The sequence below is a fragment of the Salvelinus namaycush genome, chromosome 8 (assembly GCF_016432855.1).
Source record: "Salvelinus namaycush isolate Seneca chromosome 8, SaNama_1.0, whole genome shotgun sequence".
Lineage (NCBI taxonomy): Eukaryota > Metazoa > Chordata > Actinopteri > Salmoniformes > Salmonidae > Salvelinus > Salvelinus namaycush.
This window is the reverse complement of record NC_052314.1, coordinates 41,068,900-41,213,078: the sequence shown is the minus strand read 5'-3', so window position 1 is coordinate 41,213,078 and position 144,179 is coordinate 41,068,900. Positions and strand designations below refer to the sequence as shown.

Here is a 144,179-nt window from a genome sequence, read left to right as displayed (position 1 = left end):
GGCCACTCCAATACCTTGACTTTGTTGTCCTTAAGCCATTTTGCCTCAACTTTGGGAGTATGCTTGGGGTCATTGTCCATTTGGAAGACCCATTTGCGACCAAGCTTTAACTTCCTGACTGATGTCTTGAGATGTTGCTTCAATATATCCACATAATGCCATCTATTTTGTGAAGTGCACCAGTCCCTCCTGCAGCAAAGCACCCCCATGCTTCACAGTTGGGATGGTGTTCTTCAGCTTGCAAGCCTCCACCTTTTTCCTCCAAACATAACGATGGTCATTATGGCCAAACAGTTCTATTTTTGTTTCATCAGACCAGAGGACATTTCTCCAAAAAGTACGATCTTTGTCCCCATGTGCAGTTGCAAACTATAATCTAGCTTTTTTTATGGCGGTTTTGGAGCAGTGGCTTCTTCCTTGCTGAGCGGCCTTTCAGGTTATGTCGATATAGGACTCGTTTTACTGTGGATATAGATACTTTTGTACCTGTTTCCTTCAGCATCATCACAAGGTCCTTTGCTGTTGTTCTGGGATTGATTTGCACTTTTCTCACTAAAGTACGTTCATGTCTAGGAGACCGAACGTGTCTCCTACCTGAGCGGTATGACGGCTGTGTGGTCCCATGGTGTTTATACTTGCGTACTATTGTTTGTACAGATGAATGTGGTACCTTCAGGCGTTTGGAAATTTCACCCAAGGATGAACCAGACTTGTGGAGTTCTACAATTGTTTTCTGAGGTCTTGGCTGATTTCTTTTGATTTTCCCATGATGTCAAGCAAAGAGGCACTGAGTTTGAAGGTAGGCCTTGAAATACATCCACAGGTACACCTCCAATTGACTCAAATGATGTCAATTAGCCTATCAGAAGCTTTTAAAGCCATGACATCATTTTCTGGAATTTTCCAAGCTGTTTAAAGGCACAGTCAACTAAGTGAATGTAAACTTCTGACCCACTGGAATTGTGATACAGTGAATTATAAGTGAAATAATCTCTGTAAACAATTGTTGGAAAAATTACTTGTGTTATGCACAAAGTAGATGTCCTAACCGACTTGCCAAAACTATAGTTTGTTAACAAGAAATTTGTGGAGTGGTTGAAAAACGAGTTTTAATGACTCCAACCTAAGTGTATGTAAACATCCGACTTCAACTGTACATATATACTGTATGCGCCAACAGTAGAAATGACAACACGATATACAGAAAAGAATGAACTTACTTTGATAGGAACGCAAACATGTCCAAAGTTATTATGTGTAAGGAAAACAACAAGGAAGGCAAAGCGAGCGCCAGCAAGAAAATGTTCCAATTCTTGCAAATATATGCATACTTGATCTGCGCAAACATGAGTGAAGTGTGGTGGGCTCTCCTCGAAGAGAGAAGTTTTTCTTGCTCAGTAAAGCCTCAAACATTAATTGTCCGCAACACAGAAATGGGCTACTTCTATGTGAATTAATGAGGAGGCGGAACATACCTCAATTCAAACTGTTGTTAGAAAATACAACTTGTTAGAAAATAATTTGAAATTGACAAGTTGAAACATAGCCTATAGATAATTAGCAGGCAGTGTGTATTAACTGTCCTGTTGCGTAATAATCACATTTTGGAACAGTGAGTGCATTCTGACATCACGTGCATAAACAACTCACGCTGGGGCGACCATTAGAGATATTTGGAACTCACATGTGAAAAGGTTAAGAGCAGTTGGAGGCCAGGGAAGGAGTGTTGTATGGCATTGAAGCTCGTTTTGGAGGTTTGTTTACACAGTGTCCAAAGAAGGGCCAGATGTATACAGAATGGTGTCATCTGCGTAGAGGTGGATCAGAGAATTGCCAGCAGCAAGAGCAACATCATTGATATATACATAGAAAAGAGTTTGCCCGAGAATTGAACCCTGTGGCACCCCCATAGAGACCGCAAGAGGTCCGGACAACAGGCCCTCAGATTTGGCATACTGAACTCTATCTGAGAAGTAGTTGGTGAACCAGGCGAGGCAGTCATTTGAAAAAACCAAGGCTATTGAGTCTGCGACTTCCAGCAGTAACCTCATTTTTGAACAAGTAAAGTTTAAAAAAAGGGAACATTTGTCTTTTTAATCCTATTCATTGAATATCGGTGGATTTATCATCCGATATAATTTGACAACACAATGTAACTCCAAGTCAATCACACTTCTGTGAAATCAAACTGTCCACTCAGGAAGCAACACTGATTGACAATAAATTTCACATGCTGTTGTGCAAATGGAATAGACAACAGGTTGAAATTATAGGCAATTAGCAAGACACCCCCAATAAAGGAGTGGTTCTGCAGGTGGTGACCACAGACCACTTCTCAGTTCCTATGCTTCCTGGCTGATGTTTTGGTCACTTTTGAATGCTGGCGGTGCTTTCACTCTAGTGGTAGCATGAGACGGAGTCTACAACCCACACAAGTGGCTCAGGTAGTGCAGCTCATCCAGGATGGCACATCAATGCGAGCTGTGGCAAGAAGGTTTGCTGTGTCTGTCAGCGTAGTGTCCAGAGCATGGAGGCGCTACCAGGAGACAGGCCAGTACATCAGGAGACGTGGAGGAGGCCGTAGGAGGGCAACAACCCAGCAGCAGGACCGCTACCTCCGCCTTTGTGCAAAGAGGAGCAGGAGGAGCACTGCCAGAGCCCTGCAAAATGACCTCCAGCAGGCCACAAATGTGCATGTGTCTGCTCAAACGGTCAGAAACAGACTCCATGAGGGTGGTATGAGGGCCCGACGTCCACAGGTGGGGGTTGTGCTTACAGCCCAACACCGTGCAGGACGTTTGGCATTTGCCAGAGAACACCAAGATTGGCAAATTTGCCACTGGCGCCCTGTGCTCTTCACAGATGAAAGCAGGTTCACACTGAGCACGTGACAGACGTGACAGAGTCTGGAGACGCCGTGGAGAACGTTCTGCTGCCTGCAACATCCTCCAGCATGACCGGTTTGGGGGTGGGTCAGTCATGGTGTGGGGTGGCATTTCTTTGTGGGGCCGCACAGCCCTCCATGTGCTCGCCAGAGGTAGCCTGACTGCCATTAGGTACCGAGATGAGATCCTCAGACCCCTTGTGAGACCATATGCTGGTGCGGTTGGCCCTGGGTTCCTCCTAATGCAAGACAATGCTAGACCTCATGTGGCTGGAGTGTGTCAGCAGTTCCTGCAAGAGGAAGGCATTGATGCTATGGACTGGCCCGCCCGTTCCCCAGACCTGAATCCAATTGAGCACATCTGGGACATCATGTCTCGCTCCATCCACCAACGCCACGTTGCACCACAGACTGTCCAGGAGTTGGCGGATGCTTTAGTCCAGGTCTGGGAGGAGATCCCTCAGGAGACCATCCGCCACCTCATCAGGAGCATGCCCAGGCGTTGTAGGGAGGTCATACAGGCACGTGGAGGCCACACACACTACTGAGCCTCATTTTGACTTGTTTTAAGGACATTACATCAAAGTTGGATCTGCCTGTAGTGTGGTTTTCCACTTTAATTTTGAGTGTGACTCCAAATCCAGACCTCCATGGGTTGATAAATTTGATTTCCATTGATAATTTTTGTGTGATTTTGTTTTCAGCACATTCAACTATGTAAAGAAAAAAGTATTTAATAAGAATATTTCATTCATTCAGATCTAGGATGTGTTATTTTAGTGTTCCCTTTCTTTTTTTGAGCAGTGTATATATATCAGTAAAATGCTGTAACGGAGACGCTGTGAGAAGCAGGTGCAGGTGAAACGTTTAAAAACACAACAAACATGAAATGCGACAACATAAGTGGCATTTACGCATATACACAGAAACAATACTGACTGGGGATAGAACCAAAGGGAGTGACAGATATAGGGGAAGTAATCAGGAAGGTAATGAGTCCAGGTGAGTATCATGATCTGCAGGTGCGCATAATGATGGATGCCAGGTGTGCGTAATGATAGATCCCAGGACCGGTGGTTAGTATACCGGACATAACCCTCCATCCTTCTTGGCCACAAAGAAGAAACCAGCCGATGCAGGAGAAGTGGATGTACGGATGAAACCTTGTTGGAGTGCCTCTTGGATGTAATCCTCCATGGCCTGGGTCTCAGCCACCGACAGAGGGTAGATGTGTCTGCACGGCGGTGCTTAACCTGAAAACAGTGGCGTTTACACAGGAACAATACTGACTGAGGAAGGAACCCAAGGGAGTGAGAGATATTGGGGAGGTAATCAGGAAGGGTGAGTATCATGATGATCTGCAGGTGCGTGTCATGATGGATGCCAGGTGTGCGTAATGATGGATCCCAGGACCGGTGGTTAGTATACCGCCGACGTCGAATGCCAGGGGAGGAGACGTGACAAATGCCAATATTGGTATATTGTTTGGGCTCTGCTGTTCACAAACCCTACTGGTCATTATGTAAACAGTGTATTATGTCATAACCTTGGTAATAAAACAAGTTATCAGAAAGCAGTTATTTTCATTCAACAGGTTGGAAAATGACCTTTAGAGTATTACTGGTTGATTTGTTCATAAGAAACTGGAACCGGAATTCTCATTTGTAATCTACTCCAAGGCCCTCAAAAAGGTAACAACTAAACGGAATGGAATTGAACTCAATCACAAAGGAGACATAACTCTGAAATGCAGTTATTTCCCTTCTGAAACCTGTGAAATCGCTCCCCCACCTGGAGGCGATGTCTGGCTGGGCCGCACGCGACACACCACACAGTCACACACCCTCTGGCGTCTCTGTCTCTGTGTGTGGCTGAGCTGTTGATCGCTAATGTGTGTGTGTTGACATAACCTCTGTGTAGCCAGTGGTAACTATTGTCTGGTGATTGGTAGCTGTGATAAGGTTGCAGTTTTTAAGGTTGTGTCTGGCACTGAGGGAATCAATTATGTAAGATAAGATGCAGGTTAAACAACGCAGGAAGACACACACACGCATGCACACAGAGACAAACGCGCACACACACAAACGCTAAATGCCAACTATGTGTGTGGACAGGGTGAGATGAAAGGTAGTGATGGCAGGTCTAGTGAGGCATGTGATGTAACCTATCCCCTGTGACAGACGGCATTCCACTCTGTGTAAGCCACTGACCCTACAGCACGATGACAACTCTATTGGGACATGGGTGTGTGTCTGGTGCTTCGCTGAATACCAAACAGTAATATGTTAATACAGAACAGCATGGTATGCACAGTGAGTTGTAAACTGTAATAGAAGTCCAGAGATCAGTGAGCACACTAGAAAAGGGGTTTTGATACTTTTTGGATCTGGGGACCCCTGTTGTGATAGTCAATTCATTAGGGATCCCCTCATAATCTGAGTGAGATTTAAAAAAAAAAAATAGCATACAAGGAGTTTAACTATGTCTTCAGCAGTGCATGGCCGGACAAGCCAAGTCTCGAGCCCTGGGAAGGAACATTTTTGGGGGCATCTAAAACTCATTTCCTCCACTACCTAATATGACCAATGGCCCTTCTAGCCATCTGTATTTGAAACAACATAAAGTAAGCAAAAAATGGCCAGTCATCAAGTTAGGTAAGAGATCATTATTAAATAGGTTTAAGTGATTGATAAGACTGAACTAGATCAATGGTAATTCAATATTCTGTTTCACCTTTCAACCAATAGCCTAACAAATGAACAACTTACAAATAAAGTACAAAGACTTTTGATTGTCTTTATTAAGACATCCTCTACATCAAATTTCAGCCAGACCGCCCAGCCAGTCCGAGCAACCTGCATGCCCAACCCCCACCAGTCTAGTCAATAACGCAACTTCCCCCCCCCCCCCCAACAAAACTTCCTTCCCATCTTTTGTTTTGTCTCAAGGAAAGGTTTGGTAAACACAAGTTGTATAAAAACACACATAACACAGATTCTCCATTTAATTCATATCGTAGATTTAATATTACTGTAGAGCTCTTTTTATCTGCACACAATACAGCTGGGTCACCCGGTCCTGCCCCTAAGGGTCTACCGCCCTGCAGCGCCACAACCCAACACACCCCACTCAGCTTTATGATCTTAGTGAAACATTCATCATTGGTTTCAGGTGTGTTAGGTGAAGGTCAGTGACAACCAACAGCACAGCAGACCCCCAGGTGTCACGATGTTTGTAATAATGAATGTCGGACCAAGGCGCAGGGTACTTTGAGTTCCACATCATTTTAATTAATAAAGTGAAACTTAAGCAAAGACAAAACAAATAAAGAATACACGAACCGTGACGACAATGCAGTGCTAACAGGCAACTAAACATAAACAATATCCCATAACCCACAGGTGGGAAAAATGCTACTTAAGTATGATCCCCAATTAGAGACAACGATAGCCAGCTGCCTCTAATTGGGAATCATACCAAAACCCCAACATAGAAACAACCTAGAACCCCACAAAAAACTAGACTAACCCCCCTAGTCACGCCATGACCTACTCTACCATAGAAAATAAAGGCTTTCTCTGGTCAGGACGTGACACCAGGGCCACGACTCAGCAGCCCAGCAGCTAGGGATTGCCTAAATAGTTCTCCCATGACGTGGACATTTTTTCAATATTCCTTTTGTCGTACTGCATTCCATATAAGGCATCAATACCTTATGAAATTTGTACAGTATAACCTAAATCTTGTAATAAATCAAATATAGTGATACATAACTTGACATTCCTTCCATCCATTGTGGGAGGATAACCAACCTTCCAATTAATGGCAATACATTTCTTAGCCACTATAAATGCTAGGTTACAGTTTCTTCTGATAACAGTCTCCAGTATCAACATTTCCAAGCAAACAAAAACAGGGAGAAGGGAAAATCTGTAGACATGCTGAGATAGAATAACATACTCTGTGGCAGAATTCAGCCAGCCTTCACAATATCATAAAATACGCAAATATGTCCCGTTTTGTGTTCTACACCTCCAGCAGAATAATTACATTTCCGAGTGTAAATTTCTGTGTGCATGATATTCAGTTTCACTGGCATATAGTACGTTCTAGTCATTTTTGTCTGAGAATATATGAACATGACTGGGCATTCTAACATATCTGTATCCATTCATTATCATTAATAGCATCTCCCAGGTCTTCCTCACATTTTAGTTTTACATGCTTTGTGTCATCAGGAAAAGCCTCTATATGTCAGACTGCCTTAAAATAGTTTCACTCTTTGAAGCTTCTTGCTTGTCTAGTGTTTGCTGCACAGAAAATAGTGTCGTATCTGCAAAAATTCACCTCAGCTCCATCAGAGTGGTCTTCCCTGGCTGCCTGACCCTGCTGGGACCCCTGTCATTATCTGATCCTGCTCAGATGAGGCATGACAAAGAATTACATTGGTGTACACTTATACATTATATTATCCATGAATAGAATCAATGGTTCAACAATTGAATTTACCATTATTCCCAGATCCCAGACTGTAGCCTACCCATCAACTCAAGATTGGAACTTTGTATCCATTCACTGATTGTTATAATATACTGCAAAATTCACCTGAGCTTCGTAGACTGGTCTTCCCTGGCTGTCTGACCCTGCTGGGACACCTGTCACCATCTGATCCTGCTAAGACATGATGAGCATAGTGTTGTTCACTGACTGTTTACCATGACAGTGAAGCCTGTAGAGCTGTTTATACAGTGTCAGTGTGAAAAGTAGGGAATTAGCGAGGGAAACTGACAGATCAATAATGTTACATTGCTATACTGACTAATAAAAACGTACAATGCGCTGAATAAACGTCAGAATATCGGTCTTCAATCGTTTGGCCGCTGGTTTCCTAATTTGATTCAGGTCTAGTGTGATGGAGGCAAAAATAATAGCTAAAGTTAGTGCGCTAGCTAGCTAAGGTTAGCCAACTTTTGGCAAGCTCTGCTAGCTAATGGTGCAATGGTACATCATCAAATGTACTTCTGTTGAAACGAGACAAAACAAAGGCTACAACATTTTCATACACACAACAGCTGTTAGATACTGCTACCTGATACAGTGCCTTCGGAAAGTATTCAGACCCCTTGACTTTTTCCACATTTTGTTACGTTACAGCCATATTCTAAAATTGATTACATTTATTTTTTCCCTCATCAATCTACACACAATGTTAACTCAAAATGACACAACGACAAGGTTCCAGTTTAACAATGTTTACTCAACCGTATTAGCACAATACATGGTTGCCATTCCACTCAGGCCAGGTTCATCAACAACGAGACTCCTGTGCAGGCGCACTAATAACAGAGTGATAGCACCGTAATAACATAAATATAGGGATACTTAAAACATGAACTTACACACAATACTCCATAATGACAAAGCAAAAACGTTATTTTTTAAACATTTTTATTGCAAATGTATTAAATATAGAAAACTGAAATATCACATTTACATAAGTATTCAGACCCTTTACTCAGTTGTTGAAGCACCTTTGGCAGCGATTATAGCCTCGAGTCTTCTTGGGTATGATGCTACAAGCTTGGCACACCTGTAATTGGGGAGTTTCTCCCATTCTTCTGTAACATAACAAAATGTGAAAAAGGTCAAGGGGTCCGAATACTTTCCGAATGCACTGTAGCTAGAGGCGAGCTAGAGCTGAACTGGCAGTGGTAACTGCTAGCTAACTGCTAGTAGTTCATTCATTTCAGTCGAGAGGGTTGAAAGATTTGCTCACGTAAATGTCAGTTACACTACTAGCTCAGCACTGGGAATAAATAGTAGTTTGCCAGCTAGATTAGTCAACTAAAGAGTAGCCAGTTTCTGCTCTCCTTGCTTTTACAACTCGTAAAAAAAAGTGCAACACAGACAGCAGCTGCCTCTGTTAATCTCTCCTGTGCTGGTTCTATACGCCAGCCTTTCAGAAGCTTTGCCTTCACACAGCCTGTCCGGCACGCTCTGTGGTGTCTCTGTGGTCCTAAATCCAGCCAGCTCAAACCGGAAAACGGCCTACCTGACCGCTCTGCGGCATCTGCATGGTCCTAAAGTACACCGGAGCCGAGTTTTGTATCACAGCGCAATGATAAAACTGGGGGGGACAAAAATTCCACTATACTGTATAGGGAATAATAGGGTGCCATTTGGGATGCAGCCCACGCCTCTGTGGCCACCAACATAACATATTCAACACAAGGAATAACATAGCCTACTTATCTATTAACTATATAACTTCACCCTAGGCCAAATTTAATTAATTATTTAACACAGAAAGCAGTCACACTTTATTTGGATACTATGTGTTAATAAGCAACTGCTTGCTAAGGTTACGGTAAGGTTTTGATTAAGGGCTAGGGTAGGGGTTAAGTTTAGGGTTAGGATAAGGGTTACGGTTACAGCTAGGGTAAGTAGATAGTTGAAATGTTACTGATAGTCCATCTGTGCATGCTCTACAGGCTATCCAAATAAAGTGTTACGCAGAAAACTACAGTATCAACTAGGCTAAGTTAGACAATTTCTTTCCTCGGTGAGCAGTTCAGTAAAAAAATTGCAGAAATAAAACATTGACTATCGCTGTGGGGTTCGTTAATGCAATATCCCAGCAAATATTTCTCAGTCTTAAACCGCAGTTAGGATTCAAACCACATTATGAAATTACATCCTATTTTAGTCCTATTTTCCATCAACAACATCATGATGAATGAATAAATAACTAGGCCTACATTCAGTGTCGTCTGTGGAGCTCTCTTTCTAAAGCCAACAGCTGTCACCTTTCTTCACCATCAGTGGGAATAACGAATGGAGCATTTCCCATCCTTTTCCCCCCTTCTGTATAATGCAATTCAGCTTTTAGCTGTGCATGTGTACAGTACAAGACAGTCTAACTAATAATAAAACCTTGATATGATGACCAGCCAATAGATTCTCTGCCTCTGGGATTCTCTGCCTCTAACCCTATTACAGGGGCTGAGTCACTGGCTTACTGGTGCTCTTTCATGCCGTCCCTAGGAGGGGTGCGTCACTTGAGTGGGTTGAGTCACTGACGTGATCTTCCTGTCTGGGTTGGCGCCCCCCCTTTGGTTGTGCCGTGGCGGAGATCTTTGTGGGCTATACTCGGCCTTGTCTCAGGATGGTAAGTTGGTGGTTGAAGATATCCCTCTAGTGGTGTGGGGGCTGTGCCTTGGCAAAGTGGGTGGGGTTATATCCTTCCTGTTTGGCCCTGTCCGGGGGTATCATCGGATGGGGCCACAGTGTCTCCTGACCTCTCCTGTCTCAACCTCCAGTATTTATGCTGCATTAGTTTGTGTCGGGGGGCTAGGGTCAGTTTGCCGGTGTCCTGTGTGAATTTAAGTATGCTCTCTCTAATTCTCTCTTTTTTTCTCTCTCTCGGAGGACCTGAGCCCTAGGACCATGCCTCAGGACGACCTGACATGATGACTCCTTGCTGTCCCCAGTCCACCTGGCCGTGCTGCTGCTCCAGTTTCAACTATTCTGCCTGCGGCTATGGAACCCTGACCTGTCCACCGGACGTGCTACCTGTCCCAGACCTGCTGTTTTCAACTCTCTAGAGACCGCAGGAGCGGTAGAGATACTCTTAATGATCGGCTATGAAAATCGAACTGACATTTACTCCTGAGGTGCTGCACCCTCGACAACTACTGTGATTATTATTATTTGACCATGCTGGTCATTTATGAACATTTGAACATCTTGGCCATGTACTGTTATAATCTCCACCCGGCACAGCCAGAAGAGGACTGGCCACCCCTCATAGCCTGGTTCCTCTCTAGATTTTGGCCTTTCTAGGGAGTTTTTCCTAGCCACCGTGCTTCTACACCTGCATTGCTTGCTGTTTGGGGTTTTAGGCTGGGTTTCTGTACAGCACTTTGAGATATCGGCTGATGTACGAAGGGCTATATAAATACATTTGATTTGATTTGGAAGAACACAGCGCCTTGAACTCATTTAACCCCAGGCAGGGCCATGCACCAGAGACCTGCCCAGGCATGCATTTATTACAAAGACCGTTCACTGCACATTAGTGGACTAGATCACGATAGATACTCCCTAGATACCCTGTCAACTAGAACATTCACATGTGCTTCTATAACAGGTTTACTTGTAAGCCCAGCAAGCAATGTTTGGGGGTATGTGAGTGTAACTATGTCTTTGTGTCTTCACCCACCCGTACTCGTGCTGTGAGAGACAGTCCAACAGCTCTTTGGCAGTGAACCTGGGATACATGGCAGCAATCTAAAGCCGAACAGTGACTTAATTAAGATTCAGTCAAATCAGCTTGAAAGACAGTACATGTCATCAACCTCAACACCACAATCTCATTAACATTTAGAATAAATGAATACTACAATGTCCATGTGGATGAGCAACCTTTAGTCTACCTATCAAAACACTGGCAGCCAAAAAAGCAAACAAACGATCCTTGGAGTGATGAAACATGAGTAATAACTGTAATCTCAGATTAAGTTGGACTGTCCTGGTTTATACCAGATTTATTATGATTGAGGAATAAATACTAACCTCACTAGAGTGGATGATGGAAAGGAAAGCCTGGGCGTCTTCTAATTAGCTGTGTGCTGACAGAACCCTACAAACAACAGCCAGGGTCTGATTAGTGGAGGGACACACGCGCGCGCGCACACCAACACACACACAACCACTGTCATTAAGTAAAAGAAGTCGTGAGGAGGATGATAGAGAGAGAGAAAACATAAAATTATTTTACTCTATGTATGAAGAGGTCAAATCAAACCAGATTTGTCACATACTTTGTAAACAAAAGATGTAGACTAACTTTGAAATGCTTACTTACGGGTCCTTTTCCAACAATGCAGAGTTAAAGATATTAAAACAAATATTTGAAATATTGACACAAATAACAATAACAACTAAAAATAACAAGGCTATATACAGGGAGTACCAGTACCGAGTCGATGTGCAGAGGTAGGAAGAAATTGATTTAGCTATGTACATAATATACACTCAGCGGCCAGTTTATTAGGTACACTACCCCATACACAACAATGGTTCGTTCCTACAGACAGTGAGTCACATGGCTGTGGCTTGCTATATAAAGCAGGCAGACAGGCAACGAGGCATTCAGTTACTGTTCGCATGAACGTTAGAATGGGCAAAACGAGTGACCTAAGCGACTTTGAGCGTAGTATGATCGTCAGTGCCAGACGTGCCAGTTCCAGTAATTGAGAAGCGGCTGGCCTCCTAGGCTTTTCACTTATGACAGTGTCTAGGGTTTACCGAGAATGGTGCGACAAATAAAAATATCCAGTCAGCGGAAGTCCTGTGGGCGAAAACAGCTCGTTGATGAGAGGTAGAAGGAGAATGGCAAGCTAGCAGGCGGGCAATCGTGCAAGCTAGCAGGCGGGCCACAAAAAGGAAAATAACGGCACAGTACAACAGTGGTGTGCAAAAAGGCATCTCAGAACGCACAACTCGCCGCTCCTTGTCACGGGGCTATTGCAGCAGACGAACACCGCGTTCCACTCCTATCAGCTAAAAGCAAGAAGAGCGGCTCCAATAGGCACGCGATCACCAACACAGGATAATTGTGGAGTGTAGAATTGTTGCCTGGTCCAATGAATCCCGGTTCCTGTTGCGTCATGCTGATGGCAGAGTCAGGATTTGGCATAAGCAGCATGAGTCCATGGCCCCATCCAGCCTGGTGTCGGTAGTGTAATGTTGTGGGGAATGTTTTCCTGGCACACGTTAGGTCCCTTGATACCAATTGAGTAACGTTTTCATGCCCCAAAAATCCAGGCTGTTCTGGAAACAAAGGGGGTCCAACCCGGTACTAGATGGGTGTATATAATAAACTGGCCACTGAGTGTACTAGGGTTAAAGTGTCTAGACAACAGGATAGATAACAGACAGTAGCAGCAGCGTATGTGGTGAGTGTGTAAGTGTAGTGTTTGAGTATATGTGTGTAAGTGTGTGCAGGGGCGTCATGCACCACAAAAATCTGAGGGGGCACAAAGTACATGAGGATGGCTGGGGGTGCTTGGGAGCGAGGCTCACCATCCGCAAGTTGGAGAATTTAGCATTTTTCAAACACCTGAAACAGCTTTTTCCTGCAGTCTAGAGCCATAATCATTATGCTTAATTCTATGTCAAAAATATGTCTATTTGTCTGGCTGTGTAAGCATACATTTTGAGCTCTCTATCCTCCTGTTTTCTTTTGTTTTTTTAACTAAATATGCTGCTCTACATCTCTGCTAAAATCTGGTTAAAAGATTGAAAGGAATGTGAGTCTTATTCAGTAGATTTAGTTATTGCTTGCTTTTCTAAAGTCTACCAACCTTGCCAGCTAGATGGTTAGACAAGCTAGCTACTCTAACTTAATTGATAGCCTGAAATGGCTTTTTGGTAGCTAGTTATGCGGTTGGGAACCTATCTGGGCTACCTAAAGCCAACTTCATTAAATTGTTAGGTGGCTAGTAGTAATAAAGAGAAAAAAAGATATTAATAAAATATACACAGTACCAGTCAAATGTTTGGACACACCTACTCATTCAAAGGTTTTTCTTTATTTTTACTATTTTCTACATTGTAGAATAATAGTGAAGACATCAAAACTATAAAATAACACGTATGGAATCATGTAGTAACCAAAAAAGTGTTAAGCAAATCAAAATATATATTATATTTGAGATTCTTCAAAGTAGCCACCCTTTGCCTTGATGACAGCTTTGCACACTCTTGGCATTCTCTCAACCAGCTTCATGAGGTAGTCACCTGGAATGCATTTCAATTAACAGGTGTGCCTTGTTAAAAGTTAATTTGCTTGTTTGTAGGTGACCAAATACTTATTTTCCACCATAATTTGCAAATAAATTCATTAAAAATCCTACAATGTGATTTTCTGGATTTGTATCTCTCATTTTGTCTGTCATATTTGAAGTGTACCTATGATGAAAATTACAGGCCTCTCTCATCTTTTTAAGTGGGAGAACTTGCACAATTGGTGGCTGACTAAATACTTTTTTGCCCCACTATATATATATATATATACAGTGGGGAGAACAAGTATTTGATACACTGCCGATTTTGCAGGTTTTCCTACTTACAAAGCATGTAGAGGTCTGTAATTTTTATCATAGGTACACTTCAACTGTGAGAGACATTGTATCACATTGTATGATTTTTAAGTAATTAATTTGCATTTTATTGCATGACATAAGTATTTGATCACCTACCAACCAGTAAGAATTCCGGTTCTCACAGACCTGTTAGTTTTTCTTTAAGAAGCCCTCCTGTTCTCCACTCATTACCTGTATTAACTGCACCTGTTTGAACTCGTTACCTGTATAAAAGACACCTGTCCACACACTCAATCAAACAGACGCCAACCTCTCCACAATGGCCAAGACCAGAGAGCTGTGTAAAGACATCAGGGATAAAATTGTAGACCTGCACAAGGCTGGGATGGGCTACAGGACAATAGGCAAGCTGTTTGGTGAGAAGGCAACAACTGTTGGCGCAATTATTAGAAAATGGAAGAAGTTCAAGATGACGTCTACAAGATCTACGGCCGACTCTGTGATGCTGAGCGGCCATGTGACCGTGCAACAAGCATGCATTTCGACCTACCACACTCACAGCAGCCCTCCGGTTCTAAATGGAACCTTGATGATAGCTTTGCACACTCTTGGCATTCTCAACCAGAGTCTTTTACAACAGCCTTGAAGGAGTTCCCACATTCACTCTGTGGTCCAACTCAATTCGGTTGAAGTTGGGTGATTGTGGAGGCCAGGACATCTGATGCAGCACTCAATCACTCTCCTTGGTCAAATAGCCCTTACACAACCTGGAGGTGTGTTGGGTCATTGTCCTGTTGAAAAACAAATGATAGTGACACTAGGTGCAAACTAGATGGGATGGCGTATCGCTGCAGAATGCTGTGGTAGCCAAGCTGGTTAAGTGTGCCTTGAATTCTAAATAAATCACAGACAGTTTCACCAGCAAAGCACTATCACACCTCCTCCTCCATGCTTCATGGTGGGAACCACTCATGCAGAGATAATCTGTTCACCTACTCTACATCTTACAAAGACACCAAAAATCTAAAGTTTGGACACATCAGACCAAATGACAGATTTCCACCTGTCTAATGTCCATTGCTCGTGTTTCTTTGCCCAAGCAATTCTCTTCTTCTCATTGGTGTCCTTTAGTAGTGGTTTCTTTGCAGCAATTCGACCATGAAGGCGTGATTCACAGATTATCCTCTGAACAGTTGATGTTGAGATGTGTCTGTCACTTGAACTCTGACGAATTTACTTGGGCTGCAATTTCTGTTGGTAACTCTAATGAATTTATCCTCTGCAGCAGAGGTAACTCTGGGTCTTCCTTTCCTGTGGCAGTCCTCATGAGAGAGTCAGTTTTATCATAGCACTTGATGGTTTTTGTGACTGCACTTGAAGAAACTTTCAAAGTTCTTGAAATTTTCCGGATTGACTGACCTTCATGTCTTAAAGTAATGATGGACTGTCATTTCTCTTCGCTTATTTGAGTTGTTTTGCCATAATATGGACTTGGTATTTTACCAAATAGGGCTATCTTCTGTATACCATCCCTATTTAACCTTTCTTTAACTAGGCAAGTCAGTTAAGAACAAATTCTTATTTTACAATGGCAGCCTACCCCGGCCAAACCCTCCCCTAAACCAGACGACGCTGGGCCAATTGTGTGCCGCCCTATGGGACTCCCGATCACAGCCGGTTGTGATACCACCCGGGATCGAACCAGGGTCTGTAGTGATGCCTCTAGCACTGAGATGCAGTGCCTTAGACCACTGCGCCCCTCGGGAGCCCAACCCTACCTTGTCACAACACAACTGATTGGCTCAAACGCATGAAGGAAAGAAATTCCACAAATGTACTCTTAACAAGGCACATCTGTTAATTGAAATGCATTCCAGGTGACTACCTCATGAAGCTGGTTGAGAGAATGCCAAGTGTGTGCAAAGTTGTCATCAAGGCAAAGGGTGGCTACTTTAAAGAGTCTCAAAAATATATTTAGATTTAACACTTTTTTGGTTACTACATGATTCCATATGGGTTATTTCATAGTTTTTATAGTACAAATAAGGAAACCCCCTTGATAGGTGTGTCCAAACTTTTGACTGGTACTGTATATTAATATCACAGGCTGACTACACCGCTTGCGTCACGTGCCCGAGCGCTGCAAAATAAATTTAGATATCTATATTATTCAAATATTGCACCCACTGCTTGCGCGCGTCAACGAGCGTCTGCGTTGCCAAGGGCTAAAATAGAAGTCAGTTTTATTTGTGACGCACTCACGCTGCAAGTCCTGCCTCTCCCATCTCCTCATTGGTTTCTAGAAGCAGGTACCCACGTGCTATCTCCTCATTGGTTATACCCATGTGGGTGACTGAAAGACGAACGAGGTCAGTGGCGGTAATGCACCTAATTTATGAAAGTTGCCAATCGCAATATAAAGTCAAACGATTCGGTTGAATGTTTACTAAACAGGTTATTTCGCCTGACAAAATAACTCCAGTACAGGGTAACGTCCAATGCTTTTGCACCAGCGTAACAAAACAAATAAACATAAACTAAGCCTTTGACCAAAAGGCCGTGGCCAAAAAGGGAAAGCAAAACAAATAAAGGCTACTCCTGTCTTTAGACTATCGTCTAAACATAATAGTAACAGGAGGAACCTAAAGCCCGCCTTGGTTAACAGAGAGCCAAGGTGCCCCAGTAAACAAAGCTTTTTCTGAGATAGGAAAATCCGACATCCTCCCAGCTCCCTGTCTCTATTCCCCATTCTCCCCCAGCTGCTCTCCTGGCACACCTATATATAGAGGAAGACACAAAGCAATTAGTGGGCCCAGGTGTGTACTATTTGGCTTTGCACTGAGTACCTATCCCCTGAGGAGGGTGCTGTCGTGTCGTCACTGAACTCACAATATCTATAGATATAGACACCCTAAATACTGTGGCAAGTGCGCTAATCCAGTGTCACTTTGATTATGCCTGCACATCATGGTTCACCAGAAGCCCCAAACATCTAAAGAATAAGATACAGATTAGGATGGAATATTTTGATTAGAGCTTGGATCGGGATTAAAAAAATTCAAGTCTGATGCTACCTGAGTCTGATGAGCCATACATCAAAGACATGTTATGATCCCAAGCCCCAAAAAGCCCAAATGATTGTGCCATTATCCAATACATAGCCTATCATAGGCCTACCACACATTATGCATGGCATAAAAACATGAAAGCCCATACATGTAGCTATGCTCTCTTGGGTAAGTAACTGAAACAAGCTCCAGTAAGCTAATCTTTTTGAGTGTGGACTGTATTGCTGTATTGTATTATACTAAACAAAAATATAAATGCAACATACAAGAATTTCAAAGATGTTACTGAGTTAAAGTTCAAATAAGGAAATCAGTAAATGTAAAAAAAAAAAATCATTAGGCCCTGATCTATGTATTTCACATGACTGGGCAGGGGTGCAGCCATGGGTGGGCCTGGGAGGGCATAGGCCCACCTACTTGGCAGCCAGGCCCAGCCAATCAGAATATTTTTTTCTCACAAAAGGGCATTATTACAGACAGAAATACTCCTCAGCAGCCACCCCACCCCTCCAGAGACGATCCCGCAGGTGAAGAAGCTGGATATGGAGGCCCTGGGCTGGCGTGGTTACACGTGGTCTGTGGTTGTGAGGCCAGTTGGACGTACTGCCAAATTCTCTAAAACGACATTGGTAGAGAAATTAACATTTAATTATCTGGCAACAGCTCTGGTGAACATTCCTGCATTCAGCATGCCAATTGCACGCTCACTCAAAGACATCTGTGGCATTGTGTTGTGTGACAACTGCACATTTTAGAGTGGCTTTTTATTGTCCCCAGCACAAGGTGCACCTGTGTAATGATCATGCTGTTTTATCAACTTCTTGATATTCTCACTAACAGGGATACAAACATGTGTGCACAAAATTTGGGAGAAATACGCTTTTTGTGCATATGGAACATTTCTGGGATTTTTTCTTAAAACATGGGACCAACACTTAACATTTATATATATTTTTTTAGTGTTTATGGACTGGAATTAAGCACCTCTTTCAAACCATGAACCTGGGAGAGAACATGTGATGCTGGTGCAGGACATGCGGCCTACAAAGTTACAATTATAGGCTAGCGAATTTGATTTACATTTTGAAATATAACAGGGCCTATTTTACATTTTTTATAATTAGTAGGCTGATACATGCATACCTTTCATACTATTTACCCTAATGTTGTACAAAGTGCGTATTAGCCTACCTACCTCCTCTTTCAATTGTTGCTTCATTCCTTCCTTGCTTTCAACAGTTAGATGAAATGTTTTGTTGTCCTGATTTTCATCATTGCAATGTCATGCTTGAATAACATCATTGTTACGGCTGTCGTCGGAATGAGACCAAGGTGCAGCAATGTAGGCGTACATTTTGAATTTATTAAATGAACACCAAAAAAACAAGAAAGATAAACGACACAAAGTATAGTAGCACTAAACCAGCAACTAACAAAAACAAGATTCCACAACCGAAAGTGGGAAAAAGGGCTGCCTAAGTATGATTCCCAATCAGAGACAATGATAGACAGCTGCCTCTGATTGGGAACCATACTCGACCTAAACAAAGAAATAGACAACATAGAATGCCCACCCCAAATCACACCCTGACCTAACCAAATAGAGAAATAAAACGGCTCTCTAAGGTCAGGGCGTGACAGTACCCGCCCCCAAAGGTGCGGACTCCCGGCCGCAAACCTGAACCTATAGGGGAGGGTCCGGGTGGGCATCTACCCTCGGTGGCGGCTCTGGTTCGGGACGTAGCCCCCGCTCCCTACGCTGATCCCTCCGCTTCTGTGGAACCGGACCATGAATCGTTGCCGGAGGAACCGGATCGTGGATCATCGCCGGAGGCTCTGAACTGGGAACCACCGCTGGAGGCTCCGGACTGCAGATCGTCGCCGGAGGCTCCGGACTGGGAACCCCCGCTGGAGGCTCCGGACCGCGGACCGTCGCTGGAGGCTCCGGACCCGGGGACCGTCTCTGAAGGCTCCGGACCGGGGACCGTCGCTGGAGGCTCCGGACCGGGGACCGTCGCTGGAGGCTCCTTGCCCTGGATTTTCACTGCAGGCTCCGGGCCATGGATCATCACTGGAGTCTTCATGCCATAGATTATCACTGGAGGCTTCATGCCATGGATCATCACTACAGGCTCCGGGCCATGGATCATCACTGGAGGCTTCGTGCCATGGATCATCACTACAGGCTCCGGGTCATGGATTAGCACTGGAGGCTTCGTGCCATGGATCATCACTACAGGCTCCGGGCCATGGATCATCACTGGAGGCTTCGTGCCATGGATCATCACTAGAGGCTTCGTACGTGGAGCCGGAACAGGTCTCACCGGACTGAGGAGACGTACTGGAAGCCTGGTGCGTGGAGCTACCACAGGGCTTACCAGGCTGGGGAGACATACTGGAGGCCTGGTACCGGAACAGGTCTCACCAGACTGGGGAGATGCACTGGAAGCCTGGTGCGTGAAACAGGCACCGGATACAGGCACAACCCGTCCTGGCTGGATGCCCACTTCCGCCCGGCAAATGCGGGGCGCTGGCACAGAGCGCACCGGCCTGTGAATGCTCACTGGAGACACCGTGCTCATCACCACATAACACGGTGCCTGACCAGTCACACGCTCCCCACGGTAAGCACGGGGAGTTGGCTCAGGTCTAAACCCTGACACCGCCAATCTCCCCGTGTGCCCCCCCCCCCCAATTAATTTGGGGGGGGGCTGCCTCTCGTGCTTGCTTTGTTGGTATAACTCCTCGTAAGGTCGCCGTTCCGCTTTCGCTGCCTCCATCTCCTCCTTCGGACGGCGATACTCCCCGGCCCTTGTCCAGGGTCCTGCTCCCTCCAGGATTTCCTCCCAGGTCCAGTCGTCCTGACCACGCTGCTTGGTCCGTTGGTGGTGGGATCTTCTGTTACGGCTGTCGTCGGAATGAGACCAAGGTGCAGCGTGGTAGGCGTACATTTTGAATTTATTAAATGAACACCAAAAAAACAAGAAAGATAAACGACACGTAAAGTATAGTAGCGCTAAACCAGCAACTAACAAAAACAAGATCCCACAACCGAAAGTGGGAAAAAGGGCTGCCTAAGTATGATTCCCAATCAGAGACAACGATAGACAGCTGCCTCTGATTGGGAACCATACTCGGCCTAAAACAAAGAAATAGACAACATAGAATGCCCACCCCAAATCACACCCTGACCTAACCAAATAGAGAAATAAATATGGCTCTCTAAGGTCAGGGCGTGACAATCATTGTAATGACATGCTTGAATAATATAGGACTACAATAAGATGCAGATGGCTTTATTTTCTCTTCATGAAGATTTAATGGTTAGGAGTCTGAACAAATAACCACTGTAAACCCCAAGACATTTTTAACTCAAATACTTCAAGTAAGTGGTACTCAAAGTCAATGACAAGTCATTTTTACTTAAAATGTTTGTGGTACTGACTCAAAACTAAATGAGAAGTCACATGTACTCTATTTTTTAATGTTATGATAACAAATTAACTTTTTTCCCCAGCATGCTCTACTGCAAGTGGATTTTTTGGTTATTGTTTTTAATATCTGTGTTTTTGCATGTACATTGAGTGATTGATTGATTGATTAAATGTTATGCTACACAAAGATAAAGACATTTTTTCTAAACTAATCCAATCATTGAATTTTTGTACCCTTACTGAACTGGTTGTTCCAGTTTAAATGGTTTAGGTAGTTTCCTCCCATTGTGCTTAACCCCGGTAGTCATTATGAGTGCAGGTTGCTGGTGAATACACATTTCAACTGTTGGATAGCCTAACGCTGGCTAGATCCCAATAAGAATTACACATCACTTTGCAAGCCAGCATAATGTGATTTACAGTTAGGGTTGCAAAATTCTGGTAAATTTCCCAGATTTTCCAGAAATCCTTGTTGCAACTTGCAGGCCTGATGTGGCCTGTAAACTATGAGTTTCAAGCCACTGTATAAGGCCTTGTTGTAACAATCCTCTTCCTGTGAATAACTGGACCAAAGCGCAGCGTGAGACGTGTTCATGATATTTTATTAAAATCAGAACACTAGAACAAAAAATAACAAAGAGGAAAACGAACAGTTCTGTAAGGAAACTAACAATACAGAAAACAACTACCCACAAAACACAGGTGGGAAAAGGCTACCTAAGTATGGTTCTCAATCGGAGACAACGATAGACAGCTGCCTCTGATTGAGAACCACACCCGGCCAAACACACAGAAATAGAACACAAAACATAGAATGCCCACCCCAACTCACGCCCTGACCAAACCAAAATAGAGACATAAAAAGGATCTCTAAGGTCAGGGCGTGACACTTGTGATATATGTAATGGTTAAATTATAATGTGATATTCACCTAGGAACACACTTGTTGAAGGCCACAGGACTGAAAATGAACGAATTCAAGACACACTGGGAAATTATTGGAGGCGTGGCTTAGTGGGGGCATTACATTTAAGTATACCATACCAAAGAAAATGCATTTGTATTACTCATATGAAGGGAGTACTGCTCACGTCAGCTATTTAAGTTCCTTAATTTTTTTTGTTTAGGTAATCAGCTTCCTCAAAATGTTTGAGTAGCCAGAACTTATCCGGTTTTACAGTGTATAGTCTACCTGCATTCCGTTTTCTCTCGTCTTTCAAACTCCCCAGCCCATGGCCATGGGTTCTATTGGCTGCTGTATTTAACATTCAGCAAACAAGAGCTTGCATCCCTCTTCCAATAGTCTATTAGTATAACAAATGCTAAAAATAAATTCTTCCAGTAAGGTATTCTAGTCTAGCTTTTCCTGGGACTCCAAGAGCAAAGGATTTTTTTTTAAGGAGAGGCCAGCAGAGAGCGACAGAGGCTATAAGTTATATGCTTATTTATAGCCCATCGTTGATTACCTAAATACAAGGCTAATAACTTTATTAAATATATATACAATTGATATATATATATATTTAGGTATATATATACATCAATTTTGAACAGGATTATCTATTGTTTTGCTCCATAACACACTTAAATTATTTGTCTTCCAATATGAAGTGGATCATTATCAGGTTATTTGATATTTCAGCTTCGGTAACAAAATAACACCATGGTTGTAACAACACTTTAAACAGTTTGTAAATGTGTAGAATGTGTTTGTTTTGGGTCCAGACTGGTAAGTTAACTTAGTCACAGAGGATTTTCTTCTGAATAACTGGTCAGTGCATAGCACTTTCCATTCAGTTTCAGGCAACTTTGATGTAAGGCTTGATCACACCTGTAGTGACGACTTCTATCCATTGTTCACTAGATATATCAATGTAATTACACCCAACAGAATGTTGAAAACAGAATGATTCCCACCACTAGATCACATAACTAGATGTGAGCTGGACGTGATCCCAACGCTGCCACCAATTTTAGTGGAAGTAAGTGAAAGCTGCAACAGACACTCTAACCAGGGTTCATTGGTGGCAAAGTGAGCACTAATGGCAGTTGCATTGAAAGCCTGGTATGCCCTTGGGCAGTGGCAGTAGGCCTACAGTGGTAGCATATGCCTTGTTACAATAGCCTAAGTATATAACATGATTGAGACAACCATAATAATCCCCATGAAACGACCTTGGAAGTAAAATAAGTGTAAATCAAATAACATTTTATTGGTCACATACATGTATTTAGCAGATGTTATTGTGGGTGTAGCGAAATGCTTGTGCTTCTAGCTTTGACAGTGCAGTAATATCTAACAAGTAATATCTAACAGTGTCACAACACATACCCAAAATACACGTAAATCAAAGCAAGGAATGCATTAAGCATATATATACATATACACTACCATTCAAAAGTTTAGGGTCACTTAGAAATGCCCTTGTTTTTGAAAGAAAAGCAAATTTTGTCCATTAAAAATGACATCAAATTGATAAAAAATACAGTGTAGACATTGTTAATGTTGTAAATGACTATTGTAAATGGCTGATTTTTTAAATAGAATATCACTTCAAAATATTTTCCCACCAGCACAAGTTTCATAAATTCACAAATAGCGATGAAATATTCACTTACTTTTTGAAAATCTTCCTCTGATTTGTCATCCAAAGGGTCCCAGCTACAACATGTAGTGTCGTTTTGTTAGATAAAATCCTTCTTTATACCCCAAAGTCTGTTTAGTTGGCACCATCGATTTGAGTAATCCACTCGTTCAACCTGCAGAGAAAGGAATCCAAAAAATACTGCTAAACTTTGTTAAAACAAGTCAAAATACTTTCTATTGAATCCTCAGATACGCTAAAATGTAATTAAACTATAATATTTCATACGGAAAGAAGTATGTTCAATAGGAAAGCGATATTAGCAGGTGTGCGTCCTCTTCGTCGCTCGCACATACACGAATTTCCAAGTCTGTATCCCAGTACTAAAACTCATTATTCTTCCTCGTTTTGGAAGAAACAAGCCTGAAACCTTGAACAAAGACTGTTGACATCTAGTGGAAGACATAGTAATTGCAATCTGGGAGATGGATTTGGATTTGCCCCTATACTTTCCATTGTAAGAGCATGGGTTCTCAAAAAAAAAGAATTCTGGTTGTTTTTTCTTTGGATTTCCTCCTACCATATCTATTGTGTTATAGTCTCAGGCATTATTTTAACATTTCTACAAACTTCAAAGTGGTTTCTATCCAATGGTACCAATTATATGCATATCCTGGCTTCAGGGCCTGAGTAACAGGCAGTTTACTTTGGGCACGTCAGTCAGGCGGAAATTGAGAAAATATTACCCTAGCCTGAAGAAGTTTTTAATGACATTTAGAAATTGTCAAGCCAAGCCTTCGATACTGGGTAAGCCTACAGGATAGGGAGGGATGTGTTTTCTGTTTTCTAGTTTATTTATTGTAGTGTTGAAAACCCAGACCATGACAATGAAGTCCCCGAAGTAGGTGTTTTGTTTATTGGTTGTGTGATGCATTGGCACAGAAACCTCTTGGTGGAAAATTTGTTGCATATATTTTATATAATTACAAATGTGGCATCAACATTTTGAAAATCTGATTCCTCCTAGCTGATCATTGTCTGCAACCAGCTCTGATCGTGAAGTAATGAAACAATAAGCTCATCTGTGGTGGTCGGCTAGCTCTGAACCTTCAGACCGTAGCCCTGCCTGGCATCAACTGTGCCATAATAGCATGTTGCAAAGTTGATATCAACGTTTAAAAACGTAGGGTCGCTACATTTATTGTTATTCGGGGTCGTAAACATTATATTGAGTTTATTATATGAGGGGGAGGGTGTTCAATTCATTTTACAGTACAAGGGGAGGGTCATGTGAAAATATTTTTACATTTGGGGAGGGGGGTGATATTTTTTTTATGACAGCTTGAGTTGGACAAGCCCCCCCTAAATGAAAGATTGATTGAGGCTGCCTGCTCCCATTTTGTGGGAATCGGCTGTTTGGTGTCTTGTATTTTCCATACCAGACTGAGGTTATTATCTTGCCTCCTGGCGTGAAGCAATACGAATCTACATCTTTAGGGGCCGATGAATAAACGAGATGATGAACGAGAACGAGGAAGTCGCGCTTGTGGGATGGGGAGTTCACAATAACAGCTGGACTGTCCACTCTATCCACGCCCGCCTGTCATTGAATGACAGTCACTGAGCGGAAGACAGAGAGAGGCGTCTCCACCGTGCGGCGCCACGATCGATGCGACACAGTACACCTGAGGAGTGAACCATACCTGCGGAGAGTAGACTCTTCTCCAAAACCAGCTCGCCAACATGGGGTTATCACCTTCTAGTCTCCTAGATGAACATGGATCCAACTACATACGAGGTAAAGGAAAACCTTTACAAAATGATTATGTGTGCTCATACTTTGTCTGCTCCAGACGCGGTTGCGTGGTAGTCTGTACCTGCGAGAGTGGCAAGATTACGCAACTCTGTTTTCCGCGGACAAATTTTACAAACCAATTTAATGAACTTTTTTTAAATCCACACCGTCTTCAATATTTTGTTCCACTGTCGCATAGGCTGCTACCCACTGGGCACATACGTGAGTATAACGTCTAGTTTTGATTTAGGTTAATTTGGTTGAGTTGTCAAATAAGGTTAATTCAACACATAATCAAGAACAAATGTCATCCTGTTTTTGGATTTAGGTTAAATTCGGTGTAAAAAATCCGAAATTCCCTTATGTTAATGACTTTTACAAATCCAATCAGTTTTCCACATTGATTCAAAGACATCATATATTTTTGGCGGGGTTGAAATGACGTGGAAACAATGTTGATTCAACCAGTTTTTGCCCAGTGGTTAGCTTGATTTGGTCTTTCTCAGTGGAACTGTTTTTTCTATTCATCATATCTTTTCACCTGATATGCTTGGTCAAGAAAATACAGATACAGTGCCTTCGGAAAGTATTCAGACCCCTTGACTTTTTCCAAATTTTGTTACGTTACAGCCTTATTCAAAAATGTATTAACAAAATAAATCATCACCAATCTACACACAATACAAAGCGAAAACAGGTTTTTAGAATTTTTTGCAAATATATTAAAAATAAAAAACATAAATACCTTATTTACATAAGTATTCAGACCCTTTGCTATGAGACTCAAAATTGAGCTCAGGTGCATCCTGTTTCCATTGATCATCCTTGAGATGTGTCTACAACTTGATTGGAGTCCACCTGTGGTAAATTCAATTGATTGGACATGATTTGGAAAGGCACAGACCTGTCTATATAAGGTCCCACAGTTGACAGTGCATGTCAGAGCAAAAACCAAGCCATGAGGTCGAAGGAATTGTCCGTAGAGCTCCGAGACAGGATTGTGTCGAGGCACAGATCTGGGGAAGGGTACAAAATATTTTTACTGCATTGAAGATCCCCAGGAACTCCATTATTCTTAAATGGAAGAAGTTTGGAACTACCAAGACTCTTCCTCTTCCACAAACAAATTAAGAAGGAAAGAAATTCCACAAATTAAGTGTTGATGTCTTCACTATTATTATTCTACAATGTAGAAACTAGTAAAAATAAAGAAAAACCATGGAATGAGTAGGTGTGTCAAAAGTTTTGATTGGTACTGAATGTTTGACTAACACTTGAGGATCCTACTATGTAAAAATATCAAATCACCAATTGCTTGGTCAATGTCATCTGAGAAAGATCAAAAGTTCCAAATCTGCAGGAGGCGTGGATGGTCACTGGTGTGATGTGATGTGGCTGTAGGATACATCATGCTACATCACTAGCCTGAGACAGACTGGAGATGTGGAGAGAACAGCAAATAAATATACATCGGAGCATAGGAGGATGTCATGGGAATTATACAGTAGCCTCATAGAACCTTCCTGAAATAACCTTTTGGAGTTTCACCCTAGTCCTGGTTCTGCTGTTTGTCTGTATCTGGCAGGGCTTTATCAAGTAAGGTCACCCCTTCTAGCCGTGCAGGCAGCTGAAAAGTGAGAAGCAGTCAAAAAGTTCCTGGACCTGTTTTACCTTTCTCTCTTCAGGTTACCATGGTGTCTATTGAGAAACATATGGGTGGGGACTGTGGACAAAGGATTATTATCTCTCTCTTTCTCTCATTTGTTGTTTGTGTGTGTGTGTGTTAGCAGGTGCTAATGGACAGTGCTTTCGGATGTTAAGCTTTGGCTATGTCATTCTCTACCATAAACAACTATCTGAAATGAATAATAACAGAGATTTGCATAATTGTACATTAATAGTGATGCGCCGATATGACATTTTTGGCCGATACTGATATCCAATATTTTCCATAACCCCCCCCCCATATTTAAAATTTTAGCTGCCTTTTAAGCATTCTAGTACAGTTAAATAGTTAACACACACACATGGACGCAGCGGTCTAAGGCACTGCATCTCAGTGCAAGAGGTGTCACTACAGTCCCTGGTTTGAATCCAGGCTGTATCACATCCGTCCGGGTTTGGCCGGGGTAGGCCGTCATTGTAAATAAGAATTTGTTCTTAACTGACTTGCCTAGTTAAATAATTTTACACACACTGACCAAAAAGTAATTTTGTTGGCCATTACTTATGTCCCCATTACCAGTAAAACATAATCAAAACCTCTTTCTTTCACTTACTTGCTGTGTTGTTTCATTGTTCATTTGTTCAGTCGTTTCATTCTCAACCAGGATTTCATCATACATGTCAAGCAGTGAAGTTTCAGCTCTGTCTGTCCGTGGCCTCTCTTCCTCGGTGTGCACTGTCACTGTGTCTGTTTCCATCTTGTCCAGCTGTGTATGTAACATTTCACATAAACCCTGTTTATTGTCTGCATCGAAGTAGCGGTCCTTGTACATAGCATCGAGCATGGTGGCGACACAGTAAAGCGAGAATGCCACCGAATCGCTTGTTCACAGCCCGTGTCGGCAGTTTTGCTGAGCAGGCGTTTCAATGCCATGACAGAGGGTATCACGTCTGCTGCAGGCGCAGTTGATGACCTTATTTCTCGAGTCAGTTGTTCGAATGGAGCTAGCTAGTGTGTTCATGTTTCCATGTTTCAAACATGTTCTCAAATGCCATTGAAATGGCAGCAGCGGTATGACAAGCAGCACATTCATGAGCATGCAAAACGACTTTCCTCAGTACGAAATCCTCGAGGACCCACTGTGCTGTCAGACTCAGCATGCTCATGGGGCTGATATCGCTGGTCCAAATGTCAGTCGTGAAGCTAATAGCAGTTACTGTGTAACTCCGGTAGGACAACATCTGAAAAATAGCGCACTTGGTAGTGTGTAACGGTGCTCGACCAATCGGCAAAAGCCGACATCACCCACGACAGAGAACGGTTGATTGTCAAGAGCAATGAATTCCATTATCTTGGCGTTAATGGATTTCGCCTTTGAGTTGTCTCGCTGAAATGTTCTTACTCTTTCAAATGACTGCTCGACTTGTTGACTGCTCAATCCACACAGCAGACATTGTGGGCTAGGTTAGGAATGCTGTGTTGCATGTGTAGCACAACATTTTACGTGGCGTCATTAATACCTAGTAGTATACCTATTAAGTTAGAGTAGCAGTGGTCGAGTGTATTACCCCTGCGCGTAGTGCAATCAATATGCTGATATAATTTAGGTAGTCTTGTTCTCAAATTTGCTTTGTTAAATTCCCAGCTACAATAAATGCAGCCTCAGGATATATGGTTTCCAGTTTACATAGTCCACTGAAGTTCCTTGAGGGCCGTCGTGGTATCTGCTTGAGGGGGAATGTACACAGCTGTGATGATAACTGATGAGAATTCTCTGGGAAGGTTATATGGTTGGCATTTGATTGTGAGGAATTCTAGGTCAGGTGAACAGAAGGACTTGAGATCCTGTATGTTGTTATGATTACACCATGAGTCGTTAATCGTGAAGCATACACCCAGCCCTTCCTCTTCCTAGAGGTGTTTATCTCTGTCGGCGCGATGCATGGAGAAGCCCGGTGGCTGTACCGATTCCGACAACATATCCCGAGAGAGCCATGTTTCCGTGAAACAGAGAATGTTACGATCTCTGATGTCTCTCTGGAAGGCAACCCTTGCTCGAATTTCGTGTACCTTGTTGTCAAGAGACTGGACATTGACGAGTAGTATATTCGGGAGCGGTTGGCGATGTGTACGTCTACGGAGCCCCATCTGCGGCGCCATTGTCTTGGGTCGGCTTCTGGGATTAGATCCATCGTCCTCGGAAGTGGTCCAAACAGAGAATCTGCTTTGGGAAAGTCTTATTCCTGGTCGTAATGTTGGTAAGTTGACGTCACTCTTATATCCAATAGTTCTTCCCGGCTGTATGTAATAAGAATTAAGATTTCCTGGGACAATGATGTAAGAAATAATACATAAAAAACAGAATACTGCATAGTTTCCTAAGGACTTGAAGCGAGGCAAACATCTCTGTCAGCACCATCTCACAAGTGATAGGCTAATATTGTCACTCATCAGACTATTCTTGATTTAATCCTGTCTTTACATTAGAGGTCGACCGATTATGATTTTTCAACGCCGATATCGATACCAATTATTGGAGGACCAAAAAAGCAGATACCGATTAATCGGCCGATTCTTATTTATTTGTAATAATGACAATTACAACAATACTGAATGAACACTTATTTTAACTTAATATAATACATCAATAAAATCTATTTAGCCTCAAATAAATAATGAAACATGTCCAATTTGGTTTAAATAATGCAAAAACAAAATGTTGGAGAAGAAAGTAAAAGTGCAATATGTGCCATGTAGAAAAGCTAATGTTTAAGTTTCTTGCTCAGAACATGAGAACATATGAAAGCTGGTGGTTCCTTTTAACACGAGTCTTCAATATTCCCGGGTGAGAAGTTTTAGGTTGTAGTTATTATAGGAATTATAGGACTATTTCTCTCTATACCATTTGTATTTCATATACCTTTGACTATTGGATGTTCTTATATGCACTTTAGTATTGCCAGTGTAACAGTATAGCTTCCGTCCCTCTCCTCGCCCCTACCTGGGCTCGAACCAGGAACACATCAACAACAGCCACCCTCGAAGCATCGTTACCCATCGCTCCACAAAAGCCGCGGCCCTTGCAGGGCAAGGGGAACAACTACTCCAAGTCTCAGAGCGAGTGACGTTTGAAACGCTATTAGCGCGCACCCCGCTAACTAGCTAGCCATTTCACATCGGTTACACCAGCCTAATCTCGGGAGTTGATAGGCTTGAAGTCATAAACAGCTCAATGCTTGAAGCACAGCGAAGAGCTGCTGGCAAACGCACTAAAGTGCTGTTTGAATGAATGCTTACGAGCCTGCTGCTGCCTACCATCGCTCAGTCAGACTGCTATATCAAATCATAGACTTAATTATAACATAACACACAGAAATAAGAGCCTTTGGTCATTAATATGGTCAAATGCGGAAATTATCATTTCGAAAACAAAACGTTTATTCTTTCAGTGAAATATGGAACCGTTCCTGCCTGCCACGCAGGCTCCTCGTGGAGTGCAATGTAAGGCAGATGGTTAGAGTGTTGGACTAGTAATCGGAAGGTTGCAAAAACGAATCCCCGAGCTGACAAGGTAAAAATCTGTCGCTCTGCCCCTGAACAAGGCAGTTAACCCACCGTTCCTAGGCCGTCATTGAAAATAAGAATGTGTTCTTAACTGACTTGCCTAGTTAAATAAAGGTGTCCAAAATACCGACCACCGATTGTTATGAAAACTTGAAATCGGCCCTAATTAATCGGTCGACCTCTACTTTACATACACTAAATAATATATGTGTGACATTTATTTTGATTTAGAATGGACCATTATCATATCATGCACCTGTCTCGAAACAGGGGCAGGGGAAAAAATGCATGTCATCTTTTCACTTAAATAGCGAATGGAGGACGCTATCCCCGTTGTTAATTTTCATGCCAGCCAGGTAGGCTATAATAATGTTATAAAGATAAGCAATGTTCTTAATATTAGGAAAGATAATAAATATATTATGCCTAGCCTATAGAAAGCTGATGGGATCATTCTCCTTTTAATAGAAGCCATCACTCTGTTTTCTCTCGCAATTGCACAGCCTATAGAAATGTTGCGCAACATGAGCTCATGGGCTCTCATGAAGTGTTTGATTACATTTGCAATGACATCAGAGTGATTAGAGGGATAATAGAGTGCTGAGTACCAGGCAAATAAGCAAGTTTGGTAGGCTACTAATGACCATCAGCAGCATCAGAGCATGGAGGAGCCTAATTACCACAACTAAACGGTCACGTGGAATTTGACTGCCCTACGTCATTTCAACATGGATAATTGGGTAATATTTTGATGAAGAAAAACCCTTGAATGGGTAGGTGTGTCCAAACTTTTGACTGGTACTGTACATTTAGGTGCAAGTGACCAAATCCATTTGAGATTCTGCGCAGATTATTACAGCAATTGTGATGATCTCCAGGGTCCTGTGAGGACCTAAGTATGCTATCTTGAACATGCCCACTGGGCACAAACTGGTTGAATCAACATTGTTTTGACATAATTGTGATGTGGAGTCTACTTGGAACATACTTTGGATTTGAAAAAAAAAAGCATCAATGTAAACCCTTGTTTTGAGGGTAGAATTTCAGTCATTCTTATGATAGCACATTGTCACTGACTATTACCAATGTAATAGCTGGACTGGGCTTGGTTTAAACCCTGGATGGGAGACCGAAGGGTATCTGTAGATAGAAAAATCATCCAGTAGGAGGTGCTGTCCAGCCTATTGTTATTTTCTGATAGTGGATAAAACGCTGAAGATCTGACGTAGTTTTAAGGGTACGAATTCAACATATTTTATACTAAGTTTGTCTGTTGAAATTTGGTTACCATGATGACATAGTCCTGTGTTTGAAATGCCACCCTCAAATAACAGGCGATGACTTTTTCAAATCCAATGTATTTTCCAACAAGATTCCATGTCATAATACGTTGACAAATTACATTGAAACAATGTCGATTCAACCAGTTTGTGCCCAGTGGGCTGTGACCCCTTGAGCAAGAGAGAGAGCAAGTGTCAGAGAGAGAGAGAGAGCAAGTGTCAGAGAGAGAGAGAGAGAGCAAGTGTCAGAGAGAGAGAGAGAGCAAGTGTCAGAGAGAGAGAGAGCAAATGTCAGAGAGTGAGAGCGAGAGAGAGACAGACTGGATGACCTTGGGCTCAGTAAAGAGAAAATGTAAAAGCTTCCAAAGCTCGTAGTGAAACCGGGAGCAGTATCACACCCCAAAATATGTGAGCTTAGCAGCTCAGGTATGGCTGTGGCTAGGACCAGGTGGCGTTTAACATATTACTATCCTGAACTACTATACATTGTCTTGCAGGTTGTAATTCTAAAGTTGTGCTGCATAAGGTAGTTGTAAAGAAAATACACCTATTGTCCACAAAAGCCCTCTTACTCAACATCCCAGGCATTTCCTCATTGTGAGGACAAAGATGCTTATTATAGTACACAGTGCAGAGATATATTTTTCATTGGGGAAATATTAGACTTGCTTCTGGCTGTCATTCAATGTTACATTCTTATTACACACATTAGTCCCAGCATCCCATGGCACCCTGCTATGTCATATCTACCACAGCTGAAGCCTGCAGTGAAAACAATGTTGTCACAGTCAATACATCACTTGAGGTCGCCAGTACAGCAACACTATTGCTAACTGATACTGAGGAGCAGGTCATGACGATAATAGAACACACCTCACAATCTCATCTGAGCACAGAACCCTTTTTAATGTGACAACACCCACTCCACAGAATTAGGCTGCAAAACCTCCTTTCCATAATGCAATACATGGGGTTGTGGATGGATGATGTAATGGTATAGCCTGTTGAGCTTGCCCTCCTTCAACAGAACACTATTTACACACAGTTGTAAACTCCCCCCTGTGAGCCAGCTCTGGATTGGCCAGCCTGATCGCAGGAAGCTTAGTATGTAAAACCATGACTGTTTATCATTGTTTTAACTTTCAAAGCTCAGCAGATATGCAAACGCTATGTGACAGGCTGGCAGCCAGCGGGGGAGTGTGTGACTAGTAGGGTTGCACATTGAGGAATATTCAGGTGGAAACTTTCCCTGGGAATAAACAGAAATATGCAAATTAATACAATTTAAATGTAGATGTTTTTTGCATTGGATATATTTCCATATCAAATGGAGACATACAAACCTTTTACCTTATACGTAGACAATTGCAAATGATTAAATCCTTCCAATAGAAATCAATTATTTAGTTACGAATTTTACTTTAATGAAATTAGTTGACTCTTCACATGGGATGATTTCACTGAACAAAAGGGAATATTGAAGGATCCCCAATGATCCATCACATCTCCCAAAAACATTTTCAGCATATATCTGTTAAATGATAGTCTAGAAACTAAAGCTCTGGTTGTCTTCTTCTCAGGCTTCCATGTCTTCTCCCTGGACCTCCTCAATGTCCACCTCTTGAACATCAGACTGAGGCCTCATCTTCACTGTCACTTTCCAACCTTGTTGAGGATAGATCGTTGTCAGGCTCAAAAAGCCTCACATTTTCCCAGATGGCCACCAATTTTTCAACCCTTGTATTGGTCAGCCTGTTACGTGCTTTGGTGTGTGTTCCCAAACAAGGACCAGTTGCGCTCCGAGGCGGCTGATGTTGGGATTTGGAGGATGATGGAGGCAACAGGGGAAAGAGCCTCAGATCCACAAAGTCCCTTCCACCAGGTGGCTGGTGAGACATGTTGGCACGACTGCTATATTGCATCTCCATCCCAAAGCCCTTGTGTTACACACGCCTCTTGGAGGGAACGCAACACCCTGCTACACTCACCTCCCCATGGAGTGAAAGAGGTATGTGACTGTAGGTGCAGGAAAGGATAACAGATGCAGAATATATTACCATTAACAGCAAATGTATTTCTTCACACGGTAATTTGGGGAAAAGGGGCTGGACGGAACCAAAGCAAAGAAAGTAAAAGAGCCCTATCTCCTACCTACCCACAACTTACCTAACTAGCACACTAACCAAAGTACAGGGGATGGGCCACCCAGGTCTTACCTAGTGTGCATAGACATAGTACATACTACGGGTATATGTATGCCCGCAGGCCTCCTGCCAAAGCACTCCCAAGGTGCCTTCCCCTTCCCCTTCCCCCCTGGGAACAAATGAAACAGAACAATACAAACTTAAAGTGAACAATTTCACTAATCAAAATCACAGTCCTATGGCATACACAAACGGCAGCAGGACCAGCTACAAAATAATTTACAAAAATTCATCGAGACCAACAACGTAACACAGGACATAGCAAGAAGCTCCCTCCTAACAAAGGAACACGGGATTTTAAAGCTGCAGAAGGAGTCGGTAATTGAAAACAGCTGTATCTCCTGACGAGAGGGCGGGGTCAGAGCTCCAATCATCAATGGGGCCGACCAATCAGCTGCTTAGGACTTCAGGAAGCCATTTCCTGAAATACACACATAAGCACATACAAATCCACAACAACACAGATACTGGGGTACGGAACACCGGAACACCTTGGTTGGAAGTGTACTTCGCCAGGCTGCCAAGAACCTTGCCCACATCCAGGCCTAGGTGGTGAGACACGGTAGTGATGACACACTGTGATGTGTGATGTGAGGGTAGGACTCCTCCGCTTTAGACCAAGCAGCCTTCATGTTCGCAGCATTGTCTGTCACCAGTGCAAATACCTTCTGTGGTCCAAGGTCATTGATGACTGCCTTCAGCTCATCTGCAATGTAGAGACCGGTGTGTCTGTTGTCCCTTGTGTCTGTGCTCTTGTAGAATACTAGTTGAGGGGTGGAGATGATGTAGTTAATTATTCCTTGCCCACGAACATTCGACCACCCATCAGAGATGATTGCAATACAGTCTGCTTTCTCTATGATTTGCTTTACCTTCACTTGAACTCTGTTGATCTCTGCATCCAGCAAATGAGTAGATAAAGCATGTCTGGTTGGAGGGGAGTATGCTGGGCGAAGAACATTCAGAAATCTCTTCCAATACACATTGCCTGTGAGCATCAGAGGTGAACCGGTTGCGTACACAGCTCGAGTATGACATAACATCAGCATTTCTCTGACTACGTTTCTCCATTGAGTCAAAAAAACGTCTGATTCCAGGAGGACCATGAGCTGTTGCTATCAATAAGGTGTCTGATTCATCATTTTCACATCGAATAGAAGTAGAGGGACTTTTGTCAGAGGTTGCGTGTTGTGAGCGCTGAGGAAACTTTATGCACTTGGCCAGATGATTCTGCATTTGGGACAGTATTTGCAAATGTACACAGCTTTTCCTTCCACATTAGCTGCAGTGAAATGTCTCCACACATCAGATAGTGCCGTGGCATTTTCAAATCAAAGTCAAATAAAAGTTTATTTGTCACGTGCTGAATACAACAGGTTACCTTACAGTGAAATGCTTACTTACAAGCCCTAACCAACAGTGCAAATTTGAAGTAAAAAATAGGTATTAGGTAAACAAAAAATAGGTATTAGGTAAACAACAACAAATGAAAAGAAAACAGTAAAATGACTGAAAATAACAGTAGCGAGGCAATATATAGTTGGTACCGGTTAGTTGGGCTAATTGAGGTAATATGTACATATAGTTAAAGTGACTATGCATAGATGATAAACAGAGAGTAGCAGCAGCGTAAAAGAGGGGGTTGGCGGGTGAGGGGTGGCGGGACACAATGCAAATAGTCCGGGTATCCAATGTGCGGGGGGCACCGGTTAGTTGGGCTAATTGAGGTGATATGTGTGTGAATGTATAGTTAAAGTGACTATGAATAGATGATAAACAGAGTAGCAGCAGCGTAAAAGAGGGGTTGGCGGAGGGGGAGTGGCGGGACACAATCCACTCCCGTAGCCAGGGGAATTTGTATACCAGAAATGATTTATTTTACTTATGTGTGTGTAAAATGTTACTGTTCTCAGATGTTTTATTACTAGATTTTAGATTTCTTTGCTAAATGCTATATATACAGTTTTTAGCTGGAATGGAATGTTCATATGCTGTATATTGGACTGATATGTGGTTGTCTCACCTAGCTATCTTAAGATGAATGCACTAACTTTGATGTTGATAAACCTAGCAGTACTACTTATTTCTGTAAAAGTGAGGCGGATATATACTGTAGCGTTATGCAAAAAAACATGATTATTTGTCTCTCTCTAAAATGAAACCATCATGTGATAGATTTGAACCAAATACATGTCTGTCATTGAATAACCCCATGTCATGATTAGATAGTGAAAAAACACTAATCTCTTTCATACGTTTTTTAAACAATAAAATCTAATATGCCAACTTAAAAAAATATATACATATTGATTCATTTGAAGTAAACCTCACGAAGTGGCCCCTTTAGAACTTCCCCTTTTTCCGCTCAATTACGGGACTACTAGCAGGTGTTCTTAATGTTTTGTATATTTAGTGTATAATGCTATTTACTGTATGATTGGGTGATGTTGTTTGTAGGTTGTGCAGAGGCAGAGTTGAAAGAGTTCGGTCCCCACTACAGGACACAGTACTCTGTGGTCTTCTTCTCCCAAGTCCAGGATGAGCTGCAGCAGCCAAAAGAGAAAATAAAACAGCTCCTCAAACAGAGGGTAAGGAGTGTGTGTGTGTGTGTGTGCGTGTGCGTATGTGTTCAATGGATCTCTCCATTGATTACCGCTGAGGACATGGTATCAAGACATAATCTCTGTGTTGATCCAGGGTCCTCCGGAGGCGGGGGAGGTGCTGTATGAGGAACAAGTCCTTCATTTTGAAGCAACCAGGTGGGAAGAGAGGTACGTGGTGGTGCGTGGCAACTACTGCCTGGAGTGCCACAGCAGCTTCGAGGTGAGCAGGACACTCTTATGACACTCTTTTTAACAGCCATAAGGAGGACATAGTCATTGGGGCGGCAGGGTAGCCTAGTGGTTAGAGTGTTGGACTAGTCACCGAAAGGTTGCAAGTTCAAATCCCCGAGCTGACAAAGTACAAATCTGTTGTTCTGCCCCTGAACAGGCAGTTAACCCACTGTTCCTAGGCCGTCATTGAAAATAAGAATTTGTTCTTAACTGACTTGCCTAGTTAAGTAAAGGTAAAAAAAAAAAAATTGGGGAGACATTTTGTCTGAATAGGTGAATGAATAAGCAGCATAAGAAAAGTGTATACAGTATTTGAGCTAAATAAATAACAGAAAAATTGAAATAGACCTCGTGCAGTGACTCCTTTCTTCCAGACCTTTGTGAAGGGTGTGCCCCCGCGCCACAAGCTGCTGCCAACAGGGGGCACAGTGCTCACCACAGAAGAGAAATACATGGCCATGGTGGACAAATGCTTCCCTGTTTCTGAAACCAACAGTGAGTATATCATGTAATAGGATGTCCGTTTTGGGTATCCATACTTGTGTATGACATGCACAGATTCAGTTAGGTAAAGGAAGCAAACTAGCAATGTCGAAACTGACTACCTATGCTGTGTCTCCTTATTAATATATATACAGTACCAATCAAAAGTTTGAATACACCTACTCATTCAAGGGTTATTTTTTATTTGTACTATGTTCTACATTGTAGAATAATATTGAAGACATCAAAACTATGAAATAACACATATGGAATCATATAGTAACCAAAAAAAGTGTTAAACAAATCAAAATATATTTTATATTTGAGATTCTTCAAAGTAGCCACCATATGCCTTGATGACAGCTTTGCACACTCTTGGCATTCTCTCAACCAGCTTCATGAGGTAGTCACCTGGAAGGCATTTCAATTAACAGGTGTGCCTTGTTTGTGGAATTTCTTTCCCTTTTTAAGGCGTTTGAGCCAATCAGTTGTGTTGTGACAAGGTAGGGGTGGTATACAGAAGATGGCCCTATTTGGTAAAATACCAAGTCCATATTATGGCAAGAACAGCTCAAGTTAGCAAAAAGAAACGACAGTCCATCATTAATTATCATTAAGGTCAGTCAATACGGAAAATGTCAAGAACTTTGAAAGTTTCTTCAAGTGCAGTCGCAAAAACCGTCAAGCACTATGATGAAACTGGCTATCATGAGGACCGCCACAGGAAAGGAAGAACCAGAGTTACCTCTGCTGCAGAGGATAAATTCATTAGAGTTACCAGCCTCAGAAATCGTCAATTAACTGCACCTCAGATTGCAGCCCAAATAAATGCTTCACAGAGTTCAAGTAACAGACACATCTCAACATCAACTGTTCAGAGGAGACTGTGTGAATCAGGCCTTCATGGTCGAAATTGATGCAAAAAACCCACTACTAAAGGACACCAATAAGAAGAAGTGTCTTGCTTGGGCCATGAAACAAGAGCAATGGACATTAGACCGGTGGAAATCTGTCCTTTGGTCTGATGAGTACAAATTATTCTACAATGTAGAAAATAGTCAAAATTAAGAATAACCCTTGAATGAGTAGGTGGGTGTGTGTGAGTGAGTGTGAATGTGTATGGCTTAAGTTACACGCCCTGTCTGTTGCTACACAACATTGCGCACTCACAATGGTAATCCCTTCTCGCAGACAGTCTCTATGTGGGGTTTGCTTCGTTTCCTACTTGTCTAGTGAAATGTCAATGCAAATACCCTGGAAACAAACATTCTGGCCTAAAACCTGTTCAAACCTGCCTACAGGGACACAGAAGCGTAGGGAAACCAGTCTTTATATCCGGACTGATATTACCATTCCATCCACTGAGCACTGATACATGCTGTGTCTCTCTGTTTGCAGATTCTTTCATTTAGTTTCTGTTGCCATTCCGAACACTTATTTTGAAAGTTGCCCAATTTCAGTCGAATACTTTGTTGTTCCCAAAACTCCCACCTCAACTGCTTTTAGATGTGTAGAGAGCACAGTGAGTGGGTGTTCGTTTTTTGAGTCCTTGCTTCTCTGGGAGAAGCAGCATTACCTTTCCTATTACAGACGGCCACAAATGCAGACCGAGGCTGTTGTTTTTATCACACTTGATCATATGTTTTCTCATGAGAGATGAATACTACCTTAAAATAGATACTTGATCATCAAATGTTTCGTCCTTTGGAATGGCCAGTGTGTTCCTCTAGAAAAACCAGGCAGGCTGGTGTGCGCATGTGAGGGTGAGTGTGTCTGTGGGTGCGTCTGGGTGGGTGTATGTGTGGCCCAGCATGATGTGTGTAATAGTAATTGCCAATGTGGTATGACCAACATGATGATGTGTGTGTTTCCATTGCAGATGTGAATGAAAAGTTTGCCCCTCCTATAATTGGCATGCCTGGACAGTTCCCTGTGTACCTCAGGCTTCCGTACCGTAGGGATTACTACTTCTGCTTCCGACAGGATGCTCGCCAAGCTGAATTCCTCTCCATCCTCTCCGACTGCATCCGCCACCAGAACCAAGGTAACTAACCAGCCAGAACGAACGGTTACCATGGTAGCAGGTTCGCCACACCAGCACTGAAGCAAATATGCATAGGCTTAACTTTGAATAACATTTTCATGTAGGGTCTCCTGAGGGAGGAGAGCAAACACAAGGCTCAGTCAGAACTAAGGCCAGGGCTGTGCTCCAATTCTCTACCGTTCACTCTGAAGTGTGCAGCCACTTACCCCCCCCCCCCCCCCCCCCCCCCCTCTTGTGTGTATGGGACATAGTGGAAACTCCCTCTAGCCCATGTTTTCACCATGTTTTGTTAGTGCACACTTTGTGGAGACAAGTAGGCAATTGGAACACAGCCCAGATCTGACTTCCTTGTTAAAAGACAGAGAAGCATCACACATTTCTTCCCACTTCTCTCTCTCTCTTTCTATCTCTTTCTATCTCTTTCTATCTCTGTCTCTCTCTGTCTCTCTCTGTCTCTCTCTGTCTCTCTCTCTCTCTCTCATTCTCTCTCTCTCTCATTCTCTCTCTCAGACTTCCTAAAGAAGAAGACAGTTGAGGTGCAGGCCTTCCTCAAAGCAGTCCACCTCTACAGACAGGAGAAGGGCAGCTATGACTCCTGGAAAATGCTAATTGGCAGTGACGTCAGGGTAGGTTACTGGTTCTGTTTCTATGCTTAAAACACTCACATCAGCAGATACGGATTCCCTTGACACTCTTTCTCTCTCTACCCCCCCCCCATCCCCTGTTAGTTGATGGCAGTATAATTGGGCAATTGTGTGGTCAGGGAGCATTTGTGATACCAGGAAGTTAAGTTAGAGGTGCAGGAAACAACCCCTCTTACTGCAAGGAGGCCGCCACTGTCCTACTGCACTCGCACACCTCCGCATTCACTTATTTGTGCGTGTGTGTGTGTGTGTGTCTGTTCTTACACCTCTCTCATCATAGCTTAGTACTGCGTCGAATGTTTTCAACGCCAAGTGTAGAGATGTTGCTCCCAGAGAGTTTTGCTCTGTAGTTTCACCATGTGTTTGCAGTATTACTCACCGGCATGTTTTTCAGGGGTAAATCAATCTGCGTGTTCTCATATGATTTGGATGTTTGATATGCATGGTTCGTAAGATTTGTACAAATACATTGTGTGTTTGTGTGTGTATAGGTACTGGCCAACCTGGTTATGGAGGAGCTGTTGCCCTCTTTGGAGAAGGACATGCTGCCTCATCTAAAAGCCAGGAAGACAGAGAGGAAGAGAGTGTGGTTCGCTGTGAGTCACGCTACCAATACTAAAGTATGATGATAATGACCCGTGTGCGTGTGTTTATTTCCTTAAACCCTAACCCCTCTCTATTCTGCACCACAGACCGTAGAAGCGGCCTATATCCTGGTGCAGGAGTGTCTATTTGAGGGTATGTCTGCTCTGAAGGAGGAGTGTAGGAAGGCAGCTCACCAGCAGGAGGTGCTGATACGCTCTGATATGGACCAGATCCTCAACTCCAGAACCTACCTGGAGGGAAAACTACGAGGTACCGACTAACCCTGGAGAGAGAATCAATCCAAAATCTGCCCCCATACTATACTTGTTTACGGTTAGGGGTTCATTTAGAAATCAGCAAGAGAGTTTGGGCTATGCAGCTCTCAGTCACTACAAGACAAACAGGCTGTACAAATGCAATCCTTTACTTGTAATTTGTCACATGATACTGTTTTACATGAATGCATCCATATGAGCGTGAACATGGCAGATTAACTGCATGTATTTGTGTGTACGTGTGTGTGTGTGTGTGTGTGTATAACTATACTTGTGGGGACCAAAAGCCCCCACAAGAATAGTGAACAAACAAAAAAATGGACTAACGGGACATTTTGTTAGTCCCCACAAGATCAAATGCTATTTCTAGGGGGTATAAGGTTAAGGTTAGAATTAGTGTTAGGGTTAGAATTAGGTTTACGGTTAGTGTTAGGAGCTAGGGTTAGTTTAAGGGTTAGGAGCTAGGGTTAGGTTTAGGTTTAGGGTTAACGTTAGGTTTTCGGATTAAGGCTAGGGGTTAAGGAAAATAGGATTTTGAATGGGACTGAATTGTGTGTGCCCGCAAAGGTTAGTTATACAAGACTGTGTGTGTGTGTGTGTGCGCACATGTTCGTGCATGCGTGCTTGCGTTTGCGTACGTGTGAGATTGTGTGTGTCTGATTTTAGGGGGCTGGGTAGACCTGTTGGAGATCCAGCAGGGCTTAGGTCAGGGTGTGGTATTGGGGCGTTGGTGTACATTATTCTTTTGTTCTGTTCAGTGTTGTTGACACTGATACCTAGCTAACTCCCTGGGAGAGTGAATGTCTCTGTGGGGACAGTAAATGCCACCCAGCAGATTTGATGACTGTACACTGGACTTTATACAATATTCGTGCCCAGGCAGTTTACACACAAGCCATGACAATACCCTCCGTTCAACGAGTTACAATTATCCATTTTAGTCAGCAGCACTTAAGATAGATAACTTGTTTTATATTCATTAAACGCTGTTTTTATTGCATTAATGGAACAGGAGCACTATAGATTCAATCCAGAGAGAGCTTAAACTATGATTCAATGTACAGTACTGTATCTTGTTCTATTGACCAAGCCCTAGCTTGTAGCCAGTTTATCAGAGCAGCTAATGAATGTATCTGTCCTACTGTAGCCAGTTTATCAGAGCAGCTAATGAATGTATCTGTCCTACTGTAGCCAGTTTATCAGAGCAGCTAATGAATGTATCTGTCCTACTGTAGCCAGTGTATTGGAGCCAGCAGAGAAGTTCTGTTCGGAGGGAGTGCAGCCCTACCTGGCCTCCGTACTGGAGGAGCTGATGGGACCAATCAGCTCAGGGTTCCAGGAAGCACGGCTCCTGAGTGACAGCCAAATGGACCAACTGTGTCAGGACTTCCAGGAGGGCGGGGTTACCAATGAACTCAAGCAGGTGCAAACTTCCTCTCCTCTTCTTCTCATAAACAGTCCTGTCTGAGCTATCATTTACTCAAACTATTGACCCCCACTTTGCCTGTTGATTCCGCTTGCTCTTTCTTCTCGCCTTTTCCCTCTCTCCCTCGCCCCTTTTTCCTCTTTCTCATCTATTCCCTTTTTATCAAACTCCATCACCCGTCCTCCCTTTCTGTTGCTTCCTTTTTCATCACCCTCTCTCTCCTTCCTCTCATCCCCTTCTTCCCCTCTCCCTCTATCCAGGCCCTAGCTAAACTGAGTAGGCCAAATCTGTTGAGTTGTTACCAGAGGATCAACTCTCTCCACGACCAGCTGCACGACCTGCAGGAACGCTTTGGCTTCTCCAACATCAGCAGCCTGGTCCACAGCACCCAGATAGACCTACAGCAGGTAAACATTACGCACACACTAAGTGACTAACTAAGATTTTCCACACTTTAATACTTATCAGACAGTCTCAGTGGTTGTGAATATAATATATTTTATATTTGAGGTTCTTCAAAGTAGCCACCCTTTGCCTTGATGACAGATTTGCACACTCTTAGCATTCTCTCAACCAGCTTCATGAGGTACGTACATACCCCAACCAGAGCCATGGATTACAGGCAACATCCGCACTGAGCTAAAGGCTAGAGCTGCTGCTTTCAAGGAGCAGGACTCTAACCCGGAAGCTTATAAGAAATCCCGCTATGCCCTCCGACGGACCATCAAGCAGGCAATGCGTCAATATAGTACTAAGATCGAATGGTACTGCACCGTCTCTGACGCTCGTCGGATGTGGCAGGGTTTGCAAACCATTACAGACTACAAAGGGAAGCACACTCAGGTGCTGCCCAATGACACGAGCCTACCAGCTAAACTGATTCTATGCTCACTTCGAGGCAAATAACACTGAAACATGCATGAGAGCACCAGCTGTTCCCGGAAGACTGTGTAATCACGCTCTCCGCAGCCGATGTGAGTAAGACCTTTAAACAGGTCAACATTCACAAGGCCGCAGGGCCAGGCGGATTACCAGGACGTGTACTGCGAGCATGCGCTGACCGACTCCGAGCATGCGCTGTGCTCAAGAACACTAAGGTAACCTGCCTAAATTACTACTGACCCTTAGCACTGAAGTGCTTTGAAAGGCTGGTCATGGCTCACATCAACACCATTATCCCAGAAACCCTAGACCCACTCCAATTTTGCATACCACCCCAACAGATCCACAGATGATGCAATCTCTATTGCACTCCACACTGCCCTTTCCCACCTGGACAAAGGGAACACCTATGTGAGAATGCTATTCATTGACTACAGCTCAGCGTTCAACACCATAGTGCCCTCAAAGCTCATCAATAAGCTAAGGACATTGGGCCTAAACACCTCCCTCTGCAACTGGATCCTGGACTTCCTGACTGGCCGCCCCCAGGTAGTAAGGGTAGGTAACAACACATCCGCCACGCTGATCCTCAACACAGGGGCCCCTCAGTGGTGCGTGCTCAGTCCCTTCCTGTACTCCCTGTTCACTCATGACTGCACGGCCAGGCACAACTCCAACACCATCATTAAGTTTTCCAATGACACAACAGTTGTAGGCCTGATCACCGACAACGACGAGACACCCTATAGGGAGGAGGTCAGAGAACTGGCCGTGTGGTGCCAGGACAACAACCTCTCCCTCAACATGATCTAGACAAAGGAGATGATTGTGGACTACAGGAAAAAGAGGACCGAGCATGCCCCCATTCTCATCGACGGGGCTGCAGTGGAGCAGGTTGAGAGCTTCAAGTTCCTTGGTGTCCACATCACCAACAAACTAACATGGTCCAAGCACACCAAGACAGCCGTGAAGAGGGCACAACAAAACCTATTCCCCATAAGGAGACTGAAAAGATTTGGCATGGGTCCTCAGATCCTCAAAAGGTTCTACAGCTGCACCATCGAGAGCATGCTGACTGGTTGCATCACTGCCTGGTATGGCAACTGCTCTGCCTCCGACCGCAAGGCACTACAGAGGGTAGTGCGAACGGTCCAGTACATCACTGGGGCTAAGCTTCCTGCCATCCAGGACCTCTATACCAGGCGGTGTCGGAGGAAGGCCCTAAAAATTGTCAAAGACTCCAGCCACCCTGGTCATAGACTGTTCTCTCTGCTACCGCATGGCAAGCGGTACCGGTCGAGGTCTAAAATGCTTCTAAACAGCTTCTAGCCCCAAGCCATAAGACTCCTGAACATCTAATCAAATGGCTACCCAGTCTATTTGCATTACCCCTCCCCACACTTTTACACCGCTGCTACTCTCTGTTGTTATCATCTACGTATATTCACTTTAATAACTCTACCTACAGTTGAAGTCGGAAGTTTATATACACCTTAGCCAAATACATTTTTCACAATTCCTGACATTTTATCCTAGTAAAAATTCCCTGTCTTAGGTCAGTTAGGATCACCACTTTATTTTAAGAATGTGAAATGTCAGAATAATAGTAGAGAGAATGATTTATTTCAGCTTTTATTTCTTTCATCACATTCCCAGTGGGTCAGAAGTTTACATACATATATAGTATTTGGTAGCATTGCCTTTAAATTGTTTAACTTGGGTCAAACGTTTCGGGTTGCCTTCCACAAGCTTCCCACAATAAGTTGGGTGAATTTTGGCACATTCTTCCTGATAGAGCTGGTGTAACTGAGTCACGTTTTTAGGCCTCCTTGCTCGCACACACTTTTTCAGTTCTGCCCACAAATGTTCTATAGGATTGAGGTCAGGGCTTTGTGATGGCCGCTCCAATACCTTGACTTTGTTGTCCATAAGCCATTTTTCCACAACTTTGGAAGTATGCTTGGGGTCATTGTCCATTTGGAAGACCCATTTGCGACCAAGCTTTAACTTCCTGACTGATGTCTTGAGATGTTGCTTCAATATATCCACATAATTGTCCTTTCCTCATGAAGCCATCTATTTTGTGAAGTGCACCAGTCCCTCCTGCAGCAAAGCACCCCCACAACATGATGCTGCCACCCCCGTGGTTCACGGTTGGGATGGTGTTCTTCGGCTTGCAAGTCTCCCCCTTTTTCTTCCAAACATAATGATGGTCATTATGGCCAAACAGTTCTATTTTTGTTTCATCAGACCAGAGGACATTTCTCCAAAAAGTACGATCTTTGTCCCCATGTGCAGTTGCAAACCATAGTCTGGCTTTTTTTATGGCGGTTTTGGAGCAGTGGCTTCTTCCTTGCTGAGCGGCCTTTCAGGTTATGTCGATATAGGACTCGATTTACTGTGGATATAGATACTTTTGTACCTGTTTCCTCCAGCATCTTCACAGGGTCCTTTGCTGTTGTTCTGGGATTGATTTGCACTTTTCTCACCAAAGTACGTTCATCTCTGGGAGACAGAACGCGTCTCCTTCCTGAGCGGTATGACGGCTGCGTGGTCCCATGGTGTTTATACTTGTGTACTATTGTTTGTACAGATGAACGTGGTACCTTCAGGTGTTTGGAAATTGCTCCCAAGGTTGAACCAGATGTGGAGGTCTACAATTTTTTTCTGAGGTCTTGGCTGATTTCTTTTGATTTTCCCATGATGTCAAGCAAAGAGGCACTGAGTTTGAAGGTAGGCCTTGAAATACATCCACAGGGACACCTCCAATTGACTCAGATTATGTAAGTTAGCGAATCAGAAGCTTCTAAAGCCATGACATCATTTTCTGGAATTTTCCAAGCTGTGTAAAGGCACAGCCAACTTAGTGTATGTGAACTTTTGACCCACTGGAATTGAGATACATTGAATAATAACAATTGTTGGCAAAATTATTTGTGTCATGCACAAAGTAGATGTCCTAACCGACTTGCCAAAACTATAGTTTGTTCAGGATACGCCTAAAATGACATACCCAAATCAAACTGCCTGTAGCTCAGGGCCTGAAGCAAGGATATGCATATTTTTGGTACCATTTGAAAGGAAACATTTTGACCTTTGTGGAAATGTAAAAGGAATCTAGCAGAATATAAAATAATATATCTGGTAAAAGATAATACATAGAAAAAACCAACTGTTCTTTAAAAAAAATTGTATCATCTTTGAAATGCAAGAGAAAGGCCATAATGTATTATTCCAGCCCAGGTGCAATTTAGATTTGTCCACTAGATGGCAGCAGTGTGTGCGCAAAGTTTTAGACTGATCCAATGAACCATTGCATTTCTGTTCAAAATGCTGTATCAAGACTGTCCAAATGTACCTAATATGTTTATTAATAACTTTTCATGTTCAAAATTATGCACTCTCTTCAAACAATAGCATGGTATTCTTTCACTGTAATAGCTACTGTAAATTGGATAGTGCAGTTAGATTAACAAGAATGTAAGCTTTCTGCCAATATCAGTTATGTCTATGTCCTGGGAAATGTTCTTGTTTCTTACAACCTCATGCTAATCGCATTAGCCTACGTTAGCTCAACCGTCCCGTGGAAGCGACACCGTACCAGGAAGAAGATAACAAGACATTTGTGGAGAGGTTGAAAAACGAGTTTTAATGACTACATCCTAAGTGTATATAAACTTCCGACTTCAACTGTACATTTAAAAAAAAAAAGTGGCCGTCCCGTCCAAGCCTCTCTTCGAAGGCATTGAGTTCCTCCAATGTAAGCATTGGCAGTATAGGTTCTGTACATGTACATATTACCTCAACTAGCCGGTGCCCCCGCACATTGACTCTGAACCGGTAACCCCCTGTTGTCACGCCCTGACCTTAGTTATCTATGTTTTCTTTATTATTTTGGTTAGGTCAGGGTGTGATGAGGGTGGGTATGCTTGTTTTGTATTGTCTAGGGTTTTTGTATGTCATGGGGTGTTTGTAAGTCTAAGAATATGTAGGTCTATGGTGGCCTGAATTGGTTCCCAATCAGAGGCAGCTGTTTATCGTTGTCTCTGATTGGGGATCATATTTAGGTTTCCATTTTCCCTTGGGTATTTGTGGGTTCTTATTCTATGTTTAGTTGCCTGTCTGCACTAGCCATATTAGCTTCACGGTTCGTTTTGTTGTTTTGTTCAGTGTTCATTCTTTAAATAAAGAAGAATGTACACTTATCACGCTGCGCCTTGGTCTCCTCCTTACGACGGCCTTGACACCTGTATATAGTCTCGCTATTGTTATTTTACTGCTGCTCTTTAATTACTTGTTACTTTCATTTCTTATTCTTATCCGTATTTTTGTAACTGCATGGTTGGTTAGGGGCTCGTAAGTAAGCGTTTGGAGCATGTATTCAGCACATAGGGGCGGCAGGTAGCCAAGTGGTTAGAGCGTTGGTCCAGTAACCGAAAGGTTGCTAGATCAAATCCCAGAGCTGACAAGGTAAAAATCTGTCGTTCTACCCCTGAACAAGGCAGTTAAGCCACTGTTCCTAGGCCGTCATTGTAAATAAGAATTTGTTCTTAACTGACTTGCCTAGTTAAATTAAAAATGTTATTTTTTTAAATGTGACTAATAAAATTGGATAATTTCATAGTTTTGATGTTTTCACTACATTCTACAATGTAGAAAACAGTAAAAAATAAAGAAAAACTGAGTAGATGTGTCCAAACTTTTGACTAGTACTGTATGCACAGTGTGTCATTGATTGATGAGCTCCCGGTTAATTCCTCCATGTCCTGTGTTCAGCTGGTGGAGAATGCAGCGTACACATTCCATCTGCTGCTCTACAAGGACATAGAGGACAACCCAGGCAACGCATGCTCTGCCATGGAGAAGTCCAGGCACAAGGTGCTCAAGGTACGCTGCTTATTCATTATTACCCGTCTGTGTCTAAAGCACAGTTACGTCACAGGCATACAGAGGAACTCACTGAGACAAGCACGGATCAAAATGAATGTTTATATGCTGATTAAACTCTCTGTGTGTTGCAGCAATATGACTATGACAGCAGTACGGCGAGGAAAAGGATCTTTCATGCGGCCTTGGTGGGGATCACCCTCCCTCACATCAAGAAGACCCTGGCCCCCACTTACAAAACAGTGAGTCAATACACATACTTTACCCTTTAACCTAACACTAGAACAAATACACATAACCTGGCCCCCACCTTGTAGCAACTTATAATGTAAAAACTGCCAATGATGTAATAACAGTTAATAATGTAGTATATTTTGCATTTATAATGTAATAAATGTTGATAATGTAATATATTGCCAATAATGTAATAAATATGCTCAATGCGTAACGTAATAGTTTTTCACATAATGTAATAATTAAATTATTATTATTACATTCTGAGTTGATTATAAAGTGGTTAAAAAAAAAAAAAAGGTGATCAATAGTGTAATAACTCACGTCAACCCCCTTAAGGCAGTGGTCACCAAACGTTTCTGAGCCAAGATCACTCAGGCCGGGATCTACCGCTCAGAATTGGTTAAAAACGATTAAAAACAGTTCTGTAGCAATGAGGTTTGTGCAGTAGGCTATAGTCCCAATACATTAGGACTGCGTATTGGCTATGCTTGAATTTCCCTGGCAATGTTGTTCTTCTCAGACCATTTCAAAATTATATTTCAAAACTTCAGGTGTATGATCACACTGGTCATAGTTATATTAGTTGTGAGACACAGTTGAGTGATCATAAATTGAAGTATATCATTTGCTTTCATTATTTTACTGGACGGATGGTGCCTGCATCTGACGGTCAGTCTCAGCGGAGGGAGAGCATCAGGTGGTCCGCCTCTGCGTCGAACACACCGACTGTGTAATTGCGTTTTGGTACACCAGAAGTACATGAATTTCCAATGGAACGCTGCGTTTGCCTTGCAGCATTTCATTGCAGAGCCAGTTGCAGTGCGTTCGGTGTGATACATATGTTCCATTTATCGAACATATGCATCAAATTGTATGCGTAGACTTGACAGAAAGTAGCAAAATGTGAATGTTGAATTTTTGTTGCACACATATACAGTAAAAACAAAAGTGGGATTTCATAATAAAAACAGTTTGATTGCATAATTTATTTACCTTATTTTATTCATTTATTTGCCAAGTAGCATACATATTATTTATTCGATGACATCAAAAAATGTATTGTGAGAGCCTATAAAATAATTTCCCTTCAAAATGCATAATTTTGGAGCGAAATGCAATAACAAATAGCCAAGATAGCAGAGAGTATTCTCTTTGAGACAAACGTTGAGGAAGTGGTCTTGATTGCGCTGTTGGGCCGGGACCAGCCCCGTCGAAAGCGCAGGTCTATGTGGGTCCAGAGATGGTTAAAGTTCCGAAAGCAAAGTTCCAATGTCTCATCCAAGAGCTTCGACTATTTGGAGAGGAATTTCGAAGTTACTTTCGTCTGGACCGAAGCCAGTTCGATCACCTGCTCCAGATGGTTGGAGCCTGGATCGCCCAGATGGATCCCAACTACCGGGAGTCCATCAGCCCAGTTGAAAGCCTGGCGATTTGTCTCCGGTAAGCTCAATTCTAGTGAATTTTTTAAAGCCTTTGATACTGTAATTGATTGATATTAAATATATTTTATGTGCAACCTAGCTAGCTAACTTTTCCCAAAGTTGGTTTAAAATGATTTTTTAATGATGCAATGTTACCAAATGAAAAGAAAGTTGGGGTGCCTTCTGCCCTGATAAAGGTAGGCTAGTCTTCTCCAGGACCACTTGTTGTTCAAGACAGTTACAGTCATTCATGACATTCCTATTGGAATCACATACACTCTTAGAAAAAAGGGTTCCTATAAAGTGTCCTTCTTTCCCCACAGGATAACCCTTTTTGGTTCCAGGTAGAACCCGTTGGGGAAAAGTTTATATATGGAATCGAATAGGGTTCTACCTGGAACCAAAAAGGGTTCCTCAAAGGGTTCTCCTATGGGAACACCCGGAGAACCCTTTTAGGTTCTAGATAGCACTTTTTTTTCTAAGAGTAGAGTTGGCCTGGGCTACAGTTTATTGATACAGTCATAGACTGAATTGTACCGTTTCAAGGCATTGTTAATGAGGGTTGATGAGTATTACAATATAATTAGTAGAGCATAAACTGTAATGAGGTGGTAGGTACACTACTGGTCAAAAGTTTTAAAACACCTGCACAGATTCAGTTATGTAAAAGAAGCAAACTAGCAATGTCGAAACTGACTACCTATGCCGTGCCTCCTTATTAATACATATACAGTACCAATCAAAAGTTTGAACACACCTACTCATTCAAGGGTTATTTTTTATTTGTACTATGTTCTACATTGTAGAATAATAGTGAAGACATCAAAAGTATGAAATAAGACATATGGAATCATGTAGTAACCAAAAAAGTGTTAAACAAATCAAAATATATTTGAGATTCTTCAAAGTAGCCACCCTAATGCGTTTGAGCCAATCAGTTGTGTTGTGACAAGGTAGGGTTGGTATACAGAAGATAGCCCTATTTGGTAAAAAACCAAGTCCATATTATGGCAAGAACAGCTCAAATAAGCGAAGAGAAACGGCAGTCCATCATTACTTTAAGACATGAACGTCAGTCAATATGGAACATTTCAAGAACTTTGAAGGTTTCTTCAAGTGCAGTTGCCAAAACCATCAAGCGCTGTGATGAAACTGGCTCTCATGAGGACTGCCACAGGAATGGAAGACCCAGAGTTACCTCTGCTGCAGAGGATAAGTTCATTCGAGTTACCAGCCTCAGAAATGGTCAATTAACTGCCCCTCAGATTGCAGCCCAAATAAATGCTTCACAGAGTTCAAGTAACAGACACATCTCAACTGTTCAGAGGAGACTGTGTGAATCAGGCCTTCATGGTCAAAATTCTGCAAGTAACCACTACTAAAGGATACCAATAAGAAGAAGAGACTTGCTTGGGCCAAGAAACACGAGCAATGGACATTAGACCGGTGTAAATTTGTCCTTTTGGTCCGTAGTCCAAATTGGAGATTTTTGGTCCCAACCGCCGTGTCTTTGTGAGACACGGTATGGGTGAACGGATGATCTCTGCATGTGTATTTCCCATGGAGGAGGAGGTGTGATGGTGTGGGGGTGCTTTGCTGGTGGTGACACTGTCTGTGATTTATTTAGAATTCAAGGCACACTTAACTAGCATGGCTACCACAGAATTCTGCAGCGATACGCCATCCCATCTGGTGTGTGCTTAGTGAGACTAGCATTTGTTTTTCAACAGGACCAGGCTGTGTAAGGGCAATTTTACATAGAATTAGAGTGATGGAGTGCTGCATCAGATGACCTGGCCTCCACAATACCCCGACCTCAACCAAATTGAGATGGTTTGGGATGAGTCGGACCGCAGACTGAAGGAAAAGCAGCCAACAAGTGCTCAGCATATGTGGGAACTCCTTCCAGACTGTTGGAAAAGCTTCCAGGTGAAGCTGATTGAGAGAATACCAAATACCAGTGTGCAAAGCTGTCATCAAGGCAAAGGGTGGCTATTTGAAGAATCTCAAATATAAAATATATTTATTTGTTTAACACTTTTTTGGTTACTACATGATTCCATATGTGTTATTTTACAGTTTTTATGTATTCACTATTCTTCTACAATGTAGAAAATACTTTAAAAAAAACAAGGAATGAGTAGGTGTTCTTAAACTTTTTACCGGTATTGTGTATATGAGTAGATAGAATATGTGGGTGGAATTTCAAGTTCGTCACAATATTGATAATTGTTTTGAATTTTATTTCACATTCTTTGAGACCAACTGTCTGGTTGGTGAATACATGCCTGTCCCCAAGGAGGAAGACTGGAGGGCTATCGCTGCTGAGTTCCTGGAGAGGTGGAATTTTCCCAACTGTCTTGGCTCCATTGACGGGAAACATGTAGTAATCCAGGCTCCTCCGTGCTCGGGTTCGCAATTCTACAACTACAAAGGAAAATGAAAAGTGGATCGGCGATGGCTAGAAGGTCGGTGACGTCGACCGCCGAACTCCACCCGAACAAGGAGAGGTCGGTGACGTCGACCGCCGAACGCCGCCCGAACAAGGAGAGGGACAGACTTCGGCGGAAGTCGTGACAGTCTCATTGTTTCTCTTCATTTGGAAGTTATATTTAAGTGAAATTTGGGAGTAAAGACCACACATTAATTAACCTGAAACTCTGAAACTGGAAACACTTATCTCCCTCACTAGCTTTAAGCACCAGCTGTCAGAGCAGCTCATAGATTACTGCACCTGTACATAGCCCATCTATAATTTAGCCCAAACAACTACCTCTTTACCTACTGTATTTATTTATTTATTTTGCTCCTTTGCATCCCATTATTTCTATCTCTACTTTACACTTTCTTCCACTGCAAACCAACCATTCCAGTGTTTTTTTAAATTTTTTACTTGCTATATTGTATTTACTTCGCCACCATGGCCTTTTTATATTTTTATTTATTTATATATATATTTTGTTTGCCTTCACCTCCCTTATCTCACCTCACTTGCTCACATTGTATATAGACTTATTTTTCACTGTATTATTGACTGTATGTTTGTTTTACTCCATGTGTAACTATGTGTTGTTGTATGTGTCGAACTGCTTTGCTTTATCTTGGCCAGGTCGCAATTGTAAATGAGAACGTGTTCTCAATTTGCCTACCTGGTTAAATAAAGGTGAAATAAAAATAAATTAAAAAAAAACCACTTCCCTCTCCCATTAACATCAGTATTATACACACCTGGCATGGTACATCAGGTGAGCAGGAGATCTAATTAAGGTTATACGACATACAGTTAGTATGATAACAATGGACCCTCGGTAACCTAGGGACAATACAAATAGTCAAGTTTACCACCATCTTCACTGGTCTGACAAAATGCAGGTTAGGAAGAGAGTGTTTTTACTTTAATCTGGTCTTAGATCTGCAAATGTGTAGGGAAGAAATAAGCAGATTAAGTCTAAATGAGATATTAATAAACAACTGAAACAACTGACTATGAAAACATTAGACATAAATAAGTATTCAAGTACAGGAAAGAACATGACAGGTATGTGTTGTAAAAATTTTACCAAAAATAAAAACTATTGAAAGAGGTGTGTGTCCATGTATGTGCGTGTAAAAATACAAAAATGTATGTGTAGCCTGTAATCTGTACGAGAACAACAAGAGCATGTATTTTTGGCACAACTGCAGACAGATACAGGGACTACTCATAAAGCCTAGACATAGTAGGGGAACTTCAGACATGGCCATAAAGAGAGAGAGGGCAGGGCTGTCTGAAAAAACTCAAAGTGAATGTGTGGCCACAATACAGGTAAACACACATTTCACCTTTAGTCTTGTAAAAGAACAAGAGCATCTGAATTCTCCGGTGTGTCAGTTTCAATTCAGTCAATTTTCATGCAATCTATGTACAACTAATAATGAATGCTGTCCTACAGTAAGTATTGAGAAACTATTTACTTTATGAATTCCATGAATTTTATACTAAAAAGCCTACTAAGAAAGGACATAGTAAGCGGAATAAGGACAGTTAGAAAATCTCAAGTGAGGACCCTTGGAAAATATCAGTTGCATTTCCTTGATTCCTCGCGTCCTCTCCTCCACCTCCTGCTCAAAACCCATTGGAGGAGAAGGTCAAAACAACAACCAGACAGCTCTCCACTTCCTGTCCTTCCTGTGAGCTGGTCGGCTAAATTGACTCCATCTCTGGAAGTGAAGAGAAAAACAACACTTACAAGCATTACATAAAATAACACCATAAAAGGTGAGATTTATGTTAACTAAATACTGCTTGTATAGTGTAGTTAGTGGCATAAATATTGGAACAGTATGGTAACATTGGTAATTCTTGCTGTTTACTCATGGAATTTGTATTTCAGATCAAAAGATGAATATGACAGGCAAATATTTAGACAGCAAACTTGTTTTCGGATATTTTCTAACCCAGAAACAACAGCTATACATTTGCCTCATATGAATCCTTTGATCTGAAATACCAATTAGCCTACATGAGTATACTGTAAAAATGACCTACTTTACTTCACTGTCGCAATACTTAAGACAATACCTGTGTTGTGGAGAAAAAAAACGTAACATTGAACTCGGCATCGAAAAGCAGCTAATTAATTTAAACCTTGACTGCAGCTTTTCTTTGCTGAGGCAGCCTCTTTAGGGTTGCCACTAGACTGATGGCAAAGAGGGTCTCTTCCTCCTCCTTCCTGTGAGCATCAGGTTGGGCTGCATCCCTCTCGACAGCTTGAAGGAGCCTCTGCTGAAATGAGTGGATCTGGGGGCTGGTACCTCCGATGGCGCCTGGTGTGACTTTGTTCCTCTTCGTGTCTCTCCTCGTTTGTCCCCACGGCCACATCCTGTTCAACAAGGTCCCCAGTGGTCACTTCCGTGAGGGTCATAATAATCTCAGGTGGTCCTAGATCCAGAGGTGCTTCCTCCATTTCAGCATCTTCCATGGCTGCACCGGTGGTGGTCATACTCGTGGATGATGTAGACGTTGTAGAGGGTCTCGCTGCACCGGTGGTGGTCATACTCGTGGATGATGTAGACGTTGTAGAGGGTCTCGCTGCACCGGTGGTGGTCATACTTGTGGATGATGTAGACGTTGTAGAGGGTCTCGCTGCACCGGTGATGGTCGCACTAGTAGATGACAGAGGGTCTCGCTTGTATGGGTAAAAGAGAGTGAATATTACATTTTTGGTTAAAGTAATTACACTATTACACATGCAAAAGTTCTTACATTATCAGCTCCTCTTCCATTATTGGTATTTTATTACATTATCAGTTGCTACACACCTGTAAAACAGTGAGTCTCTCAGCTAGCCTTCAAAACCCTCAAGAAAACAGGGGGAAAGACAGCATAAATGATACTGCCCCAAAAGAATAGTGTTTTGAGAGCACAGGCCTTTACATATTTTTTTGTGTCCTGAAATCTCATTATTGTTTAGAAAATCACAGGTTGAAATGGTTGTTTCTGTGTCTTTAGGCGCTGCAGGGTCTTAAACAGTTAATCTATGCAGACTATTCCAACTTTGTCCATGTTCACAATATCTATGAGGGCATTTTGCTGCAGAGTCTGGACAAGGAAGTCATCAAAGGTATTGTTTCTACTAGATATTGGAGTTATTCATTTGATCTTATTCAATTGTAATACACATTTTAGGCATTACTACAATGTTACTCTCTCTGCTCACCCACACCAATATTATTAGTACGCTTGCTTTTAAAGACGTCTCTGTTTGCTCTACAGTGGTGGAGGAGGCAGCCAGGCTGAAGAAACACAATCTGTTCACAGACACCAGAGACTTCCTGAGCCAGTCCAGCTCCTCCAGCCTCCTCTCCACCCCTTTCATCCCCAGCAACCCAGCCAGGATGCTAGGCTTCCCCGGACAGCTCCAGACCCAGCCTGAGACCCCTACCTTTATCCAGATCCACCCTGAGACCCAGCCCGAAGCCGAGGTAACAGCCCAGCCTGCCTCTCCTCTTCAGGGCAATGGCCTGGTGGTCGGTGGGGGTGCACAAGGGTAGGGCTGTGGCGGTCATGACATTTTGTCAGCCGGTGATTGTCAAGCAAATAACTGCTGTTCTCAGTATTTGACCGTTAATTAACATATTTAGCATCTCCTGGCTTCCACGCACAGCCTACAAGCCACTGATGCAGACCTTTGGAACATCTACATTTAAAAAAAAGTCTAATAAATCCATGTAATATAGCCTACACCATCACAATAAATCCATTAGTTATTTTAGACAGGTCTAAAGAAACATGATATCTAGAAAATGTAGTCTATTTCAGAAGAGCAGAGTAGCATATTCTGAGTTATCCTGATGTTAGGCCCTGATCTGGCAATGCCACATGTCTGTGGGCTACATTAGTTCATTTAGCAGACAAGATTTGCTGAGAATTTAGTGGCATTATTTTATATTATTTTATAGTATGAAGAATACAATTGAACATAGCTGAAGAAAATAGAAAGGATATTTTCTCCAAACGATTTGAGGGAGTGCGCACATGTGGCTATTCTGTGTTGAGCAGTAAACAAAGAAACAGGTACTTCTATATGCATCATTTGTGATTAGATTTTTAGCACATTCTAAGGCTGCATGATGCAACTCTAATGATGATTTGAAAAAAGTTGCATGAAAGGTACATCAGTCTCTCATTCACAATATGACAAGTACTTGATAATGCCTTGAATTTCCCAGCTACATCCCCTTTGTGTGGCCATAATGCCCCCTGAAGAAATCCATTCCTTTTGCGGCCAGGGGCCGTTATGCCCTTGGGATGAATATTATAATTATAATTCCCTTCTCCCTGCTGCGTGCTGAAGCACCTCTCATTCACATGGCTCTCTGTCACGTGATAGGGTCTTTATTACAGGCTACAAATGAAGACAGAGACACATCCGGGACGCAACTGCGCGTGTACTTATCCAAATTCCGAGGCACATATTGAAGATATTGAAAGAACTGTCCACATTTAATTTTCTACAGCCAACAAGATGTGTAGGCCTAATGAACAGCAAAACTACTAGCCTATGTCAATCTACTATCCCTATAGTACAGAGGTTGACCTATTCTGTGCGAGAAATAAATATTCCAAACATAGTCTGGGACGGTTGTGGGATGCGATAGATTCCAAATTAATACAACCACTAGCATAAAAAAAAAACTGTTTTATGCAATGTGGCTGACGCAACAGATGAGAACGTTTAATTTAAGATGTTGATAAACTGTTAGGCTATTTCTTACATTATAAACGCAACAATGTGCACACGGCAGTAAGCTACAAATGCGATTATGCGTTTTTATTATAGGTCTTATTATCAAGGTGCATTTTTATGGTGAAAATGATCTTTCCCAAACTTGACACATATGCCAGTTAGGCTCTACACCCGTTGTAACGTGGATTAATGTGCTTAATTTTAAGAAGTTGTTTGGGCACTTTAGTTGTGATACAAGACTATAGGAGGATGGGCTAGGCTACACGAAGTGTGTGACTATGATTTTAAAAAGTTGCACAAAAAAGCATGTGCTGTTTCTTTTTTTGCCTTAAGCTGGGCATCATTCACAAGTGATAATAAAACAGGGGCAGCAGGGAAAAATACATGTCATCTATGCAATTAAATAGCAAATGGAGGACGCTTTTCTCGTGGTTCATTTTCATGCCAGCTAGGTAGACTATACTCTTGTTGTATAGAGAACCAACTGAGATAGTTCAATGGGACTCTCCAGTCCCAGCCGAGACAGATAAAGTGTCTAGTCCTGCTACAACGGAAACAGCTCAAGTGGACATCCCTGTCCTAACTGAGACAGCTAAAGTGGACATTCCTGCTCTATCTTAGACCACTCATGTTGACACAGGCCCTCCAGTTGAGACAGAGAAGGTAGACAATCCAATTGCCCCTGAAATAGTGACGGTAGAAAAGCCAGTCGCTGTTGAAAAAGGGAAAGTAGGGACACCGACCGAGGCAGAGAAGTAGACACCCAACCACAGTAGCACAAAGCAAAGCTCCTTCCCCCAGTCCGGACCCTGTCCCTGACCCACATCTCCTGTCCCTGTTTGTGTTGTCAACCATGTAGCTGTCATTGACCCTGTAGTTGTTGAAGATTCAGTAGCATGGCTTCTCTCACAATCACCACTACTGAGCCAAAAGCTGATAGAGAGAGCAGTCCTCCTCACAGTGACCCAGCAGTGCTCTCTAGTGGTGAGAAGCCTGTAACTGCCACCAGCAGACTCCAGACTTGCTGCAGCAGTAGAGACCAAAGATGTGGAGGAGCCTGTGACAGCCCCATCCGTCCCCGATGATGGGGATGAGGACTTGGTTACAGATAGCGAGTCGGCCCCCGTCACACATTGAGACCCCTAATGATGATGTTACAGTGGCGTCAGGAGCAGCAGCCCCCGCTAAGGAGGTCAAAGTGTCACTGAGCAGCAGAGGAGATTTCTGTGACCTCTGACCTTTATTAGAGGTCAGTGTGAGTGAATCACCTGTCAGCGTCAGAGGGTGGACCCCGTTCCCCCTTAACCCTGTCGCCGAAGCAACATTAGGCGTTAACGGAGAAGCTAGTGTTGAAGTCACTGCATGTTCTGATTCAACCATAGCATCAGCAGCCAATGTGAATGTAGTCCCTCCACAGCTCCAGCCACCCTCCCTGCTGAGCCAAAGAGGCCCTCCAGGCTGGGGAGCCCGCTGAGCCTGCCCCCAAGGCCCTGGACTGTGTGAAGGAGATCCGGGACCTGGTGGTGGAGGAGTTGGAAGTGGAGAAGATGGTCCAGCGTTACCCAGGTAGTTTTAACCTATAAGAGAGGGGTGACCAGTGAGGGGCCTGATGTCACACAGAGAATAAAGGATGACAAGGGCCCCATTTTATTTTATATCACTGTAATTATGAGGAGTATGGAAATGTGATAGACTATACCCTTGCTGTTGTGGAAACCGACTGAGATTACCTTCACTGTCAAAAAACAAAGTCATTTTTATACAAGCATAAAACTGTACGTTTCCATTAAACTGGTCAAATATGAATGTGTACAATTGTGTTTCTGAGAAGATCAATGTGGTGAGATAACTGGATTATCAAATTCGGGACCAAGGAAAATATCAAATTGACTATTGCAATTGTGTGGAATGAACTTCCGTTTGTGTCATAGATTTTTACATGTATTTTAGATGATTTGAGAACAGTTTGATATATGCCAATTTAAGTTGTTCAATATTAAATCAAGAACACTGCCGTATATTGAATTGGTCCGAGTAGGATATGGGAGGGTTATGTACAGCTATCCCAACAAGAGATACATCCAAAGGCATCATGATTTGAGGAGCTAATGTTTCTTCCAAGTATATTATTATACTGTATACACATAGACCTACTGCATTGATTCCATGAAGAATGAGCCATTTCCAATGGACGTGGTTGCTATGGAGACTGGTCTAGTGTCTTTATATCTGAATGACCTTTAGCTGTGTTGAAATGTCAACATCATCCAGTGCCTGTACATAACATTTTATACTGGCAGGTTGGGAAGGGGCTGTGCATATTCACTGTATATTTAACAGTTAATTGCTAGCTAAATGTAATTAATTTATTGTTTTCAGCTAGTTTTGTGCTCCATAAACTCAGCTAGCTTCAGTGGTAAAGGAAGACAAACACAGTAAATGTTTTATAGTCAAAAAGGTTATTTTATTTAAATAAATAACACACAAGCACTGGGCGGCTGGCTGTTTTTTCTAGACTTCATACAGTACTTTATAGTTTCTCAGACTCTAAAATTTTTCATGGATAAACAAAATTATTGCCACCCTTGATAAAGACTATAAAATAAATACTGACCTACACTGAGTGTACAAAACATTAGGAACACCGGCTCTTTCCATGACAGACTGACCAGGTGAAAGCTAAGATCCCTTACTGATGTCACGTGTTAAATCCACTTTAATCAGTGTTTATGAAGGAGACAAGTTATAGAAGGATTTTTAAGCCTCTAGACAATTGAGACATGGATTGTGTGTGTGCGCCATTCAGAGGGCAAGACAAAATATTTAAGTGTGGTTGCTCTATTTCCTCTACGGCATAAGTACCTTATGGTTGAAGACTCTTCTTTGAGTCATAAAAGTCCATTGAAATTGCATACTTTGAAGAGGTGCGTGGCCACTTGGAGACACCAGTTAGTCCTTACTCAAACCCTTATGTTTTTGTCTTATGTTGCACTTACCCCACATTTTCCAGGAATAGTCTTATGTTACTGAATGTATCCAGAGTATTTTCAGATTTCATTATCAACAAATGCAGTGAAAAGTACAGTAAATGTAAAATGCACATAAAATCAAGTGTAATGTTTGGATTCAGTCTTGTGTCAGGTGAACTGTTGTGTACTCACCTTTGGTCTAATAACTTCCCCATTATCTCCAAACTGTTCCCTTTCAATTGCTACCATGCTTATGCATTTAATATTTATTCTGTTAGAAACATTTAAATGTATCCCTATCCATATAGGCCATTTCCCTATAAATGGTTGAAATGAGATGAACTTAAAGGCCCAGTGCAGTTCTGTGTTTCATATATACTTACACACTATCAGGTTGGGATAATACTGTGAAATTATGATAATGCCCTTTTGGTGTAAGAGCTGTTTGAAAAGACCGCCTGGAATTTCTGACTGTTTTGGTGGGATGTAGTTTTGGCATTCCATGGTGACATCACCATGCGGTAAATTAGTTAATAGACCAATAAGAAAAACCTCTGCCAATTTCCCTCCCCACTCAGACATCTCCCAGACAGTGCTAGCTAAATTCTAGCTTGAGAGCCTTTTGCAATAGTTAGATTTGTTTATTTTTGACTTTTTAATTAAACAATCATAGTAAGGTACTTAATTGTTATACAGTAATGATTTGATATTGAGATAACGTCTGTATTGGACCTTTAAAAAAGTTGAATGTAATATTTACATTTTTAAAGGGTGCCATTAATTTTGACACGTACTTTTTTGAGAATTGCTTTTATTATTTGTTAAACAAAATCTATTTGAGCAATTGTACAAGTATAAAATAATATAATTTTCAAAACAATGAGCATACAATATAGCTCAGTATTTGTATTATTTATTTTATACCCTTTTCTTTGCTCATCTTTATCAAGGGTGCCAAGGACTGTACAAGGAATGGTCACATCAAACAATGTCCACTTTCAACACTTTATTTTAAATATTGCACCACAGAAAAATGTGTTCTGATGAGCACCAGGCACAATGAAGAGACAACACAACAAATTGTTAATTTATATAAAAGAAAACAGTTAAATAAACATAATTACTGAATGTTTGTACAAAGGCAAAGTAACAGAAGTAAAACTGTCAGTCTCATGAATGAGGTCACCTATAACAAGGACTGTCACAGCATGCAGCTCCTGGACAATTCGAATAAGACTAACACTGTGCAATACCAACCAACCACCTCTACTTCGGAAATGTAATGCGTGGAAAACATCCTATGGAAACAAAGCAGTGCTCATCCTGTATAAGTTAAGACTAAAGTTAAGCAGGTGTTCTTGTATTACGGTACATACTTATAGTGAACACATTGAGATATTGCAAATATATTCCAATTAAAGCTCAAAACAAATTGCCATTTTTTTATGACCTTAACCAGAAAAAGATTGTTTTCCAGAAAAGCGTTTGGGTAGCTTAAGATGTAATGTTAGCATTCAATAAAACAGAAACATCATCACTGCTAGGGCTTGGAATAGAGCACTTGAAGCGACTAGCTGTTAAACACACAGTAGTAGTGCTGATACACTCATCACTACACAGAGCTACACAGGAGACAGCTGGAGTCAGTCTGTGCGGTGTAGTGAACCCAATTTGACCTGGTTGATCTGGAGGCCGATTCCAGCCTAGCTGTAGAAGAACTGCTCTTCTGGCCGGAAGCCGGAAGCCGTGGCGGGGCGCTGTCCAGAGGTCACCGTCGACTGTCTAAACGTATCGATATTCATACTGAAGGGTTAGAAACACACACACACACACACGTCAGCCCCACAGGAGTCGACATCACGTGAGATGGTTCTGAATACCACCACTAGGTGGCATTCTGAGACAGTGAAACATACAAGGACGCAAACAAAACATGGTAAAAGGCTTCGTAGTATAATGGAACGTTAAGTGAAAGCGCTTTAAAAACGTAATGCAATATTAATCTGCTCTAATACAGGGTTCTGACATAACAATGAGGCTCAGTGACAGGGCACCTGTAGCTGCAGGGGTAAACAGTGGAGGCAGCCAGTGAGCCAACTACATAAAAACAGCTAAAATGTCAAAACACAGCTCTGTTAGAGACCAACAGCTAGACCTGTCTAACCTGCATGCCCTCACTCCACCCCTCCACCAACCCCAGCCTATTTGGGGGATGATAAAGGGGCTGTAGCTACAACCATACAAATCAGTTACCATGGGGATGTGGATACAGAGGAAGAAAGGCTGGACGACTTCACGGTTGGTCGTGTCTCTGCTGTGACCAGCTGGTCTTGACCGTTCAGCTGTGCAGTGGGGTCAACGCGACCGTCTTGTTACCTCGGACTGGGCGTGGGCGAGTTAACCAAACAGAGTGATGGATAAACTGCCCCTCGACAAACGACAGCATGTCCCCTTCTCTTGCACTCCACCCTCAATCCTTCTCTCTTGGTCTATACACTGTCAGTTGCTGGCTGGCCGGGCCGACATCCTATGGCTCATTAAAATACGAGCTGTTTGCTTTGCCCCTGTGAGCGCCCATAATGATGTTGTTTTTAGCCCAAATCACTTCCAGTGATCAGTTACACACTCGGTACCCCCTCTTCCTCGTGCCCCCTCCCAACCCCTACCTCACTGGGCAGGAATATGTCTTTTTCATCTCCGCTCGGCTGTCGGGGGGGGATTTGAGAGGCAGGCTAAAAGGAGGCTAAGAAAAGGACTCTGGTGTTTCTCCAGTGTTGAGTCAGACAACCTGCTTGGATAGCTTGCTGCCTCACAGCCTGCCTTGATAGCACTGTCTGCCTGCCTGCCTCACAACCTGCCTGGATAGCTTGCCTGCCTCACAGCCTGTCTTGATTGCACTGTCTGACTGCCTGCCTCACAGCCTACCTGGAAATCCTGCCTGCCTCACTGACCATCTGTCTGACTACACCCTGGGCCTGGGAGAAAGAGAGGCAGAGACACAGCTGGACCTCAGGCCAGGGCCTGCAGTCTGGTTCTGGTGGTGATGAGGAAAGGATTAACACAGTGGTATTCAAACGTCGGGGTCGCGACGGAACTGCAGCGGGGTTTATTGAGTAAAGGTATTTATTTTGATGAGATGAAAATGCAATGATTTGAAAGTTATCTGTTGATGTAAAGATCCAAATGGACAGATTTTAAGGTTGTGTCATTAGATTTGGGGTGTAGTGGGGGTTTTCTTTGGGGGAAAAAATGGGTTCCCAAAAATAACACTGGTTTGAATACCACTGGTTTAAAATGCGCACGTTACGATAAAGAGGGTCAGTTGATCAACAACTCACTCACACACTAATATGAGACATGTAAATCAGCTCGTCTCTCACCTCATTCCAGGTATGCGTGTGTTGTGACATTTTAAGAGAGGGAGGGTTATGTTAGCAGACAAAAGGCCCTCGTTTTTCCACCCTGGTACTACAGGCCCCAGTGAACCCAGGGTGAGGTATGGGGACACATTCGACAGAGATCATAGTGCACAGGAAGAGAAGCAGGCCCTTTTTCCTTTTTTTGCTCCCCTGACCCTCTGCTCCCTCATACGTCTGTCCCCTCCCACCTCGCCCCGGCCCTCTCACCCGAGATGCTTTGATCTCTCCCCTGGCTGTCACTCCTCAGGTTACAGCTACCCACTACACAAGTGCTAAATAACCAGCTCCCACCTCCCCCCCTCTCTTTCGCCGTCTCACCTGATTGCAATGCTGTTCTGTTTTCCTTTAGTTTTACATTCCTTAACACTCTTGACTGTCAATCACTGACAGTCCTTTCAAAGCGCTCATTGATTTGCCTGTCTGCGTGTTGTGTGTGTGTGTGTGGGAGGGGGGGGGGGGGTCAGAAACCCTCCAATCTCACGCTGTTGTGCACCTCTAGTAAAACCCAGACACTTCTCTTTCCACACGGGTACACGAACGGCACCCTCGCTCAGTCTCTGTCGCCTGGCCCACTGAGGCTGCTGGGACTTATTTGAACTTTCTTTCAAATAAAGGACCCGCTCCTTCCCAACGACCCGGGACTAGAGACGTTTTATGTGGTTCATATAAAATAGCTCATTATGATATTTATACAAATAACAGTGCTTGTATTAAACCCATTTAAAAAGACCCGATTCACACCATTTTTCACACATAGTTTTAAATAAGCGCTGGAGCTGGCTTTGATTATTGTGTTAACCTGGACCACTCCAGAGTACACTGGCCAAATTAAAACACTCTTGCAGATGCCAATTCCCCCAGCTTGCTCAGTATATTTAAAAGGTATCAGTTACAAAGAAATTTTTGGGGAAAAAAGCCTCCTACTCGCTTGCTCTCTCTCCGTTCCCTTCCCTCGCTCTCTCTTTGCTATCTGTTTCTCCTTCCCTCCCTCCCCTCTCCTTCATCCATTTGGAAGCTGAAAGAACTGTTGCATGGATTCAGCGCATTGTCCTGCTATCTGCTCGACACAGCAAGCCTCTCAACAGCAGTCAACACAAACATACTCCGACAGGAAAAAACCTTGATCGCACGCAAGATGTTTGATAATAAAAAAGACAAGTCACTTCAAACAAACTCCCCATTTCCTCACCTATTCATCATTTTAACAGCATATCAAATTACTTCAACTTTACATTATTAGGCCTGTTTAAGACAGCAAAAATCAAAGGATAATATTTGTTTTATGATAAATATAAATAATTATTTCATTGCAGGCTGCATCTGAGCCTCAACAGTGTAGAGCAGTGTGTGTGTTTATTCTCAAAGCTCCAGTATTGCTGTTGATGGCCTTCTGGGATAGTGGAGGACTGTTGACACAGCCCCTGCCCCTGGTTCAATAACAAAGATCAGCGAATACTGGAGAAGAAAAACACAACGTTCACCGAGCAGCAGAGACTGAGGCTGAGACGGTTTGCTACGGGGTCATTGTCCTGCTTCAGGACAGCCTGTCAGTCCCACGTGGCTCAGTAGGTAGAGCATGGGTTGTGGGTTCGATTACCACGGGGGACCAGCACGAAAAAGTATGAAAATGTACACACTCACTACTGTAGGTTGCTCTGGATAAGAGTGTCTGCTAAATTACTCAAATGTAAATGTTAATGCAGGAGAAAGACAACCAGCCCTGCTGTGGTTCTCCAGCGGATGGAAGGGGGAGAGGTGCAGCTCACTGCCAAGAGGAGCCTCTAGGGGATGGGGATAGAGGTGCAGTCCAACCCCTCACCTACTCTGAGCTCACCTGCCTGGGAAGCCTCCAGCCTGGCCCATGTCTCCATTCTGGTAGTCTATGAAGAACCCTGGGCTGATGGTACTGTCTGCTGGGATGATCCCATCTGGGGAGAGAGACATACAACTCTTAAGTTAGAGACACGTTTTCTATTGAGTGTCTCAACTCCTCATCTCGCCCTCTCTCACTTCATCCACACCTGCGCTGTGGAAGAGGTTGAGTCTCTCCAGTATCTCTCCCTCTTGCTCTTTACCCCTCTCCCACCCTCCTCCTCTTTCTCTCTGTATCTGTGCTGTAGAAGAGGTCAGGTCTTTGCCCCCCCTTCCTCCTTCTCTACCTCCCTCTGTAGGGGAGCGTGGGGTAAGTTGAGCCACCCTTGTTTCCAGGAAACCATACAGAAAATAAATAATTTGACCAAATATTTAGGAAGAGGTCATCATTTCACGGAGTCTGAAGGAAAAAGTGGTAAGCAAGTTAGGTCCAAAAAACATATTTTTACCAAGTCAAATTAATTTGTGTAAGTGGTTTCATGATGCTTGTATCTAAAGCCAAGTTCATCATTATTTTATTTATTTTTTACATCAGTTGGGGTCTCTAAGTTTCAATATAAGGTCATAAACCTGTGTGGGTTAATATAGTCAAAATGTTTGCCTTGCGTAAGTTAAACCAATGGCCATGGGGTAAGTTGATCCAATGGTTGAGCCAATGGCAAGTTGAGCAAATTGAAGTGTTTTCTTCCCAGGTGTAATGCAAGGCATTATCGCTGGGATATGAGGTAACAGGACCTGGCCTATGTATGATAAGTGTTTAAAAAAGTGTTTGTCAGGTGTTATAAGCCTGTGTTCAAAGATGCTTAAAATTATTAAATGACAAAAAGCGATTGTGAATGTATTGAATTTTGTTTGGGAACTAAAGATAGACATGGTTAAAAACAAGGTAGTGGTAATATTTCATTCAGTACAGAAATTTGTAGGTGGCTTAACTTTCTGTTGAAGTTGTGCCAAGAGACCACTTTTTTTTGGACAAGCTATGTTTTAAAAACTGTAATGTTTACATGACTTCTGATTTTTTCCAGGGACACACAACATCCTGAAATGTATGTAGATATCTTCGTTAGAAAAAATACTATATTTCCCTTGACTAAGTGATGCTGAATGTAAAAAAAAAAATGGCTCAACCCCACTCTCCCCTACCTGCCTCCCGCCGTACCTGCACTGTAGAAGAGGTTGAGTCTCTGCTGAATGTTTCTGCTTCCCTCTCTCCTTCTCTACCTCCCTCAGTACCTGCACTGTAGAAGAGGTCGTGTCTCTCCAGAATGTCTCCGTTGAGCATGAAAGGTTCCCCGTCGTCTCCGTACATGAATGGTTCTCCGTCGTCTCCCATGGCTCTGTTGTCCACCATCTCTAACCACTGGGAGTTGTGCCAGCGGAACTTCTCACTCTGGATCTTCCTCCCCCACTCTTCATCATACTCCTACAGCAGGAAGAGAGAGAGAGCGACAGAGCGCGAGAGAAGAGTATGGGTTACTGGAGGTTCACATACACAGATAAAAACAGACCGAGTCATACACATGAATACAAGCACACAGGCAGGCATGCACACACACTGAAAGCACTATCTGGAAATCCACCATCTTCAATTGATTTGAATCCCAGCCTTAGTAGCAAACAGATACACTCTGTGTAAACGGAGAGAGTCCACCGAACTGAACTGGAAGTGTAATTGGCTGTAGAAGAGTGGCTGGCAGGGAGTCAGCTAGGGCTGGGGGACCAGCCGGACCACTGACCGCCATATTGGTCCATCTCAGCAGGGAGGGCCAGATCCTCCACAGACTACTACAGCATCCCACAATGCACTGCTCTGTGTGCCCGCACCCTACTGATGCTGTTACTAATAAAAACCTGGCGTGGTGAGATGGATGGGACTGCGATGGGGCTGTGTGTGTGTGTGTAGAGCTTGGCCGAGGAAGGCTGAGGAGGAACACAGATTCTGTTTTCCTTTCTCTGCGTGGGCCATTTGGGAGAAAGACCCTCTTTGAGCCGCTGTGCTCCACTCGGCCAGGCCCTGCAAATTAATCATCCAGATGCAAAGCAGAGCCCCCTGGGCACTGACAGCCACCCAAGGCCCAGGCCTCAAACGGACCCATTGTCACATCGCAGGGCCGCTCTCCGTCCCCAAAGTGGCAGTGACACTTTTTGTCAAGCTGCAGATTTATCACGTCTAAAGCGGCTTAATGACTACACGGCTGACTTCCCCTGGACCATTAGTCTGTAGTAAGGGTTTTATATGAAGCTTAATCCATCATAACGAGAGAGCTGAGCTAATGACGTCTCAGAGGGAAGGAGCCAGCCGATATAAAACAGTACTCATGGCATTTCCAATGTTCCTCCTCAGAGAAAACCTGAATCTAAGAATTATCCTCATGAATTACCCTTCTGTCTGATCTAGTAGAACCATCTATACGTAGATTTCTCTCTCTCTGCGGGCTGTGTGTGTGGACACAATGATCAAAGGGGAAACATTCAAGAACGTACAATAAGGTAAGGTAGCCTGCAGCTCTGCTAAGGTAGCCTGCAGCTCCGAAGACTAATGATTGTGTGTGCGTAGGGTCTGCTTTTTTGCTCACCTACCGCGTCCTGTTACGACACTCTCCAGAGCCTGTCCTGGTCTTTCATGTGGTTCACATCTTAATAGTTCTCACTGATAATTTCAATGAAACACTTCCTCTCCCCCACTACCAGCTCCACAACCCGGCTGTAATCTATAGCTAATTACACTGATCTCAGGCCTGTGACAGATCACACCATGACTGGGACATAACCACACAGGAATTGAATGTACCAGTCCATTCAATCTAAATGTTACAATTAGAGAGATAAGTAATGCGTCTTTGCAAGTACATTGTTGATTATGCCATTATCTGGAGTTTTTCCTGGCTAGAAAACAGTTTTTCCTGGCCTGCATTAAACAGGGATGGATCAGGACAACATAGAAAATCTGGAAAACCAGAATTCTGGCCAGTTTCAGTTAGAAATTAATGGGAAGAAAATGTCAGAAAAACCATACTTATGTTCTAAATAGTAGACTTGAGTATGCGAAAATATGTTTAATACTTTGTGAAATTTCTAAAATGTAGCATGCTTTAAATGCCAGGATTACAGTTGAAGTTGGAAGTTTACATACACTTAGGTTGGAGTCATTAAAACTCGTTTTTCAACCACTCCACAAATTTCTTGTTAACAAACTATAGTTTTGGCAAGTTGGTTAGGACATCTACTTTGTGCATGACACAAGTACTTTTTCCAACAATTGTTTACAGACAGATTATTTCACTTATAATTCACTGTATCACAATTCCAGTGGGTCAGAAGTTTACATACAATAAATTGACTGTGCCTTTAAACAGCTTGGAAAATTCCAGAAAATTATGTAATGGATTTAGAAGCTTCTGATAGAATAATTTACACAATTTCAGTCAACTGGAGGTGTACCTGTGGATGTATTTCAAGGCCTACCTTCAAACTCAGTGCCTCTTTGTTTGACATCATGGGGAAATCAAAAGAAATTAGCCAAGACCTCAGAAAATACATTTGTAGACCTCAACAAGTCTGGTTCATCCTTGGGAGCAATTTCCAAACGCCTGAAGGTACCACGTTCATCTGTACAAACAATAGTACGCAAGTATAAACACCATGGGACCACGCAGCCGTCATACCGCTCAGGAAGGAGATGTGTTCTGTCTCCTATAGATTAATGTACTTTGGTGCGAAAAGTGCAAACCAGAACAGCAGCAAAGGACCGTGTGAAGATGCTGGAGGAAACAGGTACGAAAGTATCTATATCCACAGTAAAACGAGTCCTATATCGACATAACCCGAAAGGCCGCTCAGAAAGGATGAAGCCACTGCTCCAAAACCGCCATAAAAAAGCCAGACTACGGTTTGCAACTGCACATGGGGACAAAGATCGTACGTTTTTAGAGAAATGTCCTCTGGTCTGATGAAACAAAAATAGAACTGTTTGTCCATAATGACCATCGCTATGTTTGGAGGAAAAATGGGGAGGCTTGCAAGCCAAAGAACCCCATCCCAACCGTGAAGCACGGGGGTGGCAGCATCATGTTGTGGGGTGGTTTGCTGCAGGAGGGACTGGTGCACTTCACAAAATAGATGGCATTATGAGGAAAGGAAAATTATGTGGATATATATTGAAGCAACATCTCAAGACATCAGTCAGGAAGTTAAAGCTTGGTCACAAATGAGTCTTCCAAATGGACAACGACCCCAAGCATACTTCCAAAGTTGTGACAAAATGGCTTAAGGACAACCAAGTCAAGGTATTGGAGCAGCCATCTCAAAGCCCTGACCTCAATCCTATAGAACATTTGTGGGCAGAACTGAAAAAGTGTGTGCGAGCCAGGAGGGCCTACAAACCTGACTCAGTTACACCAGCTCTGTCAGGAGGAATGGGCCAAAATTCACCCAACTTATTATGGGAAGCTTGTGGAAGGCAACCCAAAACGTTTGACCCAAGTTAAACAATTTAAAGGCAATGCTACCAAATACTAATTGAGTGCATGTAAACTTCTGACCCATTGGGAATATTATGAAATAAATAATGCTCTGATTAAATGTCAGGAATATTGAAAAAATGAGTTTAAATGTATTTGGCTAAGGTGTATGTAAACTTCCGACTTCAACTGTACATACTCATTTCGGCTTTTCATCTAGTAAAATTCACTGCACACTTGAGGAGAGAATTGTCTTTTGACACGTGTGTTTGACAACAGCTGATAATCAGAATAGGGGAAGTGTTCTACAAAAATTAACAAAATGATGGGGAACAATCACAATTGCTTACTGCATACGTTTTTACCAAACAGATATATAGATACTTACAGCGATGATGTCCAGTGTGTTGTCACAGACTTTGCGTATCTCTGCGTTCTTGTCGTGCATCAGGTCAATGAGGTAGGCGGGAGCCTCTGGAGAGAGTGAGTCAAGGAGAGGACAACAGAGAAAGGGAGGGATGCATTCTACACTTTTCGGGGGGATCATTTTGCTGTTCCTTCTACTCAAACAGATCATTCAATAGTGTCTCTTTAAATCAAGATCACAGTTACGGTATGGTATTTGAGGGAGAAAAAAACGAGAGAGAGGAAATAATGCTTTTGCTCTTTAATTTATAGGAAGCAGACACGAGACAGTTGCCCTGTGGCCAAACAAACAACTATTACATTTCCTGTGATGAGAGAGAGATATGGTAAAGCAGAATAACTCGCCCAAGGCAGACCACTTGGTAGAGATCCCTCTAATATTCTCCATAAAATGAAAACATCTATCAAATACAGTATTTCTGCTAGCTATTTGTAATTTAATGCCTGTCACCTCAGATCACGACTGTGCAGTGTGGAGCACTGAGGTCATGGATGGGGTAACTGAGGTTGCCGTGGAAACACACATTGAAAGAAGCAGACGGGATATAGGGTGATCCTATTAGTTACCATGGTAACACAATTTAACAACAGGGTAAATAAATAAGGTCTACATTGAAAGCCATTTAGGAAGATATGAGGGTTATTTGGGCTGTAATTCTGAGGTAAATGTAGGTATATTGTGGCATATTGAGGTAAACCGGAGTGTACTTCAGTAAACTAGGCCATATTGAGGTAAACTGAGATAATTGAGGTTAACAGGGATATTGCGATACAGTATATTGAGATAAACTGGGATAAATTGATGTAAAATTACAGTAGATATATTTATGTATCCTGAGGTATATACAGTTGAAGTCGGAGGTTTACATACACCTTAGCCAAATACATTTACACTCAGTTTTTCAAAATTCCTGACATTTAATCCTAGTAAAAATTCCCTGTTTAGGTCAGTTAGGATCCTCACTTTATTTTAAGAATGTGTAATGTCATAATAATAGTAGCGAGAATGATTTATTTCAGCTTTTATTTCTTTCATCACATTCCCAATGGGTCAGAAGTTTACATACACTCAATTAGTATATGGACGCATTGCCTTTAAATTGTTTAATTTGGGTCAAACGTTTTGGGTTGCCTTCCACAAGCTTCCCACAATAAGTTGGGTGAATTTTGGCCCATTCCTCCTGACAGAGCTGGTGTAACTCAGTCAGGTTAGTAGGCATCTTTGCTCGCACACGTTTTTTCAGTTCTGCCCACAAATGTTCTATAGGATTGAGGTCAGGGCCTTGTGATGGCAACTCCAATACCTTGACTTTGTTGTCCTTAAGCCATTTTGCCACAACTTTGGAAGCTTAAACTTCCTGACTGTTGTCTTGAGATGTTGCTTCAATATATCCACATAATTTTCCTACCTCATGATGCCATCTATTTTGTGAAGTGCACCAGTCCCTCCTGCAGCAAACCACCCCCGTGCTTCACGGTTGGGATGGTGTTCTTTGGCTTGCAAGCATCCCCATTTTTCCTCCAAACATAACGATGGTCATTATGGCCAAACAGTTCTGTTTTTGTTTCATCAGACCAGAGGACATTTCTCCAAAAAATACCATCTTTGTCCCCATGTGCAGTTGCAAACCATAGTCTGGCTTTTTTATGGTGGTTTTGGAGCAGTGGCTTCTTCCTTGCTCAGCGACCTTTCAGGTTATGTCGATATAGGACTCATTTTACTGTGGATATAGATACTTTTGTACCTGTTTCCTCCAGCATCTTCACAAGGTCCTTTGCTGTTGTTTTGGGATTGATTTGCACTTTTCGCACCAAAGTACGTTTATCTCTAGGAGACAGAACGCGTCTCCTTCCTGAGCGGTATGACGGCTGCATGGTCCCATGGTGTTTATACTTGCGTACTATTGTTTGTACAGATGAACGTGATACCTTCAGGCATTTGAAAATTGCTCCCAAGGATGAACCAGACTTGTGGAGGTCTGCAATTTTATTTGAGGTCTTGGCTGATTTTCTTTTGATTTTCACATGATGTCAAAGAGGCACTGAGTTTGAAGGTAGGCCTTGAAATACATCCACAGGTACACCTCCAATTGACTCAAATTATGTAAATTATCCTATCAGAAGCTTCTAAAGAAGCCTTCTTCTAAAGAAGCCTTCTTCTAAAGAAGCCTTCTTCAGAAGCCATGACATAATTTTCTGGAATTTCCCAAGCTGTTTAAAGACACAGTCAACTTAGTGTATGTCAACTTCTGATCCACTGAAATTGTGATACAATTAATTATAAGTGAAATAATCTGTCTGTAAACAATTGTTGGAAAAATTACTTGTGTCATGCACAAAGTAGATGTCCTAACCGACTTGCCAAAACTATAGTTTGTTAACAAGAAATGTGTGGAGTGGTTGAAAAACGAGTTTTAATGACTCCAACCTAAGTGTATGTAAACTTCCGACTTGAACTGTATTGAGGTTTATGGTTGTAAGAGGGAGGATACGTGTGTCCTTAATGATGACATCCCTGGTGGCTTGGTGGAACACCATCTGGTAGAACACATAGACGATCTGACACACAAACTCATCGTCCTCCTGTTGGGCTACAGGCAGAGAGAGGTGAAACAGACTGACACACAAACTCATCATCCTCCTGTTGGGCTACAGGCAGAGAGAGGTGAAACAGACTGACACACAAACTCATCATCCTCCTGTTGGGCTACAGGCAGAGAGAGGTGAAACAGACTGACACACAAACTCATCATCCTCCTGTTGGGCTACAGGCAGAGAGAGGTGAAACAGACTGACACACAAACTCATCATCCTCCTGTTGGGCTACAGGCAGAGAGAGGTGAAACAGACTGACACACAAACTCATCATCCTCCTGTTGGGCTACAGGCAGAGAGAGGTGAAACAGACTGACACACAAACTCATCATCCTCCTGTTGGGCTACAGGCAGAGAGAGGTGAAACAGACTGACACACAAACTCATCATCCTCCTGTTGGGCTACAGGCAGAGAGAGGTGAAACAGACTGACACACAAACTCATCATCCTCCTGTTGGGCTACAGGCAGAGAGAGGTGAAACAGACTGACACACAAACTCATCATCCTCCTGTTGGGCTACAGGCAGAGAGAAGTGAAACAGACTGACACACAAACTCATCGTCCTCCTGTTGGGCTACAGGCAGAGAGAGGTGAAACAGACTGACACACAAACTCATCATCCTCCTGTTGGGCTACATACACAGAAAGACTGTATATAAATACAATCCCTCAACCAGCAAGCTAATACAAGTCGATGTACTGTATGTTGTATCATACATTTCACTCCATTTCATCATTACTCCTCATATTGTAGTTCACATAGCATGTCAGTTTGATTATAACTTGCAGGCATTTTAGTAGGATAACCCTCCTTCTAGCATGTGCAGGCCTGGGCCCTATCTACTACCTACAGTTGAGCAGCTCGATGAGGGCAGAGATGATGCCAGACTTGGCCATCATGGCAGCACAGGAGTCGTCCATGGACACCGTCCCTATCATGATCACCACCTCTAGGATCAGGTCATCCTCTGCCGAGCCTGGTGGGGGGGGGCAGAGGTCACAGAGATCAAAGCTGAGAAGGGAAAAGTCACTGTGTGTGATCACTGTGTGTGTGAGATCGCTGACATCATTCAATGATGTAGGATCAGTCAGTGATACTGATAGAGTGATGAAGGTTATGGGTTAGGAGAAAGCCATGGAATATAATTATTTCAAATTGAAAACTTGTGGAATGGCCGTACAGTATTTGCTTGTCTCAAGTTCTTCAGGCTGAATGCACCTGTAAGTTGTAGCACCAGTCCTCCTTCCCCCCTTTCTCGCTCTCCCTCCCTCACTGCCTGGTTTGAGGCGGTCTTTGAGGCCTACCTGGTTTGAGGAGGTCTTTTTTTTTTTTTACCTTAATTTAACTAGGCAAGTCAGTTAAGAACAAATTCTTATTTCCAATGACGGCCTAGGAACAGTGGGTTAACTGCCTTGTTCAGGGACAGAACAACATATTTTTTACCTTGTCAGCTCAGAGATTCGATCTTGCAACCTTTCGGTTACTAGTCCAACGCTCTATCCACTAGGCTACCTGCCACCCCACAATCACCCCCTTTGAGGCGGTTTCTGAGCCTACCTGGTTTGAGGCGGTCTTTGAGGAAGGGCACCAGGTTGTACTCCTTCAGCACCAGTTCCCAGTCAAGGTCAGGGATGGTGAGGTTAGCCAGGGTCCCCAGACACTCAATCACATACTCTTCCCTCTCCTCCACTCCCGTCTGAGCAGCCAAGTCACCTACGTAGTCCTGAGGGGGGGGGGGGGATCAGAGGGAGGTCAGTTACCATAGAGACAGAGGTCAGGGATTCCCAAACATTTTTGGCCCACGACCCCATTTTGATATAAAATTCTCACGACCCCAACCAAGTGAAAAATGATGGAATTAATTAATGTTTACTTTTTAAAATTGGGGCTATGACATCTTTATCTTATCTCACCACCACTAATGAGATGGGTGTGCTGGCTGCACGTCAGAGCTTCTCAAAGTCAGGGGCCGTGGTCGACAGTGCGCACCTCATCTCTCCGGTCACACCCAACCTGGATCGATATTTGTTTTTAATGCAGACGAGAGCACTGAATCAGTATACCACGAGTTTTAATGCTCGGCGGGAGACGGAACAGTATTCCCTTTTGAGTTATGAACCAAAATTCCTTCATTGTGACCCATGAATGCATTGTCTGCAGCATTCGGTCACTTGACAGCTCGATCAGCTGTTCGATTTCCCTTACCGGCATGTCAACTGAGCCAAGATCACAGTCAAACAGATTTTGCTGATTCGGTCACTCATCTGAATATTTTTTGTGTATTTCCCCTGCATGCTTGCGTTCAGTTTCCCCAAATATGTCTGTTAAATAAGGAGACACATTTTCTTTTCATTACTCAGAAAGTCAACAAAGTCAGTTTTTTTTTTTTAGTTTTTTTTTTTAGTTTTTTACATCCATTGCAAATGACAACAGTTCCTCTCTCAATTTGAAAAATCTTTCCAACACTCCCCCTCGATAACCACCAAGCCTGGATGTGAAATATAACATTGTCATGCTCTGACCCCATATCTCCACATAGTTGTGTGTACAGGCATGCGCGATGTAGTTTGCAATCGAAGTTACCTGCCGCATATCTCCGAGTTCTGTGCTCAGCTTTTTTACCACCAGTTGCTCTCGGTGTATCATACAATGCGTCCATACGGCAGAGGGAGCAACCTCAGCTGCCAGTGAAACACATTCATAACTAGAGTGTAGAGGCCTGCCCATCGTCCCATCTGTGCAAAAGCCCACCATTTGATCCCATGGAATCTGTATCAATATAGCCACGGAGCAAACTGAACATCGTCTGTGCCGTTTCACGCTTGGGAATTGTGAGACAGAACAATATGTCCTCGTGAATAGCATCTCCCAACATGTAGCGAACAAAAATCAATGCATCTCGGCCCTCACAGCTAACAAGTTTGAGTCGTTCAGTCAGTTTCCTCTTGATTGCTAGTTATAGCATCAATTCTTAGTTTCACAGTGTTATCTGACAAAGGTATTGATGTGAGTTTCTGTGCATTAGCCTCCACACACATTGTTCTCACCATATCAATTGTGTCTGGTAATATCAAAGTCTCTGCAATAGCTTGTGGTTTCATAGCGTAGCGAGCTTAGCCATTCACTGTGGGAATGATTCAAGTGCAAAGGTCAAGTACGGCCTTTTACCGCGATTTAAGGGCGCTCTCTGGTTGAAATGTAACTTTTAGATTTGAATCATTTTCATTTCGATTTTTAAGGTCAACTACATTACAATGATTGAGAGACAAAGACGATATAATATTTTTTTTATGGTATTATTTTTACCAGGGTTTTTGAAATTCTTCCGCGACCCCATTTTCATATCAGGCGACCCTGTATGGGGTAGATAGAGCCTAGCTATGGATTCAGCTACTAGTATAAGAACAAGCATAGATATGGAGTCAGTAATCTACGAAACCCAGAACTAAAATCTTGCGTAATTGTGTCCGATGCTCAATTAAGTTCTGGGAGGAGACTAATGCGACTTGCAAAGTCTTCACCCTGAGGGAAACTCTCTGAAAGTTTCAAGCAGGGCCAAATGTCCCCTCCCCTTTCGAAATTTGAAAGATGCGAGCACCTGCGAAATCGTTATTTATCCAAATGATCAGTGACGGAAAAATCACCGTACCGGAACAAAGTTCATTGTTAGTCTTGCATCCCACAGTCAGTTGAGTCTCTATTCCCATATTACGTGCATCTGTCCATGAGAGATAATGGATTCAGTGATACTATTATAAGAACACAGATGTTAGCCTGTCTAGCCTTATCTGCCTATATCAGGGATGGGAGCTACAAAAAAACTGAACTCCTCACGAGCGGCAGCAGTGGCTCATGGGTCTGCATATCCACATCCATACCCACACACAAGCAGTCAGAGCCGGCCCTAGCCTTTTGTCCCCCCCACCCCTTTCCACCCCACCTTGCGAGCAAGACATTTTAGTGGCCCTCTTGACAGCGGAGAGAACAAATGTATGTTTTAGAGTTAATTTCCTGCTATTTTACACATTTTGCCATGGGGTGTAGAGAAAATGTTGCAATGTTATAACTCATTTCATGCAATTCTACTCATTTTGCAATGGGGTGGGGAGAAATGTTTGCAGATTTTAGTGATAATTAAGTGTCTGTCAGTGACTGACATAAGAGAAAAACTGCTGCAGCAATAACACGTTTCGAAATTGGCACATTGTGTATTCTACTATTCTAACTCGCAACAGTAAGAACCACGACTGAGTTCCAAAAATATATATATTATGATCCGCAGGCCTACAAAAGGGGGGCCCCCAGGCGACAGTTGCCCGTCCCTGGCCTATATCTATACTGAGCACGATTAAGCTCATCAGTGTTAAAGACTGAGTGTGAGTTAGTTTAGTACGCACTATGAAGAGGTTCTTGGTGGGTCCGTCGTGTTGAGAAACGTTCCTGATCATCTTCATGGTCAGAACATCCTTTAGCTTCAGACCCCTCTTCATCAACATCTTCAGACCATTACCTAGGGACGGAAAAACAGGATTAGAAGTGTGTGTGTGTGTGTGTGTGTGTGTGTGTGTGTGTGTGTGTGTGTGTGTGTGTGTGTGTGTGTTTTTACCTTCACAGATGACCTGTGCATTCCTCTTGTTGGCAGCCAGGTTGATGCAGAAGGAGATTAGCTCAGGGTCCATGGGGCTCTCACCACAATCAAACAGCATCTTCATCAACTGTCAAGCAATCAAATAATACATAAATCAATCAATACCAATTCATCATCAATCATTATAGCTGGCCAGAAGTCAGTCAGTGTCTTATGGGTGTCTCTGTTCCCAAACCTTTCTCTCTATTTGAGGATGGATGCATGCTTGGTGACATCATTGGCTGAATAGATGAATGACATCACCATGTTGATGACACGGGTCTACATATCGTCCATACAGTCATTTAGTGGGTCGCCATGGTGACACACTGGGTTAACCGCAGAGTACGGAAACAGGAAGGCCTTTTGTGAAGTGAGCAGATAAGTAGAGAGTATAGGTACAGTCATTTCTGTCTAATCAGGTCTGTGCCAAGACCCTGCAGGGGACTACTGAGAGGGCTTGCAAACAGATGGAGGAGAGAGGTGGACAGAGGGAGATGGAAAGAGAGGACATTCCATGCCTGCTTGCAATTTGTCCATTCCTCCACAATCCAAAGGCCTCTGATTCATATAGAGCATCCTACAGTCTCCTTCAATTATGTCAAAAGACAGTAAGCTTCAGGTCCTTAGTGATGATGATGGTGGATGTGTGTGTACGTGTGTGGAAGGGGGCGGTGAGGGGGGAGACGTGATGAGGGGAGCAGAAGAGGGGGCTAGGCCACCAGTTAACACCCTGGAAGTCAACTACAGAGAGAGGTGCAGGTCCAAAAAGGAGTTGCCCCCAGCCCTTGCCCTCTGCTCCCCCTCTTTCCCTGCCCAGTCTCCCAGCACTCCTGCTCTGATTTAACATTAAACAGGAAAGGCTTTAAGCAGGGGCACTGCAGGTCCGCTCCCTGTGAGGAGTCAGTAGTGTGCAATCCTACTAACACACACACACACACACACACACACACACACACACACACACACACACACACACACACACACACACACACACACACACACACACACACACACACACACACACACACACCTCGCATTGGGTATCACATACCAGGGGCCCTGGACCCCAAATCAGCCCCGTCTAGACTGTCTGGCACCTGCCTCTGCTTATTTACCACAGCATAGCCAGAGGAGGCTTAGCGCCACACTACACAGCACAGCAGAACCTCCATCACTCTCCTCCAGCCTCCACTCCTTCCTTCCTTCCACCCCTTTGCCCCTAAAGCCCCTTCCTCTCCCTCATAACCCCATGTCCGGCCTCTCCCTCCCAGCCCAGAGCTGACCACACCAGAAGTGGAGAAGGGGAAAGGATTGGGTCAGGTCTTGCCCCAGGCCCAGAGAGGAGAAGGGCAGAAAGTAAAGGAGTAGGGGAGGCAGAGAGGAAAAGGTTGAGCTGGCCAAAGGGCAGGGACAGAGCAGAGGTAGCCTGATGAGGAAGCCTGCCCAGCAGGAAATAGGGAGGGAGGATGGAGAGGAGATTGGCTCCAGGTAGGACTGGGCGATATGTCCAAATTATTCATCATATTTTCCACATTTGACAGTATTTGAAGGTATTTTATGTTTTTGAATAATAAAAGTCCTAAATATGCTTTGAGTAGTGCATGACCCTAGGGTGGCAACACATACATGATAAGTGATTTTGATGGGGCTTTCTCCATTCTAATTGTTGTAGTGTTCAATCCAACTTCAAACAAAAATGATTATCAGTATTTTCATACATTTCTGCATTTCCTGCACTTTTGTTATTATTTCCACAAAGTGACCTGCAGGGCTGCATGATATGGGTAAAATTCTATAGATGGAATATAGTGGGCAGCACCTTGAATATATTGATGTTTGACATGACAGCAAATGAATAAGCCAGGAAAGAATTATTGGGTAGGAACCAAAAGTGCTGGTCAGTGTTTCCAGGTGACACTTCATTAGAAGTGACATGTATTCTTACCTCATGTAGCTAGCAAACATTAAAGACGGTACAGTTTGAAGATAGGCAGAAACTGCTTCTCCAATAGAAATCCCTGATCACACTTGTAGGCGATGTCATGGTGACGTTGGCTAGCTAAGCTCATGCACAAAAATACGTCATTGGGTCTAACATTCGCCTCGCTGCGGCAAACTGCGGATGTGCAGGCCGTAAAATCAAAGATATTCCTTAGATATAAAGTTGTTTTTGACAGAAATGAAAACGTGTCAGTTTGTCACATTCACGAGGCTAGAGTAATAACATGTTCAACTACTTAAGACTTTGCTCGAATCTAGGTTCTGATTATTATTTTTTAGTTAACAACTAAGGAAGAATGTTTCACTTCTCTCATTGACTTCCCAAACCGCAAAACCCGGTCTGGTCTACTTGGTCTATTTCGCAAGCTTCCCGAAAGTCTCGCAATGATGCGCCTCTGGCTACGTTTGCTCTGACTATTAGTACATTTAGCAAGCTAGCTAGCTAACTAGCGATTAGCGGCTAACAATATTTATTTTAGTCACAACTTTGCTAAGAAAGTTGTTTGCAGACAGTAAGATACACAAACTAATAGTGTCATTATAGAATCCTTGGGGAAAGCAGCATGTCACCGACATCTTGTTGCATCTATCTGACCATGCAGACTGCAGAGCGAAGAGCAAGAAAGTGCTCGTTGAGTTTGTGGTCAAGCAACTGCTCTCTTGAGTGACAGGGGGCAGGGCTTGATGTGGGAAGTGGCATGCAGCAGGAGAGAGAAAAACAACTCAAGTAGAAAACGGAGGAGTAAACAAAAAACGGTGTTTACATTACATGCGTCAAAGTTGCGTATCATATTTAACAAACCAAACACTGATTTACCATTATAGAAGGTAAAGTAAAAATCCAAACCGGTCTGTACATCAATACCCATATATAGTAAAATACTGTAAACTGCCCAGCGCTAGCTAAAGGACCATCCCTAGAAACCGAGAGAGAGCGAGAGAGGGGGCCTGGGGTCAAAAGCCACTTTCCAGTCATGCTGTTACCCAACATCCCCTCTGACACTCTGACCCCGCGGGGCAGATCTACTGGCGACATGACCCACTAAACAAACAACTCTGTTTATGAGCATCTGGCCCCCATTTACACCCAATCTCACAAGACAAACAGAATAAGCATTTAACTAATCTACCAACGATGAAAGACAGAGGCAATCAGATTTCACCCAATCAATATGACATCAGCTTCATCCCGACATCACTAACATCATGTACACTTAAAATCTAGATATTCCCTATTAGTGCAATCTACGTACACCAAATAGGCCTATACTATAGAGAAGATGGAGAGTCCTTTTTCACTGAGGGCTGGTTAGATGAATGATGCAAGGCTTTCTCCAGCGCTCCAATAAGTGGAAAGAAATAAAAAAAACATGGAGCTGTCATCAGTGAGACTGAAGGCTGAGCAGCCGCCCTTTGGCGATTTGGGTTCAAATGTAGCATGCCAACCCCCTACTCCTACCACTCTATCCATTCCTCCTGCTCTCTATTCCTTCCGCTCTCTCCCATTTCTCCGACCCTCTCCATCCATTTCTATCTCTCCACCCTTCCCTCGCTACACCCCTTTTTCTCGTGCATAATTCCAAGGCTGTTAGCCTCGATGCTAATGCTGTCTGGTCTGTGGCCCCAGCCCCCGACCCTTGAGTATACACTACCCAGTCTTACCTGTGGTATGCAGTCCGTGTAGGCAAACATGGACTTGAATCTGTCGTCCACACTGATGTGGTACAGAATGCACATACACAGCTGTCTCTGGCTCTCGTCAGCTGAAACATAAACAGAGAGAAGAGAAGCACAGAGAGGGGTAAATGGATGAATGAATGAGGAGCTGTACTTACTTTCTGCTTCATGGAGATTCAAATGTCCAAAAGTCTTGGACGAGGCTAGTGCACAACATACAGTATGTCCATTACAATACAGATTAAAACCACCTCTCTAGGATGATATGGTTTAGGAGTATATCTAGTCATTTAAAGACAATGAACACATTTTCTTATTGCAGGTTTATAAGAGGTTATTTTACAGCAGTCTAAAGAACATGGCTCTATGATTCAGTGCTAATCTGTCAGGCAGCTCTCTGAGTGTTTATGAGTTTGACCCAAACCACTGCAGGGTGACTGCACGACGCTCCAGAGAGGCAGCTCACCAACATCATGGGGTTAGGAGTCTGAGGGCCTAGGACCTTGTTTCATGAACACTAGTTTGTTTCTAGAGGGAGAGTGACTGCAGTGACCGACCACACTGGGTAATAACTAGGGTGATGAAGGACCACAGATCTAACAGACCAGACCGACCCAGTCCAGTTCTAACTAGTCCCAACCTAACCCGTGGTCAGTGACCATGCAGGTCAAGCAGCCTTATCACATACAGTAGCAGCCTACTGGTACCAGATGTGCTCACTGAACCCCTGGAAACAAGAGAAAAGAAACGGCTTGGAGGTTTAATTGGGAAAACAGGAGGAAGCATCAATTTTACTGCCTTTAATAAGTTAAAGCTACACTGCTCAGGCCCTTGCAGTGCTGCGATTGGCCCACACGTGCTTCTCATTAGTGGAGCCCTCAACCTATACCTTAACACAAACGCTCACACACTTGTTGCCTCACATGAGCTCTCTCCCGCTCTCTCTCTCCCCCCCTCCTGATCTGGAAAAGTCCCTCACTACACCGGTAGGAACATGGAGGATCCTTTATGGGGAAGGAGAGAGACCCCATTAAATGTTCTAAACACCACTAGAACCCCACTGAAAAAAGAGCGGAGAGCCATTAACAATTAACTTGAGTGTTCAGGGGCAGTTAGTGAGAGAGCTAAACTTCAATTACACCCTGCTCTGATTTAAAACCACCCAACCTTCATAAAATCATACCACCATGCATTAGTGGCGCCTGGGGCAGGTCTGTGGACAGTATACTATTCTGTTGTTAGTGCAATTTACTGAGTAAATGAGAGTACTGGTTCAGTCTTCAAAGAGAAAACCCATAATGCACATCAAATAGCTTCTAAGAAAAGGTCCATTGTGAAATTGTCCAAATGGAATGATTCTGGAGTAAATTGGGAGTAAAATGTGGTACTCTCTGGAGATAAGAGGGATATCTCTGGACAGTACTTCTACACAGAAAACAGGACAGAGCCAATAGGATGATTAAGAGGACTTCAAATCTACGCAGATTGAAAACCACACTGACACACATACTGAACACCCACACACATACTAGGGATGTGACAAATGGGAAAAGATTCTTAACTTTAAACTGCCATTTTTGGGGGGGGGTTTCCGTGAGAGAAATGTTTTTTTTTTTTTTAATTCCAAGTGAACTCACTATGCAGCTGCACTGCTGCCAGCAATGGTTTGGGTCTCATGGTGCATCCCTTTCAGATTGTTAAGCATTGCACCTATAATACCTTTACTGTACCTCAATTCCACCTCGCAAAGTTTGCATTTCCTTTACACCCCAAACACATACTGTGAAACAGTAGCCCAACGTTTAAGAGAAATTGGAGAGAGTGAATCTTACAAGCGAACACACCGGAACAAGCTCTAAATTATATCAAATTGTATTAGTCACATGCGCCGAATACAACAGGTCAAATGCTTACTTACGAGCCCCTAACCAACAGTGCATTTTCCCCAAAAATACAGATAAGAATAAGAGATAAAAGTAACAAGTAATTAAAGTGCAGCAGTAAAAAAATAACAATATATAAAGGGGGTACTGGTACAGTCAATATGCGGGGGCACCGGTTAGTTGAGGTAGTAAGTACATGTAGGTAGAGTTGTTAAAGTGACTATGCATAGATGACAACAGAGAGTGACAGTGGTGTGTAGTGGGGGGGGGGGGGGGGGGGGGGCAATACAAATAGTCTGGATAGCCATTTGACTAGATGTTCTTATGGCTTGGGACTAGAAGCCTCTTGGACCTAGACTTGGCGCTCCGGTACCGCTTGCCATGCGGTAGCAGAGAGAACAGTCTATGACTAGGGTGGCTGGAGTCTTTGACCATTTTTAGGGCCTTCCTCTGACACTGCCTGGTATAGAGGTCCTGGATGGCAGGAAGCTTGGCCCCAGTGATGTACTGGGCCGTTCGCACTATCCTCTGTAGCGCCTTGCGTTCGGAGGCCGAGCAGTTGCCATACCAGGCAGTGATGCAACCAGTCAGGATGCTCTCGATGGTGCAGCTGTAGAACTTTGAGGATCTGAGGACCCATGCCAAATCTTTTCAGTCTCCTGAGGGGGAATAGGTTTGTCGTGCCCTCTTCACAACTGTCTTGGTGTGCTTGGACCATGTTAGTTTGTTGGTGAAGTGGACACCAAGGAACTTGAAGCTCTCAACCTGCTCCACAGCAGCCCCGTTGATGAGAATGGGGGCGTGCTTGGTCCTCTTTTTCCTGTAGTCCACAATCATCTCCTTTGTCTTGATCACGTTGAGGGAGAGGTTGTTGTCCTGGCACCACACAGCCAGGTCTCTGACCTCCTCCCTATTGGCTGTCCCGTTGTTGTCGGTTATCAGGCCTACCACTGTTGTGTCATCGGCAAATTTAATGGTGTTGGAGTCGTGCCTGGCCGTGCAGTCATGAGTGAACAGGGAGTACAGGAAGGGGCTGAGCACGCACCCCTGAGGGGCCCCTGTGTTGCGGATCAGCATGGCGGATGTGTTGTTACCTACCCTTACCACCTGGGAGTGGCCCGTCAGGAAGTCCAGGATCCAGTTGCAGAGGGAGGTGTTTAGTCCCAGGGTCCTTAGCTAATTGATAAGCTTTGAGGACACTATTGTGTTGAAAGCTGAGCTGTAGTCAATGAATAGCATGTAGTCAATGATATGTACACTCCCCTAAGTATGTATATGGACAAGGGTTGCAAAACAACCAAAACTCTACAGGAACTTTCAGTAATTTTGGTAATCAACAGGTAATAAGGTAATTTATACTTGATTAACTTTAAAAAGTGTATTAATATACAGTGCCTTCGGGAAAGTATTCAGACACCTGGACTTTTTCCACATTTTGTAACATTACAGCCTTACTCTAAAATTGGTTAAAAAAAATAAATCTAATGACAAAGCGAAAGCTTTTTTATTTTTAGCAAATTCATTAAAAATAAAAAAAACGTAATATCTTATTTACATAAGTATTCAGACCCTTTGCTATGAGATGCGAAATTGAGCTCAGGTACATCATGTTTCCATTGATCATCCTTAAGATGTTTCTACAACTTGATTGGAGTCCACCTGTGGTAAATTCAATTGATTGGACATCATTTGGAAAGGCACACACCTCCCTATATAAGGTCAGAGCAAAATCCAAGCCATGAGGTCGAAGGAATTGTCCTTAGAGCTCAGAGACAGGATTGTGTCGAGGCACAGATCTAGCGAAGGGTACCAAAACATTTCTGCTGCATTGAAGGTCCAAGAACACAGTGGCCTCCTTCATTCTTAAATGGAAGAAGTTTGGAATCACCAAGACTCTTCCTAGAGCTGGCCGCCCAGCCAAACTGAGCAAACGGGGGAGAACGGCCTTGGTCAGGGAGGTGACCAAGAACCCAATGGTCACTCTGATAGAGATCTAGAGTTCCTCTGTAGAGATGGGAGAACCTTCCAGAAGCACAACCATCTCTGCACCACTCCACCAATCAGGCCTTTATGGTAGAGTAGTGAGACAGAAGCCCCTCAGTAAAAGGCACATGACAGCCCACTTGAAGTTTCCCAAAAGGCACCTAAAGACTCTTAGACCATGAGAAATAAGATTTCTCTGGTCTGATGAAACCAAGATTGAACTATTTGGACTGAATAACAAGCGTCACATCTGGAGGAAACCTGGCACCATAACTAAGGAGAAGCATGGTGGTGGCAGCATCACGCTGTGGGGATGTTTGTCAGCGGCAGGGACTGGGAGACTAGTCAGGATCGAGGCAAAGACAAACGGAGCAAAGTACAGCGATATCCTTGATGAAAACCTGCTCCAGAGCGCTCAGGACCTCAGACTGGGGTGAAAGTTCACTTTCCAACAGGACAATGACCCTAAGCACAGAGCCAAGACAACGCAGGAGTTTCTTCGGGACAAGTCCCTGAATGTCCTTGAGTGGCCCAGCCAGAGCCCGGACTTGAACCCGATCGAACGTCTCTGGAGAGACCTTAAAAATAGCTATGCAGCAACGCTCCCCATCCAACGTGACAGACCTTGAGAGGATCTGCAGAGAGGAATGGGAGCAACTCCCCAAATACACGTGTGCCAAGCTTGTAGCGTCATACCCAACCCAAGAAGACTTGAGGCTGTAATCGCTGCCAAAGGTGCTTCAACAAAGTACTGAGTAAAGGGTCTGAATCAAATCAAATTGTATTTGTCACATGCACCAAATATAACCTTACCGTGAAATGCTTACTTACAGGTCCTTAACCAACAATGCAGTTCAAGAAATAGTGTTAAGAAAATATTTACTAAATAAACTAAAGTTTAAAAAAATAAAATCAAAAGTCGTGGGTGAACAGAGAGTACAGGAGGGGACTAAGCATGCACCCCTGAGTGGCCCCAGTGTTGAGGATCAGCGTGGCAGATGTGTTGTTGCCTACCCTTACCACCTGGGGGCGAACCGTCAGGATGTCCAGGATCCAGTTGCAGAGGGAGGTGTTTAGTACCAGGGTCCTTTGTGGGTACTATGGTGTTGAACGCTGAGCTGTAGTCAATGAACAGAATTCTCACATAGGCATTCCTTTTGAAAAGTGGGAAAGAGCAGTGTGGAGTGTGATTGAGATTGCGTAATCTGTGGATCTGTTGGGGCGGTATGCGAATTCGAGTGGGTCTAGGGTTTTAAGCATGATGGTGTTGATGTGAGCCATGACCAGCCTTTCAAAGCACTTCATGGCTCACTTACGTAAATGTTACATCTCAGTTTTTTCATTTGCATTTCTAAAAACCTGTTTTTGCTGTCATTATGGGGTATTGTGTGTAGATTGATGAGGGGGAAAAACTATTTAATCCATTTTAGAATGAGGCTAAGGTAACAAAATGTTGGAAAAGTCAAGGGCTCTGAATACTTTCCGAATGCACTGTGTAGTAAGGATGTGCATCTTTCCCTTTCAAGTCGATTCTATATGCATCTAGATAAACAGGCTCCGATACGATACAGGAAGTTACGGTTTAGTTTGAAACAATTCGGTTTCATTAGAGAATGAATTGATGCGAATCGGTTTGATGCGATACACTAACATTTGTTGCATAAACACATTCATTTTCCATCCAAAATGAAAATCTGCTGCTGATGGCACTCATGAGCTGGGGCTCTCTGAGCTGTATCTGTCTGGGCTGACTTCTGTGCGTGTGTACATTTTGTATGTGTGTGTAAGTGATGTATGTCTATGATGTATGCATTATGTAGGCACCTGAGCTGAGCAATAAAGAAGACTAGGCATCTACCACCCCACTACCACTATCAGATTAAAGGGGGAAATGTAGCCTGTTTTCCGTCCCTTCCACTTCGATTCTGAAATCATCACCCACTAATTAACTTGTCATTTTTGCAGATTAAGTGTTTGAGCTAGTAATAACATAGCCAATGAATGAGCGTACAAAACATTAAGAACACCTTCCTAATATTGAGTTGCACCCCCCCTTTGGGCCCTCAGAACAGCCTCAATTCGTCAGACATGGACTCTACAAGGTGTCGAAAGCTTTCAACAGGGATGCTGGCCCATGTTGACCCCAATGCTTCCAACAGTTGTGTCAAGTTGGCTGGATGTCCTTTGGGTGGTGGACCATTCTTGATACACACAATGAATTGTTGAGCGTGAAAAACTCAGAAGCGTTGCAGTTCTTAACACAAACTGGTACGGATGGCACCTACTACCATACCCCGTTCAAAGGCACTTCAATGTTTTGTCTTGCCCATTCACCCTCTGAATGGCACACACACAATCCATGTCTCAATTGTCTTAAGGCTTAAAAATCCTTCTTTAACCTGTCTCCTCCCCTTCATCTACACTGATTGAAGTAGATTTAACAAGTGACATCAATATGGAATCATAGCCTTCACCTGGTCAGTCTATGGCAGACATGGGCAAACTACGGCCCGCGGGCCACATACGGCCCGTTAGGCTTTTTAATCCGGCCCGCCGAACTTGTCCAAATTATAGTAAAAACCTCCTTTTTTTCCCCTTTCCCTGCAATGCCCACGTTTCCCCAATAGATGGCGCACTCAAAACACATTGACCGTTGTTGGAGTGGCGCGTATTTCTCTTTATTTCACTTTAATTTTCACTTCGTTTCACGTCACCATTAAGCCCTTCTGTGAAAATGAGCGGACCAAAGAGAAGGAAAGTGGACAGCGAATGCCGAGTGTTTAATAAGGAGTGGACAACAAAATACTTCTTCACTGAAGTCCGATCAACGGCTGTATGTCTGATATGCCAAGAAGCTGTTGCGGTTTTCAAAGAGTACAATATCAGCCGTCACTTTGCCACGAAGCATGCAAACTATGCTAGCAAGCAGTCAACACAAGAACGGGCGGCGAAATAGTATGTAAATGCCATATCTTGCATATTCCTTGAGACAAATTTATTAACTGATAAGGGCTATTTTTCACATTTGAAAGACAGTTAATAAATTGGGTTGTAGTGTTCTTACTGTGCTATGAGGTTTGCACACACTACATTTAATGCTTTAGTATATCCGGCCCAAACACTCCCTCCAAATGCTCCTGGCCCGGCCCCTCTGTCAAATTTTAGAACCCATTGTGGCCCGCGAGTCAAAAAGTTTGCCCACCCCTGGTCTATGGTCATGGAAAGAGCAGGTGTTCAGTGTATAGCACAATTTTGGATTTCACCCACATGGGAAAAGCGAATGGTTATTACGTTTTTACAGAGTGAGCTTCTTTTCTCCTCCCGCTTTGGCCATGCAGTGCGCCTTCGCAAAAGTGATTGCTGTCCTCGTTATAAAATGATAAATCAACTTTACCCTGTATAACTAAAAATGACCATAGACCCTGTTTAAAGCAAAACTCTCAAAACTATTACTGTAGGTGAAAATTAACAATCAAAATAAAACATATTGTAAGCCCCGTTCAGCAGGTACAGCCAGATGAGAGTTGTCTTCGGTAGGTCATGTCAATTCCGGTAAACCACCATTTTCAACAGCGCATAGATAACAATGACCTAGAAAATGACATAGGTTGTCACTCAACAGGGACTAGCTTCAGGGGGAAGCTTGTTCCAACATTTGTGGTGCCAGGACAGAGAAGAGCTTCGACTGGGCCGAGTGGGAGCTGTCCTCCCATATGGGTGGGAGGGCCAAGAGACCAGAGGTAGCAGAACGGAGTGCTCGGGTTGGAGCGTAACATACCCTCTCTTTGCAACCCTAATTTAGACAGTGACAAGTAAGAATAGAAAATGTTTGAACATTCATTACATGAATGTCTCATTCATAAAGTTAAAATCCTGTAGACCCCTTAGCCTTTCCGGACAGATTCTGCAAAAACAACATTTATGCTGCGGCTCAGCGTATTATTCTAACAAATATATTATATTAATTATGCACATTAAAAATTATGCACATTTTTAAAAAGGCCCATTGCAGATGCTCCCAGCCGTGCCACATGGCCCCCTGGACGAGCTAACACACCAGTCACACACATGATCTAGTTTCAGGAGTAAGCCTCGCTGGCTCTGGTACTGCTGGCCATTACACACATGTACACACATACACAGTTGTGTCAGTGAGTAGTGTACCTAGCAGTGAGGAGAGTTTGGGGATGAGTCCAGCCTGGACCATCTGGCTGCGGAGGCCTGTGTCAAAGGAGAGGTTGAGGAGCAGGCGCAGTGTAGTGTTCAGTAGGTCTTCATGCTTACAGGGCAGCAGCCTGGCCAGTTTCTCCACAGCATACGTCTCTGCCTGAACACCAGAGAACAGAGGAGACATTAAAGTCATTAAACACAACCCAATATAAAATGTGCACCGATACACACCCTACTTCAACAACCAATCCCACCATGAGACCACAATGATACTTTCTTTGACGTCAGACAAATCAAATCACATTTTATTGGTCACATACACATGGTTAGCAGATGTTATTGCGAGTGTAGCGAAATGCTTTTGCAGTTTCCTAAGGACTAGAAGCGAAGCTGTCATCTCTATCGGCGCCAACTTTAACAACACAGACTTCACCTGTGTTGGGGGTCAATTTAATTTGAACTCCGTTCATTCAATGAATTACTTAAAACGTATTCAACTTATTTTGTAATTTGGTAAGAATGTCCTGAATGTACAGAGAAAGCAGTGTTGACTAGATACACAGTGTTGACAGGTAGGTGCAGGTGTTGAGCAGACACATCAAGGACCAGTCTATAAGGCACCATGAAGAGTAGCAAACCAGATGGCCTGCACACTGGAGGTGTGTGTGTCAATTACACTGCTACTGTGTTCAAAAGGAAATCCACTGACACCAATATAAATATTGTCTGCACAGTAATCAATTGCAGTTCTAAAGCCATCTCACAACTGTTATCTGGTGTTGAATACACACGTGTAATAAGTAGAATGATGACAAATCCCTAACGAATTATCTTTTTGTAGCTAATCAGCCTGCAACTAAAACCGTCCCCTGAGATAAAGTCCCCACAGAGTAAAGATACTCTGTGAATAACATGTTGAGAGCACTACTCTTCTGTTCTGCTGGACTCATGTAGACAATGGGCAAGAACCCCGAAGGGTTCGAGTCAAAGATACACTAAAAGGAAACAATTTTTTAAAATAAAAACTGTTCCTAACTCAGTCTGGGTTTAATAAAGGCACACAAACTGGCTGAGATTGGATCCAGGTGGAACTGCAGTAAGACAGGGAAGTGAAGCAATGATCACTGAAGTCCTACAACTGTACTAGAGAAGGCATCAAAAGTAACTCTAAATGTAAACTAGTACAAATCTTTAAAAGGTACCACAAAATAATAAAAATAATAATATTATTATTATACATTCTCAATCTACAGTAAGTCAGAGGACCTGAGACTTTGTATGTACAGTGAGCTTAAAAAGTATTGGGACAGCGATACATTTGTTGAAGTTTTTTCCTCTGTACTCCGGCACTTTAGAAATTAGAAATGATTCAATGACTATGAGGTTAAAGTGCAGACTGTCAGCTTTACATTGAAGGTATTTTCATCCATATGAAAATCCATTTAGAAAAAACAGCACTCTTTGTACATTTGCCCCCCCCCCCCCCCATTTTAGGGGACCAAAACTATTGGGACTAATACACTTACACTGCATTCAGAAAGTATCAAGATCCCTTGACTTATTCCACATTTTGTTACATTACAGCCTTATTCTAAAATGGATTAAATCGTTTACCCCCCCTCAATCTACACACAATACCCCATAATGACATAGTCGCTGCACAGCCATTTTCAGGTCTCTCCAGAGATGTTTGATTGGGTTCAAGTCCAGGCTCTGGCTGGGCCACTCAAGGACATTCAGACTTGTCCCGAAGCCACTCCTGCGTTGTCTTGGCTGTGTGCTTAGGGTAGTTGTTCTGTTGGAAGGAGAACCAGTGCCCCAGTCTGAGATCCTGAGCATTCTGGAGGTTTTCATCAAGGATCTCTCTGTACTTTGCTTCGTTCATCTTTCCCTCGATCCTGACTAGTCTCCCAGTCCATGCCGCTGAAAAACATCACTACAAGCATGATGCTGCTTACACCACCATGCTTCGCCAAAGGGATTGTTTTGGACAGGTGATGAGCAGTGCCTGGTTTCCTCCAGACGTAACGCTTGGCATTCAGGCGAAAGAGTTCAATCTTGGTTTCATCACACCAGAAAATCTTGTTTTCTCATGGTCTGAGAGTCCTTTAGGTGCCTTTAGGCAAACTAAAAGTGGGCTGTCATGTGCCTTTTACTGAGGAGTGGCTTCCATCGGGCCACTCTACAATAAAGGTCTGATTGGTGGAGTGCTGCAGAGATGGTTGTCCTTCTGGAAGGTTCTCCAATCTCCACAGAGGAACTCTGTCAGAGTGACCATCAGGTTCTTGGTCACCTCCCTGACCAATACCCTTTTCCCCAGATTGCCAGCTCTAGGAACAGTCTTGGTGATTCCAAACTTCTTCCATTTGAGAATGATGGAGGCCACTGTGTTCTTGGGGACATACAATGCTGCAAACATTTTTTGGTACCCTTCCCCAGATCTGTGCCTCGGAGGTCTACAGACAATTCCTTCAACCTCACGGCTTGGTATTTGCTCTGACATGCACTGTCAACTGTGGGACCTTATATAGACAGGTGTGTGCCTTTCCAAATCATGTCTAATTAACTGAATTTACCACAGGTGGACTCCAATCAAGTTGTAGAAACATCTCAAGGATGATCAATGGAAACAGGATGCACCTGAGCTCAATTTTGAGTCTCATAGCAAAGGGTCTGAATACTTATGTAAATAAGGTATTTCTGTTTTTTATTTATTTGCAAAAATGTACATTATCGGGTATTGTGGATAGATTGATGAGGGAAAAATGGAATTGAATCCATTTTAGAATAAGGCTGTAACGTAACAAAATGTGGAAAAAGGGAAGGGGTCTGAATACTTTCCGAATGCACTATATATGTATTAAAGTAGTCAAAACTTTATTTGGTCCTATATTCCTAGCACGCAATGACCACATCAAGTTCGTGACTACAAACTTGTTGGACGCATTTCCTGTTTGTTTTGGTTGCGTTTGATTATTTTGTGCACAATAGAAATGAAATGGTAAATAATGTAGTCACTTTTATTGTAAATAAGAATGTAATATGTTTCTAAACACTTCTACATTAATGTGGATGCAACCATGACTATGGATAGTCCTGAATGAATCGTGAATAATAATAATAATAGAGACGCACAAATATCATACCCCCAAAACATGCTAACCTCTCACCATTACAACAGGGGAGCATTTTTGGAAGGTGGTATGATATTTACAATAAAAATGACTCCAAAATGACACAATACATTTTTACCATTCATTTCTATTGGGCACAAAATAACCTGAAACACAACCAAAACAAGCAACAAATGCATCCAACAAGTTTGTAGAGTCACAAGCTTGATGTAATCATTGTGTGCTAGGAATATTGGATAAAATACAAAACATTTGACTACTTTAATACACTTAAACTTGTCCCAATACTTTTGGTCCCCTACAATGGGGGGACTATGTACACTGAACAAAAATATAAAAAGCAACATCTGCAACAATTTCAAAGATTTTACTGAGTTACAGTTCATACAAGGAAATCAGTCAATTGAAATAAATTCATTAGGCCCTAATAATCTATGGATTTCACATGACAGAATACAGATATGCATCTGCTGGTCACAGATAGTAAAAATAATAATAAAATAAAATTAGGTGTGGATCAGAAAACCAGTCAGTCTCTGGTGTGACCACTATTTGCATCAAGCAGCGCGACACATCTCCTTCGCAAAGAGTTGATCAGGCTGTTGGTTGTGACCTGTGGAATGTTGTCCCACTCCTCTTCAATGGCTATGGGAAGTTGCTGGATATTGGCAGGAACTGGAACATACCGTCATACACGTGGATCCAAAACATACCAAACATGATCAATAGGTGACATGTTTGGTGAGTATGCAGGCCAAGGAAGAACAAGGACATTTTCAGCTTCCAGGAATTGTGTACAGATCTTTGCGACATTGGGCCGTGCACTTTCATGCTGAAACATGAGGTGATGGCGGCGGATGAATGGCACGACAATGGGCCTCAGGATCTTGTCACGGTATCTCTGTGCATTCAAACTGCCATCGATAAAATGCAATTCTGTTTGTTGTCCGTAACTTATGCCTGCCCATACCCTAACCCCAACATGGGGCACTATGTTCAAAACATTGACATCAGCAAACCGGTCGCCCACATCTGCCATCTTCCCGGTACAGTTGAAACCGGGATTCATCTGGGAAGAGCACACTACTCTAGCGTGCCAGTAGCCATCGAAAGTGAGCATTTGGCCACTGAAGTCATTTACGACGTGGAACTCAGGTCAAGACACTGGTGAGGACGAAGAGAACGCAGATGAGCTTCCCCGAGACGTTTTCTGACAGTTTGTGCAGACATTCTCCAGTTGTGCAAACCCACAGTTTCATCAGCTGTCCGAGTGACTAGTCTCAGACGATCCCGCAGGTGAAGAAGCCGGATGTGGAGGTCCTGGGCTGGCGTCATTACATGTGGTCTGCAGTTGTACGTACTGCCAAATTTTCGAAAATGACGTTAAAGGCGGTTATGGTAGAGAAATTATCATGAAATTCTCTGGCAACATTCTCTGGTGGACATTCCTGCAGTCAGCATGCCAATTCACGCTCCCTCAACTTGAGGCATCTGTGGAATTGTGTTGTGTGACAAAACTGCACATTTCAGAGTGGCCTTTTATTGTCCCCAGCACAAGGCACATCTGTATAATGATCATGCTGTTTAACCAGCTTAATGATATGCCACACCTTTCAGGAGGATGAAGTATCTTGGCAAAGGAGAAAAGCTCACTAACAGGGATGTGCCTATGGAACATTTCTGGGATTTGGATGAAAATACCCTGAAATTAAAGCTGACAGTCTGCACTTTAACTGAAGTGCTAGGGTAGAGCTAAAACCACAAAAAAGGGGTCAGTGTCCCAATACTTTGAGCTCACTGTATTTTCCTCACCTTGTTGCAATTCCTCTCCATCCATCCCTCCCTCTTCCTCTCTCACTCCATCACTCACCATGTCTCTCTTGTTCTCCAGGAAAATGCTGAGCTTCTTGAGGAAGGAGACCACCAGCTCCTGTACCGCTCTCCCTACATCCCTCCCTCTTCTCTGCCCCTCTCCCTCCATCTTTCCCTCTCTTCCTTCCTCTCTCACCATGTCATTCTTATTCTCCAGGAAGATACTGAGCTTCTTGAGGAAGGAGACCACCAGCACCAGCAGCTCCTCGTCTTCCCGGTCCAGGGTCTTCACCAGGGTGTGGACGATGTTCTTGTTCCTCATCTTCAGCTCGGTGCGCGTGTCCTCAGCAAGGTTCAACAACAGGTGCACAGCCACTGGGAAGCAATAGGGAGAGGGGGGACTGTAGAATCAAATAGTGATCTAACAACCAATGTAGTTGGTAATTACATCACTGTATTATCAAGCACTAATAGTGCTGTCTGTAACAAACATCACTACCCCTCTGCTAGACATGGTAGTGTGCTACACAGTTACTGTACCTCGTAGAAGCTGCTCCTGCTTGATCAGTAGACCTTGGTACTTCTTGAAGGCTTTCTCATGCTCCTTCTTCACATTCTGGTTCTTATGGTCATCGTCACGTGAGATCAGTCAAGGAAGGAGTGTTGCTGTATTGAACCAATGAACTCACTATATAGTCGTGTTTTATAAATCAGCCAGCACTGAGGGCAGAAGGAACCCTGAGGCATTGACCCTCTGTCTATGTTGTTTTCGTTATGTGTCGGACCCCAGTAAGACTGGCTGTCGCCATTGGCGTCGGCTAATGGGGATCCTAATAAAATAAAATCAAGCAGCAAGATATGCAACATCATTTAGGTGACCTTTGACTTCAGCTGAAGGATATAGGCTGCCGCTTTCTTCTGCAGTTCGTCCTGCCAGAGGTCGTACCTCTTCAGCTCGTGTTCAATTATGTTCATACAGAGGGCTCCGATCTTATAGTGGGTCACCTGCCCATGGAACTGGGAGAAACTGGGGAAGGGAAGAGAAAAGGTTTACAAGGCTTCCACTTATTCAAAAGTGCATTTCGTTCATCGTTATGCAACACCTATTTTTTTTAGCACAGTCGGGTGCTCAGATTGAAATGATCCTATCAGCTGAGAGCTTTGTCCAAAAAGTCAACTGCAAAAAAAGGACAAGAAAGATTGAGTAAAACAGTATCTCTCATCTCCTACTCATAATCAGCCAGACACAAACCAAATAATTTCAAAACCAAACAGCACTGCCACGGAGCGGGGCCAAGAAGGACTATCAGTTTGCAGAACTACGTAGATCCTCTCACAACTCAAATCGCTCTTGACAAGTAGTTTAATTATTATTCTATCAAGGGTAATTAGTGTTTCCCAACCCCCAAGGTTGGAAAGTAAGGTTTTGCCATATGTTGTCATAGTTGTGTGATTGCTGTCAGAATGAGAGAGAGCAGAACATGAAAACAAAAGAAGAGGTTCTGGCGAGCGAGCGAGTTGTATACCTGGAGAAGCAAAAGAAGACGTAGATGATGGTGGTTGCCAGGTCAACGCTCTGTTTCCAGTCCTCCCTCAGAACTCTGGCCAGGGCTCCCAGGGCTGTCTCTGATGAGCAGCAGACACCACACAGGTCAGAGAGAAAGCAAGAGAGGAGGTGGGGAGGTGAGAAGAGAGAGTGAGGAAAGTGGTATACATATGATGTGTGTGGGGGGGGGGGGGGGGGCAAGGGGAGTGATTGAGGAAGAGGAGGGGGATTATTTGAAGTATGTTAGGATTTGAAAGGGAAGTATGCAGTTGGGGTGGAGGTGGGCAGGTAGTGGAAAGAGTCTAGCATGGAGATGACAGTCAGCTTGGGGTGGGAGGTTAAGGTAAGGAATTTGGGGGAATGTAAAGGGTTCCAGGCTCCCATGGCTTGAGCTATGGGTGATCTTCATTGTAAATATACATATCACATTGTTCCATTTCCCCTGGCCATCTCCACTTTCCTCACTGACCCGAGGTCTCATGGTTCACATGCACGTTCTACCGTTATCAACGTCTGACCATGTGATCCGTTACGACAGACAAAGTGAGCCTGTGATGCATAGTGACAGTTACAAAATGAAGCCATGCCATCATTTGACAGCTGTAATGGATGAGGACCCTGTGCTGTTGTGAGAGAAAACAGCTCTGTCGTCAGGGAAGGGAATAGGAAGGACTAGTGCTAGGCCGTTTTCTTATGAACAGGATGGGCTGGTGAGAGAGTCTGTAGATTATATCAACCAATGACACTAGAGTTTGTCTAGCCTGGCCTGTACAGCTTTTAAACACCCAGCAGAACAGAGAAGATGATTTCTCTGGAACGTAGCATTGTGACAGACTGGGAAGGAACGTACCATTCTGCAGGAGCTCCTCCAGGTTGTCTGGGTTGCGGGCGAGGTGGAGGATGAGGGTGGCACCCCTGACCTTCTCTGGGATGTCCTCATACAGCAGCTCCACATAGTGATCTATCCTGTTGATGTTGGCCTCCTCATCCAGCTGAGAACAGAGATACAGTATAGGTGAGGAATGGTGAGGGTTAAAATCATACCGACATAATACAGTGATAATCATGCTACAAACACACAGAAACAGACTTGGACACAAACAGACACACAGTCAGACACGTACACAAATTTGAAGATGCTCTGCTTACCTCCATCCCCTCAAATGGTGCGAGGTCTCTCGGCGGGTGTTTCTCTCGTTTGTCTGTGAGGAGGACAGGACAGCATGTGCACTAGTAAGCATAGCATGATAAAGGTGTATTTACACAATGAATCGCAGGCAAAGTCATTCAGATCAATTATACTTTTATTGGTCAAGTACACATACTGTATTTTGCAGATGTTATCGCAGGTGCAGTGAAATGCTTATGTTTCTATACTGCACTGTTTCCAACAGTCTCCCACACCTACTTATTCAAGGGTTTTTATTTTTACTATTTTCCACATTGTAGAATAATAGTGAAGACATCAAAACTATGAAATAACACATATGGAATCATGTAGAACCCCCCAAAAAAGTGTTAAATAAATCTAAATATATTTTACATTTGAGATTCTTCGAAGTAGCCACCCCCTCTGCCTTGATGACAGCTGTGCACACTCTTGGCATTCTCTCAACCAGCTTCATGAGGTAGTCACATGGAATGCATTGTTAAAAATGGTTAAAAATTAATTTGTTAAATTTGCCTTGTTAAAAATTTCTTTCAGGAATTTCTTTCCTTAATGCATTTAATCAGTTGTGTTGTGACAAGGTAGGGCTGGGCGATATGGCCAAAATATTATATCATGGTATTATTTTTTTTTTAAATGGACGGTATTTTGAGTTTTTAATAATAAATGTTCTACATTTGCTTTATGAGTTGTGAGTGATCCTAGGGTGGCAACACATGTATTCTAAGTGATTTCAATGAGTCTTTTATACTGTTCAATTCAACCAAAAGAAATTTCAGCACTTTTATAATTTATGCATTTCCTGCACTCAACTGCAGTGGTGGCAAAAGTACCCAATTGTCATACTAGAAGTAAGTAGAAGTAAAGATACGTTAATAGAAAATGACTCAAGTAAAAGTGAAAGTCACCCAGTAAAATACTTGAGTAAGTCTAAAAGTATTTGGTTTTAAATATACTTAAGTATCAAAAGTAAAAAAACAGATGGCACCATTTTCTTCTTTTTTTATTTTATTTACGGATAGCCAGGGGCACACTCCAACACTCAGTCATAATTTACAAACAAGGCATGTGTTTAGTGAGTCCTCCAGATCAGAGGCAGTAGATTACCAGTGATGTTCTCTTGACAAGTGCGTGAAATGGACCATTTTCCTGTCCTGAAAAAAATGTAACGAGTACTATTAGGTGTCAGGAAAAATTTATGTAGTAAAAAGTACAGTATTTTCTTTCGGAATGTAGTGAAGTAAAAGTAGTCAAAAATAAAAATGGTAAAGTACAGATACCCCAAAAAATGACATTAGTAAAAATACTTTCAAGTACTACTTAAGTACTTTACACCACTGTTCAATTGAGATCATTTCCACACTGCCACGTAGGGCTGCACGATATGGGCAAATAATCTAGGACTTATTTTTAACCAAATGTTGCAATTGCGATTTGACTTGCGAATTAGAGCAAAACTGTTGGAATCATGGAAATAGATTGACTATTTTAATTCAATAGTTAGAATATAATAGTGGGCACTTTGAATACAGTGTAGTTTCAGATGACAACGAATTAAAATGCCAGGGAGGAGTTATTGTGACAGGGTAGGAACTAAAGTGTTGATAAGTGTTTCCTAGGGGACCCTATAAGCTTTGGTTACATTGCATGTTCTCTCTAAGCTAGTTCATGTAGCTAACAATCTTGCTTTGCATATTCCTCTTTGATTTAGAAGATACTGTTGCACAAACATGCTGATTTAGGTCTACACCATCACTGGTATTATCAGGCTGTATTAGCTAGCTACGTTCGCTCTTACTCAGTACATTTATTAGCTAGCTAGCTATTAGCATTAGCGGCTAACAACTAGAACGCTAGTGGATTTATATTAAAACAGCATTAATGTCATCAACATTGTTGCATGTGCTGCATTGATACATGCAGACTGAAGGCAAGTGTATCGTGGTTGAGGAACATCAAATGCGCTCCTTGAGTGACAGGGGGCGTGGCTAGGTCTGTGTGGAAAGTGGCACAGAGAGAAAGAGCGGAAAGATATGACTCAAGTAGCGAAGTAAACTATAAAAATAGACTTTACACATGGCGTATCACATTTAACAAACCAAACATTCAAATCCCAGTATAGAAGGTAAAGTAAAAACCCAAGCCAGTCCCTGCATCAATACCGGTATACCGCCCAGCCCTAGGTGGTATACTAACCGGTCCTCGATCTAACCGGTGCCCCCACACACTGACTCTACCAGTGCCGCCTGTACAGTTGAAGTCAGAAGTTTACATACACTTAGGTTGGAGTCATTAAAAATCGTTTTTCAACCACTCCACAAATGTCTTGTTAACTGGTTCATCCAAGGGAGCAATTTCCAAACGCCACGTTCATCTTTACCAACAATAGTATGCAAGTATAAACACCATGGGACCATGCAGCTGTCATACTGCTCAGGAAAAAGACGCGTTTGGTCTCCTAGAGTTGAATGTACTTTGGTACGAAAAGTGCAAATCAATCCCAGAACAATAGCAAAGGACCTTGTGAAGATGCTAGAGCAATCAGGTGGTTTGCTGCAGGAGGGACTGGTGCACTTCACAAAATAGTCGCAAATGGGTCTTCCAAATGGAAAATGACCCCTTCCACAGTTGTGGAAGTATGCTTAAGGAAGTATGCAAAATGGCTTAAGGACAACAAAGTCAAGGTATTGGAGTGGCTGACCTCAATCCTATAGAAAATGTGTGTGCAGAACTGAAAAAACGTGTGCGAGCAAGGAGGCCTACAAACCTGACTCAGTTACACCAGCTCTGTCAGGAGGAATGGACCAACATTCACCCAACTTATTGTGGGAAGCTTGTGGAAGGCAACCCTAACATTTGACCCAAGTTAAACAATTTAAAGGCAATGCTACCAAATACAAATGTAGTATATGTAAACTTCTGACCCACTGTGAATGTGATGAAAGAAATTAAAGTTGAAATAAATCACTCTCTCTATTATTATTCTGACATTTCACATTCTTAAAATAAAGTGGTGATCCTAACTCAGCCAAGACAGGGAATTGTTACTTGGATTTAATGTCAGGAATTGTGAAAAACTGTTTTTAAACTGAATTTAAATGTATTTGGCTAAGGTGTATGTAAACTTCCGACTTCAACTGTATATAGCCGTGCTATTGTTATTTTACTGCTGTTGTTTAATTATGTTACTAATTTTTTTTTTAATTACTTAACTTTTTTTTGTTCTTAAAACTTCTTAAAGAATTGTTGGTTAAGGGCTTGTAAGTAAGCATTTCACTGTAATTCTACACCTGTTGTATTCGGCACGTGACAAATAAAATATTTGATATATACAAGATAGCTCTATTTGGTAAAAGACCAAGTCCATACTATGGCAAAAACAGCTCAAATAAGCAAAGAGAAACGAGAGTCCACCATTACTTTAAGACATGAAGGTCAGTCAATCCGGAAAATGTCAACAACTTTGGTTTTCGCAACTGCACTTCAACATCAAGCGCAATGATGAAACTGGCTCTCATGAAGACCACCACAGGAAAGGAAGACCCAGAGTTACCTCTGCTGCAAAGGATACGTTCATTAGAGTTAACAGCCTCAGAAATTGCAGCCCAAATAAATGCTTCAGAGTTTAAGTAACAGATACATCTAAAAATCAACTGTTCAGATGGCACGGTGTGAATCAGGCCTTAATGGTCAAATTGCTGCAAAGAATGAGATTTTTGGTCCCAACCGCCATGTCTGTGTGAGATGCAGAATAGGTGAACGGATGATCTCCACATGTATGGTCCCCACCGTGAAGCAAGGAGGAGGTGTGATGGTATGGGGGTGCTTTGCTGGTGACACTGTCAGTGACTTGTTTAGAATTCAATGCACACTTAACCAGCATGGCTACCGGAGCGATATGCCATCCCATCTCGTTTGCGCTTAGAGGGACTATCATTTGTTTTTCAACAGGACAATGACCCAACACATCTCTAGGCTGTGTAAGGGCTATTTGACCGAGGAGAGTGATGGAGTGCTGCATCAGATGACCTGACCTCCACAATCACCCGGCCTCAAGCCAATTGAGATGGTTTGGGATGAGTTGGACCGCAGAGTGAAAGAATAGCAGCCAACAAGTGCTCAGCATGTGGGAACTCCTTCAAGACTGTTGGAAAAGCATTCCAGGTGAAGCTGGTTGAGAGAATGCTAAGAGTGTGCAAAGCTCTCATCAAGGCAAAAGGTGGCTACTTTGAAGAATCTCATATATAAAACATATTTTGATTTATTTAACACTTTTTAGTTACTTTATGATTCCATATGTGTTATTTCACAGGTTTTGATGTCTTCACTAATATTCTACAATGTAGAAAATAGTAAAAAATAAAGAAAAACCTTTGAATGAGTAGGTGTGTCCAAACCTTTGACTGGTACTGTATGTCAGCTGTCAATACTGGCCGGGAGGTTGTCTTCTCTCAAATGAGCCATTGATCATATTTTTGCAATATTCCTACTTGAGGTCGACCAGCATGGCCGATTTCAAGTTTTCATAACAATCGGTAGTCAGCATTTTTTGACGCAGAATACGGACGATTACATTGCACTCCACGAGGAGACTGCGTGGCAGGCTGACCACCTGTTACGTGAATGCAGGAATGAGCCAAGGTAAGTTGCTAGCTAGCATTAAATGTATCTTATAAAAAACAAATCTTAACATAATCACTAGTTAAACTAATAATGTTATCAACCATGTGTAGTTCGCTAGCTTGTCCTGCGTTGCAAATAATCATTGCGGTGCTTGTTAATTTATAATTTTTCGCCAAAACGGGTGATGATTTAACAAGCGCATTCACGAATAAAAGCACTGTCGTTGCACCAATGTACCTAACCATAAACATCAATGCCTTTCTTAAAATAAATACACAAGTATATATTTTTAAACCTCCATATTTAGTTAAAAGAAATTCATGTTAGCAGGCAATATAAATAGGGAAATTGTGTCACTACTCTTGCGTTCTGTGCAAGCAGTCAGGGTATATGCCGCAGTTTGGGCCGCCTGGCTCGTTGCGAACTGTTTGAAGCGACCATTTCTTCCTAAACAAGACCGTAATAAATTTGCCAGAATTTTACATAATTATGACATAACATTGAAGGTTGTGCAATGTAACAGCAATATTTAGACTTAGGGATGACACCCAGTTAGGGAAGACACCCGGTTCCCTATTTCACTGAAAGAATAAACGTTTTGTTTTCGAAATAGTAGTTAGATAGTTTCCGGATTTGACCATATTAATGACCAAAGGTCCGTATTTCTGTGTGTTTATTATATTATAATTATGCTGGTGTGTGGGATTACTGACGACAGGATACATTTACATTTACATTTAAGTCATTTAGCAGACGCTCTTATCCAGAGCGACTTACAAATTGGAAAGTTCATACATATTCATCCTGGTCCCCCCGTGGGAATTGAACCCACAACCCTGGCGTTGCAAGCGCCATGCTCTACCAACTGAGCCACACGGGACCATACATACAAATACGCTTGTTATCAGAGCCTGGGCCAGTTTGAGTGTATTCCCATGTTTGAGAATACACTCAAACTGGCCCAGGCCATGGAGTCCGTGAATAGAAATGCACTGGATTTGCAGGCAAGGGGTGCAACTGCATGCCATACAGTAAAAGAGAGCAGCTCTGAGCTCGCTGAGATTCAAAGAAGGGAAAGCCGCGGGGCAGCCCCTCCGGTTAATAGAGACTGTTATAGTTGCAAAGGCAAACACAAAGCATTTGAATGTAAATTCAAACATGAAAAGTTTTATGCATGTTGGATAATATGACACATTGCGAGGGCGTGCCACAATTAGAAAAAGCTACGAGCTACAGAAAATAAAATGAACAGAAGAAAACCGAATAGCGACGCTATAACTACCGCTCAAATTAAGTAATAGAAAGTGAGTGCGCAGACGCAGAGCAAGCGCTCTCAATGTACAGTGTACATTGGGTGAATATGAAAAAGGTGAAGCCTTTTATTGTGGAAATGGGAATAAATGGATTTAAGGTACCGTTTGAACTAGACACAGGATGTAGTGTCACACTGATGAACAGGTCCCAATTCAATGAGAAGTGGAAAAAAGGTGAAGTGGACAAACTGAAAGACATCCCCAATTAAACTCAAAACGTACACAGGGGAAAAACTGGCATTGGAGTTGCTGATGTTCAGGTGGAATATCAAGGCCAAAATAAAAGTCTGCCTCTCTTAATAGCGGAAGGTACTGGCCCCAGCTTACTAGGGAGATGGTGGTTGGAGGAAATAAAATTGAACTGGGATGAAATCAAACATGTCACCACAGAGACATTGACACTGCAGCAGGTGATTTCAAAGCATGACTGTGTTTTCAAAGCGCTAGGGACATTGAAAGGGGTCTAAGCTACCATTCATGTTGCTCCAGATGCTACTCCCAGATTCTATTGGCCAAGATCAGTTCCATATGCCATGTTGTTGCCAGCGGACAAAAAGTACTCTCAGCTGGCTATCATATTCGGAATATAGAGATTCCACAAGTACTTATACGGGGTAACATTCACTATTGTGACCGACCATAAGCCTCTGATCTCTCTGTTCCATGAACAAAAGCCAGTACCACAAATGGTCTCTCCAAGAGTTCAACGTTGGGCTGTGTGGCTCAGGGCCATCATGTACAGAAGCCAGGTAGATACCATGGGAATGCTGATGCTCTGAGTAGGCTGCCGTTCCAGAAATCATCGCTCAGGAAGGAGAAAAGGACCAAGTCTTGATGATCGATGTGTTGGATGGTGCACCGGTGAACACAGCACAAAATCAGGCAATGGACTCCAAAGGATGTGACGCTATCACAAGTGCATGAATTTATCCTGAAAGGATGCGCTACAGTGACAGAGCCTCAGATCATGCCTTACTACGCTCGCCGCTTGGTCTTGAGTGTTTGAGATGGGTGTGTTCTGTGGGATTCAAGAGTAGCTTTCCCAGTAGCGGGGAATGCTACTGAAGTTGTTGCACCAGTCACATCAAGATACGTCTGGTGGCCAAAGATGGACCAGGATGTGGAAAATGAGGTTAGCCTGTGTACAGATTGTCAGAGTAACAGGAAGTCACCCCCCCCACCGTGCCATTACATCCATGGGAATGGCCGGGAAAACCATGGACACGACTACATGTGGACTACACTAGACCCTTCCTAGGGAAAATGTTGCTCGTGCTGATTGATTCTCATTCAAAGTGAATGGATGTTTACCCCATGAACACGTCAACATTGCACGCCACGATTGAGAAGTTGAGACAAAGCTTCAGTGTCAAGGGATTGCCTGAATTGCTGGTTAGCGACAATGCTACTTGTCTTACAAGCACTGAATTCACAAGTTTCATGAAACAAAATGGAATTCAGCATGTAACGTCGGTCCCTTTTCACCCATTTTCAAACGGAACAGCAGAAGGTGCGGTTCAGATCTTGAAGGAGATCAAATCAAATTGTATTTGTCACATGCGCCAAATACAACAGGTGTAGACCTTACCGTGAAATGCTTACTTACAAGCCCTTAAACAACAATGAGGTTCAAGAAATAGAGTTAATAAAATATTTACTAAATAAACTAAATTGACACAATAAAAAAGTTACAATAAATGTACATAACAATAACGAGGCTATATACAGGGGGCACGGTACCGAGTCAATGTGCGGGGGTACAGGTTAGTCGAGGTAATTTGTAAAGAGCCTGTAAAACGGCAGCCCTCCCTCCCCTCGGGCGCCTTTAGAGGAAGATGCAAGGGGACAGCATTGAAACAAATGTGTCAAGCTACAGGATCACTCCTTAAGCTACAACTGGGTTGTTACCTTCAGAAATGCGAATGTCAAGGAGATTAAGGTCAACCTTGGATCTCATCAGGCCAGACTTAAAAGTGAAAATACAACAAAAGCAATGGAATCAAAAACGTAATCATGATAACAGAGCCAAACTCAGAACTTTCTCACCTGGAGACGATATCTACACAAGAAACAATGGGTTTGGTCCCAAATGGATTCCAGCTAGAATTTGAGGATTGTGCAGGACCAGTATCACATACTGTGATCATCGGAAGTGGACAAAGACTAAGGAGGCACGTGGCTCAGATCTGAGCTCAAATTCCAGTTCCATCCGTGGACTTGGATCAATGCTTAAACGAGCAGGACAGGACATTGGAACGTTCACCAGAGCTGCAGTTGGACAAACAACCTGAGACCAACAAGGCTCAACTTCCTGAGAGCACCAGTCCGGGTCAAACACCTCCTGTGAAGTCTCCACAAAAAGACTTTGTTTCACCATGAAGTGGTGAAGTGCTGGTAGCACCAGCTACACTACCTCTGAGACACTATTAGAGAGACGTCCGCCAGACTATTTCAGATCCTATTTATTTTATTTAACTAGGCAAGTCAGTTAAGAACAAATTGTTATTTACAGTTTGATGGCTTGGAGATAAAAGCTGTTTTTCAGTCTCTCGGTCTATATGGTAGCGGGGTGAACAGGCCGTGGCTCGGGTGGCTGAGGTCCTTGATCTACTTGGCCTTTCTGTGACACCAGATGCTGTAGATGTCCTGGGGGCCAGGCAGTGCGCCCCTGGTGATGCGTTGGGCTGAATGCACCACCCTCTGGAGTGGTATTCATTGATGTGAACGTCAAGAAACTTGAAGCTTCGTTTTGTTGACATTGAGAGAGAGGTTGTTTTCCTGGCACCACTCTGCCAGGGCCCCTCACCTCCTCCCTGTAGGCTGTCTTGTCGTTGTTGGTAATCAGGCCTACCACTGTTGTGTCGTCAGCAAACTTGATGATTGAGTTGGAGACGTGTATGGCCACGCAGTCATGGGTGAACAGGGAGTACAAGAGAGGGTTGAGCACGTACCCTTTTATGGGGCCCTTGTGTTGAGGATCAGCATGGTGGAGGTGTTGTTGCCTACCTTCACCACCTGGGGTCAGCCCGTCAGGAAGTCCAGGACCCAGTTGCACAGGGCGGGGTTCAGACCCAGGGCCTCGAGCTTAGTGATGAGCTTGGAGCACAATATGGTGTTGAAGGCTGAGCTTTCATCGATGAACAGCATTCTTACATACTTATTCCTCTTGTCCAGATGGGATAGGGCAGTGTGCAGTGCAATGGCAATTGAGTCTTCCGTGGGTCTGTTGAGGAGGTATGCAAATTGTAGTGTGTCTAGGGTGTTGTCGGGTAAGGTGGAGGTGATATGATCCTTAACTAGCCTATCAAAGCACTTCATGACGACAGAAGTGAGTGCTACAGGGCGATAGTAATTTCATTCAGTTACCTTCACTTTCTTGGATACAGGAACAATGGTGGACATCTTGAAGCAAGTGGGGACAACAGATTGGGACAGTGAGAGATTGGATATGTCTGTCAACACTCCAGCCAACTGGTCTGCACATGCTCTGAGGACGCAGCTTGGAATTTGGTCTGCTATAGCCCATAGAAACTCATTGAATAACACAATCAGAAATGGCAAAACAGACAGTCCAAAAATGCATAATAAATATTAAGGTTGTGAAGTGTCTGTCCTATATCTAGAAGATATATAAAAATTTAACTCTGGAATTATTAAATGTTTTACACATATTTAACCCCTTTTTGGAGGGCACAAAACTACTTCCATCAATTTTTAAAACCGGTACGGGGTTAACTTCAGATGAGTCCCATGACACTTGTGGGGGTCGTAGAACAAAACAGAGAACACCATCATGTTCGTGAGAGTCTCCCCTTTCCATGGCGAGGTCAGACTGATTTTCAGGATGTCTCCTGGTCTGACAAACAGCGCTGTAGCTCTGCCACTTTACACCGCAGATGCGGTAGGCCGACATAGGCGGATGCAGTGGATTGAGATGCAGGCTATGCAATTTTGATGGGGAAAAGGTGTTTAGCTGGTCCTAATTTGCCGAAGAGGGCAGGGGAAGGCCTTGTAACTGTCCCGGAAGGGGGAGAAGCAATGGTCCAGAGTTCTCGATGTGCACAGGAGATGTGTTGATAGAAATTTGGTAGCGTTTTCCTCAGATTTCCTTTATTAAAGTCACCAGCTACAATAAATGCGGCCTCAGGATATTTGCAGTTTCCAGTTCGCGCAAAGTCCAGAGTAGTCGTCGCAGTGTTGGCTTGGTGGGAGATATACACGACCGTGACGATGACTGAAGAAAATTCTCTCAGGAGGTAATGTGGTCAGCATTTGATAGGTATTGCAGATCATGAAAACAAAAGGACTTGAGTTCCTGCATGTTACCACAATCACACCATGAATAGTTAATCATGAAACATACACCTCCGCCTTTCTTTTTCTCGGAGAGTTGTTTCTTCCTGTCCGCGCGATGGATGGAGAACCCAGCTGGCTGAATGTACAGGGACAGTATATCTGAGCGTACCAGAGCGCAGAATAACTGATGAATTTACGAACGCTCAACACCCATTTAATATGGCCGGTGTCAGTAAATGCCTGCAAAAAAGCTAATTAAATTGTTGCCAGCAGCACAGTTACAGTCACCAACGCTCTGGATAACATGAAAACAGCCTAACCAGCTCTGCTACAGCGAGTAAAACGGTCAGAGTGAGGTGTTCTCCCATTTGTCTGGAAGTAGCTAGCCAGTTAGCTTGTGTGCTTGACTGCAGTGTCGTTGTGATGGTCAGAACGCTCGGATCAACCCTACTCCTCTGGTAGTGTACGCTCTGAATCAGGGATGCAAACTGGTGAGGGCCCAAAAAGGTGACACTTTTTTTTTTTCACTGAAACATGCAAACAAAAATCCCTGATAGGGGGAAATGCAGGTTAACTAATTAAACAACAAAGACTATGATCTACATGATCAGTCTCTGTGTGTAAAATAAAGTGGTTAAAACCTCTCCGGGATTGGTGTCCCCCCTACGGGACGGTTGAGCGAACGTAGGCTAATGTGATTAGCATGAGGTTGTAAGTAACAAGAAAAAATCCCAGGACATAAGCTTTCTGCCCATATCAGATATGTCTAAATTAGGCACATTTGGGCAGTCTTGATACAACATTTTGAACAGATATGCAATGGTTCATTGGATCAGTCTAAAACATTGCACATACACTGCTGCCATCTAGAGGCCAAAATCTACAGAATCAACTTCCGGTAGACAGGCGTAGCGCCAATATGCTCAACTGAAAGGATACTGTTTGTTTACAGTTTACTAAAATGAACTAAAAGTATGTAGTATGTACTCATTAAGTATGTAGTATTAGTATGGGTATTCGAACACAGCTTATGTCTGTCGGCAACATCTTGCAGGGACAGGCATTATCATGATGGAACCATTACCTGATTTCTTGCGGTTCTGCAGGTAGAAGAGCAATTGCTCCACCTCTGATAGTTTAGATGGATGAATGAGCCTGCATTCCTCCACCACCTTCCGAGCTAGGGAGGCAATGTCCGTGTTGGCGTTCAAGCTTTTTAGGCGGATGCTGTGAATAGAAAATACACATGCAACATAATTTTGAGACATTTTCTAAGAAACAACATTGCTAGTTCCAATAACTCTTCAATGTGATGGGAAACGAACGATAGTTTTGGTCTATGTTTCCCCTGGGACCCTACTTAGTTGTGAACATGTAAAATGGTATAAAAGCACCCCTTTTCAGGTGAGTGACTGAAAAACAACAATCTCATTCCTAGTAGCTTAGTAACATTAAGTTACATTAGGTTAGCCTCTTTTAGAATCCAAGAGTGAAATAATTACTCTCGTCTCTAACATGTAGGCTCAGCATTCCCGAACAGTCCCGTTACAAGTCAGAATGTTGAACAAACTTCATTTCAACTTACTTCACCTGTTGTCTGCCGATTTTGGCCCTATGTCAGAGGTAATCTGAGACAAAATATCCACGGGGAAGTGTTATCAACCCGACCTTCAGTACACTGGTCTGTATATTGGTTTTTCACACGTGATAAACACTTGCCCAATATGGCCAAGCCTAACCAAACCACAGCCCGAACATTGTCCGAGGCAATCAGCTGTCAAACACTTCCAGCTGATTGTGAGGAAACGTGATTTGGTCGACTATGTCCGGTTACATTCGGCTATTGTTTACATATATTGCATCATGAGCAATCCGTTAGGTGATTGAAAATACAAGTGACAGAACCTACCAGCACCGCAAAAAGCACCACAAAAAAAATTGGGTAAACAACAATTTCTTGTGGATACCCCATCTCCATCTCCTACCGTCAAAACGACCAACAGCACAGAAAACCAGTAAAGTGTAAATATCATTTTTTTCAACATTCTGGCTTGTAGAGACTCTTGCTTCTTTTTTAGGCAGACTCTTTCAGACTGAATAGCCATGGGGTACCCATGGTTACAGTCTGATGTTTAAGCAAACATCAGGCATGTGTGTAGCTAGACCCATGCTTACATTTTCTGACACTCCTTGCGTTCCCCAACCATCAGGTCTCCCATCTCACCGAGGATAGTTGCCTCCAACTCATACTGAACGATGAGGGCTTTCTCTGTCGGGTGGACATCCAAACTCCCCCCTTTCACTTTCCTAAGGAATTAGATAAATGGCCAAGTGTCACATGAAGTGTTCATGATGGAAAACCAGATGATAAACCGGTTTTGATTTACAACATTTAGTTTCAACCACTAAATTGTTAGCTAGACAGTAAACTTGAAGCCTATACTTAAATACATTTTTTCATATCATTTTAAGACAATTTTCACATTGTTAAATTTCAATAACAGCTGATTGCTAGTCATAGTTTGGGTGTAATCATTATTCCAAACAGTTGCATTTTCAACAAAAACAAGAGTTTCTATTGGAAAAATGTAGGTAGGTGCAGCAATGGCTAGAAGAGATTCAGCTTCTGTCAGATTTGACTTACACAGCAGGTTACGATAATTAACGTAGCCGGTTAGGATATTTCGGTTAAGGTTAGGAAAATGGTTAGAATTAGCTAAAATGTCCCCCAAAAATGTAATTCATTTAATTTAACAAAAGCTGCATCCCTTCTAGCCATGACCGGTAGGCCCCTCCCCATTTTTCGTTCCGTTTAAGAAACGTTTCGCTACAGAATAGGCGTAATGAATACGCCCCTGGCTAGCTAACGTTAGCTGCTAGTTAGGTGCTTGCAACCGTTACCTTTTCAAATACCGAGCATCTTCTGCTTGCAATTTTTCCATTTCGGAAATAATGGAAAACTCATATAAAATGTTCTTTCACAGTAATTTCAACAGAACGACTGGATTTGTTAGCTAAATGTAGAGCTCTCATCGTTTATGCTTTTGCTTTGTGTTGCTAGGATTGAGACTGTCATCCCAGCATGCAAAGCAGAAAATGAGAGAAAAAGCATAGAACGTTGAAATGCGGACAAGAGAGCAACTTATCGCCATCTGTAGGTCTGGAGGAGAACATGTACAGCTGGAAAGGGATACAGTTACAGGTGGGTGACTTCAGGTTTGTTTATCCGTTGACTGGGTTTAGCAGATACTGTATGTTATCCATTGTCCAATGTCCACATATGTTGTTCCAGCCAGGGACCTCATGCATGAACAACATGCATTATGTTGTTTCTGGTATGACATAGTCAGGTAATGGATTCTTCAATTTCACACTTTTGTTGGATCTGATTTGTCCAGTTTTTCTAATCAGTGAAATGTAGTGCTTTTCCTTTAATCTAAGGAAACATCTTCCATTTGTAAGCCATTTCCTTTGTAACCAGCTGGTGATGTATTTGAATCCTTTTTTATTAAGTTCAAGGCTGTGTTTGATTGGTCGGACATCTTTTTTAAGTAGCGTAGCTAACATGATGGACGTCCCAACAGAAGGTTCTGGTCTCTGAGGTCGCAGGGTTAGGTGACGTTGACAATGGACCTTACAGTTCTGGATGTAAATATGTGAACTTAGTGGCTAAATGTTATGTAACAGCTCAGAGCTAGGGAAAATGAATTATTCAAATCCATTTTCTTATCTGACTATTACACTGGAATGGACTCCTTCAACCCTGTTTTAAGATGAATTGTTATACACAATGTAACAGTCTGAATGCAGTCCATAAATAATGATTGCACATATGAAGGGTACAGAAAATGAGATATAGTTGAGTTATACTGTAAACCCTTTATCATCTTAACAGTCTGAACAGTCTAGTCAACAAGCCATTAATATTGACCGCACGTGTTAAAGGGACAGAACATGTGATTGCACAACTTGAGCTAGCTGATTTTAGCCTTTCGAAGTGACAAGTGATGTCATCACTCTGAAATTTGAATCCGTAGGCGAGAAGCTACACTGGTATTTATTTTCTGGTTGAAACAGAATTTACTGGGCATTGGCCAGCATATGAATTCTATGGGCAACACATTGCCTTTTACTATAAAGTCAACTGAAGTGAGTGAAAGGATGGGTGATGTTTACAGTTCGCCAATGTACATTCGGTTATGTGCTGGCCAAGACTAACTTACTGTAAAATATATGTAGGAGTGTTTAATGAGGAGTGTTTGATACTATTTACCATAAAGGCATTTGCATAGGATTGGCCATGCAGACTTGTTCTTTTTCTGATATCCTCTGCAGATCATGGTGCATCAACATCCAAGTCATTATTAAAGGCTATGTACAGTATTGTTGACACTCACGAGGGACGATAATGCTTCTTTTTGGGATCTGAAATGTTGATTGAGCATGGTGACACATACACACTGGGGATTTCCCTGGAGACATGAAGGCAGATTCTTGAACCATAAGTCAGACTTACTGACACATATCTGGACCAGAAGTTCAGAGACAACAAAAACTGAGAGGCTAGGGCGATGCTTCAGCATCTGACTATCGGCAGAAAAGAAATGTCAAACAGTTTGAGTTTTGGACCGGGTGTGCCTTATCATGTGATAAGTCCAAATGTCTCTATTCAAAGCTTTAAATATAAGTGAATATTTACATGTTGTTGAGTGAATGCATGCATGGTCTGACATACATTTAAATGACTTATCACTCACTGTGTAAATTAGGCTTCTTGAGACAAGAACACTGCATATGCAGTGCATGCTATGTATAGATACAAACATGAGAAGATATTGCTAAAAAATAACTGCTACATTATATGGCTGTAAGTGCCGGGTGAATGTATGGTCCGCCTTGTGTGCTTCTGGTATTTGTGGGTTGAAAGCTCAAATACCACTCGGCATGCCTGCTCTTCTTGAGGGAGGAGGCTTCTTCTGAAACAGATAGCTAGTGTCCCACCCTCCGTCCCTGGCTCCTCTCTCACCCCTCCCAAGCCAAAGGCTCAAGCAGGTGACCCGTTAAGCCAGGGTCAGTTTTCAGCACCATCTCAAGAGGGGATCCCAGCCTATCCCTTTTTTTCCACGCTGCCTGAGGCTACCACCCGACACCAGGATCCACAGACATAGCACCACAGAAGCAACAACACTCTCACACTCGGTTCACACACACTACTCGCTCGCTAGACTGGACACACACAGAGTAGGGACACTGCCACAGGCACACTAGGTCACACACACAGACCGTTGATTCACACATAACTTGCTCGCTGTGCTGGACACACACACAGGGCAGGGATGTCTTCGAGCCTGGAAGACACACAAAGAGCAGGGATGTCTTCCAGCCCTCGACCTAACATGGAGTTCCAAGCTCTCCACCAGGCCCATCAGAACCGCTGTAAGAACACAGATGCGTCCATGTGTCGCCACAGCCTGTCCTTCCATCTGCACCATACCATGAGGACTGAATTATTTGCCAGCTTCCTGTACCTGATGGAGCAGATCCCCCTGGGTAAGGATAGAGGCGCCACCAACCGCCCTCATGGGGCTCTGGGCAAAGTGAGGGGGGATGGGTGTGTTTGAGCATGATGCGTGCACTTTAAAGGGTAAACGAACAGGAGTCTTACCACACAGGCAGAGATACAGTGTGTACTGTAGGCTGTAAATGATCTATGTGGGTATATAATATATGAGACAATCTGTCTTAATGGGACTTCTCTGCATTAATAAAGGTTAAAAAAAAAATATCCAAGTACAGTGTGTGCTTGCTGGCTGTCTGATATTGCACCATACAGTCCAGCTCCTATAGCAGAGATAATGTGCACCTGATCTAATTTATAGCCCTCTAATTTATAACCCTGATTCAGGTCCTATAATCAGTTGAAAATGTCTCCACCATCTAACCATACTACCATTATTATGATCAAACAAGAGATGGAACATATGCCTCTAAATGACTGATAATATACGAAAAAGATAGTAGCACTCTGTAATGGGATACTACTACTGTACTTACAGTGACCTTGCTTAATGAAAACTTGATTTCCCCAATGAGTGTTCAGTGGGTAAAACCAACCTGTTCAAAACAAGCCCTATCAATGGCATGGTATGTGTCGTGTCTAAGCATCAACTCTGCCCTGTCATGAAGTGTGTAATTCACAACAGTCAGTTTCATAGTCATATTATTTACACATGGCAGCCAGGAATTTTTATGGGTTGAATAAAAGCCTGTTTTTATGTCTTGCTAAATGTTACATTTACACAGGCAGCCAAATTCGGATCTTTTTTTTTTTACAAATTGGTATTTTGACCAATCAGATCCCCCTCTGAAAAATAGCTTATGTGGAAAGACCTGATGTGATTGGTCAAAATACCAATTAGTGGAAAAAATATCTTAATTTGCCTGCCTGTGTTTGAGACAATTACATATTTTCTTGAAGGGGAACAGAAACCAATAGTTGTCATATCCATCTTGATATCAGATAGAGGTACAGATAGCAAGAAGATGTATTTCGTACAGCTCTGTAGTCTCATAGTAGATTGATCGTTGTGATTGTTTCAACAAGATGAAGAGGGCAAATTCAGAACAACAGTGAAATGACAAATCTGCATGTAGAAACAGTAGGTGACCTTTTGTACAGTATGTGGTGAAATTCAGGCCTTTGGTAAGAGAAGACATATACAATGTGTTTGTCCAAACAGATGGAGGTACACAAAGGCTAGTAAAGAGAAACACTCCTTCCACTAATGAGATGAACTAATTATGGTGATGATAGGGGAAGGTGACCGTAAAATGGCAGCTGACTGGCAGAACACCTTTAACACACACATCTCTTTCACACTCTCTCTCTCTTTCTTCCCCTCCTCTGAGACGTCTTGTCCTTGTAACTATACTTAACCCTCTTTCCTCAAGGCGTCCCTATAAGGTCAGATGACTGAGTGTGCACACCAATATTGTATCAGAATACAGTCTCTGTGCCAAACCTGATGCCTTGTGATCCTGAAACATTTCTCTGATAAAATGGTCTGCCAAGTGAACACCTGATTCCAGAGGTCTTGAATGTGCTTGGCATCCCTCTGGGCACACACTGGTCATTTCAACATACTGTGAAGTGGAATCAATGTGGAAAATAAGTCATCAATCAGTACTGTTTTCATCCAATTTCAACCAGCGTTGTAAAAATTGAAATAAGGGTAAAACTTTACCTTAAATACATTGACTTACCTTGACTAACAGGTTGTTACATTTATCTAATTTCAACATAATCATCAGAACTACTCTATGTACAAGTTGAAATTTCACATAGAAATGTGAAACATATTTTTCATCATATATTCAATATACGTATATTGGGTGGTTGATGTTATTTAATTTGAGATTTGATTAGATATATTTTATTAGACCTTGTTTCAATGTTGATAGTAAAATGGTATGTTTGAATCAACGTCATTGTTTCAACGTCATATCTACCTAAAAAAAAGGGGTACAGATGAAGTCGGAAGTTTACATACACCTTAGCCAAATACATTTAAACTCAGTTTTTCACAATTCCTGACATTTAATCCTAGTAAAAATTCCCTATTTTAGGTCAGTTAGGATCATCACTTTATTTTAAGAATGTGAAATGTCAGAATAATAGTAGAGAGAATGATTTATTTCAGCTTTTATTTCTTTCATCACATTCCCAGTGGGTCAGAAGATTACATACACTCAATTAGTAATTGGTAGCATTGCCTTTAAATTGTTTAACTTGGGTCAAACGTTTCTGGTAGCCTTCCACAAGAATCCCACAATAAGTTGGGTGAATTGTGGCCCATTCCTCCTGACAGAGCTGGTGTAACTGAGTCACGTTTGTAGGTCTCCTTGCTCGCATATGCTTTTTCAGTTCTGCCCACAAATGTTCTATGGGATTGAGGTCAGGGCTCTGTGATGGCCACTCCAATACCTTGACTTTGTTGTCCTTAAGCCATTTTGTCACAACTTTGGAAGTATGCTTGGGGTCATTGTCCATTTGGAAGACCCATTTGCGACCAAGCTTTAACTTCCTGATTGTTGTCTTGAGATGTTGCTTCAATATATCCACATAATTTTCCGTCCTCATGATGCCATCTATTTTGTGAAGTACACCAGTCCCTCCTGCAACAAAGCACCCCACAACATAATGCTGCCACCCCCGTGCTTCACGGTTGGGATGGTGTTCTTTGGCTTGCAAGCCTCTCCATTTTTCCTCCAAATATAACGATGGTCATTATGGCCAAACAGCTGTATTTTTGTTTCATCAAGAGGACATTTCTCCATTTCTCCAAAAAGTACAATCTTTGTCCCCATGTGCAGTTGCAAACCATAGTCTGGCTTTTTTTATGGCAGTTTTGGAACAGTGGCTTCTTCCTTGCTGAGCGGCCTTTCAGGTTATGTCGATATAGATACCTGTTTTCTCCAGCATCTTCATAAGGTCCTTTGCTGTTCTTCTGGGATTGATTTGCACTTTTCACACCAAAGTACGTTCATCTCTAGGAGACAGAACACGTCTCCTTCCTGAGTGGTATGACGGCTGAGTGGTCCCATGGTGTTTATACTTGCGTACTATTGTTTGTACAGATGAACGTGGTACCTTCAGGCATTTGGAAATTGCTCCCAAGGATGAACCTTTTGATTTTTCCATGTCAAGCAAAGAGGCGCTGAGTTTGAAGGTAGGCCTTGAAATACATTCACAGGTACACCTCCAATTGACTCAAATTATGTCAATTAGCCTATCAGAAGCTTCTAAAGCCATGACATCATTTTCTGGAATTTTCCAAGCTGTTTAAAGGCACAGTCAACTTAGTGTATGTAAACTTCTGACCCACTGGAATTGTGATACAGTGAAATAACCTGTCTGTAAACAATTGTTGGAAAAATGACTTGTGTCATGCACAAAGTAGATGTCCTAACCGACTTGCCAAAACTATAGTTTGTTAACAAGAAATTAGTGGAGCGGTTGAAAAACTTGTTTTAATGACTTCAACCTAAGTGTATGTAAACCTCCGACTTCAACTGTATATTGAAATAAAATGTGAAGCCACAGTCCAACGATTTCTGCCTGAAAAGTGACTCCTACTGGTATATGAGCTTTGGAAACAAACTGTGGTCATTTGAGCTGAGCTATCATGTCAACACATTTAGACAATGACCAGCTTCCATACTCATTTGCGTAGAATAGATTGTCTGTTATATATGTTATTCATAATATACAGTATATATACTATGCATGCAGAAGATACATCTCCTTCAAATGGTGATATTTGGTTGCATTTAAATTCAATATCCAGTGTATCTACAAATGAATGATCGATATGTTGCATTCAAGTCTCCATCTCAACCAAAAATCCAATTTATAGAATAGCACTTAATCAAATCAAACATGAAATGCACTTCAAATAAAGTTTGATTTGAGTTAGTCCTGTTCTTCAACTTCGATGTCTGTTTGAGATGGAGACATGAATCCAACATATTGATAACGTACAGATCAAATTTGAAATCAACCAACCATCCTTCATACAGAAGACCATATCCAAATGTAAAAGTGTATTATTCATATCGTGAATTTGACATCCTATGTATAGGGCTAACGGTAGCTACTTCTAAACTTCTAAAGATCCAATCAACCTTGGATGAATGACAGTATACCTAGCTACAAGTTGAAATGATGCTGTCCTTTTGTTGGGCAAATCAGATATCAATGTAGTTCACATAAATCCAACCTCACTCCGGATTTACTCTCCCATCAGCTTGTGTAAGAAAAGTTAGAGGAATTACTTTAAACTATTCAATGTTATTTTGGTAGTCTACACAAATTGGTACAGTATGTAAGATGATCAATGTTTAAATGTGTTGACATGACAGCTCAGCTGAATCGAACGCAGCTTGTTTGCCAAGCGGGGTACATAGAGGTAGGCATCTGGATGGTAGACTTCTCACTGAAGTGCATTACCCCCCATATACCAGTAGGAGTCAATGTTCAGACAGGAATTGTTGGACTGTGACTTCCCATTTTATTTCAATATACCTCTTTATTTAGGTTGATGGCATGACGTTGAAACAATGACGTTGATTCAAACATACCATTTTACTATCAACATTGAAACAAGGTCAAATAAAATATGACTAATCAAATATGAAATTCAACATCATTTCAACCACCCAATATTGAATATAGGATGACAAATATTTTTTCCGTTTCCTATTTGGAATTTTCAACACAATTTCAACATATTCATAATTCTGACGATTATGTTGAAATTAGATTGATGTAACAATCTGTTTGTCAAGTTAAGTCAATGCAGTTAAGTTTAAGTTTTAACGTAATTTCAATGTTTACAACCCTGGATGAAATGAGATGAAAACAGTACGGAACTAAAATATAAACGCAACATGCAGCAATTTTAAAATATTTTACTGAGTTACAGTTCATATAAGAAAATCAGTCAATTTATATAAATGAATTAGGCTGTAATCTATGGATTTCACATGACTGGGAATATAGATATGCATATGTTGGTCACAGGTACTTTTAAAAAAAACAGCAAAGCAAAGGTACTCACAGGCACAACGGACATTGGAACAATAATCGACAAGACAATGGTGAACAAAGGGCACACTTACACAATTACTAATCAGGGGAGAATATGGGGACCAGGTGTGCGTAATGACACAGTTCAGTTCCTAGAGGCCGGTGACGTAGACCTCCGAAACTGGTGCACGGAATGAGCAACAGTACCAGAGGGATCCGTGACATCTCCTTTGGAAAAGAGTTGGTTAGGCTGTTGATTGTGGCCTGTGAAATATTGTCCCACTCCTCTTCAATGGCTGTGCGAAGTTGCTGGATTTTGGCGTGAACTGGAAAGCACTGTCGTACTAGTCAATCCAGAGCATCCCAAACATGCTCAACGGGTGACATGTCTGGTGAATATGCAGGCCATGAAGAACTGGGACATTTCAACTTCCAGGAGTTGTATACAGATCCTTGCGACATGGGGATGTGCATTATCACGCTGAAACATGAGGTTATGGCGGTGGATGAATAGCACGACAATGGGCCTCAGGATCTTGTCACGGTATCGCTGTACTTTCAAATTGTCATCGATAAAATGCAATTGTATTTGTTGTCCGTAGCTTATGCCTGCCCGTACCATAACCCCTCCGCCACCATGGAGCACTATGTTCACAACGTTGACATCAGCAAACCGCTCACCCACATGACGCCATACCAGGATTCATCTGTGAAATGCACACTTCTCCAGCGTGCCAGTGGCCATCAACGGTGAGCATTTGCCGACTGAAGTCGGTTATGACGCCAAACTGCAGTCAGATCAAGACCCTGGTGTGGACGACGAGCACGCAGATGAGCTTCCCTAAGACGGTTTCTGCAGAAATTCTTCGGTTGTGCAAACCCACAGTCTCATCAGCTGTCCGGGTGGCTGGTCTCAGACGATGGGCTGGCGTGGTTACACGTGGTCTGCGGTTGTGAGGCCGGTTGAACGTACTGCCAAATATTCAAAAATTATGTTAAAGGAGGCTTATGGTAGAGAAATTAACATTAAATTATCTGGCAACAGCTCAGGGGAAACTTGAGACATCTGTGGCATTGTGTTGTGTGACAAAACTACACTTATTTAGAATGGCTGTCACGACTTCCGCCGAAGTCGGTTTGTTTTTCCGTGTTATTTCATGAAGATGTTTATTGGTAAACATAATTCTTGTGACTTTTGTGCGTTTTGCACTTTTGCCTCAATAAAGTGTGCGTGTCACGATTGCCGTCGTTGTGGAAATGACCGGACCAAGGTGCAGCGTGGTGAGCATACATTTTTCATTATTATAAATGTCGCCAACAAAAAAAGAAACAACAAAAATGAATGTGAAGCTTACTAGGGCTATACAGGCCACTAACAAAGACAACTACCCACAAAATACAAAAGGAAATAAGGCTGCCTAAGTATGATTCCCAATCAGAGACAACGATAGACAGCTGTACCTGATTGAGAACCATACCCGGCCAAAACATAGAAACACAGAACATAGAGTTTCCTACCCGAGTCACACCCTGACCAACCAAACATAGAGAATAAAAAGATCTCTACGGTCAGGGCGTGACAGTGCGCCTGTTCACAAATCTCTGCTCTCCTGCACCTGACTTCGCTACCAGTACGCACACACCTGACAATGGCCTTTATTGTCCCCAGAACAAGGTGCATCTGTGATATGATCATGCTGTTTAATCAGCTTCTTGGCAAATGAGAAATGTATTTGAGCACCAAATTTGAGAGAAGTAATATTTTTGTGCATCTGAATAATTTCTGGGTTCTTTTATTTCAGCTCATAAGACATAGGACCAACACTTTACATTTTGCTTTTATATTTTTATTCAGTATATTTTACATGTTTGTTTCACGTCAAACTGTACTTTGAAAATTTACATTGAAACAATATTGATTCAAACAGTGTCTGCTAGTGGGATGGGCCGACCCTCCAATTGTCTGCTTCATCTTGGTTTTAACCCCTGATTAACTCCTGATTTTTTGTAGGTGGCAATGGAAATCCCACTCCTGGAACTCCCAGTCAGGTCAGGTGCCTTTTAGTGTTTTGGAGATCATTCAGCTCCATGGAGGCAAATGACATTATAATGAGACGACAGAGCAATGTTGCATCATGGTGTCATAAATTCAGCCGTGGCACGTCTTTAGCTGCCAAACGCACTGCACCCTCTGACCCACATCCTCTGTAAACGTGTCACTTAAGCCCGGAGAAATGTCTGTTGATTCTTTTGGATTTAATGAGCTCTTAGAACATATGGCAATAAAAGTTCCCTCTCACTGTAAAGACTCTACTCACGAAAAGCTACAACACATACAGAAACATATACATTTTACTGAAACTGGTGAGAAAAAAGCATACTTCAGTGTCAAAGTTCATGCAACATCAGCATGGGCTTGAATAACAAAATGTATAGTAAAAGTGTGTACTTATTTACAGTGCATTTCTTGCCATTGGGCGCATACGGTACATACCAGTGGCGGTCGGTGCCATTTAAGATGAGGGAGGATGATTATTTTGTTATGTTTATGAACATGGCCTTATTTCTATTACAGTACTTGACTATGGCCATGTGAAAAGGTCAATTGTGTGTAACAGACTCTTCAACTAGTCTCTGTGTGTGTGTGTGTGTGTGTGTGTGTGTATGTATCACAGTCAAGTAGAGACGCAGTTCTAGTACAAAGCTCAGAAATTCTACGAGAACGTGGAGCCGTCAGAGGAGGGAATGATGTGAGATTTCATTGAGATCTCCCACGTCTACCGAGAAGGCTCCAGGAACTTTCTGAGCAGGTTTACTGTAAGTCTACTAAAGAACACGTGTCACTGAAATGACACCTCTAGCTTGGATTATTTTTAAAAACTTTTTTGTTGTTGCCTTTATGGAATACTATATGGTAGTGAATGCTGTATTCATGCACACAACAGAGCCTATATGTGTCACAGAACCCAAGATTATATTTCTACTGTTATCTATTTATTGCAGGAAACGCATCATCTTTCTGGTATAAAAATACCTTCTCCCATGAGCCAAACCTTTTGTCATCTACAAGGTGGACGCACCTTCGCCCAAAACACATGATGTACTGTAGCTCATGGTCATCTTGACCTCCTGCCAGACCAGCTCTATAATAATACGTGCCCAGATCCCAGACGTTAATCCCCATGTACCCTGTGTAAATGTTACACTTGGTCCACGAGACTGTAGGGTCAACATTCAGTATGCATGGTCTTAGAGTGTGTGAGTGTACTTACATTAATGTTAATGGGAATGTGTGTGACATGGAAACAGGTCTATTTATAGTGTCATCTGGTGTATTTCTCATTATGATCTGCTGGGATTTGGGGTTTAAAGGAAATAGAGAATACATGGGGCAGACATTAGCTGTGAGCCTAATGTTAACACACTCATACCAATTTTACACAGCACCTAAGATATCACTGCTACTGTCCAGTATACTGCTACCGTACATGACAGATGAAGGAGGATACTGTCCGTTGTGATGATCTGGCCTACACCTGTCTACTGTACCTTTTGTTGCCAGCAGAGTTCTATACTGATTCTAGGAGAAGACTATAATAATCTGCCAACAATATTTACATTTCATTTGTTACATTTAAAGGAGCAATCATTTTTGGATGTATAAATTAATGATATTTACCCATTGATTCTTGAATAATATAACTTAGAATTGCCTCATGAGCTTCGTTCAACCATCAGAACCCAAAATATAATCTTGTTTAACTCCAATGTTTGTAAACACTGAAAACCCTCAAAACATGATTTAAACTATAATTTTGATATCATGGATGGCCAGTCCTTGCATCCATAGCTCTGTCTTTGAATTTGAATGTGGTTACATTTCTCCAGCCCCATCCTCCCCACTTTTTACCGAAACAGTGGTGGGAGGAATCTTTCTTATTTTTTTAAACTGCTGATTGCCGCTTTAATCAGTCAGTAGAAAAATCTCCTGGAATAGCTTTACTGCTTGGCGGGACGCAAAGCAGGGTGACTTTGACAATGATGCTTTTAGGTAACAGACACTTTAGAGCAAAATAATATAAGCCCCAAGGCTGTTTCCATTCAGTAATCAGACTAGTGATGTCAGACATCCTCACACAAATGCCACACTGCTTTGTCCAAATGTCAAAGGCCCTGCAGATGACGGATATAGCGTTACTTACACAACACAGTCTCAATTTACACACCATGCATAGGGCTGTGGCGGTCATAAAACTTTGTCAGCCAGTGATTGTCAAGCAAATAAATGCCGGTCTCATAGTAATTGACCATTAATTAACAAACACATTTAGCATCTCCCGGCTTCCACACACAGCCTACAAGCCACTGATGCAGACCTTTGGAACATCTACATTTTAAAAAGTCTAATAAATCCATGTAATATAGCCTACACCATCACAATAAATCCATTATTTATTTTAGACAGGTCTAAAGAAACATGATATGAAGAAAATGTTATCTATTTCAGAAGAACAAAATAGCATACTCTGAGTTGTCCTTTTGTGTAACGCTCGTCGTTGGAATGAGAAGAGATGTCGGACCAATGGTGGTAAGTGTGGTAAGTGTCCATATTCGGTTTATTAACTGAACACTAAGAAATACCAAAATAACAACATGAAATACAAAACGAAAACGAAACAGTCCCGTATGGTGATAACACAGACACAGGAAACAACCACCCACAAAACCCAAAGGAAAACAGGCTACCTAAATATGGCTCCCAATCAGAGACAACGAAAAACACCTGCCTCTGATTGGGAACCATACTAGGCCAAACACAGAAATAGACAACCTAGACATACAACATAGAATGCCCACCCACATCACACCCTGACCAAACAAAACATAGAAACATACAAAGCAATCTATGGTCAGGGCGTGACATTTTGTTAGGCCCTGATCTGGCTATGGCATGTGGCCAGTGGCGATTTTAGCATGTAAATCTTGGTGGGGCAAGCCCCTACACAACACAACACTAAACAATACATTCATTAGACTATAATGGTGACAAATGGTTCCCACAAATTGTTAGGGCCTACATAAAGCTGTCCCAACAGCAGTCCCAACAGCAGTCCCAACACCTTACACCTGGCTATCAACAGAACCTTGTCTGACAGTGAAACAGTTCATTCAGCCTCATTTACAGCCTTTTCAAAAAACATAGCTGATATGGCTGACTTGCTTAAACAAATGTGGTTTCTACTGACAATTGAGATGTACAAACTATGGCATAAGGGGACGACGAGCGGATAAGAAGCAATCCGTAATTTCGATTTAAGACATTAATGAGCAAGCTAGGAAGGACGTACTCAATATAACTATTTGTTCAGCACTTTGGAAATGTATAGTGACAGAATTCAGAACATGGGCCATTCTTAAACCATTCTCCCTGTATACCAAGTCAGAACCGTAGGATAAATAAAGGTTGCATATAAGCAGATAATGAAAGCTCTTACAATATTCGATGATGACATTGATCTAAAACAGGTTATAGACTACATGTGTAGGCTAACAGTAGGCTAAGTTATAAGGGGGAAAGCAGACAAATGTATTAGGGTGAGGCACATGGGCTACTAACCGTTTACTACACAACATACACTTAGTATTACTTTCTTAGCTACAGTATACATATTTCCCTGTGTCACGTCTACTCCAGCTCCTCCCCTCCGGCATTCGACGTTGCTGGTATACTGACCACTGGTCCTGGGATCCATCATTACGCACACCTGCAGATCGTCATGATACTCACCTGGACTCCATTACCTTCCTGATTAGCTCCCCTATATCTGTCACTCCCTTGGGTTCCTTCCTAAGTCAGTATTGTTTCTTTGTTCATGCTTAAAAGCCACTGTTATGTTGTCTCGTTTCATGTTTGTTGTTTTATTAAACGTTTCACCTGCACCTGCTTCTCGACTCACAATGTGTCTGTTACACCCTGGCATATTACATCATTTATGCAGCAGCATTCAAGACATTTTTGGACTCACCTTGTTGTGCTGTGCTCACATGAACAGGAAGGTGGCGCGTCGGTCCTTTGTGGGCAAATTTTGGTGCTTTCAAGACAACTGGGAACTCGGAAAAAAACAAGGTTGAATCATGATGTTAGTGATCTTCAGGTCGGAGCTCTAGAAAGAGGCCTGAGTTCCCGACTTGGAATTCCGAGTTGGATGACCGCTGAAATGTATTTTCCCAGTTCCTAGTTGTCTTGAACTCACTGAAGTCTGAGATTTCGCAGTTCCAAGTTTCCAGTTGTTTTGAAAGCGGCAAAAATCATGCTGGATTGACAGCATGGCCAATGTTGAATGTTAAACCCAGAATTGGACCACACATCCACTTCACTGAATAGCAGGCTAGTGATTGTTTTACAATGCTTGCAGTTTGCCACGGAGTCCTTCCAAACCACTCATTGTTGAATTGGCGATTTCCAACTTGTTGTGTAATGTTCATGGCCGATGAGCACCAACACGTTTTATCTATAATTTATCTTCATATGAAAAGGATTGAAAAGGATTTGCTAATATTTTGAAATTATGTTGACATGATCAATCCAATCTACTGTAGATATAACGTGATTTGACGTCATTTTATCTGTGGCCAATGACTTTGAGCCTTCTTAGATGTAACTATACTGTATGACAGCATCCAAGGGGCTTGAATTTTCGAGCTCTCCCTGTAGATTTTGCAATGACATAGTGTCCCCATGAGTGACAGAACACTGAGCCAATCATGGTGCAACTAGAGAACATTACCAACCCTTAAGCTCCCTATTTTCTGCTGGCTGCCCCACCACCACAGAAAGCACAGAGCTAGGCTGAAAAACCTGCATTTTGGAGCTTCCTTCCTCAAGATATCAAAAAAAGAGACCATGTTTGTATGCGGCTTTATTAACTCAATGATACATTTTTTTTATACATTGTTTGCAAACTGATATGTGACATGTATTAATGCCAAAATAGCATGCAAAACAGGCACACATTTTTTTTTTTACAGTACCAGTCAAAAGCAAGATGGTGCCAACAAAGATGGGCGCCTAGCTTCACGTCCTTAGGAAACTACGCAGTATTTAGTTTTTTAATGTATTATTTCTTACATTGTTAGCCCCAAAAATCTTAAGTGTTATTACATACAGCCGAGAATAACTATTGGATATAAGGGCAAACGTCAACTTACCAACATTACAACCAGGAATACAACTTTCCCGAAGCGGGTCCTTTGTTCGGACCTCCACCCTGGACATTGGCTATAATCCCAGAGGCTGACCCAAAACAAAGTCGTCGCCGCAGGAGAGGCGTCCACCGCTTCCGAGCATACTACTCGCCAATGTCCAATCTCTAGACAACAAGGTGGACGAAATTATGGCACGAGTTAACTTCCAGAGAGACATCAGAGATTGTAACATTCTCTGTTTCACGGAAACATGACTCACTCGGGATATGTTGTCAGAGTCGGTACAGCCACCGGGTTTCTTCATGCATCGCGCCGACAGAAACAAACATCTCTCTGGTAAGAAGAAAGGCGTATGCCTCATGATTAACGACTCATGGTGTAATCATAACAACATACAGGAACTTAACTCCTTTTGTTCACCTGACCTAGAATTCCTTACAATCAAATGCCGACCGCATTGTCTTCCAAGAGAATTCTCTCTGATTATAGTCACAGCCGTGTATATCCCCCTCCCTCCAAGCAGATACCTCGACGGCCCTGAAATAACTTAAAGTCCATTGATGTAAACTAGAAAGCATATACCCTGAGGCTGCATTTATTGTAGCTGGGGATTTTACAAAGCTAATTTGAGAACAAGGTTACCCAAATTCTACCAGCACATTGATTGTTGCACCTGCCCGAGCAAAACATTGGACCACTGCTACTCTAACTTCGCTGATGCATACAAGGCCCTTCCCCGCCCTTCCTTCGGCAAATCTGATCATGACTTCATCTTGTTGCTCCCCTCCTATAGGCAGAAACTAAAACAGGTTGTGCCCGTGCTTAGGTCTATCCAACACTGGTCTGACCAATCGGATTCCATGCTTCAAGATTGCTTCAATCACGTGGACTGGGATATGTTCCGGGTAGCCTCAGACAATAACATCGACATATACGCTGACTCGGTGAGTGAGTTTATTAGGAAGTGCATTGGAGATGTTGTACCCTCTGTGACTATTACAATCTTCCCTAACCAGAAACCATGAATCGATTGCAGCATTCGCGCAAAACTGAAAGCGCGAACCACCGCATTTAATCATGGCAAGGCGACTGAAAACATGACCGAATACAAACAGCGTAGCTATTCCCTACACAAGGCAATCAAACAAGCAAAGCGTCAGTATAAAGACAAAGTAGAGTCGCAGTTCAACGGCTCAAACACGAGACGTATGTGGCAGGGTCTACAGACAGTCACGGATTACAAAAAGAAAACCAGCCCCGTCGCAGACATCAACGTCTTGCTCCCAGACAAATTAAACAACTTCTTTGCGCACTTTGAGGACAATACAGTGCCAATTCAGTGTGCTTTCTACCACACTGAATTCCAACTGATCTATTGTAATGAGTCCTGTGTGTAGCTGGTGAGAGAGTCAGGCGCAGGACAGCAGATACGAGTAAAAAACGTGCTTTACTCAAAAAAGGCAAATATACAAAGAAACATCTTTAGCACACACAGACGGACCGAAATATACAATAAACAATCACTCACAAAAACCATGTGGGGAACAGAGGGTTAAATAATGAACACGTGATTGTGAGATTGACAACAGGTGTGTGAAACAAAGACAAAACAAATGGAAAATGAAAAGTGGATCGGCAGTAGCTAGAAAGCCGGTGACGTCGACCGCCGAACGCCGCACGAACAAGAAGAGGGACGGACTTCGGAGGAAGTTGTGACATCTATCAAAAGATCAGTTGGAAAAAGTGATATGCTACTTTCTGCACACGCCACGTAACTTGACACAACACTGGCCAAACAAGGTAGCTACAAACAAAACAAAAAGTGAAATGGTGAAGCGTTCAAAAAGTGAAACGCCGTGAAGCGTTCATCCGTGTATACGGGTAAGAGTCTAGATACATTTTCAGATATAATACGTTTCTAATTTTGTCAGAAAGTCATTTTAATTGCATGTTAAATCGTACTGTTAGCTAGCTAGCTAACGAACGTTAGCTTGCTGGCTCGCTAGCTAACGTTACATGTATGATCTGTCTAGTAATATTATTCAAATCAGAAATCTATTCGCATTCTTAGATATAGCCTAATATTAGCTAGCTAACATTGTACCTAGTTGGTTAGCTTTAGCTACCTGCAGATTCATACTACAGCTATGAGAATGTTTGTATTGGTTGGTAGTAGTGTGAGCTGGGATTATGCCGGTTCATTGTTTAGCTAGCTACATGTTGTAACGTCTGGAGAGTGATGGGTGTGGAGTCAGACGCAGAGAGCAGAAGGTGGACGGGAAAAACGCTTTAATGTCCTTTTGTCAAGTAACCAGTTACAAACACGGGTGAAGCCCAAAACACAGGTGCAACAAACCCAAAACAATAGTTACTAAAAATACCGGTCAGCGAAAACCCAAGAGAACACAAACACCACATACGTCAAATAACAACAAGCCCGCACAAACACCAGCGAGCTAAACGAACTTAAATAACACCCTTCCCAAAACCCCAACAAGGAACAGGTGAAAACAATTAGACAAAAACAAACGAAAAGGAAAAAGGGATCGGTGGCAGCTAGTAGACCGGTGACGACGACCACCGAGCGCCACCCGAACAGGAAGGGGAGCCACCTTCAGTTGTATTCGTGACAGTACCCCCCCTGACGCGCGGCTCCCGCAGCGCGCCGACACCGGCCTCGGGGACGACCCGGGGGGCGAGGCGCAGGGCGATCCGGATGGTGGCGATGAAACTCCCTTAGCATAGTGGGATCCAATATATCCCCCACCGGGACCCAGCACCTCTCCTCCGGCCCGTACCCCTCCCAGTCCACGAGGTACTGCAGGCCCCTCACCCTCACTCGATGTCCAGAGGAGGCGGAGGGACCTCCGGAACCTCACCTTCCTGCATGGGACCAGCTACAACCGGCCTGAGGAGAGACACATGAAACGAGGGGTTAATACGATAATACGAAGGGAGTAACAATCGATAACACACCTCGTTTATTCTCCTCAGGACTTTAAATGGCCCTACACACTGCGGACCCAGCTTCCGGCAGGGCAGGCGGAGGGGCAGGTTTCGGGTCGAGAGCCAGACCCTGTCCCCCAGTGCAAACACGGGGGCCTCACTGCGGTGACGGTCAGCGCTCCTCTTCTGCCGTCCACTCGCCTGACGCAATGACATCTGGACGGCTTTCCAGGTATCCTTAGAGTGCTGCACCCACTCCTCCACCGCAGGAGCCTCAGTCTGGCTCTGATGCCATGGTGCCAGAACCGGCTGGTACCCTAACACGCACTCAAACGGTGACATATTAATAGAGGAGTGGCTTAGTGAGTTCTGGGCCATTTCAGCCCAGGGGATGTATCTCGCCCACTCCCCTGGCCAGTCCTGGCAATACGACCTCAGAAACCTACCCACCTCCTGGTTCACTCTTTCCACCTGCCCATTACTCTCCGGGTGATACCCCGAGGTCAGGCTGACCGAGACCCCCAGACGCTCCATAAACGCCTTCCATACTCGTGACGTAAACTGGGGACCCCGATCAGAAACGATATCCTCGGGCACCCCGTAGTGCCGGAAGACATGGGTGAACAGTGCCTCCGCAGTCTGTAGGGCCGTAGGGAGACCGGGCAAAGGGATAAGACGGCAGGACTTCGAGAACCGATCCACAACGACCAGGATCGTCGTATTCCCCTGAGACAGGGGAAGATCCGTAAGAAAATCAACCGATAGATGGGACCACGGCCGTTGTGGAACGGGGAGGGGTTGTAATTTCCCCCGTGGCAAGTGCCTAGGAGCCTTATTCTGGGCGCACACCGAACAGGAGGAGACATAGAAGCGCACGTCTCTCAAGAAGGTAGGCCACCAGTACTTCCCTCTAAGACCTCGCACCGTCCTCGAAATACCCGGGTGACCTGACGAGGGTAGACTATGAGCCCACCGAATCAATTGATCACGAACAGCGAGCAGCACGTACCTACGACCCTCCGGGCACTGTGGAGGCGCAGGTTCCTCCTGTAGTGCCTGCTCGATGTCCGCGTCCACCTCCCATACTACCGGTGCTACCAGCTTGGCAGCCGGAATGATGGGAGTAGGATCGATGGACCGGTCATCAGTGTCATATAGGCGGGACAGCGCGTCGGCCTTCGTATTGAGGGAACCTGGTCGATACGAGATCGTAAAATGAAATCGGGTGAAATACATGGCCCACCTTGCCTGACGAGGATTCAGTCTCCTAGCTGATCGGATATACTCCAGGTTACGGTGGTCAGTCCAGATGAGGAAAGGGTGCTTAGCCCCCTCAAGCCAGTGTCTCCACACCTTCAGGGCCTTAACCATGGCCAACAGCTCCCTATCCCCCACATCATAATTCCGCTCCGCTGGCCCGAGCTTCTTTGAAAAAAAAGCACAGGGGTGGAGCTTCGGTGGCGTACCCGAGCACTGTGAGAGCACCGCTCCAACCCCAGCCTCGGATGCGTCCACCTCTACGATGAATGCCAAAGAAGGGTCCGGATGCGCCAACACTGGCGCTTCGGTGAACAGCGCCTTCAAACGACGAAAAGCTCCGTCCGCCTCTGCTGACCACTGCAAACGCACCAGAAGACAGTAATGTGAAAAACAACATGACCTGCACCAAAGTCAGATTAGGATATAGGCCAAGGACTAGATAAAGTGTATTTTTACCTGGTGTTTTTCCTTATTGTAAGCTACTACTTTTACCACTTTTAGTCTTGAAATCTTTGGTTGTTTAATAAACTAATCACTCAGTTTAGCAAATTACCTTACATGTGAATACTTAAAGAGATGGGTGGAGCTAAGAGGGTGTGAATGATGTTGAATGGGTGTAGACAAAGAAGAACTCTCCAGTAGGTGTACCAAAACATTCAAGGGCCATTTCCTCAAAAGTGGAGTTAAAAGTTTAACTTTCAAAGCAGAATTACTTTCCCCATTGTTCTTTAACTGCAGTGTATGATATACAATTTTCTAGCTCTGAGTCTCTACTTTTTTCTAATGTAAAAAACACAATTTCAAATTTTGCTACATAAGTCCGAATCGAGGTGGTCGGTCACCTTTACGAATGTATTATTCAATGCGTTTCTATGGGCTATAGTATTAAAGGCAAAACATTTTTACCCTAGACTCTTTGGCACTGCTCCTGGGGGATGGGAAGTGGAGTGTGCAACTTGAAAGGATTGTGAGGTGCTACTAATAGTCCGGCAGGGAATGCCTAACAAAGACAGACAGTTGTATATATTAATGTTAATTTTTTTAAATAGCCAATGTATTTTTTTTAACCTCTGCCTGTAATATTGAAGATTTCAAATATTTTTATTATTACCTTTTTACACAACATTACATGTTTTATTGATTGACATTCTATAGTTCAGTTGAAATGCAGTATGTTGTGCTGACTTTAAACTAAAGAGTTTCATGGCAAAAAAAAGTAATATGATATGGCACGCTGATGTATGTTGCATTCAAACTTATTAAATGAAACTGTACAATGTAACCTCTGGTCTCGCTATTTTTCTTTGAGATCATACAAAACAAAACAATACAGTACAATTGCATAGTTTGGACTCTGAGAAGTCCCTAAGAGCAAGTTTTCCTATAATTGCATTCCTTAGTAGGCTAGCAACTATACGGAAATAGTTGTATGAATTTAGTTTTTGTAAATGCTTCCACTCAGAGTATGTTTCTGATTATTTTACTGAAACAAAAGCTAAGATTAGAGATGGGTAATCATAGTTGGCTAATGTAATCCGGTCTAGGATGTAAACACTGGACCATTTACCTCAAAGTAGTACAGTTACACTACATCCTCCCAGCCAAGCCATCGACTGACCAAGCTGCAATCTTGCTGAGCACAGCACAGAGAACAAGAGATAATTGAGATCCCCCTCAAATGGTTATGATAATGCTCCTAAGTATTATTTTTTCTAGCTAGCTATCAGTAGAAGAACGGCATTGTTTAAGTTAATGACTTTCAGCTGGGGCCCTAAGGAGGAAGGGGAGTTGAGTACTTCCAGATTGGGGTTTGACATATAGACAGTGCTCACTTTCATATCTGTCTTGGCGTCGGTTCAAGTCTGTCAGGTTCTGTCTGCATAAAACACATCCAGGAGTCGCTTTGAATATTTAGCGTGTACGGCTAGTTGACTACACAGGAGTGAGTTTGGGTTGTACAGAAGTTGCGAGGAGCTGTTCCTCCTTAAAGCTGTATGAAAGGATGGGTTGTCAATAACGAGTGACTGACACCCTTGAAAAAGAAAAAAAAGAAATGTATCAACGTGTTGAAGGCAAGAACTCCCATCTGAAAAGTGATGCCGTGGATTATCTATACGGCTTTTGGGGGGGGGGGGGGATCAGAAAGAGTCTTTTGAGATATGAATAGCCCATATACATTCCCCACATCCCGTATGAATTAAAGATCAAAATGCCTCATCGTGAAATTTTTACGTATTTTTTTTCTCTTTGGCAAATAGCAGCCAAATGTGCTGTCACCTTGTCAGAAGTGGTTAGCGTCTGTGACAGTCAGGGCTATCATTCCTAATACTTCTCAATGTCCTCTGTGGTGGCCCAGCAGCCGTTTTAATATATTAGCTGAACTAACACTAATTTGTCCAGTCACGTCAGCAGTGGAGAACATTGGGCCCTGGTTCAGACTGACTATATCTAACCCAGCAAAACTCAGACAGGATAAAGGGCATGGGGGTTTACTCACTAAAATACCATGTTTGGGAAAAGCCTAATGACCGAGAGACACATGCCACAGCAGAGAACAATCCATGTCCAAGCCAAAAGCTGATGTTGTGGGGAAATGTCAAAATATGAGTAATAATAAGAATGATGTTTATGCTGTTATGAAAGAGTGGTTTCATTTGAATTATGCAACAGAGACTGTTAAATAGATGGTGTGGTGGTTAGAGAAGCTACAGTGTCTTTCGTCAAGTGAAGAATCCGACAACAACGATAGGGTCATTTTTCTAGTTTCCAGAACTGGGCCCATGAAGTGCCCAGACGGTCTGTGCTTTGATCCTGAATAGAGTGAGCCTTTGTGCGTTCTACACTGAAGGGAAAGTTCAACCCTCTGAGCCCAGCCAGGATGCTTTCAACCAGGGATAGAGAGAGACGGGAGAGGGAAGGTTCGCCTTGCTTTCCCTCTGAGAATTCAGACCAGAGGAATGTGCTTTTATATGCATCACTCGTTCTCATAGTAAATCAAGTTACAGAAAGAAAGTGGACCAATGATTTTGTCCCGGCTCTTCCTCTATGGTGAGACAACGTTTCTCCAGTAAACCACTGTAAACCACGGGGGGGACCACGAGGCCCATCATCTCACACCTATGTCAAAATTCTATAAACATTTTTTATGTATAATTTTGACAGTAACCATCCTTTTTAATTTCCACATGTAGCAAACAAAGTGTTTGTGTTGGCCAATCTACATAGGTAGTAGGTGAGTCAGACAGTCAATGGAGTTGTCATGCATGTAATGATCTATTTCTCAGCGGCGCTGCCCGCAGTCCGCCTCGGCCTCCTCACCTAATTGGCTATCAAGTGAAAAAAATGTAGGCGAATTGTGACGTAGAAGTCCGTCACTGGCCGCGGGCAGCATTTGGTTCTTTAACGCACACATTCATCACTCCTCCCTGCTCCCTTATAAGATAAGTTAACAATGTGGGTCGACACACAAATTAACTTCTGTCTTAGTACATACATTTCACACTTGTCAGTGTTCATATTTAAGATATGCAATATTTATTATACTTATCAATGTTGTGGATGAGCGCTTTGTTTGTTTGTTCTGTTCCTCTCTCTCTCCATCTCGGTAGCTTCCGGGTATGCTGGAAAAGGACCCGAGCTAAGGGAATTGGGCTGACTTTATAGTGCCTGTCCCAAATGGCTCATTAATGTAAATGGGCATATTGAATGATACTGTCAGTAGTGATGTAATGTTGTAAATGTTATGTTGTGATATTGTTTAAAAACGTGTTGCAATGTATATCCTTTAGTATGTTTAGTTAATGGAAAATGTAGGTTTGACTAGGTAATTCCTTAATTAATTAGGGTAGTAATTGTTCTGAGGGGACGGGCTAGCCCTACAAAAGGAGCCTCTCTTTCAGTTCATGAGGGAGGCATTTTGGATTGAGCTGTGGATGGGGCAGCATTGTTTTAAACTGTCCCATAAGGTAGACGTTTGATGGCAGTACTGTTGTTCTTGTTCCGGAATCACTTTGTAAATAAACACCTTTGCACAGAACTTTTGCGGCTCCGCCATCTTTTTATTTTGATAGAGGTTAGGTTTTCCAGTTTAGCCTTCTGGTCTACTCTACGTGACAGAGTAGGCCAGAACTTGGATGAAGAGTGAGTGTGTTGTTCAAAATGGATAAACAAAAGGCAAGAAAAATAATCACAGTTCATTTTTAAGGGCTCCTAACCAACTGTGATATTTTGTTAGTTTTTTCGCATTGTTTGTAACTCATTTTGTACTGTATTTTGTAATGTTGCTGCTACCGTCTCTTATGACCGAAAATAGCTTCTGACATCAGACAGAAAAGCAATTACTAATCTCAAACTGGACAAAGATTGTTTCTTTAATGAGTCTGACTCGAAGGATATACTGCTTCCCGGAGACAGGGGTCCAAATCCCTGTCATTAGCGTGAAGAAAAGACAGAAATACAGGGGGCGGAGGTCTGGGTGCCTTGTGAGAATTTGTTGGCGAGTGAGTAAACCACCACTACCCTCTGTATTATTGGCCAACGTGCAATCATTGGAACGCAAACTGGACGATCTACAATTAAGGCTATCCTACCAATGGGACATTCAGAACTGTAATATCTTATGCTTCATTGTGACTTGGATGAACGAAGACACGGATAATATAGAGCTGGCTGGCTTCTCTGTGTTTCGGCAGGACAGAGCAGCTACTTCTGGTAAGACGACGGGCGGGGGTGTGTGTCTATTTGTAAATAACTGCTGGTGTGCAATGTCTAATATTTTAAGAAGTATCGAGGTATTGCTCGCTTGAGGTAGAATACCTCATGATTAGCTCTAGACCACACTATCTACCAAGAGAGTTCACATCTATGTTATTTGCAGCCGTCAATTTACCACCACAAACCAATGCTGGCACTAAGACCGCACTCAACGAGCTGTATAAGGACATAAGCAAACAAGAAAATGCTCATCCAGAAGCGGTGCTCCAAGTGGCCGGGGACTTTAATGCAGGCAAACTTAAATCCGTTTCATACCAGCATGTTACATGTGCAATCAGAGGAAAAAAACTCTAGACCACGTTTACTCCACACACAGAGATGCATACAAAGCTCTCCATTGCCCTCCATTTGGCAAATCCATAATTCTATCCTCCTGATTCCTGCTTACAAGCAAAAACGAAAGCAGGAAGAACCAGTGACTCGCTCAATACGAAAGTGGTAAGATGACGCGGATGCTACGCTACAGGACTGTTTTGCTAGCACAGACTGGAATATGTTCCGGGATTCATCCAATGACATTGAGGACTATACGCTCGTGGAATACCGGATGTGTACTCAAAGCATGCGCGGACCAACTGGCAAGTGTCTTCAATGACATTTTCAACCTCTCCCTGGCCAAGTCTGTAATACCTACATGTTTCAAACAGACCACCATAGTCCCTGTGCCCAAGAAAGCGAAGGTAACCTGCCTAAATGACTACCGCCCCATAGCACTCACATCAGTAGCCATGAAGTTCTTTGAAAGGCTGGTCATGGCTCACATCAACACCATCATACCAAAACCCTGGACCCACTACAATTCGCACACCGCCCCAAAAGATCCACAGATGATCCAATCTCAGTCGCACTCCACACTGCCCTTTCCCACCTGGACAAAAGGAACACCTATGTGAGAATGCTGTTCATTGACTACACCTCAGCGTTCAACACCACAGTGCCCACAAAGCTCATCACTAAGCTAAGGACCCTGGGACTAAACACCTCCCTCTGCAACTGGATCCTGGATTTCATGACGGTCGCCCCCAGGTGGTAAGGGTAGGCAACAACACATCTGCCATGCTGATCCTCAACACTGGGGCCTCTCAGGGGTGCGTGCTTAGTCCCATCCTGTACTCCCTGTTTACCCATGACTGTTTGGCCAAGCACGACTCCAACACCATAGGCCTGATCACCGACAACGATGAGATTTCCCTATAGGCTGAGGTCAGAGACCTGGCAATGTGGTGCCAGGACAACAACCTCTCAATGTGAGCAAGACAAAAGAGCTGATCAGCCCCCATTTAACATCGAGGTGACTGAAGAGCAACGGGTAGAGAGTGTCCACATCACCATCAAACTGTCATGGTCCAAACACACCAAGACAGTTGTGAAGAGGGCATGACAACACCTTTTCACCCTCAGGAGACTGAAAAGATTAGTCATGGGTCCCCAGATACTCAAAAAGTTCTACAGCTGCACCATCGAGAGCATCCTGACTGGTTGCATCACCGCCTGGTATGGAAACTGCTCGGCATCTGACCGTAAGGTGCTACAGAGGGTAGTGCGTACGGCCCAGTATATCACTGGGGCCAAGCTTCCTGCCATCCAGGACCTATATACTAAGTGGTGTCAGACGAAGGCCCAAAAAATTGACAAAGACTCCAGTCACCCAAGTCATAGACTGTTGTCTCTGCTACCTTACGGCAAGCGGTACCGGAATGCCAAGTCTAGGACCAAAAGTCTCCTTAACATCTTCTACCCCTAAGTCATAAGACTTCTCAGCAACTAAACTAATCACATGGCCACCTGGACTATTTACATTTGTTTTTACCCTGCTGCTACTTGCTGTTTATTATCTATGCATAGTCACTTTACAAATGACCTGGACTAACCTGTACCCTCGCACATTGACCTGGTACTGGTACCCCCTGTATACAGCACCGTAATTGTTATGTACATTTCTTGTGTTACTTTCTGATTGATTCGATTTTTTTTACTTTAGTTTATTTACTAAATATTTTATTAAATCTATTTGTTGAAACCCATTGTTCGTAAGTAAGTATTTTACGGTAAGGTCTACACCTGTTTTATTCAGCGCATGTGACAAATAAAATTGGATTTGTTTTGATTTGAAATAATGACAGTTCCTCTAGTGAGATTGCCGACTCCTCCTTCTCCTCCTCCTCTCCCAGAAAACCAAACTGATGACTGCCAGAGACCCAGCAACATTCATGAGAGCAACCCCCTTCTATTCTTCCCACAGAAACGCATACAAGGCCCTCCCTCATACTCTCTTAAGCAAATCTGACCCCGACACCATTCCCCTGCTTCCTGTTTACAAACAAAAGCTCAAACAGGAAGTACCAGTGATGCGCTCAATACGGAAGTGGTCGGATGAAGCAGGCATGAAGCTACAAGAATGTTTTGCTAGTACAGACTGGAATATGTTCTGGGATTCATCCGATAGCATTGAGGAGTTTACCACAACAGTCACGTGCTTCATCAATAAGTGCATAGACAATGTTATCCCCACAGAGACTATAAGAACATATACAAAACAAAAAACATGGATTACAAGCAGTATCTGCGCTGGGCTAAAGGCTAGAGCTCTGATGCTCATCGTATGTGGTAGGGCTTGCAGAAGATAACGGATTACAAAGGGAAACCCAGCCATGAGTTGCCCAGGGATGCAGAACTCACAAACAAGCTAAATTCCTTTTATGCTCGCTTTGAAGGAATATAACACTGTGCCTTGTGTGAAAGCCACTGTTTTTTCAGATGACAGTGATCTTGCTCTCCATGGCCAATGTAGCAAAACGTTTAAACAGGTTAACAATCATAGATGGAATACCAGGGCACGTTCTCAAAGCATGCTCAGACCAGTTGGCCAGTTGCCCATCCCTGCCCTAGACCCACTCCAATTCGCATACCACCCCAACAGATCCACAGATGATGCAATCTCAACTGCACTTAACACTGCCCTCTCCCACCTGGAGAGGGGAAATAACAATGTGAAAATGTTGTTCATTGACTACCACGCTAGAGACCCTGGGACAGAACCCCTCCCTCTGCAACTAGATCCTGGACTTTCTGACGGCCTGGCCCCAAGTGGTGATGTTCGGCAACAACACCTCCGACACGCTGACCCTCAACACGGGGGCCCCTCAGTGCTGTGTGCTTATTCCCCTCCTGTACTCCCTGTTCACCCACAACTGCGTGGCCACGCACAACTCCAACACCATCATCAAGTTGACGGCACAACGGTGGTAGGCCAGATCACCAACGGCGATGAGTCAGCCTACAGGGAGGAGGTCAAAGACTTACCAGTGTGGTGCCAGGAAATAATCTCACCCTCAACGTCAATAAGACCAAAGAGCTGATCTTGGACTATAGGAAAAAGTGCCAAAGACTCCAGCCACCCAAGCCATTGACTGTTCATTCTAATACCATCCGGCAAATGGTACCGGACCAACATGCTCTGAGACCGCCTTCTACCCCCAAGCAAAAAAAAAAGTTAAATAGCCAGACTGCTAAAAAGTAAATGAATGGTCACCCAACTATCTGCACTTACCCTACACACACGGAAAGTATTCAGACCCCTTGACTTTTTCCACATTTTGTGACTTTACAGCCTTATTCTAAAATGGATTAAATAAATAAAGAATGCTCAGTAATCTATACACAATACCCCATAATGACAAAGCGAAAACAGGTTTTTAGAAATTCAGACCCTTTGCTATGAGACTCGAAATTGAGCTAAGGTGCATCTTGTTTCCATTCATCATCCTTGAGATGTTCGTACAACTTGGAGTACACCTGTGGTAAATTAAATTGATTAGACATGATTTGGAAAGGCACACACCTGTCTATGTAAGTTCCCACAGTTGACAGTGCATGTCTGAGAAAAAACCAAGCCATGAAGTTGAAGGAATTGTCCGTAGAGCTCTGAGACAAGACTGTGTCGAGGCACAGGTTTGGGGTAGGGTACCCAAAACAATTCTGCAGCATTGAAGGTCCCCAAGAACACAGTGGCCTCCATCATTCTTAAAAAAAGAAGTTTGGAACCACCAAGACTCTTTCTAGAGCTGGCCGCCCGGCCAAACTGAGCAATCGGGGGAGAAGGGCCTTGGTCAGGGAGGTGACCAAGAACCTGATGGTCACTCTGACAGAGCTCCAGAGTTCCTCTGTGGAGATTGGAAAACCTTCCAGAAGGACAATGATCTCTGCAGCACTCCACCAATCAGGCCTTTATGGTAGAGTGGCCAGACGGAAGCCACTCCTCAGTAAAAGGCACATGATAGCCCACTTGGAATTTGCCAAAAGGCACGTAAAGACTCTCAGACAATATGAAACAAAATTCTCTGGTCTTATCAAACCAAGATTGAACTTGGCCTGAATGCCAAGCATCACTTCTGGAGGAAACCTGGCACGATCCTTATGGTGAAGCATGTTGGTGGCATCATGCCCGGACTGTCTTGTCACGTGAAGGCGGACGCCCCCCCCCTCTATGATGCAGAGGAGAGGCAGGGAAAGGAGACCCTCATCTCTCCGTTCCGTATCATCGCGCCAGTTGTGTGGGACATGGACACCGACATACGGCAGGCCCAGGGTACGGAACCCACACCTGCACAGTGCCCGGGGAATGGTGCCTATGTGCCCACGGGGGTGCGGGACCGCCTCCTTACCTGGGTGCACACGACGCCTGTGTCGGGTCATCCTGGGATAGGCCGTACCATCGCCTGCTTGACTGAGAAGTACTAGTGGCCCACCTTGGCTAGGGACGTTTCCTGCTCCATCTGTGCCGAGTCTAAAACACCCAGACACCTCCCTTATGGAAAGCTCCTTCCCCTGCCGATTCCACAACCACCCTGGTCTCACCTCTCTGTGGACTTTGTCACTGACCTTCCCCCCTCCCAGGGGAACACCACCGTTCTCATCGTTGTGGACGGGTTTTTCAAAGCTTGTCGCCTCCTTCCTCTGCCTGGGCTCCCGTCGGCCATGCAAACCGTGGAGGCTCTTTTTACGCAAGTCTTCCAGCACTACGGATCCCGGAGGACATTGTGTTAGATCGTGGCCCTCAGTTCACCTCACACGTATGGAAGGCGTTCATGGAATGCCTGGGGGTCACAGTCAGTCTCACCTCTGGGTACCGTCCTCAAGCAAATGGGCAGGTGGAGAGGGTCAATCAGGAAGTGGGCAGGTTCCTGAGGTGTTACTGTCAGGACCGGCCGGGGGAGTGGGCAGATTTTATACCTTGGGCTGAGTACACATAGAATTCCCTTCGCTACTCCTCCACTAACCTCACTCCTTTCCAGTGCATGTTGGGGTATCAGCCGGCCCTGGTGCCTAGGTTTCCGAGCCAGACCGAGGCCCCTGCGGTGGACGAGTGGTTTCGGCGCACTGAGGAGGTCTGGAAAGCTCGTCTCCAACGGGCCGTGAGTCGGCACAAGGAACAGGCCGACCTGTTCTCTCTCCAGGAGAACGTGTCTGGCTCTCCACCCTGCACCTGCCCCTCCGCCTGACCTGCCGGAAGCTGAGCCAGTGGTTTGTGGGGCCGTTTAAAGTCATGAGGAGGGTTAATGAGGTAACGTACTGTTTACAACTCCCTGCTGATTACTGCATTATTCCAACTTTTCATGTGACTCTCCTCAGGTCAGTGGTGCCTGGTCCCCTCGCTGAGGCTGGACTCAGTGACGCCCCGCCTCCTCCTCGAGGTAGGTCCGTCTTACTCGGTCCGTGAAGTTCTGGATTCGAGGCGTCAGGCGGGGTGTCTCCATTACCTCATTGACTGGAAGGGGCACGGTCCAGAGGAGCGGTGGAGGGTACCTGCGGTAGACATCCTAGACGCTTCGCTGACCAGGGATTTTTACTATCACGGATTCCCATGGTACCTCTGCTCATACCGTTCACCAGTTGCGGAGGTATACATCACCGGCCTTCTAGGCGTCACTGAACTGGATTGTTACCACCATCCCCGGACTGTCTTGTCTCATAACGCACACCTGGTTCCCATTCCCCCTGATTAGTATGTGTATATATGTACCATCTGTTCCCTATTGTCCGTGTTGATTATTGTTCCATGTCCGTTGGTCTTGTGAGTAACAGGGCTCTGTTGTATCAGCTTTCGTGTTACCTTGTTAGTGTGCACTTGTTATTACGGGTCTCGTCCCGTGTATTGTTATTACGGGTCTCGTCCCATTTATTTATTAGAGGTTTACACCTCGCTCTTTGTTTGGGTTACAGCCCTGTGTTATATATCTATATATATACACGTGTTTGCGTTGTGCTTCGTCCCCGTTATGTCCATGGCATACGCTATTTTGGGTAGAGAAAAAAAAAATATATAATTGTATTCCTGCGCCTGTCTCCTATCATTATACGTGACAATTGGGTAGTGTTTGTGTTATGGTGTTACAGGTGGTTTGAGGTAGCCTGAGGACCACAGAGTACCTTCCAGACCATGTAATCAATTTAGTCTACCCCTCTTCCCTTTTCTTTTTGTTAAACTCAGGTTATCTGGAGTCAATTTACAGTGGCCTGCTGAAAAATATTTTGGGTACACAAGCATGAGGGAAAGGACACACCTTACGGTTAAGGAGCACAACGTGATTATGGGACAGAAACCAACAACGGACACTGACAGGTATAAAATCAAGACTTCAACTAATGACACAACCACATTCTTCTCTCTACAGATTCTCAGAACACAATTCAAAGACATGTCTACAAAGGGATACTATTGACAAGAATGATCTGTCAAACTCAATGGTTTGGTGGCGGTCTACACAACAATTCATATTGTGTAAGAACTGCCTTCCTAAGAATTTTCACACCTTCTTTAGCCCCCCAGCCCATTCACTTTGTTGACTGATCGTTCCTCTCAAAAGCAGCTCCCAATGTCCCCTCATTGTCCCTAAACAATACGCTAGCCGGTCCTATTCGGTTGATACCTTTACCAACAAAGGCGTTGAAAAATAGGAGTACGGTTAGGGTTGTAGAGAACCGAAGGACCCTCATGATTTGTAATCATGAGGGTCCCAGAGATAAAATGTAGCATAGTTTTGTTTGATAAAATACATTTATACAATTATGTTCAAATGTAAGAACTGAGGTCTACAGTTTGACCCCACTGCTATCTCTGGCTCTACACCCACCCGGCCCGGCCATCTAGATGTGTGAAAGTTAGTGTATAAACTAATGATCCATCATGTATGACATTCCTGGCAGTGTGTAAACTTACATTTTTTATTACCATATCATTTTTGTATGTTCTCTATAGTTATGCACTTGAAAATGTATAAATTGACCAATTCGGCACATTTGGGCAAACTCCTGGCAGACTTGATACAAAATATTGTGTAGTAATGTAATTCTTCACTGGATCAGTCTGAAATTGTGCACACACACTGCTACCATCTGGTGGCCAAAATCAAAATTACACCTAGACTCCTATCTGAAGTATGGCCTTTCTCAGGCATTTAAAATAGAAAACGCATGTTTTTTTGTTTGTATTATCTTTTACCAGATCTAATGTGTTACATTCTCCTACATTAATTTCACATTTCCACAAACTTCAAAGTGTTTCCTTTCAAATGGTATCAAGAATATGCATAAAAGATGTCCACATTTACATTAACATCACACATACACACATCTGAAAACTCATGGTTCAGATAACTGACAATCATGTCCAGTGAGAACTGACATTGACTATGTGTTCCTGAAAGGAAAGAGGAGAAAGAAAACTTAGGCTATAGTACTGCTATAGTATGAATGACATGGCTGTATAAGCTAGCACAGGTAAGTATATAACAGCAAGGGCAATACACTACAGCAGGCATGAGGCAAAGTCACATGGCAATAGACTAAACAGCATATTGGACTTGTACACATGAAACTCAGGTAAATGTGCTCAAATAAACATTACAGTAATGTTGAAATGTTGACATAATATAATTGCAATGAGCATGAGTTATATACAGTATGTATAATAGAAAATATCCTACCAACATAAATAAGCAATGCTAACAAACTGCTAATCGCTAAAGGTCATGCAGAAATGCTCATGCATTCCGAAGCAAAATGCTAACAGTAGTGCTAGTGGGAGTGCAAGCTAGCTAACAAGCTCAACACATGGTAACTGTACACAATAAACCACAAAACTTAGCTCCACATAACATGACACAGATCTCAAGGCACTTACGTTTAGATGCATGCACAATTAAGCATCAGACATACAGGGATTCAGTCCACAGGAGGAAAAGTTCAGCAGGAGGGAAACTGTGGAAGTGCTCATCAGGATGGGGAAAGCACGTTTCTAACCACACAGCGTGCTGGGGACATAGACCAACTGAAACTGAAGTCCCATAGAAATCAAGGCTGGCGATAGGCTGAACGAGATGTGATAAGTATTTGGCGAGACCTTGACCAATAAGACACTAAGGAAAGTGGAGGTCCTCTGAATAGGAGACTAAGCTGCCCGACTAGAACTAACCATAAAGGATGGCTAGAATCAGCTGACTGAAGCTGGCCGTTTTACCAGATGTGTTAACCTATGTCCCTTCCACAAAAAGTGTAAAATGCTAAGACAACAGCCATGTCTTTCCAGGAGACATGCAGTACCAGCAAATCTTCTGCAAGAGGACCAAACAGTTGGTGGTTAAGAAGCCTTACACCACTTTCAGCAGAGTCTTATCGAGCTGGCCGTTCACCGCAGACAGGACAAGCCCATCGCCATATGCACAAAGAGTCTCAGCTTCCCGAGCCCACCATTGCCAGTGTACCGAAGTCGGATAAAGGACCATGGTTGCGTTTACACAGGAAACTCAATTCTGATATTTTTTTCAAGAATTGGTCGATTGACCAATCAAATCAGTACTGAAAAATATATTATGTGATTAAGACCAATTAGTGTAAAAATATCAGAATTCGGTTGTAACCCTGTTCCTGGAGAGCTACTGTACCCTCCTGTAGGTTTATCAACCAGCTAATAATTAGAATCAGGTGTGCTAGATTAGGGTTGGAGTGAAAACCTACAGGACGGTAGTACTCCAGAAACAGGGTTGGAGAGCCCTGATGTAGAACCACCATAAAATAAATATGGATCTTTTCTATCAATTTTCAAAATGTGTCTGCCCTTATGGATTCACTAAATATATTTATATAAGCTGTACAGTGCTCTGTAGCGTCAAACAGATGCTAGACATTCAGATAGCCAAAGAATATTTGTTTATTTGTCAAAATCTAAAAAAACAGGAGAGTGTACACTATTTAATGCTAACTCAAGAGAACTGGATATTCAACAACAATGTTATATGGTAAAAGTAACATACCAAAAAAAATTGTATGGACAGTGTAGTACAGCTCAGTGTGTCCGAGGGAATCTCAGGTGTAGAGTCACACAAGTGCAGAGAACTGTACTGTAGTTACAGATTGTTACACCAGATAATGTGATTTACCCAAAATATTGTCTATTTTAAGTCTTCTCTCATTAATTGAGACAGTTGGGTGTCCACCCTAAAGTGCTGCATGTCATGATGACAGAGACCTTGATCAATGAGTGAGAAGACTTGAAATAGACACGATGGCAGTGCACGTATTGTTGGATTACTTTATGGAGCAAAACAAGTATTTATTTTAATAACAGAGCATTTTATAAATTCAAACTGACCCCTTGCAACTGACACTCCTGTTAACCATAATCGAGGACAAAGACGGCATCGCTAACGTTGGTCGAAAATAATCTGTGCTACACCAAACAGTGGCTATCCTGTAACTCCCAGTAATGGATACCAAATCACATTATCTAATGTAACAATCTGTAGCTAAGAGAACTGGTGATCAGCAGATGATGGGAGGGGTGGTCATGATGAAATTGCCATTCCTAAGAAACATACTGTAAGTTCAGGGAATAATTTTAAAGCTTTAGGAGGAGTGTTGCCATGATCAAACTGCCATTCAGCTCCTCATGAGTCATCTGCTTGAAATCCAGCCTAATGTCGAATCCCTTAACAAGGATACAGTTAGCAGGATACATTTCTTCTACTAAACTCAGCAAAAAAAGAAACGTCCCTTTTTCAGGACCCTGTCTTTCAAAGATAATTCGTAAAAATCCAAATAACTTCACAGATCTTTATTGTAAAGGGTTTAAACACTGTTTCCCATGCTTGTTCAATGAACCATATACAAGTAATGAACATGCACCTGTGGAACGGTCGTTAAGACACTAACAGCTTACAGACGGTAGGCAATTAAGGTCACAGTTATGAAAACGTAGGACACTAAAGAGGCCTTTCTACTGACTCTGAAAACCACCAAAAGATGCCCAGGTTCCCTGTTCATCTGTGTGAACGTGCCTTAGGCAAGGAGGCATGTGGACTGCAGATGTGGCCAGGGCAATGTCCGTACTGTGAAACGCCTAAGACAGCACTACAGGGAGACAGGACGGACAGGTGGACGTCCTCGCAGTGGCAGACCACGTGTAACAACACCTGCACAGGATCGGTACATCCGAACATCACACCTGCAGGACAGGTACAGGATGGCAACAACAACTGCCCGAGTTACACCAGGAATGTACAATCCCTCCATCAGTGCTCAGACTGTCCGCAATAGGCTGAGAGATGCTGGACTGAGGGCCTGTAGGCCTATTGTAAGGCAGGTCCTCACCAGACATCACCGGCAACAACAACGCCTATGGGCACAAACCCACCGTCGCTGGACCAGACAGGACTGGCAAAAAGTGCTCTGCACTGACGAGTCGTGGTTTTGTCTCATCAGGGGTGATGGTCGGATTTGCGTTTATTGTCGAAGGAATGAGCGCTACACCGAGGCCTGTACTCTGGAGCGGGATTGATTTGGAGGTGGATGGTCCGTCATGGACTGAGGCGGTGTGTCACAGCATCATCGGACT

At 43.1% G+C, this 144,179-nt stretch overlaps 2 protein-coding genes across 2 annotated transcripts; one reads left to right on the top strand and one right to left on the bottom strand.

The window, feature by feature from the left end:
- The first annotated feature begins 24,713 nt into the window (after nt 1-24,713).
- On the top strand, nt 24,714-58,946 carry niban1b (niban apoptosis regulator 1b). The gene is made up of 15 exons (XM_038998800.1): nt 24,714-24,877; nt 36,046-36,176; nt 36,286-36,411; nt 36,797-36,917; nt 38,785-38,949; nt 39,460-39,575; nt 40,085-40,189; nt 40,286-40,448; nt 41,689-41,876; nt 42,140-42,286; nt 47,538-47,648; nt 47,783-47,890; nt 54,798-54,909; nt 55,062-55,270; nt 57,953-58,946. The coding sequence occupies exons 1-15, from the start codon at nt 24,823-24,825 to the stop codon at nt 58,007-58,009; spliced, it is 1,914 nt and encodes a 637-aa protein (XP_038854728.1). The 5' UTR covers nt 24,714-24,822; the 3' UTR covers nt 58,010-58,946.
- Nucleotides 58,947-60,488: 1,542 nt separating this feature from the next.
- Nucleotides 60,489-109,590, bottom strand: LOC120052674 (kinesin-associated protein 3-like). The gene is made up of 20 exons (XM_038999723.1): nt 109,417-109,590; nt 108,691-108,822; nt 107,600-107,742; nt 96,265-96,317; nt 95,966-96,107; nt 95,096-95,195; nt 94,472-94,596; nt 94,110-94,208; nt 93,766-93,944; nt 88,618-88,780; nt 80,573-80,673; nt 76,886-76,994; nt 76,677-76,789; nt 73,837-74,002; nt 73,130-73,255; nt 72,174-72,272; nt 69,644-69,729; nt 66,029-66,218; nt 64,758-64,851; nt 60,489-61,307 (listed from the first exon to the last, which is right to left on the bottom strand). The coding sequence occupies exons 1-20, from the start codon at nt 109,455-109,457 to the stop codon at nt 61,208-61,210; spliced, it is 2,361 nt and encodes a 786-aa protein (XP_038855651.1). The 5' UTR covers nt 109,458-109,590; the 3' UTR covers nt 60,489-61,207.
- Between the last annotated feature and the right edge of the window lie 34,589 nt (nt 109,591-144,179).

What these genes read in the sequence shown, in the direction of transcription:
- niban1b (XM_038998800.1), top strand. Translation starts at nt 24,823, where the DNA reads ATGGGGTTATCACCTTCTAGTCTCCTAGATGAACATGGATCCAACTAC. An exon ending in TTACCAATGAACTCAAGCAG is followed by an intron (nt 41,877 to 42,139) that starts GTGCAAACTTCC and finishes CCCTCTATCCAG; the next exon opens with GCCCTAGCTAAACTGAGTAG. An exon ending in TGGCCCCCACTTACAAAACA is followed by an intron (nt 47,891 to 54,797) that starts GTGAGTCAATAC and finishes CTGTGTCTTTAG; the next exon opens with GCGCTGCAGGGTCTTAAACA.
- LOC120052674 (XM_038999723.1), bottom strand. Translation starts at nt 109,457, where the DNA reads ATGGAAAAATTGCAAGCAGAAGATGCTCGGTATTTGAAAAG. An exon ending in GCAGAAGAAAGCGGCAGCCT is followed by an intron (nt 94,209 to 94,471) that starts ATATCCTTCAGC and finishes GACTGATCTCAC; the next exon opens with GTGACGATGACCATAAGAAC. An exon ending in ACACACTGGACATCATCGCT is followed by an intron (nt 66,219 to 69,643) that starts GTAAGTATCTAT and finishes TTCCTGCTGTAG; the next exon opens with GAGTATGATGAAGAGTGGGG.